Below are 136,737 nucleotides of genomic sequence, written 5' to 3'. Positions count from 1 at the left end.
CTTGCCCTGGGATTGGCTCGTGCTCCAGCCACAACCCTCAAAGGATAAGCTGTAGATAATGCATGGATGGCTTTTTATTTACTCTGTGAATCCTTACAATAGAGTATTAGGGCCAGTTTAAGAGAATATATAAAAAAATAAAGAATAAAGTCATAATTTTAAGTACGTGTCATGTTAGAGGGGGATTATCAGAAGATCAGCCTGTCGCCTGCATTAACATGAGAATTATTTAGCTTCTTGTTAAGTTATACTTTAGTAAAGGTTTCTGAAATAACAAAATACTTCATCTTTTGTCTCATCCGCACCACATTATCACAAGTATCAGGACTTTGAATAGATTTTATAAGAAACAATGTCTATTCCAAAGAAAGAAGCACTTCATTATGTCCACTGTGCTTAGGCAATGTATAAGCAAAACATTGAATTATGTTGGACTTGAGTTAGGTTGAAATTGATTTAGTATAGACACACTTTTATTGTCCAGCCTGACTGGAAACCTGAAATTGCACCAACAAATTGATAGAAATGTAGAAGTCAAAGATCCAGTTTGAATTTTGCTGCTTTGAAATGTTGCTTCCCTTGAGCTTTCAGTTCTACTGTGGACATTAGAAGTTCAACAGACGTGAAGAAGTTGTCTTTCAATTGCCGATTCTGCTTTTGCATCCACAGCCGTGCTTTTATTTTGTTGCATCCGTGTGTTCTTCATTACAGGTATGTGTTTTTGTCACAATCACATTAGGTCAGCAATGTACAGACATTTACACTCAGCCTCTGATAGGCAGGTGTACACAGACACACCCTACAGGCTCCCCCACCTTCTAATCACAGCTGACTGTAACACAGGTGGAATGCAGTGCTGGACTTTAATCAGGATACTGAACCACATACTGATGACAACACCGCAGATCAAACCACAACATAAAAACTCTGACACCATTTGCTCTGGTCTTTGTTTTTACTTGCGTCCTATTTCGTCCAGGAATAATGTAGACATATAATATTTCTTTTGTATTTAAATCATATCTTGAGTTTTAGGTTTTGGCTGCATTCATTATTTGAATCAAGGCAAACGGGTGAAGCCTCAGGCTACATCAATACTACTACGTTTTCAAACAAAAATAAGATCCGTCCACACGTTTTGGTTCCGTATTAGCTTGAATCCCTGTTCATGCTAACCTAGAAATGCACATCTCATGACCACTCACATATAATGGGCATACGTGTGCAAGTGTAAACAGGAAGCATTTGGTTATTAGTTGAAGAAAGAGCTAGGCTAAAAAACGAGAAGCAGCAATCGCCAAAAGTCAAATGTGGAATTTAACTGCACAACAGTCGTTAGCAAAGACAACAGAGTCTGGAACACTTGTAATTTATTATCCATGTTGTGTTCTACACTGGTAGTCACGGCTAATGCCGGTGGTTTTCTTCCAGAATTGGGTCATGTGAAAAGGGCCGGATGAATCAGTGAAGGCTACGTCGTGACCACAAAGATCCAATTATCAAGTTGTGAGCATCACTTCCAAACATCTCCACTTCTGCCCTTCCAAACCAAAACGGGCCATCAGCCTGCTGCAGTTGAAAGCATCTTAATTCCATGTTGATCCCTGATTCTACATCTAAGTCTCTAAACTATTCTCTGTGCAATTAGCGAACCATCTCTATTTTCACTCTTTAATAGATCATTTTAAACATACACTAACATGACAGTTAAATGCATTTTATCAGATCGTAGCTTCTCACCACACTTTGATTTCCACATCAAAGTCTGTCTGCTCCATCTCCGCCTGCATCTGACTGTCTGCCAAGAGAAACCTGTTGGTGTGTGTGTGTTTCCTGCATATAGCTATTCATGCTTGTAGTTAAGGGCTTTGTGGGCATCTGTGCATGAATGATTCATAAACTCAATATTAACCACACGCTTTCATTCAATATCAAGCAGAGGTAACAGATGCTGCATTCCAGTCACTGCTGTAAAGTCTTCTTCTAACAAACCGGCTACAGTGCACGTGTCCCCTTTACTCAAAGAGCAGTTCTAATTTGTTTGTGGCGTTGACGCGATGGAAGGAGGGTTGTGTTTTTGGGTCATGTCCTCTCACACATACACCTCCACGTACAGGGGCATCTGTGTTGTGGTGAAGTCCTGTGTTCACAGGGTTGTTGACAAATGCTCCAGGCCTGATGATTAAAGACATGGTTCTCTCTGTGTCGTGTGGTATGCATGCGTGTGTGTGAGGTTTTGTTTGCCACCATGTGAAAGCTGTATCTTGATGTGTGTGCTTGTGTGTGAATCCACCTAGTGAGCTCAGTTGTCAGCATTACAGTGTGTGCAGTAATTATCTATAGAGTTTCCCCAGTTATTTTCTGTGTGAGTGAGATATGCTCTTTGTACTGACTTGTTGCACCTGCCAAGTCAGGAAAAGAGGTTTTCCACCATCACTCAGCTTCACTTTATCTCCTCCATTTGTAGCATAACACACACCTTGTTTGTGTTGCGGTTGGCTTCATGTGTGGACACTAGAAGTGTGTGGGAGGTGCGTGTCAACATTAGCCGGTTGCACTTAACTTTATAAAGCTTGCGATTAATAATATGAACCTTCCATAGACAATAAAAAGATTCAGAAACATTTTAAACACACGAAATTATAACTTTTCTTATTTTATCCAATAGTTTGAGATATTTGACTCCAGCTGACAGAGGAACCAGCCGACCAGCATTACTCTCCCTGGAGCAGTGCAGTTAAAGGTTAGGAGTCCCTGCTGGAGTGGACATTGTGTGTTGTGTGTGTATTTTGCGGTGCATCTGCCTGCGTGTGTCAGCTGAGGCCAAGAATTTCCTATAGCAATGAGCAAATAGGAGATAAATCCGCAGATGGTCAAACCTCAGGGAAGATGTGGAAAACATTGGCAGAAGAGAATAGAAGAAAAGAGTAAGGACAGAAAGGGATTTAGAGAGAACTGATTTGTTTTTTTTTGCATTTGTACCCAGAGCAACACACAGTCAGTGGCTACATCAAGGGTGAAAATCTTGCGAAAGGATAAAGTAAGGTTTTAAAGTAGAAGCAAATGTGACACCTTTCTATTAAAAGACAGACCATTCATCGGAACGGCAGCGGGACGAGATAATGAGAGCAAGAGAGGAGGAGGACTGTGAGCGAAAGGCAGAACAGCTGTTGAAGTGCATCTTTACACTGGAAACCACCTGGAGCCTGATGGTCACATTTAGACAGGTGGAGGGGTTTGGACGTGTTTGTGTGCACCGGTATTAGGATGCATGTTGTTACGGCTGGAGAGGCACAGACTGTTCAGAGGTATTTGTGTGTTCCCACTTGCTGTGGCTCGAGATGAATGTCGATTCTGAGGTCATTAGAGGAGGAACAACGCTTTAGCTGACAGACTGTGACCAGCCGGGTCTGCCTGCCACAGTTTGTCCTTGGGACTCAGAGACAATGAGACAAGACATAAAGCACTTAGACGGCTTTTATTATCCCAGGAAAACCAATTTCTCCCAACCTTCTCTTTTCTCTTTCCTGCAGCTTGTTTCTCGATAGTATGGAGGACACGTGAAAACCATACACACCACATGGACATCATTCAAATGCACTACTTGACCTTTTAAGTAGGGGGGGGGCATTTTAATGTTTTGGATGTCCGTTAACTTTCAGACATGAACTCTGGAAAATGTCCAGAAAATTGGGTCTAAACATGAACAAGAAAGCAGGAGATTGTGTGGGTCAGACACGTTCACAACAACAGGAACATGTCCGGAGCATTCAGGTGAAGGGTAGTGTCTGAGTATTTCCACTAGGATTTTTCTTCAGCAGCGGGGGCGGGCCGGTCAAACATTCCGTCAGGCGCTGTTTATTGTTAACATGTAAAGTGATCGCAGGTCAGCGGGGGAGTGAGGAGCGAGGACATGCGGCGGGGTAATACAGCACGGTGCAAGGATACCGGATTCATAATGTGTGTCTGTCGCTGAACGTAGGGGAAACCCTGTGTCTGCAGAGGAGACAGCTACGGAGACCATGTGTTTTTGTTTGCTGCACATTGACACCGGTGTTGGCCCATATCACCAAAAGATCTAGAATCTCTTTGTCATGTCATCCATCTTATGTCTTATGTCACCCACCATAAACGTTAGATGTCAAATTTTGAGAATGCCATATATAGTCATCAGACAAGAAAAGGGAAAACAGAAGGAAGTGCTTGTTTTGTTACTCCTCAAACGTAACTGTGACAGAAGAGGATGTGCACTGACTTCAATTCGTCTTCTAGACATCTAGAGAAAATGCCAAGTTCAGTGTGCGGGTGTCAGTCTTCTAGTTTGTCCCTTTACACCTAAAGCTCTTATTTTACTCTTAGTGACTCTTTCTCACTTCCCTGCTTTTGTGGGACTGATGATTTCCCATGGAAGTGAGATGTCTCTCCATCTGAATGATTTCCCAATAAGGTGTAACATTGTGTACCACTACTGCCAAATTTATTCACACAGAAGATCTCAGGCTGTTTTTTTCCCTTGGAGTCTGCCTGAATCAATCATGATAAACTGGGGATGAAATAAGTGTTTCATCCACATCCTTTCCATTTTTTTTTACTTGCTTTCATTAAGCAGCAATTATTTGACAGGACACTCCTGAACACAGTGAGATCATTCCTCATTCATTCCTCTCTTCTACCTGCCACACAGTTTACCAACCTAATGCCACACTAATGCCTCTTTAAGCAGGGTCTATTTACTTAGACTGATTTGATGGTATTATGGTGTTAGAGCTAAATGGTCTATTGGTGGATGACTACACTGAGAAGGAAGTATAAAACAAAACCCACAACACAACTTTCCGATACACCTAACATGCCAGGCCATGTCTTGAACACCAAGCTGCTAATATCTTTCACAAAAGACAGAACATCAAAGTCACCAGCTGCCAAACTTTGTCGTTTGTTCTCTGGTGCCATGGCAAAATAATCCACCTGCTAGTTTACTGAAACACTTTCAAGACTAAACAAAGGGCCAGAAAAATCTCTGCAGTCATTCAACTGCATGTTAAGGTGAACAGAAATGCACAGCTTGACACGACAATAGACTTTAAGTGTTTAAAAGAGGCAAAGCTGTCATTTACTTCTGTACTTGGCCACAGGCAACTCCTCTTTTTTGCTCCTGTCTCAAGTTAAAGACAAACCCTTGCCACTTGTGTTCTTTACGGTCACTTTACATCTCCCTTGTTAAAAGATTTACATTCAGACTGTGCCTGGTGGTTTCTCTAATGAATGGCGACCCATTGAAAGGAAACAATGCAGAAACCCTTCCCACAGAGTAAGAGGTTAAAGTTGAAAACCCCTCAACTATAAACTAGCGTGAGGCACCAATTCATGGTAACATTTCATGCTGTGGCCACTAACAGCATTGTAACACTGTGGCAGACTACACAAGGGCACTCAGCTATTTACCAAGGAAACAGTTTCCCACTATTATAGGTTATGGGAGTGTGGAATAAAGGAATAATCCTCCTAATTCAGCCCAGAGATAACGGCATCCGCTAAACAAAGAAGTCATAATAATAAGACAATTTCTCTGGGGAAATTCCCACTAAGCTTCTCAGAATCTGATTATATTCCATCACAAGGGTTTGAGGAGGATTTGGGGAGAAAATTCACCTCCTCCTCCCCCTCCTCGTGTCCTCTGGTCACCTCATTGCCCCCCTGCTGTACTCCCCTCTGATTGGATCAGCCCACACGGTGGCTGGACGGTGACCTTGTGTGCCATTGGTCAGTTTTAGGACGCAAGGTATGAAACCACCAGCAGAGCTTCATTAGGACTTGGATGGAAGTCACAAGTAGCCTGATACTCACTCACACACTCACACACACACACACACACACACACACACACACACACACACACACACACACACACACACACACACACACACACACACACACACATTCCTGTCATTCCCACAGTCTTTCAGAGAGCTTAGTAGAACTTAAACACTTGAGACGTGAGGATTTTTAACCAACAAATAATCCTTTTCTTTTCTGTGTGGCAAAATCACTCTCTCTCTCGTTTCCCTTATAACAAGAGAGAGAGGAGAAGGACACTGAAGGATAGAGAGAAGGAAAAAAAGAATAAGTAGAAGCATTAAATTAGGATTTTTTTTTTTTAATCCAACTGATTAATTATTCATCTGATACCTTGCTGTATCACTGGTTAAAAAGCTATTCATAGTGTATTCACATTTTCAGTTACTCTTACAACAATGTACTTACTTATAGTATTATTATTGTGCTGTTAATTGGGTGCATAGATGTTAAATACAGTTGGAGAACATGATTGTTCCCCACAAGTGAAGACAAAGTGTCTCAAATGCCACCTACTGGCTGACTGCAGCGGAGGTAATAAGTCCCACCCCCTCTATGTTAGTGGGTAGGACATGGACCAAACGTCTAAATGGACGTCAAAAAACTTTTTCTCAAAGAGAAAGGTTTCTGTTTTTTTTAGGTAGCTTCTAACACAATGATGTAAGTTCAAGTGTTTATTTTCCGTTTAATTTTGGTTTATTTATGGAACCTCACTACTTCACTACCGCTCCATCCTCCGATCTCTACTGCTCAGACTCAAAATGGGGAGACATGTTGTCAATCTTTAAATGCAGCCTATGATTGGGTGGATCCAATTATATTGGATATATAGATTTACATTAAGTTGCTGATCAGTCCAATCATATTGGACCCTAACTTCATTGACATCATTATTACACTGTATTTCTGTCCTATAGGGTGTATATTTAGTCATATTTCCAGGTTAGTTTGGTTTGTATCATCATTGTCAGGTGTGTTTGCTCTGTCAGATTACTCTGTGTGTGTGTGTGTGTGTGTGTGTGTGTGTGTGTGTGTGTGTGTGTGTGTGTGTGTGTGTGTGTGTGTGTGTGTGTGTGTGTGTGTGTGTGTGTGTTTACAGCTGTGTTTGCAGTATCGGGGGAAGTGTTGGCAGTAATATCTACCATGTGGAGGTGAGCCAGCTTGTGGTTTATGTGCTCTGAGGGCGAAGTAGCATCATGCAGTGTGCCGCACCTTATTACACACCCACACCCACACACACACACACACACACACACACACACACACACACACACACACACACACAATCTGGCAAACTCTGAACTGACTTTTCATCACACACATTGTCAATGACTCATGTTCATGCACTAACTTTAGTGTTTATTCCTCACCTGTACCTGCCTAAACCCATCATCTTAACCATAATTATGTGCTTAAACGATCTGACAGAAATAAAGTTTTTACAGGTTTATTATGGACCTTAATTCAAAACATTACATTGTTTTGATGAGTTAAGATGGCAACCTAACAAGTGCCAATAGCTTTTATTCAAGAACCATCCAACAAACAAAATAGTTAAAGTGATTTTCACAAAAGCTCATTTAGAAAAATATATATCTGTAGCACGCATATGATTTTTATTTTATAATATGAATTAAAATAATTAGGTAAACAGGTTATATTTAATTTCTTGTTAAATTTGTTAAAATCAGTATTCATTGTTTGACGAACAAGAAAGCAAATCTGATTGGTAGCCGACACTAAGATGGCAGTTTGTGAAAAGTGTGCGAGCAGCTCTTCTTGGCTTTGATCTCTGTTTGTGATCTTTGCACTCAGCAGTTATCTGTTATTAAAACCTGCAACACTTAACCCTGTGCATGTCCCTCCTTCATGTCAGAGCTTAGATTGGTCATCAGAAGAAAGCTGAAGTAAACACACGGACAAAAAACAAAAACAAGTCTCAATACAACTCAAGGATATCATGGTTGGTAGTATCATTACTAATCTCAGCCCCATTGTGCACGTTCTCTATCCTCTCTGCGTCTCGGCGCGGATCAGCTCCCTCGTACGTGTTTCCTTATTGCCTCTCTATCACCGCCTGTCAGTTACTGTGGTGACAGTGTCAACGCCTGCCAGTCACCACAGCGACTTGTCAATCGCCTTGGTAAGGGTGCTGCTGTCCTGTCAGTCACTGCTGTTTGCTTAGTCATGGGGATCAGACTAAGTGTTCACAGGCCCCCGGAGGTCACCATGAGACCACGACCTTTGACCTTGTGCGCCCAAGATGTATAAAGGAAGTCGGTGTCTCTGTTTTGTCTTTCTGTCTCTTTACCTGTGTTTTCCTCCTCCTGTTGTCCTGTTGTCTGCTCTGTTTCCGGGCAGCTGGGTGCATTTCAGTGCCTATCGTGAATTTTTTCCCCTGTAAAATGACACTTATTTGATTACTCATTTTGGGTCACTACACTTGAAGTTGACTCATATTAGCAGTGAAAACAATTCACATTTCCTAGGAAGACATTGCTCTTCATGTTTGACATGTCTTCACGCCTGCTTCAAATGAAATGGGAGAAGTTTCTATTCTTGCTGGCAGACAACTTTTCTATTCATGTGTGTGTAACAACATGACCCGCTTGTGGTTAATGTTCCACGTGGATCTGTCAGTTTCATGAGCAGGGTTGTTAATGTAGATTGTATAGATAAGTGTATATTTTCATAACATATGTACAGTACATGTCTCTCAGTGATATGTGGGTGTGTGTTCAAGGACATAGTTGGTCCATGATGAGCGTTAGCAGGCCCTAACAGCGTCAGCCTGCAGATAAGAGGAGATTTTGGTGTAAAGATAGGTGCCCACAACATTTTAGCTCAACACAAAAGTACGGTGTTAGTTGTGCCACAACCTTAATGTGAACTCAACGCATAGTTGGAACCTCATTATGTGCAGTTAAACAAAACTACACAGCGTTTCCCATTACTTATCTAGACTGTGGCAGTCCGCCATATTCAAATTTATATACCACCACAGTTTCATAGCTAACCAAAGAAGTTATTCGTACAGCTCATATTAATATCAGAGATCTCGAAGTTGATGTTTTGCTCTGTTGCTGCATTGTAAATCTGTGCTCTACGCTGCCAGCTTGCTCGTGCTATCATGTTACTGCTTGCTTGCGCTATGGTCCAAAATGCTAAAAGATTTCTGCCGTCCATGCAGACCGTCCAGTCAGATCTCTCAGTGTCAGCTGCAGCTGTGTGCACACATGCCACTGGCATGCAATGCAGTTCTCTCTTTCATGCGAGAACTTAACTTTCACTCTTCAGTCTGTGTGTCACTTGGAATCTCTGGTGCTGAGGGGGACCTTTGTGGGCGTACACGTACACTTGCACCTCTGTTACTGCCATAGATTGAATTAATTCTGTGGGAAACGCTGATAAAATGCAAAATCTTTCAACAAAAAAACGTATAACTATGCTTTCAAGTTCTAGAGTCTACAGCCACATGCCCACATGCTAACATGGCAATAATGACTATGCTAATGATAATATCCTTATGTTTAGCAGGTACAGTATAATTTTTACCAGGCTCTCTGTTTCATTTTAGTGTGTCTGCATGTATTTGCCAAAAGCACTTTAGACAAACTAGCTGAGGCCGATGGGAATGTTCAGCAGCTGTTTGGTCATAAAACGAAGAACATTTGGATTTTGATTCGATGAGGGGAAATTCTGTGTTATATTTAAAAGCAATAGAACCATACATTAGTTGTGAGACTTTTGTCCCCAAACCACTTATGTGAACCTTAGGGTGGCGCTGAAGGAAAGTCAGGGGATCACCGATGTAGTATCATCTGGGAACCACTAATATACCAAGTTTTGTGCTAATCCATCTAGATGTCGTTATCCACATAATAGGTCTTATTTTATTAATGTTAATATGTGGAATTTGTGCTGAATTATATCTACATATGTGAAATTTGAGTGAAATCATCTCTTGTGTTATCTGCATTTAATCTTCTTGTCTCTCATTGTCATTAAATATGTATTTGTCCTAGATTGATTATAATTTCATTTTTAATCACACTTTGTTTAACCTCTATGTCCAACATGAGAGAAGAATGAACCAGGTCACGCACAAGAGTCCACCTATAGAGTGAGAGACAAGAAACAGAGATTGTATGAAGGGAGTGAGTGTTGTGCTGTAAAGCAAAACAAAATGTCCAACCAACACTGCATGTGAGAGGTCATGTAAATAATTTAATTTCCTTTCATCATGTTTGTGATTATTTGTATAGTGTGTGTCTGGACATGGGGGTCATACCGTGGTTTTGTGTGTGTGTGTGTGTGTGTGTGTGTGTGTGTGTGTGTGCGTGTGCGTGTCAGTGTTTTAAGAATAAACATAATATCAGGCCCTGAGGGCGTAGAGGCAGGCTTGTGCAGATCTTTCTTTACTGCCCTGCTCATCTCTCTGACCCCTAACCCTTAACCTTTGACCCCTCACCATATACACTGACAGCCAAACAACAAGTTAACCTCGGGGACTACAGGTTGGGTAACGACACGGCTGATTGTTTTCAGCATCTTGATAAACAGGAGAAACTCTTTCTCCTTAGTTTTGGTACTTATATGTACAGTATGTATATATTTAAGAAATGGCCAATTTATTGTGTAAATTCATAAAATCCATATGCTGCTAGAGAGCCACATTTGATCAGCATCAGAGTTTATTATATGTTACAAGATGCGTCCTCGTCAAATATCAACTTGTCCCCCAAATGTTTTTACACCCTCCATCACTTCCCTTTCCTCTTTAGCCTGACATCTGCTTCCTCCCCCATGCTTTTGGTCCATGGTAAGTGAGTTTTGACTGAACTGCCAGGGGCAAGATAACCTCAGCCCCGTCCTTCCCCCCTCTTCCCCTCCTGACGACCAAACACGTCCCTACCTGTCCAGGTGAGCCGATGGCCCCATCACTCTTACAACTTAACACTGTTGCTCTCTCCTCATCCGCCTCAGGAGGGTGTGAAACCTTTTTATTTATAAAGAACAATACTAATGTGGAAATGACTATTTTCATGCAAATGTATGATGTTGTTAGTTAAGGTTTAATTTTATATGAGAGAATATTGAATACAGAATAAAGGGTTTACAAATATGACAAATACACCCTTTTCACGGCAGCCTCGACATGAAACAGTAGGTAGACACATGAATTAAGGCTCTATCTAAGACTGTGTCTGAAATCACCCACTCACTCACTATTCCCTACTTCACTACATAGGGACTTCTCACTAGAGCATTTTTATCATGAGCTCATCGGAAAAGAAAAAAAAAAACGCTTTCTGATACTGCTCAGCAAAGTTTTTCTGTGCCGGTAATGACGTCGTTGTCGCAGGTTTATGACGTACAATGACAGCTAGTGGGAAATCGCACAAAAAATATAATTGTTTATTTTACACTAAGTATTAATAATTTAATGTAAGTAAACATGTTGAATGACAATATTTAAATATAGAAGTAAACTTGTTTGTCTCAGTTTGTGCTGTGATGCTCTGCTTTTATTTACATTTAATTACATTTCGCTCCTCTCGTCTCTCTCTACCGCGAGCGCAATGCATGATGGTAGATATTTCTCGGTTAGTGACCATACACAATTTTTCATGATGCATTATGGGAAACAGAGATTGCACTATATAGGGTATAAATAACTTCACTAAACGGACACCACAACAAAAGGGTCACCATAGTGATTGGTGAGTGGTTTCAGACACAGCACAACCTAATTAATGTGGTTAGTAATACCTGTGTTTACCCTTTTCATGTCAAAATGGCTGTCCTGAAAATGGTATATTACAGAAGCTGAAGATGCTCTAACTTTAATGGAAACAATTTAACATAAAAAAACATTAACTATTTTGTATACAAAGCCAATACTTCATTTGTATATCACAGTAGGTTGGTTTATTTGTTGCTAATAGCCAACTTTGGAATCCCCACTTCATCAGTTTCATGTCTTTGAAATAGTAAAAGACAAAACAGAAAATTACAATAAATTAAACTTAACAGCTTATATTATAGACAACTTATATACATTGACGGCAAATCGCTTCCGACACAGACGATCAAAAAACAAGTCACTGACTGTTACTGAAAAAAGTGAACTCCAACAATGAACAAATAGTTTTCAACACACCTTTGTTATATTTTATCATCGGTCATACTGTGTTTATACAGTCTTTGTATTCATACATTTATTCCATTAAGTCATAACATTTCACGACCAGAGGCCAATTCATTCACATCTGCTTTTGAAACCCGAGGAGCTGCCCGCTGCTCGAATTTGCAACCTTTCTTTAAAGTATTTCCACACTACAGGTTTCCTAATTCCATGGCATCTGGCCCAAAAACAGTGTAAAAGGATCTGTTTTCCTCTATCAGCCGTGCCGCTGGAAACTGATTTATCATAATGGAGGTATTTTCCCAGATCTTGTTTCCAGCTCCTTTCGTTTCACAACAGATGTGACATTGAGGATTCATTTGATGATTGGCACGTGGCCTAGATGAAGCGTAAGTGGATCTCCACTCTACCTAAACAACCCTTTACTGTTAAGTGTCTCTGACAAGTAAGTGTCAGAAACAGAAACTTGTAATGTTGCCCTCACGGGTGCTTCTCTTAGGTGCTCTTTCTCATGTGGTAAGATCTCATACATATCAGGTATAACAGTAACATACACTGTGTGATTTGAGCTTGATTTTCACCTGATTTCACGTGCTACTGACCCATCGTAGGTTAGTCAGATTCATTTTGACATGACAGAAGGTTTGGTTGGCTGTCTTCATACTCTCGCACAATGAGTCACAAGTAGATTTCCCAAACTCAGCACCTCTTCCCCTCACTTTTGCAAAAGAGATAAATCAGAAGGCCCACGTCCTCCAAGCCACCTGCATGTCCATATGCTGACGCCTCTTATTTTTTGGGACGTTTCGACACAGAATGACACATATGGTCAATGCAGCGTGTTTTCCCCTTGTGAGCATTGTTTGGAAACAAACTTTTAATTATTTGACAATGACAACGGTCTGGAGCTGGTCTGGAGGAGCTGATGGTAACGTACAGTGTGAGCAGTCAGGTCATGTGACACAATTGGACAGTGAGCACATGAATCGTGAGCTTTTAGCCTCAGATGTCAGATTATTTACTCACAGCGTGAGGTGGGATTTAACAACAACATTTCTGAAGTCACACCATGTATGCTCAGCCTAAAGAAACTCTTTCTGTCCTGAGTGATGTTTGCTGCTGGTGACGATGATTCATTTCTCCGCTGAAATCGGACAACATTAAGACATAAAACAGTAGCTATGTGGCTAGAAGATTGTTCCTAGAAAAATGGGAGCCAATTCATTAGATGTTCCCAACCTAAACCATCCATAACCATAAAGCTGCTAGCTATCCCTCAAAAGTGACGAAGTACTTCCCCTCGATGCAACAGGTTCACAATGTGTAAATCCTTCGTCCCAGTGTCAGGTGTTCAGCTCTGATGCGTTTGCCGGTTTTTCACAATTTATTTTAGCCGTAAACTTTTACAACACCAAAGCGTTCCTAGTGCCATAGTTAGTGTGAGAGTCTGCTAAATGTTCTATACAGATGACTTAAAGACAAAGGTTTTAAGTAGAATGTACTTATTCAAGTGCTCCTCCCCTGTTATTAATCATGCTCACCCCTCTCCAGCAGGGTGAGGTTTTATATTCCTGTCAGTGGTGAAAGGTTTATAGAGCCCGGCTCATTCCATGATGAAATAACTTGGCAGAGTGGGAGGATGTATCTAAAGAGGGTCATTGGGAAACAGGAGGAGGGACGCACTCCCTACACATGTATGTACAGATACAGATTTGCTCAAGCATTCACATAAACTCAGCAGGAACACACATACACGTGTTCACATACTGTACAAATCCAAACACACATATAGAGACGCATGCATACAAGTAAGAGCATGTCCAGCCTAACTGAAGCCTGCAGGTTTATTGTGCAGCTCTGGAATGTGGGATCTGATGAACTGCAACATATCGGCTGCTCAAGATACTTTATGCTTGATTATTGTCTATATTTTAGTTTTTGGGTGCTATCTCCTCTCAATTATTTACTGCATACATCCTCTTCATACTCCTCTATACTCCAGGTTCCACCTCAAACTTTACTTCTGCACCTCCTGTCTCCCTGTATCTGTCCGACCTTCTCTGTTTCCACCCCCCACTGTAATTCTTTTTCTTTTTTTTTTCATTATACTTTATGCTTGCGCACACACACACGCACACACACACTTGCACCATTTGCAATGAGGCTATGCTGGGCTGAACAGCCTCGGGGTATAAAGCAGAGAAAAGCAGAGGAGAAGAAGTGGGAGCATAGGGAGAGAGGTAGGGAGGAGAAAACAGGAGAATAACATGACTTTAACTTTCAGAGCTCATAGAATTGTTCATATATTGTTGGGATTATCTGACAAATGACAAAGTCAAAGATGACAAAATCACCTTAAAATTATTTCCAACAATTGAAATGATGGCAAAGTCATTTTCGCTCTCTTGCTGTGTTCATAGGTGGAGGTGAGCCGTGATGTGGTTTATTTTAATGCTTGAATAGAGTTTTGATGAAATAACAGTTTTAATAACATACAGCGTCTAGGAATTGAATCAATGTTCTGTAAAGCCTGCACCAATGTTTAGTGTTGACTGAACAAACTGCATTCTACTGGGAGGTGCTAACCAGTATGGGTGAATACACACAGAAAAAAGAACCACGGTTGTGGACAGGCACCCGATTTAAGTCACTTTTCCCAATGTTTCTTTCAAATGTATTAATTCATAAAAATGATTGTAGCAGTTCTCTCTACCGCAATGGGTTGCTCCACACTCTATATACTATATTGGGCTCACCAGACCAGCCACTCTTAACATAAATTAAAGCGACTCAACGTTTCCCTCACCTTTATCAATCAAGCCAAATTGCCTGAACTGATGCCTCCCCTCAGTCTCATGGAAATACATCGTACCACCCTTACAACTCACCATACCCTTCAACCAGGGCAAGCAGTGGCTATTTCTGTCATATTATGGGATTTCTCTTTGGCGTTTTCCAGATGAGGCAAATGTAAAAAAAATGTGGCTACTTTTCTGGAAAAGACAAAATATGTCATTTTTTATAAACGGGTCATTACCAGAATAAAGTGGATTGTACATCTGGTGCTGGTCTCCATAACAAATGAAACTGCAGTGGAAACGGGTGTGTGTGTGTCTGTGTGTTTGGTTGTGCGGTTGAATTTTAATTTAACACCATCATTGTGATGACATTCAATCATCGCTCCTTCCAGAATTCATGAATACCTCTCTAGGTCATACAACACATTTTACAGCCATTTAGATTGAACCTTCAGTTACTGTGGATGAAATAACGACAGATTGTTCAGATTTTTGCAGAAAGTTTATTCCGTCAATTTTGTTAGTAGCCTTGTTATCATCTGTCCAAAAGTAATCATACTTCCATTGAACTGTGTATGTATATAGGTTAATAAAGACAGGATATATGGACTTATGTTACTGATAGGCCAACATTATATCAGCAAATTACTGTACAGAGTGAAAATATTGCTGTTAGGTGTTCTTTTTGTTTTATATTGTGTTTTGAGCCATTGTGTTGTATTTTTAGTAGAAAAAAAGTTATTTTTGGTTTCTAATACAGTCAAATAATCATTTATTTAATTTACACAAAAGTGTAATTTCACTACAGTCAGTCATGCCATTGGTAAGAGGGAAAAGATTCTTGAATTGCGTGGCTGGAAAATCTAAATGGAGGATATTCAAACATAATGTATGAATCTTCCAATGCTCCACATTGTTAGTATTTTTTTGTTATTTATACTTTGAGTGACAGACTAGTCTTGTGGGAAAAGGCGTTTGCTTATGGGTGAGATATGAAGTGCTTTCGTGGTTCATTTGCGGTTTATGTAAATTTTTCATCAAGGGTTAACTGTCGGGCTCAGGTGCGTGTTTTAAAGTACACTGTCTGAACAGTTTTTGCGTGAAAGCCGTTGTAGAAAACTTTAAATCAAATCCGTCCTTGCTGCATCTCGCCAGGCCAGCAGACTCGTGCATATTGTCTGTTGTCAGAGGCACAGAAATATAAGAGGAAAAACAAACTTGACATGAATCTTGATGTAAAGTGCTTCGTGACACTCGTTTACACTGGAGGGCCTGTCCACTTCATCCCCATTAAGTACTGCGATGTGTGTGTATTGAGAGAGCGAGAGAGAGAGAGAGAGAGCTAAGCGCTGACTCTGCTGGAACAGCATGACCTATATTTAAACTCATAAGGAGTGATGCATTTTTACCAGCTGAACTTGCCACAGTGTGTGTGGGTGAGTTGGCTCAGGATATCATTCAAAACGATGACATTCAAATTGATAGATTCTTCCAAACACATTACTCTTTGTTTCTCTGTAAAAAAATAGTGGACCCCTGCTATATGTCAATGCAGTGTTCCCATTTATGAAAATGAAGTTTGCATTTTTTGATGCAGTGCTAATGTTGCTTCCTCCTCCTCATATAGTTTAAGTTTTGGGCATCATTGGGCAATTTCCATATTTTTTAAATCATAAAATAACAATTAACAGTGCACTAACTTATGAAGTTGACACTGTTTATCTGTGCAGACACCTTTTTACAACTTAAAGTTATGGTTTATTGTTATGTAGTAGTTATAAAGGCAAACAAAGGAGGAAGTCAGGTGATGCATGATATAGAAGGACAAGGTGTGGGTTAAGAGAACGGTTGCATCAACAAAATGCAGGACACAGCAGTTTGATTGATTGTGTTTAACCAACACTTATCATTGTTTCTTTAAACCATGACTGTTCCACAACCATAACCACGTCTTTATTGTCAACCATAAACTGTCTTTAAAGATGGACGATGCATCTCCTCTTCCTCCCACTATCCACAAATTATATGAGCGCCGACATCTTGCGCATCTGAAGCCAGAGTGTGTGCAGAAGCTATCCGGGGTATGGATCTGTGACTCACTGATTCACATGCTCGACCAATCGTAAGACAGTATCAGCTGTCAATCATGACGTTTCATCGTGTTTATAGCATTGTAACCAAACATACTGGAAAAAAAGGACACTTGGAAAAACACAAGTGTGATTAGAACTACCAAAAATGACCCAGACCAACGTTGTCAGAAACAGAAAAAATGAAGTGTACTAAGACTCTTTAGTTTGGTCCATGTCCCATCAACTAACATGGTGGTGGTAGGATGTATGACCTCCACTGCAGCCAGACCGCAGGTGGCAATCAGGACTCTTTGGCTTTACTGTTGGGGAGCTGTCATTTTGTCCATCTTTATATTCATGATTATATATATATGATCAAAGAAGGTTGTTTGCCTGCTGTAGTTATGCTGCCAGTGGTCGTAACACAACGTGAGATGTGGAGGGCAAGATTGTACAGGTATATGTAGAACCACAACCTATAGGTGAAATCTAAAAACTTTTTTTAATTATTTTAGTCAGTAGGTGATTGAAACCTATAAAAGCCTTGTAATGACAAAAATATAGGATGAGAAAAGTGGTCGAGAATTTGTCTACCTGTGGCTTATAAATGCTGGCAATGTATCACACCGCAGACTTCAAGTGATGACTGTGAACCCGTCATGGGTTTCAGTCTGGAGGGTGGGATTTTGGATTCATTTGGATTCCTATAACAAAGCAAAGAGGATAAAATAACACATTATAATGAAGCTGATTCCTTATCTGGTTTTCATTTTTTTCTTATACGCATGAAAGCAAGCAGGTGTAGTGACTTCTGAGCAGCAGCTTAGCTTTCACTAATTTGACATATTGTGAGACATTGTGGTTCACTGCACGCATGCATGGACAAACACACACACACGCAAACACACACACACACACACACACACACACACACACACACACACACACACACACACCCAGCATCTAAAACGGGAAAAGTTTCCTTTGAGAAACAAAAAAAAGGAAAGGGATTGAGCGCTATTTGTTTGGAAAGGAAACGAAGCAGAGCAGAACGAGCCACTGAATAGAGAACCAGAAAAGAGAGAGTGAAGAGGTGAAGAGCAGCGGCAGGGGAGGAAAACAGTGAGTGATAAAGGAGTGGCAGGAGGTGTGTGTTTTAGGGGTGAGAGCAGGAACTCAGGGTCAGACTCCCCCAAGTAGCTCCACAACAGGAGCTGGAGGAAGACAGGCAGTTACAGACCACACAGACCATAGTAGATCATGACAAGTCTCATACTTTAAATTGCTTCCGATTTGAAGAAAGGAGGAGATGGTTAGCTTTTTGGACGTGTTGGTATGTGATGTTTTCACTTCAGAGGCCATCTGAGTGGGAAGAACCATTTAGCTGACAGTAGAGGGGACATGAGGTCAGAATGTCCTTCATCGCTTTGGTCTGAATAAGAACCATCAGTGATAAACTGGCTCCGTTTTTTTCCTCTCTCACAAGGAGACGGATAATGAAAAACATTGAATTTCGCTGGAATCTGTCTGGCTCTGGATTGTCCTCTACTGTTGTCCACATCTGGAAGACAGATGAGGTTAGATACGGCTGAGGAGGTCACTGCGTTAACTCTTTTGCATGTTAATAATATATTAGTATAATGTACATAAATATGAATAAAGTAAAGGTAAAAAAAGGGATTGGTCTATTTCTTTAGTTTAAAATACTGTACATGTGGAAATAGAAAACAAAACTTTTGGCAAGAAACCAGTTTACAGTTTGGACACAGACACCCCCACTGTTAGGCACAAGCCTAAAAAGAATGTATCCTAATTGAAAAGGTTACTGTCCTTTGACCATACCTGCCCAGGTATTCTTTGAAAGCCAACTCTACAACAGTAAATTTAAAGATACAGAGGCAGAAACATGGCAGGAGTTAGTACAGCCAGGGTGTCCTGTAACTCACCGTGTAGTGTGAGTCCTCCTGCAGCCTGAGTCCTTCTGCAGTTCGTTTTTTGACAGGGCCCATTGCTGTGGGTCTGATGTATGATAGAGGAAGTGCACATAGATGCACTGTATGAATGTGTATGTGAATGGGTAAATGCCAAATCTGTACTGTAAAGCACTTTTTCATCAAGTCTAGAAAACATAATGAATACAGACCATTAACACGTACTGTCCTTTCAATAAAGGTGAAAAAATATCTTTAAAATAAAACAACATAGAACATAGTGCTACCAAAGACCAAGCATCTCATGGTCGAGGTCGCACACTCACTCAGAAACTGTGGGGTCACACATCCTCCTACTCCTAAGGGCTTCTGCCAATCTTGATAAACCAGCAGACAGCAAACAAGTCTACCCCCAATGTACTTTTTTTTTTTACAAAAAGAGCCCACAGTACTTTGACAACAAGTAGTCCACAAAACAGTTTTCATTTTTTGGTGAACTATCCTAAAGCCCCAACAAGGAGTTCTTAACTGGTTATGAAGTGGTTTTATTTGAATATTTCTGCCTCTATAAACTATTCTCAATTTCTGTAGCCGGGGCGAATTACCCGCAAGGTCAGAGCAACGATTTACGATAGTCAGGCTGGAAAAGCCTATGTTTAGGTGGAGGGAGAGGAAACAGAAGGGAGGGAATCAAGCGGGTGAAGCAAGCCAGGCTACGAGCTAGGCCAAAGCCGAGGCTAAAGGCATACGGTCTAACCTTGTATGGGTTAGACTCGGGGGCACTGGTCTAACCCATACAGACCAGTGCCCCCGAGTCCGTCCTCGCCAACTCCATGTCTCCTACAAACGAAGTTGGATGAGATTAGAATGAGAATCACAATTCATTACTTTATCGCCAAGCATCCAGCAAACAGCTGTGTGTAATGGTGTGGTTTGATATTCCAGCCAACTTTAAGCCCCTATACATGACTTGGTATTGTCTCAAGTGGGATGTTCCATTTTCCCAAATAAGAGGGGGAAGTATGGATTTCTTTCACCTGTATGAATGTATTTAATACTCAATGGTTATGTTAAATAATTTCTAATATTGTTAGAATATTTTTTCTGCTGACAAATGGGTCCATATTTTATGTATCTTTATGATTATGTTCAGTATTTTGATCTTTGAACCCCCTCTTGTTGCGCTTTGGTACGTGCGCCCAGGAATCACTCTGTTTGCATTTGGAGCAGAGAGAGACATTGGTCTGAGAAGAGGATGAAAACTGATGCAGTCCTTGTTTCATTTTATATCATCACAGTAAAAACAATCCAAATAGAGCTGCAGTGTTTTCTTGGTGTGTTTCTTTTTTTCACTACTTCCAAAACAAATGCACATGCTGTCTGGACCGAGGTTTTTACAACAGGTAACTGTGGAAACACCACAACTTTGTTCACAGAGGCAGTGAGTATATTGAGGTTTGGAGGCTTCATCACATCCTTTCTTCGTCCGTGAAAAGACCAAATCACTTGAAGAGAGAGGAACATCCATCACCTCATCACGGACGTTAACTATGCATTAGTAGATTCTTGCCTTTCTACCTTGAGACACGCACTCTGCTCCAGACACAACAATTATTCACGTGTGGTCAGAGGGTCTGGATTTCTACACCTGCAGGTCTCTTTCTCACTGTAATGGGCAGTTGACACTGAATGAACATCACTGAATGGACGTGTGTGCACACTGCACACACACCTGCTCTTAAATGTCTCTGTATTGGTGTTGTTGCTGCAGTGATTGGTCTTTGTTCAAGGGGAATAGTGTGAGAGGGAGATGGAGCTGGTCTTAAATGTGAAATATTTTAAATCATGGCTAAAATAAAACTCTAGTGAAAAATAGGTGAAGCCTCAGTGAAAACAAATTCATTAAAAGGTTAAAAATATGGGCAGTCAAACATGTATTAGCCTCCCCAGTGTACTAATGTAATGCAATCATTAATTTATGTTTGCTCTACATGCAGCACAAATATAGCTGTGGCCTTGGATGTGGAAGAGGCAGACAGGCGCAGACATGATGTACATCATTGAAAGGGCAGCGGGTTACAGTCTGAATGATAGATAGGACTGAATCTAGAAATGAAATGAAAATGAGTTTTTCAAGGACGCTAATCTGTACACCTGCAGGATAGACTGGTGTGAGGGTTGAAGGAGTAAAAGTGAGGTTAGAGGTGTAATGAACAATTGATCTTGGAGCAAGGAGAAGAAAGACGAAAAAAAGTAAATTGTGAAATGGTCTGAGGGTGATAAAGTGAAGAAGTCTCCCTCAAGGCAGATGAGAGGGATTACACACACACTCACACACACACACATATGCACACAAGCCAAGATGGGAAGATTCCATTGCTTGTTTTATAGAGACATAGCTTGTTTTACTGAGTACTGCTGTGTCAAACTTTGTTCAATTGTCCTCATGCATGGTTGTATGCACAAATAAAAATCTGCCTGGCATAAAATATTCAGAATTAATGCTGTAAAACATCTGTTTATTTACATTACACAAATAAACACATCTAGGAATACACAATGAGCTGGACAGGTTTGTCTGATATCTTTCTTGGAGACTGTCTTTGTTGAATTTATTGCATCAAGTTTGCTGCTGCTGCTGTTGGACATTGTTTGTGTTTTTATTGGCAACACTGGTGTTACCAGTTAAAACTGAAGCCCTGCATTCCGTACACGTCACTGTTTTACTTTCCAGTGTGAAATATTACAGAATTACTGACATTTTAGCTAGATCTGGCCAACACTACACCACTGGAAACCACTTCTTCGCGGCTCTAAACACAGTACTTGCCAGTAGATTTACAGAGCAACTGCTGGAGCTGTGAAGAAAAGAGGATTTTTGGCAAAAGAAAGTTTGCAGTTTTTTCTGGGTGAAAGTTATATAGTTTAATTACTTGGTATCAGTTTGGTACATAGTTTCGCGAACTATGCTCAACCTGCTATTTTCGGCAGTACTGAGGAATTACCGATGCTTGTATCGGTATCAGAACATCTCTAGTTTCTAACAAAGAAGACATTTGTTTCCCTGACCTTTGTTTACCAGTCTTAAACATTTAGAAGCTCCATATTTGTTTCATGCTATTATATGTGAAATTAAGGGGTAAAGGTGTTCACACTTCTAATTCTACAATGAAAGAATCCGTCAATGGCCATGAAACCAGCTTCTTCTACTTATTGTAAATTAATGACTTGTCACACCACCATCAAATACACTTCTTAAATGTGATGAGGCAGATTATCTGCATACATTCACTGTGAACAGGTCTTGGTGACTTAATGTCCTCTTAGCTGAACTACTTCTCAGATCTAGAATCTACTTTAAGAGCTAAAATGAATGACTCTTGGACCAAAGACATGCCCCTGCTATTGTTTGAACTGACACATGCTCCATTCGTCTCCTGACTCGAGCCTGTTAAAGAGCTACTTTTAGACTTTTAGTTAGTTTTGTGGATACGGCCCCAAATACAAATGAGTCACTGCTGGAGTCAACACATGGTCACTGGTCAAACAGAAACATGAGTCTGAGGGGATGGAAGGAAAGTCTGAGAGGGGGGAGGAAGAAGAAATTGGGGAAATTCAAAGAAAGAAAGAGGACTGGGGAAATGGACTGGGACATTACTGTTAATGGATGGAGCAGGCCAACATCTGCTTTAGCCATGGGGGGGTCACAGAGCAGGTTAACTGTTAAAACACAGAGATGCTGCCATATGGACAGGAACGGAGAATAGAGAGGGAGTGTGAAAATTAGGGGAGACATTGACTGTTAAAACACACCAGTGCTGCCATATGGAGAGAGTAAAGAATGAATAAAAAGCCGGAAGAGAAAAAAATATATGAATGTGAGGAAATGGTTAACACGTTAACCCTCTGAAGCCTTGAGTTATATTCATGGGAGATGGAAACAAAATCAGTTTAAAGTTCAGATCCAGACATTTTAAAATATGATTGAGTTATGTCAGTGTTTGTGTGACATTATAAAGATTGTGCAGTGTTATGGGTAAAGAAAAGTGGCAAATGAAGGCTGTCTTAGCATAAAGGGCCAACATCTGTTTTAGAGATGCATTGCTTGTATGCCAATTTCATATAGATCATAAAAGATGAGCAGCTACACACTCAAGTGCACCTCTACATGATTTTAAAAGAATTCAACTCTATTCCACAGTAACTCCCGCAGTCGGGAATATGACCTGCAAGAAACAATGGTTAGATAAAAGAAACGAGACAAACAGAAGAGGATGAACACATGGATAAGAGGAGCAGAGTAAAGACAAATGAGAAAAAGAGGAGGAAGAGGAGAATGACAAAAATGCATGGAGCAATAGAGCTGAAGAGAAGAGATATATGAGAAGAGAAATAAGGAAAGTAAAAGCAGAAAGCTGATTCATATTCCAGTAGGAGTTAGGAATGATGGCCAGTGTCCTATGTCTGGGGGAAGTTAATTTCAGTTTCACTTCCACTACCATGGAACTTAGTTTAAGATGCTGTGGGCAGTGCTCAAAAAGGCAACAAATCTCGTCCACATCTGATCTGCTATGACCAAACTAAACTCTGGACTGAGGTCATTTAAGATGCTTTCGGACATGAACTGTGGAAATTGTCTTGGGACCGGACATTTTCTGGACTTTCACATATGAAGAACGCAGCAGTATATTGTCCGGGTCCAATGCGATCACAGTAACAGGAAAAAGTCCAGAACAATTAGGTGGGGCATGTGAATTCCACTGTGAACAGCACAGTGTTTTTGTTTACAGCACATTGACACCTGCTTCGGCCCTCATCGCCAAAAGCTTTGGAATCTCATTGTCTTTCCAAGATGACATCTTTGTCTGCGTCAACTTTGTGTATGTTTTAGAAATGCCATCAACACGCCCGCTCCCTCACTCTGACATTTTCTACCAGGGGTCTGGCAGGAAAAATGTCCAGACTTCAGGGTAAGTCTGAAAGCAGCTTTACTGTGCTAACATACAGTAGCATAGGCCAGGGACATGAATGCTAAATGACTGCCTGACTGAATGAACAGACAGTGATCACAGGTCAAAGAAATGCGAGAGGCATGAGGGTCTGGTCAATCACACCTGTCAACTGTTATGTATTTAATAGAAAAAGATGCTGCCTCAATTGATCTGGTACTGAGATTAAACAGCAACACATATTGAAGCCAGCAATGAACAACATTTGGATTCATTTGGAAACATGTGGAACAAGTGACATAAAGCAAGGGACAGAAGGAGAGTAAACATGAGCAATGAGCTTCACATGTTGGAAATGAAAGATCTAAGAAAAGCATAAAAGGTGGAATATACCACTTTGTCCCAAACGTGAACTCTAGCCCTAAATGTGCAGAACACAGATTAGAACAAGTAATGAGGAACATGTATGGGTTGTGCTCAGACAGGGAGAGGGTTCTCCTCATCTGAGGGCCTCTCCTCATCTGTGAGCGATGAAAAGAGAAGGTGTATTGAAAAGAAATGTGTCGCAATAGCAAATGGTGGTGCAGGTGGTGTACTGTTAAATAAGAGGTTGTTGGGAAATGGAGACGCAACAATGCCAGGAAACAACAGGAGCAGGTATTATAGGCGTGCGTGTACTTGCACATGCATCTACACAGAAGCCATGAGGGTTTACACATCCTCACAAAATAGAGAAATCCTAAATAAGGACATTTCACTGTCCTTTCCTTCAAGTGTAATTTAGGTAGTTTGTTTTCGCAACGACGATCAAGATTAGTAAGATGTGTTTTTTTTAATGCTTCAGGTCTTTTGTTACTTCTGACTTTGATTCTTGAAGCAACATCTGACCTGTGATAATTAAGATATTAAGAATAACGATTAAGATCAGTCAGTTGACATCTCTTAATAGACTGTGAGCATAATGTACATTTATTTTCATGTCGGACACCTTTGCCTGGATTGTTTGACAAGTTTTTCTCGAAGTAGGTTGTGGATGTTACAATTAGCTTTGATTGATGATTTCTTGTTGTAGTTTTTCTATATTTTAGTGTGGTTTCATCAGGGGACTGTTGAGCCTTGCTGGAGGTATACCCTCACTGTGTGCCATTCTAGTTTTGCTGTTGCTACTTTTCCTTACGTCCATTCATTACCTATACCGCTTATCCTTTAAAGGGTCCTGGGGTGGCTGGAGCCAATCCCAACTGGCATTGGGCAAGAGGCAGGGTACACAGAGGACAGTATAAAATACAAACAACCATTCTAGAGACTCAAAATTGAGCTACGGTCCAATCTGCATGTCTCTGGACTGTAGAAGGAAGCACAGGTGTTACCTTAACTTTACAATAGCAGACAATGGTTTGCCGTAAGAATGATAATGGTGTGTTAAAGTGAGTGTGTTTTTGGAGAGCTTCCGGAAAAAAGGACAATGTGAATGAAAAATAGGTGGTTTGTGTATTAGTCGCTGACTGTGGATAAATCCTGGATCTCCAACAGGAAGCTGCTGGAGCGTGTAACAGCACCACACTGCAACAGATTAGGGTGAGAGTTGAGGTCATCTCACAGTGTCAGGTGCTCTACAAGGCCAACTGAACCAATCCGCACATATTTACTGTACATTTGTCAGTGTCAGACATGTAGTTTCAGTAGGATGATTTCCTGCTCAAATTTATAGCATATATTACTATGTTAAGCATTACAGTGCTGTATTTAATACTATTATATGCTGTTTCTAAGTTGTACTTTTTGAATAGTTGAGGATTGCATGCACAACTGTGTTATTGAGGATAAAGAAGTAATTTTTTTATTATGAGTATATTTTTAGTAACAATGTGGACCAGAGAAGTGAATCACAGGAGAATTTGGCTTGTTTATGAAAGCTGGAACTCACATGGTCTCTCAAAATAAGTCACTAAACTAAAAGAATTACTGAATGTTATAAAGTAGTCTCTTTAACGAAACATTTCAAAAGTAGTCAAAGAAGAAAAAAGTCCAGACACAATTAGTGCAAAAAATTTTAACTCAAAAGACCAAAAATAATCCATGCAACTAGATCAGCTATAATTATTTCCTTTCCACTGCTGGGTGCGATGGGGGTGAAACAAGGGTGAGGCAGCGGGTGCTGAGCGAGTAGTTTCCAGAGGACAGCAACACCACTCACACACATCATGGAAAATACTTGCAAAGACAAAAAGCCTGATGGGAAGAGCCCAGGAAAAGATCCGGTGGGGTGGAACAGGAAAGAGTAAGGTTGTAGCAAAAGGTTGCTGACGGTGAGGTCTCTCCAGAAAAGGACAGGCTAAATGTAGCAGCGTCACTTGCAGTGTGAAACAAGGTGGACAAGAAGCCAGGGACGAGTACATCCAGCTAAGTGTGGCGTGATTGCACTGCACCGAGGGAGGAATTGTCATTTCAGTTGACACAATGCATGTGGCCATTCTGAAGGACATTTGCTGTACAACAGATGCTCCTGTTAGAGCAGTTTTTTCCAATTATGGCAGTATTATGACCAGCTTTGACGCAGCCAGAACAAACCACCCACAGGAATCAACAATGATGAAGGCTGGAATCAGCTATTCTGAGACAGTTTACTCAAGACAGTCTACAAAGGAAAGATAATCCAGCTGTTGTACAATCACATGGAGCTGTGGCTGTTGGAGACTATAAAGGCTGGATATAGTTGTGCAAATGCTTTCGCTCTCAACCATGTAAGTTTCCACAAATCACCGAGTATTGATTCTCCCTGTTGACGGCAGTGTTTATTTGTAAAGAAAGGACTAAATTAAGCTAAAATGTAAACACAACCAAAATAAACTTTCCCCCTTCGTTTTGGCCTCTTGTCCACGCAAATTCAAAGCCACTAAAACAGGGATTTTTACAAATGTCTTCCAAAGTGTAGATTACATTTTTTGTAAATGTCTTCCAAAGTGTTTTGGAAACAATGACATCACAGCTTAACTTCCACATGCCCACTGTTGCTTTGTGTACTGATCATGCACCAGAAACTACAACAACACTGGCATCTATACATCAGTTGACAGGAGAAGGAGCTCACTGAGTATGCTGACATTGTACTTTCCTAGTGTTTGACGGATTGTTGATAGAGACTTCATCGCCACCTGCTGGCCTGGCATGCTTGTCTGAGCGTTTGTTGTCGTTTCTGTTTTCTCGTCTGGACGAAGATATTTTGAAAAATAAAAGTTGTGTGACCGGAGATTTTTAGTAAAAACTGAAGAGTAAATATCTCTTCAAAAATGTATTTGCGGTAGTGTGGACAAGGCCTAACGCCACAGCCACACTGCGTGCATGAACAGCTTGGCTCAGGCGCTCTTCTAGAGATGCGAGGTCTCGCATATTTTCTCCACATACTGCTCGCAGTTCACAGCAAAATAGACTGTGACAATCACCTTTCACCACAGTTTCAATGTCTATCTGTTGAATATGTCACAAAGTAATATTTGCAACAAAAGCACTCCAGCGTTTCTGGTAACTGACTCCATTCATTTGTTTTAACAAGGTTTTTACTGTTATTGTAGGACGGAAAGATACACAGCTTCAAACGTATTGTTCTGGCATTTAGTTGCGTGTATAGCTGTACTTTTATTCTAGGAAATACAATAGTCATATCAGAAACCGCACACTGCAGCTCCACTGCAGACACCTAGCAGGAACAGTGCCTGTGTGAACAACAGACACCAGCGACATGCAGCATCTGTGCGGCGCAGCTGTCACGCGCCGCTCATGCAGGCAGTGTGGCCTGGGCATAAGACCTCAGGGAGAGAAAGTGAGTGTGGAAGCAGTATTGGCTCTTAAAGCCTCCCTTAGGTGAAATCAGTTCCTCCATCATGAGGGGGGAACTAACCAATTATACACCGGACCTGAAACACCTGAGACAGACGGGCTCTGGGGACCTCATCACTTCCTCTGTTGGGTTATTTTCTGCTGCGTTGTTGACTGGAGACAGACCATGTAAAGTCTGATCTGTTTTTCTCTTTAAAAGAATTATTCATCATTAGGTAAAATTTGTGCTCCCCCTCCGTATTGCTGTGGTTATATCCTGTTGGTGATGAACATGTTGTGAATTTATTTAAAAGGGATAAAATACTAATAGACATTAGTCTGCACAGAGTCTTTACAGGTTGACATAACTGGGAATATGAATGTTCGACGATTGAAAAGCAATAAAAAAGAAGAAGCAGTAACACAGCAGGGAACCACTTACATTGTTACTAAAAGGCTGAGTAGTCATTAAAAAATCCTGGATAGAATTGGTGCAGATTATTTTCCAATTTCTAAATTCAATAAATACAATTTGAACCATGCTGTAAGAAACAAGGATAAAAATGGTGCAAGGGTTAGGATGCCATTTACAGATCTCCAACAGTGTAAACCAGCCAGCAAATCCTCTCTGGAAGACATTAGAGAAAACAGATCAAAGAAAATAAAAGAAGAAAATGGGAAGAAAAATCTTGAGATACCAAAAGAAGCAATAAAAGCGAAGGGCGAGTGCTTAGAAAAGGGTGCAGCAACAGGGCGGTAGTTTGACAGAGGAAAGGAATCCAAGTAGAAAAAGAACAACAAGGGGGAGGTGAGGATAGAAAGAGTCAGGGTTAGGGTGGATGAAGGAGGGAGAAGACTTTAGGTGTGAGGAAAGGTCACAGCATGGGTTTATTAAGTTACAGGGCCAAAGACCTTTTTACCTGCAAGAAGAGGTGAACAACTGGTGGGATTTAAAGAAAACTACAGGAGCAGATGGAAAGAACAGAGCACTGAGGGAAGCGGGGGGTTAAAAAATGCAGAGGATGGAGAGTAGGCTACAGATGGAAGGATAACATGCAGTAGACATAAATAATAGATTTGGGATGCAGAGAGAACAAACTGTTAATGGGATGACAACATGAAATTCCAAAGTCAAAATTTGGTCACCATCAGATTTGTCGTAACTCATGTCCACTTCCTCCCACTATCCAGAAATGAGGCCAAAATATCCTGGATACAAACAAACACACGCATGCGGAGCCAGAGTCTACGCAGTTGCAATCTAAGAGCGGAACCACACTCGATTTATCGTGAATCAGTCTCAGCTGTCAATCATGACATTGTACCCTGTTTTCCTAGCATCAAATAACTTATTTAAACCAAATTTACCATCTCTGAGAAAAATATTTTTGACATGTACTTAGTTTGGTCCATGTCCCACCCACTTTCAGGAGGCAACTTTTCGGACCTATGCTGCCGCCAGTCAACAGGTGGCGATCGAGACGCGCTGGCTTCACTCTTGTATTTCTAAAGGAATCAGAGCGTGTATTTAATTTGCTAATAATTACAGAAAATCTCAAGTGTCAGCATCAAGAAATTTGCTTGACATCCATCCGTCATGTGGCTGAACTCGAGGCCTTGCTTACAACATGCGTGTCGTCTTACTACCCATATCCTTTTACACGGCTGTGGTAGTGCCACCCAATTTTAGATCTCGGCTACAACCTTGGTGAGAAAAACATTATCATAAATGATAGGAAAAACCAGCATTACTTAAGACACAGATTACAGTTTAAGCTTTAAAAAGTTTCCTCTTTCTGATGCCATTCCCTGTGACATCCACTAGGACTTCTGAGTTAGTGCATTTGACAGTCGGGCTGCTGCAGTACTTTGCTGGTTAAGAACTGTGTGACTATCCCTTACTTCCTGCAGTTTTCCATACAGTTCCTGTGCTAATGTACTCTGCAGGTGGGCTTTTTGCTAACTTGATGAACATACCATGTTTGAAAATGTCAAAAGAAATGCAATGAAATGACATTATGTGGATCTTTGTTCGTTGGTTGGGGCTCATTAAAAACAGAGGGCTGCCACACAGACTCATACAAGAGGTGTTGGTGTTCCGGATAAAATTTTCAGGCCTGTCAAACTCCAAAAAGGAAATTATCATTATAGGGCCTTGTTAAGCTGTTACAAATCTGTCATCTGCTGCTGCATTTTAGAATTAAAAGCTGCTTTTAACTTTATGTGGTGAGGTTAATATGACACATGTGCATGTCAGGCTGCAGGCAGGGCAAGAGCAACCTTGATCGAATTATAGAGATGAAGGGAAGTAAACGGTAATATAAAGGAAGCGTAAAATGAATTGCAGCAAGAGCAGAAACAGAGAGCAACGTTCTATCAAAGCAACATTGTTCCCTTTATTTTCTGAAGATGTGGTGGACGTGGTGAAGTCTCATTGGTCAGGAATGAGGTGGGTGTCTCTGACTAATAACTGGTTTAGACCTCAGTGACATGTGCTTCCTGTACTGATATTTGTAGGATTTTGTAATACTTGATCTTCTCTGATAATGAAGTGAAAAGACGTCAGATTTATAGCCTCTTTGGCAATTAGTCTTTGTGTTCACAGGAACTGGCTGCACTGATCAAAAATACAAGTTAGAAAGGATGAGCTTGATTGAATTTTAGTGGACTGTTAAGCGCTCTACTCTTTTTGTTAGCAGATTTCCATTAAACTTGGAACCAGACCTTTTTTTTTTACCAATCCCAGGGAATAATTCATGGATATCAATGAAAAATCTTGCATATTAAGGGAAGTGATATTTATTAATCATGTGCAATTTGGTGCAGCTTCATTGAATTTAAGAGGGCTATTAGGCCTTGGCTTTCTAGTTTTCATTTGTTATGTAGTCTGTGGTGATATTTCTTGTTATTAATCATTTAAATAATTTATATTATAGCCAGTTATTCTATTCATATATTGTTTATAAAGATAGATGACATAATTGCTTCCCAAAAGTAAAGTTTAAGTGCTTTCACCACCTGGTGGTTGACTTCAGTGTAGGTCATAAACCCTGCCTCCTCCATGTTAGTGGAATGAAAATGAGCTGAAACTTCGTGATTAACAGCTGAAACTGACTTGCGGTTGGTAAGTGTGTGAATTCCTACAATGCTACTCCTACTCATTTCTGGATTGTGGGAAGAAGTGAAGAAGATTTGTCCATCTTCATATACAGTCTATGGTCCCATTGTGTATTACCAGATGACATCAGTAGTGTCAGTAGTGTCTGTCTATGGTTCAGTAAAGGGATGAGCTCATTGCCGCACATGACCATGACAACAGAAGTTCTTTAGTTAAAGTTTGTTTGTTGTGATCATTACTTTCTCTTCTTGGTCTTTTCCATCTGTTGTATCTACACATCTGAGTGTGATGGCCGTTGCTGATGATGATCTTACTGCCTTTGTCTTTCATATAATCCACATGGACCATCTTAAGATCTTAGTGGCTAATGAATATCATTCTCTGATACACATCTATAATGGCATCATTCACTCCTTTTCTGGCTCTGCTGGAGACCTGCTATTCGTGTGGTTATGTGTGTGTATAAAAGGAGCATTTGATGTGGAAAATACGTTGGTGTTTGCTTCTCTCTGTGATGGAAACTTTCTCTCTGCATTTTGAAGCGGTAAGTGGATTGAATATTTGGTTGCACAGCTGCCACTTAACTAAATAAACAGTTTTTAATTAAATCATATTGAATCATCTGATTTTCCATCCTGCTGTCAACTCAGTTTATTCTTGTGACTTCTGATTGGACAAGACTACTGAGGCAGTAACGTTACATTCCAGTGTACAAATTTGTTGAATTGATGAAAAGCAGAGACTAATTCGCTGTTGTTATATGTTCCTCTAGCCGAGCTAAAGGTACAAAGATTGGTCTGAGGAAAGTGTCTTTCTGGAGTCTTGTTTTCACTGTCAGGTCCCCAGCTGACCCAGGACAGTCTATAAAATGACTGCTCCCTGCCAAGGGTGTGGAGAGTTGCAAAGAACTTGGGGGGGGGGCACACAAAGGGAACCTGAAGTGGCCCACATCGAACCAAATCAACCCTCACTCCGATCTTCAATAAGTTCTTTTTTCCCCCTAAATTATAAACAAAGTGCATACTGGGCATACACACAAATTATTAGTAGTAAAGTTAAAATTTAAAGTCCCACCACGATCCCAAGCACATTACTTATTTAAACATTCTTGTCTTCAACCAACCTTTTGAAATTATGCAACTTTTGCCAGAAAGAGCTATTTCCATGGTGCCTCACTAAGTGTAATAATTGACCGAGTCTGTTGAACTCTTTGTTCTCCTTTACATGGATAAAACACTTTTTGGAATCACTCTGATGTGAATTCAGTTGCTGCAGTTAGTGATTATATGTGGAACTTCCAGTACAAGGCCGTCAGTAAAGCCCACTCTTACCAGCTGCACCTGCACTGTTCTCTCTTTCTTTTTCTGCTGTAATGCTGCTGCAGGTGTTGTGAGTTTATGACAGGAAAAAGTATTTAACTGTGGCTCTGTCTCAACCCTCATGTCCGGTGTGCTGGAGAGGAAATTGGGTAGTGGAGTTAGTAAAGGGAGCTGACAAAGGAAGCTTTTAAAACATATGATGGAAACAATATCCTGGTATTGAGGAAATTCTCACTTCTGGTGAGGAGCCAAATTGCAGTTGCTACACAAGGACCAGAAAAACATCATATTTATTGTTTTGTGTTTTTGGTTGTCACTGTGGCTCATAACCTTTAAAGTGCGATTGGTGTGGCAGAAATGTCTTTAAAACATCATATTTATTGTTTTGTGTTTTTGGTTGTCACTGTGGCTCATAACCTTTAAAGTGTGATTGGTGTGGCAGAAATGTCTGTAAATTAATAAATGGAAAATAATAAACATCATATTTTGTCAAACCTTAACATCCATTTTACTTAGAAGACTTCTTCTACGCAGCTGAGTTGTTAACCTTTCAAATGTTGACTCAACTCTCTATTCAGTGTAAATAATTGTAGTGAATACGATTCTGTTTGTGCTTGCTCTGTTATTCTTCACCTCTTCTCTGACCCTCGGATACGTTATTATCTTAAAAAATCCTTATCCAAACTAAGACTTCATTTAATGTAAATCTTGGGGTTTGGGGTTAATCCATACATGGAAATCTCCTCCAGTATATCATGTTGTTGTGCCATTATCTTCTCCTTAACTTACATCTCTCCACTGTCCCCCTGTATCAACGTTTGAGTTTGTGTTGACAGAAAATGTGTCTGCAGATCCAGGTCTTTGTCTGAGCGTGTTATTGTGTACATATACTCAGGCGAGATGTCTGGGACAAAGGCCAGCACTTCACATGTGTGTACAGTATGTGAGTTTGAGTGCATTTAAACAGAAGTAAACCGCCTTGACTCTCGACTGTCTCTCCAGGGGCCTTACATAAGCCTACTTAGCCTCCTAAGGGGATCCTCACCTTCCTCCTCATCTTCCCTACCTCTCCATCTCTTCCTCCCTCCTCCTCTTTCCTCCTCTCATTCTCGCTTTATCCTACCAACTCGCCCACTCATCCCTTTAGTACACACACTTCAGCAAAGGGTTTTACCCATGCTTAAGGATTTTTTTTGGGCTAAGTCTGTAATCACGTCTGGCACAAGTTCACAATTCTGAACAATTGGGATGTCTATCCCCAGGACCTCTCTCTATCTGTGTCTCTCTGCTCCACATCTCTTCTCCTATCTCAATCTTTCATCCGATCCGCCTGGCACCCGTTCCTTTCCCCATGGGGTCACTTATCTTATCCCGTCTGCACACATTCAAGTCCTCCCATCCTCCATAAACCCCATTCATCCCACCTTTGCTTCTATCCTCTCACCCAGCACCCAGCATTCACCTTCCTCCTCTCCCTCCAGCACTTACACTCAATCCCTCCAACCCCTCCTCTCCCTGGGGCAGCCCCCATTCAATCCCTCCATCCAGCTGCTCCCTTATCTCCTCCCTTTTTTCCTCCCTTCTTTGGGATCGTGTGAATCCCTACTCACGCCTCCTTTTCATTCTCTCTTAACTTTCCATATTTTGTTCCCCATCCCTCCATGTGTCCTCAATATTTATTACCTACTTTCCTACAAAACAAAATGTTCTTATCACTTTACCTTCTCGGCCATGATCCATTATTCCCTCCTGTTCCATAAATGTCTTAATTCTTTCCAATGCTGCTGCTATATTATTTACTTTATTATTGATTACTGATAACTTTCTAACTAAATCAATTCAACGTTTAATCTGAATTGTTTAAAAATGTTTACACTTTTATGCCAATGATGATTTCCTTCCTATACAGTAACGAAGTAAATTCTCACATGTGACTAACATCGGACATGTTTTGAATAATGATTACAGGTTCTTGATTGTCGTAATGTTTGCGGATACATTTTTAATTAGTTAACTAATGATCAGTGATAAATAAATTCCTTCTGTCACTTCCTCATCATGCCCCCCCACCTTTTCAAATATACTGAATCTACTTTTGTTTGGACACTTGAATGCTAGTTTAGCAAAAAAAAAAAGTACAAGGCATAGACACAATGTTACAAGGATCTTCTTAAAGTGTATCCCATTGTTATGTCAATAGTAAACCAAACCAGTTGCTGGAGATAAGTTGTTGCTGTTAAAAGTACAGTACATCAGAGAAAACATGATGAAGATAGTCAAGCTCCACACTGACAAGTGCAGACATAACAGGAACAATAACAAGCAAAATCAATGGCAACTTTATTCCTGCCTGTTTTCACAAAGTGTTATCTCATGTTGTAAACTGACTCTGTTAAATCAGTTCACAAGACAGCTGCAGTTGTTAATTCTGAATTACACATATTCCTGCAGGTTCTCATGATCAGAAAACAAAAATCTATTTAGTTGTGTAGGTCCACAGTCAACTATGTCCCAGGGCTACAATCTAAGACCAGGCACTCTTAAATAAATAATATGCAACAAAACTTCATTATGGAAATACTAGACCTATGTTTATTTTTTGTTGACTTGTGCACATTCATTATCCAAAATGTTAAAGCTCGCCTTTTGATTGCATCACATCTGTTTTACTCGTGGCTTTGTCCGTCTCTGTTATAACTACTGGGACAAACAACGTGTGAAAAGGAAAAATCACGGCTACCTAGTTAGCTCATCAGAGTTTTTTTTCCCTTCCATTGATCGTATTGGTCATGTAATGGATACAAATTATTCATTGCCATTTGCTGCGTAATGTAAATAGAACTTTATTATATTACCTCATCCATTAACATGATTTCTGTCTGAGTCACGTCAGGTAGATTGTCAACAACAATGTTGGTGAAGATAACTTCCATGATCCCACGTGTTTCCTGAAGTCATCAAACTAGGTATTTTGTTATTGTATTAAATGAGAGTCCCTTCATTTTTTTAATTTTAAGTTTCCTTTTTCGTAATTCAAGCCTTACATTCTCTCCTCTCATACATACCTTTGCCCCTCTCCTCTCTTTACAATTTTTTTAACTTAAGTATTGGAATCTCATTGTTTTGTAGCTATAATAAATCAGCACACAGTGCGGTGTCAGTGTGCATCGCAATTGTACACTAAGATAAAGCTGGGAAGGCACACAGATATAAAAAAACAAACCATGGACGATAATGGGAGCAGACTGAACACAGAACAAGGGATAAGAGCAAAGGACAGGAGAGAGGGAGAGATACAAAGAAGGAAATGTGATATAAGAAAAGACGGTGGGACAGATAAAACCCAAGGACAGGACGGAGAAGAAGGAGATAGAAAGAGAAGAGAGATGGAACAAGAGGGAAATAATGAGAGAAATCACACAATATTACTGTTTGGGAAATTTGTTGTGTTCATTATGACTTTTATTCATTTACCATTATATGAACCGTGCACATATTGATGTGTCACATCTGTCCAATCCTGTGTGTTTCCAATCATCCTACATTTCCAATAGCAACCATAGTGTATGTGTGTGAGTGTTTATACGTCAGTGTGGGACACTTTGGCTGAGTGCTCTCAAGGTTTGTAGATGTCAGGTTGTTGTGTCGTGCCACTTATCAGCATTTAAGCGTCCTTGGATAACACAGACAGACACACAGACACACACACACACACACACACACACACACACACACACACACACACACACACACACACACACACACACACACACACACACACACACACATTCAACATGTTTGTGTCCATTTATTGTTGTGATTTGACACATTCATTTTTCAGTAGTAAAAACAGGTGAACCATGAAGAAATAAGGAGATTGGAAGTGTATTAGGATATATAAAGATATACGCAAAGACATTTTGGTTGAATATTGTAAAATGAAGATGCATACATATGGAGGTAGTTGAAACACACTTACGTGCGCACCAACACGTACACACACGCACACACAAACCTTCTCTCTCTCTCTCTCTCTCTCTCTCTCTCTCTCTCTCTCTCTCGTTTCACTTGTGTGTGTTTCCCACGGTGCAGTGCGAGTGTATTTGGTCTGTGAGCGCCAGGCTTATCTGTCTGTCCTGTCATAACAGCTCTGTTTGTGTGTGGTATGCATGGGGCGAGGTACATACATGCACGGACGCACGCACACACACACCCACACTTACACACACCAAAAAGCCTGGGCACTTGGCCCCTATACAAAAGGTCAAAATGGCCTCACACAGGAAGTAATTTTACAGCAGCAGATAGAGTGGCAACACCTCGTAGCAACACATCTTGACCTTTTGACTGTCAAACACACACACACACACACACACACACACACACACACACACACACACACACACACACACACACACACACACACACACACACACGCTTTGACTTCATTCCCAATATGATATTATTTCACACAAGCAAAGGGACGTAAGATGCTTTTGCCTCTTTCTTAGGAGTTACATTATCACAACCTGCTCCACTGTTGCCGTGTTTGTTGTTGTTAGAAACCTGTGACTCTTTGCTGCCCCTAGTGGATGTAGCAACATGTCAATGTAAATGACGCACGGAAGTAAGTGGGCAGTAATGGTTACATCGGTTTAAATGGACATGTCTCTTTTTGTATGTAGAGGCAGCAGAAATGAGCCTGGTCCCACTCACACACACACAGGCAAATACACACAGTTGGTGTGTACGTTACCAGCTAGCTCACAGCTAACACCAGTTGTAGAGATGTCTTTTTTGCCAATGGTCCAGCAATCAAATTTGCGTGAAAGACTGAAATTTATAATTTTAAATATGAAATTTACTTCTGAACACACTTTACCAAAAACTTTACCAAAATTGACTACACTGAATTTTCATGACTAGGCTAATGCCAGCTTGTGAGATGTCAAGACTGATTAATGGTGTAGTTAGAATTTTCTTGAGTAAAGTTATAACTTTTATGTTACTGCAGGATGTATTTTTCCCTGTAAATGGCCTGTGTGTATTTCAGAGGGTTTCTGTGTCAGCAATGTAACACAATCCTATATCCACTCTTCATTACACCGAGAGAACAAGGTCACTTTCCATTGAAAGCGGTCACAGTGGTCAAAGCTGTGTTATCTACAAGGTCACAGTAGTAGACTTAATGTCTCTGGACAGCATTGCATTAACAAAATACTTATACCCACTTGTTTTTTAAAGTGAAATCTGTGTTTGAGTCGTTTTATTAATAAAAATGGACAGAGGACTTCATGCAAAATAATTTAAAAAAAAACAGCACAACTAGAAGTTACATAGTATTTTTTGTACATAGAATTTAGGAGAACAATATCAATCCAAACTGGACGCGCTCTTGCATCACATGGTTACAATACTAAAACCATAGAATGGATTATCCTTTCTAGGTCAAGGTGAAGGCAGCAGCCATTGCTAGCTGATGGGAGAGCAGTCAGGATGTGACCTACGCTGAGGTGACGGATGACTTCCTGTCTCCTTTACTCCTTCTCTCCTCAACTTTCACACTGCATTCAGCTCCTTGTTTTCTATCTCTCCCCCTGAGCCTACAAGAGCTGGGGGAAGGATTCAGTTTAAGATGAGAGGGTGAACAACAATTCATGATGACAGGAAGCGAGACAGAGGGGAGGTGGTTGCGTGTGTTTAAATGACCTCAGAAACCGGTGCAGGTGAGGGATGGATGTAAAATGAAGCTCATAGGAAAGAGTGATGGCGGTGAAAAACCACAGGATCATGTTGCACTGTCAGGTCCTACTTGGCAGTGATACCCGGTCAGCATTCCTGCAAAACACAGAGGGAATTTAGATCACCAATTGGGAGGATGGAAGGGACGGAGTAGAATCTGTAATGTATCAAAATCGGTTTCAGTCAGGCCTTAAAACTTATAAAAGTTTATGATATGTCTGGGAAAATATGGGATCATGGCAAATACAGTTATGAAAACTCTAGATACTAGTGGCTTAGTTAATGGTAATAAAAGATGTTGCAGCCGTGCTATCTTTAAAAGGATGTATATATGGAGGCTTTTATTCTACAGGTTCCCATTTGATTAATACGTCTTTCTATTCCTGAGCAACGAAGTATCCAGCAGGCAGATCCTTCTCGGGCCAATCCATCCCAGGATTCAGTGCATTCTGGTGAAAAAGCTAATGAGCTAGCTATGCGGGTGGCTGAGCTGCCGTAGGTGCAGCCGCAAAAAGTAACTAAAGATGCAATGGTCAGATCGGGACTAGCTGGTGACACAAATAGGAAATCCTCTGTAGACCAGACCGTCTCATTTCAGCTCGGCCTTCGTGGACTACTCGCTATATGGCCTTCGAAGACGGAGCTCTCTGAAGGGTGCGGCTCCTGAGTTGGGACAGAGCTATAGAGAGAGGAAGCCAAAGTGTTGGCACAGGGAAGAGGACACAGTGACGGGGTGGATGAGCGAGGGAGTGTAAGTGGAGATAAAGAGGTGAACTGTGATGGACAGAGGCGAGCCGTTCAGTCTAACAGAGCTGGAAACATAACAGATAACACAGTGGAAGTCAGTACGGAAGGGGAGGAACATGCAAGTTCACATTTCCAAAAAATGTAAAACCCAATGAAAGTTTTTATTCAAGGTTCAATTAAGTTATTAAAAGATGTGTGGTATGTTTTTATCTTAAATATATGCAGGGACCCAAATCATTTGAATACAATGCATTGTATTTATTGCTCTTGGGGTGAGAGGGAGTCCCTCAACAAATGAGAAGATGTATGATGAAAAGGGCAGTTTACGGAAGATGAGGGGTTAGAGGAGGATCTGAGGAGACAGTTTAAGAGTATATTTGGAGACACATCAGTAATTTAGGGGAGAGGAGCTAAGGACAGAGGAAGGGTGAAGTTTAGATACAGTAGCTGCTGATTACACTGTTTGGACAGGCAGTTCATCTAATTAGAAGGGCTGTGTGACGTGAGTGATGGAGGGAGTGAAGCCAAGTATGTTTACCTATGGATCCTTCGTGAGTTCCCATGATTCCCCTCCTCCTGTGAAAGGGAGGATGGAAGTCATGGGAGGACATAGAGATAGTGGAAAATGTGAAATAAAATACCACAGGCATCTGTTACGCAGAAAAAGTTATTTTGTAATGCATCTGTGCTTAAATAATTTCCAATAATAAATAATCTATTTCATCTGCAGACTTCAGCAGGAATCCTGGTCAATCTCTCAGCTCTGGCTATTTTGACCGACATTATTCCCGGTAATGTGTATTTTACCAGAAGTTTCAATGATGTTCAGTCCTGTGCTGTGGATCACTGGCTCTCGGTTCTCATTCTTGGTTGACCCTTCAATCCAGGGTGAATCGCACTGAGCTCTGGGATTCCTAACGGAGGACAGGGAACAGTTTGTCCTCTTTCCCTCCCCTCATTTTCATTTTTCTCCCTCGTTTTTTCAAACAAATGCACGTTCTTTGTCTTTTTCCCCAGGATCTCTGTTTCCTATCACAGGAGAGAGAGAGAGAGAGAGAGAGAGAGAGAGAGAGAGAGAGAGACACTGCTGTGGCTCAAATATCAGAAAGTCAAGTCCGGCAATTACACAGATTGCAGGAAAACTCATGCTTTGAAAGAGTCACAATTTCCACATGCATATGCACACGCGCACTTTTTGGTTGCCACCTGTCACTCAAGGATGCCTGCACACACACACACACACACACACACACACTCAGTGAGGTCAGGTGTTTTTTCAATCAACACAGCTGTGTGCTCTCCAGAGCAGTAAAATGATTTCAGGTCCAGTGTTGGCAGGCTTTGATGAGTCTAACACACCACTGAGTCCTGGTGCATTCTATCTGCCTACAAAGGCTCTGACCGACAGCAGCTTGACTGTTAATAGGCACTGCAACTGCACCTGCTTGATGTGTGTGAGTACACACACACACACTGATTCACACACATTTTCTTTATAGATTTACAAGCCATAGTAGATAAGAGTACAAAGAAGAATGGACTGGGTTCCCACTGGCATTGAAAATGTCCTTCCTTGGCCACAGGAGAAGCAAAGTAAGGCCTTGAACGTTTTTGAAAATAAACGATAGCTGGAAAGACAGTCACAGCTCTACACAAGGAAACTGCAAATCAGTTTCAAGTCTCTCAGGTAAAATTAAGATGACACTGTATTTGAACATCTTGGTTTCAATAGTGTGTTAAAAGTGTATTTTATTCCACGTTAGCAGTACACTTGTTAGGGATGGCAATGCCATTTTTTATCGTTGCTTGGTTGGTCTCAGATGGTAATATAAAAACAACTTGATGGATTGCCATGGCATTCTTTGCAGACATATTCATAGTACCCTGAGGAAGAATCCCAAAGAATCCAGGATTTCAAAAATGACTCTTAAGGTCTTTGTACGCCAAGTCAGTATTTTTTGTTTAAAATGTCATAACATTAAAAATAAATCCAACCTCATGTTATGGCAATCACAGCTTCACACCCACTCTGAAACGTTTGTTTTCGGAACAGGTTTGATTTGCTGCATTCTTCGCATAGAGTCAAAGCTGCTCCAGAGAGTTGCTAGAGGTGTGTGTGTGTGTGTGTGTGTGTGTGTGTGTGTGTGTGTGTGTGTGTGTGTGTGTGTGTGTGTGTGTGTGTGTGTGTGTGTGTGTGTGTTGCGTGCGTGCGTGCGTGCGTGTCTGTGTTTGTGTCAGGATGAACTGTACTAACGCGGATGATTGCTTAATTTCTTCAGCAAGTATCATTATTAAGGCAAATTTCAAACCTCTTTGGGTTTTATCCGCATACCATTGGCATCATTTAGTGTTTCCACCAGGATTTTGTTAGCAACGGCAGTGGGCAAGCCAGCCTGCTTATTACGCACGGTTATTACGGTATAAGGATACTGTATTCATAATGTGCGTGTGTCCTGATCCTGAAGCAGCGGCGGCAATCATTTTGCAGTGCTGTAAAATGAACGTAGGGGAAACACTGTCAATGGCATTACTCCTGTAAGACTGACCTGTACCTTGTGTGGTTGCACACAATAAAAGAAAGTCACAATTTTCACCAGTATGCCTACAACCAAAAAAGACCTCTAATGTAACTGAAACCCGGTTGGATGGTCAGTCAGGGAGTGTTCCTCATCCAGTGCTGATGTGTTGAATCATTTTGTATAATTATAGGATAGTCATGGAAGAAAATGAATTCTTTCCGGACTGTTTGGCCTCCTCTCCAAAGTCAGTCTCATTTCTCTAAATATAACCTGTTTATTTGGTTTTCTTACTAATGGAGGCTTCAAATATGAAACTGGTATGCCAAATACCACTGGTCATTTTGGACCTTTTTGGCTTAACAACCATAACAGCCATCCAAAATGTATTTGGTCAAATCCTTTTATGTTCTTCGTCCAATAATAAAATAGAAATAACCCTGTAGAGTTTTGTTACAGGATGCTTGGATATTTTTGATACATTGGCCTCATTTAATATTAACATGAATATACATGAAACCCTCTGCAGCGTCTGTGTGTTTTGGTCAAGCAGAAAGCTACAGGAGCGTTTTGAAAAGCAGAATCTATCAGCTCCTCTCATCCTCATGGCATAAATCATTGATGAGGTGTGTGCTACTGCCTGCACCTCTCCCTGGTCCGGCCCCGGCCTGCAGTTCAGAGCAGTGTGTCTGTGTGGGTTTGTGTGTGTGTTTGTGTGCAAATCCCCATTTTGTGCTTGCATGTGTGGAAAAGTGTCATATGTCTGGGTATGAGTTTGGTGTAATGTTACTGTAAATGTACCATGAATGTGAGCATTATCATGTGTCTTTGTGCCTGTGTTTGGTGCACGTGTGCACGCATGTGTGTGTGTGTGTGTGTGACTGAGTGATGCATACACTGGGGTCTTTGAAGTGTAAAGTAACAGGCCTTTTTAAGTTGTGGATGTGAAATATTTATATGATCAGGAGTGCTGCTTTGGGAGGATGAGGTGAGAGAAAGAGAGATGAGGAAAGAGGGATTAACTCTTGTTTAAACAACAAATAAGCAAAGATCGACAGCGTCTTTTAGAGCCAATCCATTATTCAATCGCCCTGAAAAGATTTGGTCAGGTCCTCTTGCAAATAAGGGGTACGAATAACACACTGGCTTTAAGATGTGTTTAAAATGATAAAAATACACACAATAAGCTTAAGTGGACAATATGGTTGTCTATCTTAGGCTCTGCCAGGGGGTTGTAAATTCAGAGACAGTATACCACAAGTTTCCTTTAGATTTTACAGGAGCATCGCAGACGCAGACCCTCCCTGTCAAACGCTTCATTTTAGTCTGGACATGTGGGGCCAAGTTTCCATCAGAGCTCATGGAACACGCTGCCACTGGCATGTACAAACCTCATATTGTTCCTGTTCCTCTGGTCATTAATTACATCTACATCAATGAATACAGACCTGTGAACTGCTCAGTCGAGTAGACCTGGTGAACTTGGCAATGCATCTGTGTGTGTGTGTCGGAGTGTTAAAGGGTAAACTGAGCAATTTACTCGACAGGACAAAGGACAGGAGAGGCTGAGACCTTTATAGAGAGCCATGTGTACTTTTGGGTTCATGCCTGCGGGTTTGTGTGTGTGTGCTCTCTCGTGTGTGTGTGTGTGTGTGTGTGTGTGTGTGTGTGTGTGTGTGTGTGTGTGTGTGTGTGTGTGTGTGTGTGTGTGTGTGTGTGTGTGTGTGTGTCTTAGGCCAGACATTTACATTGACAATAGCCTGTTGAGACCTGGGAGGAGACTGGCTTCGTTAAAAGAGGCCTTGAACAAACAGAGAATAGAGACGGAAGGATAGAGGAGGGAAAGGAGGGAGAGAGGGAGAGAGGGATGGAGGCAGGGGGGAGTGGTTGGTGGGGTGTAAGAGAAAGGGAGGGAGAAAGAAATGAGGGAAATTTAGGGAAAATGTGCGAATGAAAGAAATATGGATGTATAGAGTCATGGGGATTATGGAAGGAAAAAAACAGGCCTCTCAGGTTGGGGTGTATGGATGTAAAAATAGAGGGAACTAGAGGTTGATGAAAGAGAGGATAAATGAAGCAAAGACTAATTGGAGGCAAAGAGGAAGAGAAAGGGATTAGAGAGGCAGTGCGGGAGGGAGGGAGGAGAGGCATGAAGGGGTGAAATAAACTCAGAATAAACTAAATGATTAAAGATGGAGGGAAGGATGGAGCAGAGAGGGGGGGAGACAAAAGAAGTTTGGAGTGAAGAGAGTGAAAGAGTTGGATGAGAGAAGACCTGGACTGGCCGGTTGGATCGATAATGGAGGGATTTAAAAGGGAGGATGTTATTTTAGATGAAAGAAGAAGAAATAGAAAGGAAAACCACAGGCTGCTCTGAATAAAGGTTAACTGTGACGGAAGATGGAGGCAACAGGGTCAAGAGAGAGAGAGAGAGAGAGAGAGAGAGAGAGAGAGAGAGAGTGTGTGCGTGTGTGTGTGTGTGTGTGTGTGTGTGTGTGTGTGTGTGTGTGTGTGTGAGACAGAAACACAAAGAGAGAGAGAGAGATTTTGCTTTGCCTCACACTCGCCTCCCTGTTTCTGTGTGAATGAAAACCTGTGAGTGAACGGGGGTGTGGCTGGTGTGTGTGTGTGAGGGTGTAGCAGGAGTAATAAATCAATAACTGATGAATAAATTATGAGCCACAAAAATTTCAAAAGGGACCAGCAAAAACAAATGATTTGGGCTGCATGAGGGGAACTGCAGTCAGTGTGCACGTTTGTTGTGGGTTGGATTTATGTTTGTGTTTCAGTTGTTGCTGTGGAAAATGTGTGGTGGCTCAGTTGTGGAGCATGACATTTTTCACGCTTTATGACATCAGGTTTTGGTTCATGCTTGTCAGACCTCGTGTACTGAGAATAACCTAGACTAAAGAAAGAGAGAGACAGAAGTATGGAAGGTATATAGGGGGTAAAACACAGCAGACCACCAAAATGATGGAAATCATGTTGTTGGAGAGCTGAAGAAGATGCTATTAATTAGTAAGATCAGTTTTATCATCTATTTCCTGTTTTGTGTCATTCCGTAAATCTGCTTAATTATTTAATGGCAATAAAATGGGATGGGGATGTTTTTCCAGTGCAAACAGATGTTAACTTTTGGTCAAACTAATGAGGAGGGAATATAACAGTGAGGAGGAGGAGAAAACAAATGGCAACGAAATGGGAAATGTGACTTTATCGTTGACTTACACTAAATTTGCCACAAATATTTTTGATAAATGTATAGAAATGTCATGTTACCCTGACAACAATCGATATTTATCCCATCGACTACCAATGACACATTTTATACTAGTGCTGACTTTCTCGTGGGGCTGGGCCATGAACTGATAACAATAATTATCACATTATAATTTTCATTAATACTAATTTAACAAAAGTTCAATAAGTATTGATGCATTGCTAATGCATTTTGAAAGTATAGTGAGGCAGTATAATAGTTTTTATTGTATACCTCAAATGTGTAAAATGTTTTACTGTTTATCAAGTGGTTGTCATTCTCTGTCCATAAAGAAGAGTTTAAAAACACAACCTTCACAAATTTGGAATGAATAACAATTTAACATATTTTGTGATAGTCATTAATATCGACTGATACAAACATTTGTATCTTGTTAATATTTGTGGCCACTCAGCCTTACATCCTCTGAACACGTTTTACTTTCTCCTATGTGGCCATTGTCTTTCAGTAATATCAGCACAATGTAAAAAACACCTCACACTGGCATGTATGCTTACACAGGCTGTAGTTGCATATATGATACAAATGTAATGCAAATGTATACAAGTTCTACAGCAATAAGAAAAGCCCGATCGTCATCTTTGGCAAATGAGTGGAAGCCAATGGATGGCAAGGAAAATAAAATGGTGATGGCCCAGCGAATAATATGCATGCTATTATTAAAGGTTTATCAATACAAAGTGTATTTTTTAAATCAAATTTTCACCAATGGTCATTGATATTTTAGATTCTATTTCAAAATAAATACTTGAAAATATGTAAAATAGAGCTCTATGCAAAACAGAAATGGTATATTCTTTAAAGGAAATGATGAGATACATACGAATTGGAAAGGGAAGGCTGACAGAAAAACTTGGCAGTTTGATGCTGGACTGAAAATAACACACTGGAGGTTACCTCCAGTGCAAAAAGTATAAAAGCTTACACTGTCCTTTTCAAATGATGATGCATCTTCACAGCTGGATGAAAAGTGATTACAGCAGAAAGAGATGATCATCAGCATCTAACAGAGAGAACATCTGTTGATGCTACATCGTTGTAATGCTTAATTTTCATTTCTTTCCTGTGATCTCACCTTATTCTGCTCTCGTTTGCTCGTTTTAGTTTTATTGTACACTCTGTTAACAGGGAGACACACATACAGCAGCAGATTCTCTGTTGTCTACACACACACAGACACACACACACACACACGCTTCTTCTCCCAGTCTGGAGTCTCCAAGGACCTACCGTGTGTGTGTGTATATATATGTGTGTGATAATGAAAGCTGCTGACTGGCAGTTGTGATTGGCTACCTCTGAAGCCTCTAGAGACGGCTGACTGGATGGTGCCAGTGAGACGCCTGACAGACGGCACACGCACAATGTGTTCATGTGTGTGTATGTGTGTGTTTTCTGTAAGCAACTGTGTTTTCATGCTTTTTTGTACGAATGTACCTTCAGCAGGTGTGTGTGTGTGTGTGTGTGGGTGTGGGTGTGTGTGGGTGTGCATGTGCATGTGCATGTGCCTGTGTGTGTGTCACTGATACCATGCCCCGCCCTGCTGTCTGGGACCCGATAATAAATACAATAAATTAGTCTCATGAAGTGTATGTTTTTTTTAACCTTGTGCTCTGTACTGTCTATCTTCACCTTATCAGTCTATCTGTTGCTCTCATTCATTTACCATTGTAGGAATATTATTACATTGCTTTGCAGTGTTGGTGTCATATAAGTAAATCATTAGCAGATGTGTAGGTACTGTACAATGTAAACTCAGACATGGGCAAAAAACATCACATGATGCAGGGTTACTGTGAAATCAGCTGTATATTCAGGGAATGCTGCTGTTCAACAACTTTAAAATTAGAATTTTGCTTTAGTGAAGCTTCTTAGTCTAGTTGTGTGTTAAATGCAGTGCTAATGGAAACATCATTGGCAAATTGTGAGGGAGCAGAACATTTGTTAATTTGTGATTCACGTGATAGGATAAGGCCGATGTGACCTGTACCTTTGATTGGCGAAGAGGAAATACCTGCAAACAAGTAATAAATATATTTTTAAACGTTATCGTAGAAACTGAAATTATAGTCTGTGCATGGCAGGCTGCACCCCTATGTCAGTGTGGAGCAGGGGGGGCATCACAATGGCTGTCAAAATGTAGATAGCTATAACAGCAGCAGCAGCTCCCCAAAAATGAAGCCAAATCATCTTGATCGTCCCCCGGTGGCTGGCTGCAGTATTTGCCATAAACCATTAGAACTCCTTTATTTTAGTGGATTGGACCAAACCATAAAGTACAAGATGTTTCTTTTTCAGTAAGTTTGGTTTTAATTCATTATTTGAAGCTATAAAACAGGTGGAAACATCATGATTGACAACTGAGACTGATTTGCAATATGTCGAGCGATTGTATCAGTACCATCTGTCTTCTAAATTAACTGAATGCACCTTGTCATATAAGTGACGAAGCTAACTAGGGGTGGACTGGGACAATAATTCCGGCTGAGGATTTGAATTACATTCCAGGCCACGCTTTTCACGCTAAGCACCAGACTTCTGTAGGCTAACCTTATTTGTTGATATATAACAGTTACCATACTAGTTATAAATTAGTCCACTATGTTCAGCAGGGAGGACATTTATCCAAATTAAAAAATACATAAGCTTAGGAGCAATGTTATCAGAAGCGGGTGCATGGCTGCTATGAAGATTTTTGACATGTAATATCTGACACATGATGTTGTACGTCAGTTGACAGATAAGGTCCGTCAACTCATTCCTGCTAGCTATATTATCGATAATGAAATTGACTGTTCAAGGCAGATCAGAACAACCTTCAGGCCTAAATGTCCTGGTGCTCCTGATGTGCAGTCCGCAACTGAAGCTAACAAGCTAACACGTTTGCTAACTGATATGAAGCAATCCCTTTAGCAGGGCGAGTTTTATTTTCTTTCTTTAGTATTTGTGTTAATGAGCGAAATTGTGTGAAACAGTAAACAAACTATCGAGGATGTAAAAAGAACAATAGCCTTCTCACTAATGATGACAACAAGCTTTCCCTAATGTTTATTTAGTTTTTTGTTGTTTATCAATGGTTAAGTAATGGGAGACACAGACCTGAGCTTTCCATTAAAAAAAAAAAATTTTAGTTTAAGAAATTGATAAACAAGCAGTACAACTAGTACATTTAATGCTGCAATGAATAATGTAATGTTACACAAAATCATCAATTAAAATCCAATGCATGGATGAATGGCAATTTAGTCATATATTTTTATATAAATAAACACACAACTCTGGTCAGTATTGCTGAATATATCTCCTCAATATCTTGTCAATAATGCAGGTAACAAATCTGGAAGTAGTTATTTTTATGAATTATCAACTTCAATTTTTTTCAAGAGGAAATAAAATAGAAGGATCAACACCTTAGCTGTTGATCAATGAACTCATGTTGACATTTCAGGAATTTGTGAAGGAACTTCAAACTGGAGTGTTAAGTGCACCCTTATCCCGGTCTTACCCTGATCCTTATCACGGCTAGATCAACCAAGAAAAGTGCTGGGTCACTTGGAGACACACACATACACAGACACATCACTGAACCTTTGAGGATAAAGCACGCTGAATCATAATAGGAGAAAGACACTGTGGCTGGGTGACAGACTGAGGGAGTGACTTTACCTCTGGACTGTGGCAGAGGGAGTGGCGGAGAAAGAAAGAGGAGGGTGTGAGTGTGTGTGTGTGTGTGTGTGTGTGTGACAGAGGGTGCTCTGCTTTAATGCTGAGCAGTGACAGACTGTGTCAAAGAAAACAAGCCAAAAGACAGAGCAGAAAAGTTGTCCTCAAAGAAAGAGGCACAGGGAGAAAAGAAAGAGAACGAGAAAGAGAGGGATAAAGAAGAGGCTGGGGAAGAGTTGGCTGAAAGCAGCTTCTGTCTCCCGTCCCACCCACTGACTGTCTTCCCCTCCTCTCTGCCCGGCCGAGAGGGAGAAAAAAAAAGGAAAGGAGTGCAGAGAGAAAGACAGAGAGGGAGCTCAACCACGCTTGCTCTTTTAGCGCAGGACTCAGGAATTCCAGGACCTTTGGAGTTGTGTGTGCACACATACACACACACACATGCTGGTTTTCTTGTGGTGATACAAATCTCACCGGGACTCAGAGAGGGAGTATAAGAAAGAGAGACAGAGAGAACACTTGAGAATAGCCCTTTCCAGCCCTTGTCCTGTGGACTATTTGACCATGATGGCACCTGCCAAGGGAAAAGTGACTCGGAGGGACTGAGGACTAAAACAGGCGGAGGACGCTGCTGATGGAGGTGAGAATTTGATCATTCTTCTTTTGTCTTTTTGTCCAGGATCATTGTCCATATTACCACTTCTACCTGAAGAGGTTTTAATTTAATGAGTAACTGATGTAGGAAGTTGTGTGTTTGTCTGTGGGTCAAGAGTGGAATGTGTATGCTGCGCTTGGAACTGTGGAATGATTTCAGTTTGAACGCTGGGGAATTACCTTGTGTAGATGTTTGTGTTGGAATGGATGATGCACTTGAGTGTGCGTGTCAACTCTGCTGTAACTGTGGTTTCATATCTGTGTTGATCATTAGGGTGACTTCCCTGAGCAACAAGGCTGAACAGAGCATGAGTGGACTTTTTATTTTTACAGGAACTACAAGTGAGAAAATGTTCTGGGTTTGGTTTATTTAAGTGGATTTGATCAGTGGGTGATTCATCAAAGTATAAAACAGGAGAGGAGAACGAATTGGCAGGCATGTGGGAGAGTGTGTGTGTGTGTCTGGGATGTTTTATTTCCTGATGGTCCACCAGTGGAAGTTGTGAATTATTATTGCTTTTGCAGAGAATCTGTCTTTTTCAATTGGTAATGAGAAGTAAAGCTGAATTCATATTTTCAGTTGGAGAACGTAATGTCTATGTACGTTTTTATTTTCTATAGTTCAGAGCCGATATGGATCTTTTGGGGCCGATATCCATAACAGGGAGTTGTACAATTATAAAGCCAAATTATCGATAGATATAAATTAATTTTAAAATAATTTGGAAAAGACTCTAAGTTGTCATTATCAAGCCTTTATGACAAGGAAATGGAATTAAGACTTGTTATTTTACAGTTTAACCATAAACTTTGTTATAAATTACTATAAATAAAAAGAAAATGCAAATACAATCAAATATACAGAACTTGAATTAAGAAAATAAATATATTCACATTTGTATGCATTGTTTCTTCAGAAAGATAATTTCCATAGCGGCAAACATAGACAATGATGTCTGTGGAAGGCTCATAGTGGCGTATTTTATCGGCACATATCGGTCGGGCTCTGAAGCTTGTGTCCAAGGAATGGAGCCTTGATCTGCAACAATAAATTTGGATGTAAACTTAAACTTGACTTTAAAATCAGCGGTGAATGAAGAAAACACTGGCCAAACAGGAGATTAGAAGTATTTGGTCCTTTTACACCTGTGGTTATTGTGTGCCTCATCCCTCCACTCCTCCATCCCGCCACACTCTGCCACTTTTGTTCTCTAATCTCATTTACTTCTGCCTATTCTGAAGGGTTTTTCGACTAATGACAGAGGCTTATCCCATGCCACTCTGCCTCAGTGTCATCCTCTCTCCCTCCCTTCTTTTTTTTGTCCTCCTCATCCTCTTTCTGACTATTCATCTGTCTGCCTTTATGAACCTTTAAGGCTCTCTCCTCTTTTATTCTTTTTTCCCCCTCACTCTTTCTCACTATCACGCAGAGTTTCAGTCGCTTCATTATGACCAGTACGTTCCGTGGGGAAGTGGGTGTGTGAATGTGTTTTCAAAGTCACAGGTGTGCGTTTTGTCTGTCATCTCACCTTTTCAGTCGTGTAATCCCAGGTCTCACAGGTCTTTATAAGACCTCCACCCAGAACCCACCTTAACCTGCGCACCAACCCTTCCATTACCATACCGTTGAACCCACACATTAACCCTTGATTTACCTTTGCTGGGAGGATGCAGTGGACGCTTGTACAAGGTGTTACTTGTTAGTAATTGTGTGTTGTGTTGTAGTTTTAAACAAACGTCTTGGTCTGTCATCTTGGTAATATCTTAGGCTAGAAGCATAGGGGTTGGTTTTGGCTTGAGGACATGGCGCCTGACGGTTTTAATGGAGCCATTCAGCTGACTGTGTGTATGTGTGTGTGTGTGTGTGTGTGTTGCTGACCGTAAGTCCATCCATACACCATACTGCTTATCCTTTTTGGAATTAAAAGAAATAGAAGACAAGAAACACAGTCTAAAATGTTGAGAAATGTACAAATTGAAAATTTAAGATTTGCTTAGCTGACAATGATGTAAGGTTTTCAGTTGTTAGTATAGTTACATAATATGATCTGCTTTCTCCACCCGCTCAGTTAACTTTAATTTGATGCAAGTCTACGTAACAAAAAATCCAGAGGGACCTTTTAGTGAAGGCCCTATTATGTAAACAAAACATTAAATCTGCTGTATTTTCCTCGCACATTGTCAGCAGACAGTGAGGCTGGTATTAACGAGAGACTGTACATGAAGAAGGATGGGGTCGATATATGTCCTTCACAAATCGTCAATCTTAGTTGTCAATCATGAGATTTCAATCTGTTTTTACAGCATCAAATAACTAATATAAATTAAACTTACCAGAAAAATGGACACTTGAACATGCATCAGTGTGAAAAAAACAATCTTTGATAGAAATGTATTCAAGATGTACTTTGATTTTTTAATTTAGGTCCACTAACATGGAGGAGGCAGGGTTTATGACCTATGCCGCAGCCAGCCTCTGGGAGGTGTTTGAGACATTTTGGCTTCACTCTTTGGTCATTCATCTTTACAAACAGTTTATGGTATAAACCCAGTGAGGAACTTTGGAGAGATTTTGACTTTTTGACTGAAAACGTTTTTTACTTTGACTTACAGCTTTGGTATACAGGTTGCCAAATCAGGCAGAGGTTTCTAAAAATCAGGAAGTGATTAAAAATGTGCAAATCAGAAAAACATAACTTAGGCAGAGAAATGACTCCAAAATAGATGAAAAAGCCACAAAGTTCTAAATAAAAGGTAAAGTTTTCATTATGAGCTGTAGTAAGATTGTAGTTTTGATAAAATTTGTCCATTACCTGTTCATTTTTCAAGATATAGTGATGAGGCAATACTCCGTCTTCTTTCTTGGATGTTCTCGAGTATCTGTCTGTGTCATTCTTGGCTTTGTTTGTTCAGTCCTTGTGGTTATTGCCACTCAAGCAAAATACCTGCCTTTTAAAACACATCACTTCCTGTGAGTCAGAAGATGTTTCCTCGGGACATACACAGGCGGAATGTGTAGAACTGCACAGATAAAGCAGCTTTCACCACCTGCAGGGTCGCAGCTTGTATTCTCTTCTGTGTTCCATCATTTTACAGTGGAGATCAGCAAAGTAGACGTTTATTTAACACAACAGCTCCTGTGGGCTCAAGGTGGGGTCTGTTGATTACCTGGTGATGAATCGCCCACTGAGGTAACTTTATGGTTAAGGTGACTACACACTGATCCACTGCCACACCTAAAAAACCCATTAACCCTCATTTCAACCCTTCTTCAGTGGGAAAACCCATTAACCTTGCTTTTAACCCTTTCTACCGCCTGAAATATATCTGCAACATCAGCAGAAAATAGTGAACACGGGTGTAAAGCCGAAACACAAAGATTTAGTATTCATCACTTAAAGTGTGCATGTATACAGACCACAGAATAAATTAATCTTTTCTCGGACTACCAGTGCTGGTCTATTAGTTCTGTAATGGTTTATTTGTAGAAATATGGGGTGAAAACCGTAAAAAAGAAACGCTACAGAGAGCTGATGAGTCCAGGTGTAGAGCGAGAGATGGACAGAAAAAGAAAACGAAAGAGAGACTGGGCAGCAATGTCAGTTTTCCTTTGTTTGAAATATTTAATGAGTGTCTGTGCTCTCTTGAAATATTGACTTTTTTCCCATATAGCCAGCGGGGACAGTCGGGAGCGTAGGTTGTTCTCTCGTTCGAATAAAAAGCAAAAGGCTGTTAACATCAAACTTTCATCAGTTTATTTTATTTATGCATTTTATTGTTTTATTTTTTCTTCAATCCTTTGATTAAAAGACAAAAAAAGCTAAACAAAAGCAAAAAATGACACTTGCCCTTGATTTGGAAGTCATGGCTAATGAGAGTTTGTGTGTGTGTGTGTGTTTGTGTGTGCGTGTGTGTTTGAGAGAGAGGGTTTGTGTGACACTAAAATATATGAGAGCATGTGTCTCCATACAAGTGTGTTTATGTGTGCAGCTTTGAGTGTATGTACACATACATGTCTGCAAATGCTACACTTTTCAAGTTCACATGATGTTAAAGGTGAGGTTGATTGTAGACTGACTTTTACAGGTTTCCAAAAGACTACACTTTACGCTGAAACAGGTTTTAATTTGATTTTCGCTCCGATACGATGCTTTCACAAAAGTATCTTTCCTTCTACATTAAACTGTTAATCTGCATTGTATACACTGTGCTGCAAATAATCTGGAGTATTTCAAATAAATGGTCAAAGTACAGAATATTTTTATAGATTTATCACCAGTTTCTCTATTTAAATTCGTATGTACACTGTATGTTTAAGGTTTATCTGCAGTTCACATAATCACACTTCATTATTCTAATCATTCAGTAAATCATGTGCATGTTAACCAACAAGCAGTAATTTGGGCCATTTAGAAGACATGGGATAAGGCAGAAGATAATAGATCTCACGGTTTTAAGGTGTCATTTGATATGTGTAGATAAGCTGAACACATGGATGGTTGGATAACAAAAGGGCTTAACCTGAGGTCAGTGAAGATCATTAACCTAATTCATCAGTGTGTTAAAAGGGTAGACGAAGGATGTCAGGTATTGTCATGTAGATAAATGTGTAGATAAGTGATGTTCAAGCTCATCCTTTCAAGGTGACTTTCTTAACACAACAACAAAGAAAATGGGAGAGGGGACACATATATGCATCGGGATGGCAGGTTTCTTTGGTTAAGATATTGATTTATATTAACCCAGACAAAGTAATAAATGGGTCTTAACATACAGGCAGAGGGGAAGAGACACACCGAGGAATATGTCTTCCTCACCTGATATGCAGGACAAAGGAAAAGACTAATATTCTGTCGTCATGAAATAATCAACAGCAGAAGAAAAGATATTTATATTGAACCCAGATGTCAACTGTTAAACAGCTGTAGGTGTCATGAGTATAAACAGAAAGTAGTTGTGGCTAATGAAGGGGAAAAGGATATTCAGTGGAACATTCTCAGGAGAAAAAGAAAGAAGAAAAAGTCTGGGGCCGGGAGTACTTTCAATTCAAATAAATACACATTTCTATCCATTCGAATTTGAGCGTATACCTCTGCTCAAATCAACCTGCACCAAATTGCACACACTCAGATATTACCCCTAAACATGTTTGTTCCCCAAAACAAGGTAATGAGGTTAATTAGGATTTAGTGTCTGCACAGGAGTTGTAGATTGTAGAATGGCTAATTGTAGCATGGCTCCACGCCATCAGATAAAAGAAGATCACTAAAACATGGCTGAGGACCAGTAAAGGTTAGGCTGAGGACAGGGTGGTTAATCTCAGTTCAACATCAGTGGACTGTGAGAGGGAATGGTTGGATGGTGAGGATGGATGTAAGACCTCTGGGTTCAATGGTTTTTGAGTAAGGTGTTTTTTAAAATAACAAAAAAAAGACAAAACGAGCAGAACATCTCACAAACTGGCCACAGTCAAGGGTCAATATAAAACTGTTTCAGTAGTTTATGCTACAACAGCACAAACACAACCCCTCTTTTTTTAAATGCTGTTACATTAAATTAATTATATACTATATAATGTTATATTATATACAATATACTATTGAGCTAGCTAATGGTTATGTTGAGATAGAAAAAATGAGAACAAATGTTTTGAAAACTATTTATTGTAAATTGGCCATGAATTGGAACATAATTAGTGTTGCCAGATTTGAAGGTGTCCTCCCTTTTAACTTTGTGGACTCCCCTGCCTTGCTACTGTGCACAGTCACCATTAAACTACTGCCTGCTCTCTTTGCTGTGCATCCATAATTGTTCTGTAAGTAAATCTTAACCCCCAGGGGCCAGTTTTTAAAGGTGTAATGTGTCAAGATAAGCCTGAGAAAATGATAATGATCATGTGTATTCTAAAAAGCTCTTATCAGATGAACATATTTCTCACCTTCCAACTTTCCTCCCGCCTTTCGTCTTGTACTACAAAACAGGAACAACTGTGCAGTGCAAAGAGAAACAACATGATTTGTTGGATGCAGTTTGGGTTGTGATTTCTTTTGGCACGTGACGAAACCACACTCGCTGCCTGACTTGGACCAGAGTCACACTCCTCATAGCTTGTGTTGTGCCGTCACCACAAGCACACACACGCACACACGCACACGCACACACACACACACACACACACACACACACACACACACACACACACACACACACACACACACACACACACACACAATAACACACACACACATACACTTTTTATAAGTAGCTAAATTTACCAGCTGCTTTCAGACAATGATCCCTGCAGTTTCTCTAACGGATGTGTATGTGTTAATGCAAATGCTGTAGTAAGACAACGTTGACTTAACATGTTTTTTACATTGCTCTTTGAAAAGAAAAGAAAACATATTTAGTATCTCTTTTATTAGAGATTCAATATTTAACCTGCGTATTTTACATAGACTGTTTATAAAAGATGGACAACAACATTACTCCCTAAAAGCCAAAGTGTCTTGATCTCCACCATGTGGGAATAAATCCTGCCTCCTCCATGCTTGTAGGTTGGACATGGACCATACTTCAAATGTGCAACATAGTAGCATTCATATCCAGGATATTTTAGCTTTATTTGTGGATAATGTGAGGGAGCAGATCCACGTTCTATTCAGAAATGTACCAGTGTCAAACAAGATCAGAAAGAAACTGGACCCTAACATAGTTCAGTTTCAATAACTGCTCATTACTCCTTACAGTTTTTTAATGCGGCAACATATGAGTATTATGTAGTTTTCCCTTGGTGAATGTACTATTACATAATTAACCAATGTATTACAGGGAGTCATTATGGCAAACAAGGTGCTAAAGCTTTCTCCAACAATCGTTGTGCTGCCATTTTACCCTACATGCTGTCCTTCCAGTGCATTGGCCTTCACTTCCCCCCTCTTGCACACATCCACACACACTTGCACACACACTCCCTGTCCTTCCTAATTTCTGCTTTCTTCCTTGAATGCTCCGGTCTATCTATCGCTGTTGCAGAACAGCTTCTCCTTTGCCAGAGTGACCTGTAATTGCACTCTGGATTTGTGTAGGTGTGTGTGAGTGTGTGTGAGAGTGTGTGAGTTTGAACTGTCTCGTCCTATCACCTTGAGAAGTCATGCAGTGTTCAAGGTGATGTGAAATTAGGAGGCTTTACACAGGAAGATAACAAGATTCTCACCATCTCTGACAAACGCACACACACACACACACACACACACACACACACACACACACACACACACACACATAAATAATTGCACTTATACAACAAGCTTTAATAGTTTCAGAAAATGTCTTCGCCTCACACACACACACACACACACACACACACACACACACACACACACACACACACACACACACACACACACACACACACACACACACACGTCCCAGAGGAGTGCTCGAGGGGCTTACGCAGGGGATTTTGCTGTTCTGCAGTGTGCCTGTCAGATAAGAAAGGAGACGCAGGCCTGCCTGGTGACACGCTACTGAGCTTCCCCTGCTTCCCCTTCCCTATTTAACCTGTCACTTAACCACCTGCCATCCTTCGCTGCCACTGGTGATGACACACACACACACACACACACACACACACACACACACACACACACACACACACACACACACACACACAGGGAGGGTCAGGTATCTCATTTGGTAAACTCTTAACCATACACACACAGACAAACACACACTGAGATTTTTCCGCTGAGTTTCTTTTGAGTTCCCTCAGCCCTCTTTATGTGTCAGGCTGGTTTGGCTGGGACTGGCCTGCTGTTATGAGAAAGCCACTGGAGAGTATCCACCTGAATCATGCGTTAACATCCGAAACAGTCCTGATGTCAATATTTGATTTAAAACGTGGGTGAATGATTGGTAGTTTGAGGTAGAACACTTTGGACTGCTTTCTCCTTTTTTTTACTCTCTTTCTTTTTTCTGTTACCTTAACAGCTTCCAACTCCTCTGTATCTCCCCTCCCTTTCCCCTCTCATTTCCTCGGCCTGGCCCTGCTCCTTTCCTCCTCCCTCGTTCCCTTCTTATCGCCTCTTCTCCTTTACTCTTTTCCCTCCATCCCTCCCCCTTTTCCCTCTCCTCTCACCACCTGTAATCTGCTTACCGCTGTTCTGCAGCTGCTCACGATCACAGATGGAAAAAAAAGTAGAAAAAGAGCGAGAGGGAAATCATTTTGCAAGGGTCTGTTTTTCACCAGTGCTGCAGATTTTCAGTATTCTTTTCATCACCACCACTCTCATTGATTTGACCAGAGGTGACTCGGTGTTGCCAGTAGAGATTTGGTGCAGTAATGATGGATCTGGTCCATGGACGAGCTGCCTGGTTTGAAAATGGCGTCTTGCCAGCACCTCCAGCCTCTCACCATCCTCTGTACATCCACTCCTGCTTAATTCTGCAGTACAGCTGCTGTCAGCCAACAGCTCTTCCTTTCTCTTTGTTTTTCACTGCTTCTTTCTTAAGTCTTCCAGTAAGTCCCAGAATCACCCCCAGTTTTCATTTTAGCAATCAGAGCAAGGTTATGGTGTTTCAAGACAAATGTAATGGCAGGAGAATATTTGTATTGTTATTTCTGCTTTGCTTGACACTTGAGAAGGAAAGAAATGTCCTACATGTCGGGATAATAATTTAAACATATACATCAAATAGTAAATGCTGTATATAATGTGTTTGTATAGGCTGGCCTGACTATTGGGAGAAATGTGAAAAGTGATCAGTATCTTGGAGTCATTTCCAAACTTAACCATTAAACATTTTTTTTATGTATGGCATAGTGTCCCCATCAATTCAAGAAATGACACGTGTTAGCCAATAAGACTTTAGTATTGGCCCATATTTCCCTGTAAACTTCCTTTGTTTGATCAACATTTGTCAAAATTCCCGCATTGACATCTTCTTTTACTGATGTTCAGTTACATGAAGATAAAAATCTTTGGGCTACAGCTGTGGACGGTCAGGTGATGCTCACTCTAATGGCTCTCACATATTTCCCTCTTCGCGTCCCAACCACCTACGGAACCTTCATATATTCTATTTTTACAGTTTTTTTCTTTTCCAAATTATGACAATGTGTTCGTTCCTGTCTATATTACCAGTTGTCCCCCATCATCCTTCCGCCCTCCCAGTGAAAACCCTCGTGCCGACGCCCTTGGCCTCTCCTGTCTCCACCAGTTACCCCCACCACCACCAACACCACCACCACCCTCTTTAGCGTCACCATCCCCCAGCCTCTTGGCAGCTCCTCCAGGCAGGCTAATTGACTCAGTCCCAGGAGGTGGGGGATCATGCCACATTTCTAATTTGGCTTCCCCTCCTCCAGATAAAAGCTACATCCCTCCATCCTCCAACGCCCCCCCACCACCTTCTTCATCCCCTCGGTCTCCATCAATCTACCCCCGAATTCATTTGTTTTTTTGTCAAATTTCTCTTTACAGTTACTGTACCACCGAGCAGCATTTTCAAGTGCATAAAAAAACCTGTATTACTTTAGTTCGCCTGCTTCTCTGTATCTTCCCTCGACATCTTCCTTTCTTTTCTTTGTTCAGCCCGGTGATACCACGACTGCCAGCCCCAAATACAGACATTACAGGCAACTGAATACATGAAAGGACAGATACGCACAACACTCACAGAGCACAGCACCCCGCCTCTGCTCACCATGGGGTTCACCTTCAGAGAGCCTCCATCTCCACAAACCGCACCTGGGGACTACAGTGGGTGTGTCTCCATGTGTGTGTATGTGTGTGGGGTGTGAGTATAAACCGAGCTTCACCCAAATAACAAGCAGGCAGATGGAGAACAAAGACATTTTTTGTTATTGATTGTATCACACTTTAGAATCAGAAGAAATAATCAAAAAAGTCTCCCCTGTTTCCAGGTTAGGAATTTGAGATTTTGATCTTGTGCACATCCAGAAACAGAATATATATTTATTTGTGAACGTTTAGAGACATCTAGGGTTTATGCTGCACTGCTGTGGTACTAAAGTGTTTTTATTGTTAGAATGCATCAATATAGCCACTGTCGGAGATGAGCTTTTGTGAAAAAATATCCGGATCCGATGTTTCGGACACTTTCCAGAGTTTCTCTTTCACATTGGAAGATCGCAGCTAGAGATGGTCCGGATCAGACACTTTCATATCAAGAAGAAAATGACCAGAGATTCACATTTTTGTCATCCAAGGCCTTTTCCCCCCATCGCGTGTTGTAAACGCCATCAACACGCCCACACATAATGTCTGGAGCCACTGGCTTGGACATTTGCATTCTCGCATACAGACCCTCTCTCTCTGTGTGTGTGTCTTTGTGCCTTTTGTGTGTAGTAGGAATATCAAATTACGGAGCTGTGTGTTATATCTCATAACAGTGGGGTGGAAAAAAACCTCAGGAGCATTGACCTGTGGAGAGTTTTTATGACCCATTGACTGAAATTAAAGAAATACACTCATGCACGCTGAATGTACACACAGCAGCACAGCGGTCTGGGATCCTGACAGGTTCGGTGCAGGAAGCATGTTTGGTATGTGGCAGTAGCTGTGGCCATTAGTGAAATGGCATTTTCAGATGGACAGATAAGGTATTTTTGCTTGAGGCTGCAGGACACGTAGAGAGCTGTTACCTTCAGTACAGTATGTGGAAATACTTCACAACTGCTCTTTGTTTTTGTAGGAAAGTGGAAAATACAATTCTGATCCTGAATACAAAGTTCGATGCTTCCTGTCTCTGCTTGACTCTGAAAAACTGATTCTAGCTTTTATTTCCAGTGGACTGGACGACTGTAATGCACTTTGCTGGATTGACAAAGCAGGTATTAAATAAACTCCCAATAACTCCAGTTTATCCAGAATTTATCTTAAGACACATTAGGAGTGTATGGTTGTCATAGATATATAAATGAGCTGAACTTGACTTGACCAAATAACAGGTGAGAGCTGCTTGGACAGAGAGTTCTGGCTTTGTCGACTATACATACCTTTTTACTTTGTGTTAAATGTATCACACATGTTCCATAACAGAAACATAATGGGCCCCAGATGCGTCTCCTCCTTTATCCACTGTAAAGATAAAAGGGGAAGTTTAAGAGATGAAACCTGCTACTTGTTGAGCGTGAACTTAAGATAACATTTCTGAATTCACCATCAGTTCCAGAATTCATAAGAAAAACTAACACAAACCAATATTTAAATGGTTTTTCTAACAACACAAGAGATTTACACCTTCTGTAAAATCCTCACTAATCAGAGAACCAGTATAAAAAACAACATAAAGCGACAAGTCCCTTTAAATACATTCAGTATATTCAGGTCTATTGAGGATGTGTCTGCTCCCTGACCAACTGCACACACTGCCACTGTCCTTTTCTCCGCCTCTGCTGTAATGACCTGGAAATACCATTAAATATCTCGACTGAGTGGTGATGAAATAAACACACATTAGACAGAAATACCATATACCTGTTTTTACTGGCTACAATGAGAAGTTTGCCATCCTCAAATGCAGAGCTGACCGTCCTTAATGTGACCACTGTCTATGGATCTGGAAAAGAGAACTGGCTGGTGTTTTATGTGTGGGTGAGGGGGTGAGGGGGTGAGGGGGCTTCAAACAGCAGAGTCTTTCATGCCTCATACCCTATGTTCATATACCGCTCCGTGCATCCCTCATTAGGCTTGGATTTGTGCGTGTGTGCATGTATGTGTGTGTGTTCGCTCGCCTTTTAATGACTGACCAAATTGTGAATTTTTCATGTAGATTAAAAAAAAGGAATCTCCTCCTGCATATATGCATTTTCTTGCCTTTTATTTGTAGTTTTGGAACAATAATGTTTGATTGATTACTCGTGTGCCATATGGGACTGCTGTGTTGAGTTGTTGAAAGAGGAGTTCCAAGGAAGGAGAACAAAAAGAGAAAGGGATCGTTTTTTGAAGACATTGATGAATGAATGTGAAATGTGTTGCAGCAGGTCTCCTCCGGTTCTGCATTTCTAGCTGTTTGAATGATGGGATATATGGGTTTGCGTAATTAGAGCTATTTATCTCAGAAAAGAGAAGATTGTGTCACTTTATCTTTCACGTTTAGGTTTTCCTTCTCTGTCTGTTCCTCAAATCCCCACCTCTTGTCCTCCACTCATCATTCCATATGCAACCTTTTCCCCTGAATGACAGATGGAAGGATTCAGGAGAATGGATGGCAGCAGAAGAATATTGTAATAGGGAGAGGTAATGAGCAGGTACACCCAGGTCAAATCTTCATTTACCCATTTGCTAATAAGGTCGATGTCAAAAGGTCAGTAAGTGATGACCACCCATACCTGAGGGGAACATAAACACACCCACCTCACTTCCTACGACCTCATTTATCATTTCAGCACCTTATACAGAGAAAACTTCTATATGTTTAACTTCAGGTCCATTTCGTCATCTAGATCATTATTAGGTGAAAGATTACATACTAATTGCAACGATAATGGATTTCAAAGTGAAGGAAATGACTGATATCCTTATGAGGTTCACAATATTTTATGATTCAATCTGATTTTCTTGTGACTTCAATTTGATCTACTATTGCTTGTGTTCCAAGACCAACACATAAATGACAACAAATACAAAAACATAACACAAAAAGCTAATTTTTATGGAAACACTTACATAATGCCCTCGCAATAATAACACATTTACAGCATCATGACGCAATATCAGAGCGACAATATGATGTATAAAAATGTCATAGTTTGAGCTTGATTTGAACTGTATTTTGCCCATGCTGGAGAGGTTGTCTGAATGAAATCCAAACTGATTGATTTGCCTAAAGACAAATATCCAAGAGTCTCTACAGAATATAGGAGACAACCGGAGAAATGTCTGCTCCTCACAATTACGTAAAAAAAAAGGATAGGCCTATTGCGGATGGGACTAGTACAGATGTGTAACATAAGAGCAAAATGTTATCTGTAATATTAATGCAAATACACATTAGACACATAAGCATCCTAAGCACCTCTATGTCTTGCAGCTTCAGCTGTACAACATCAGTTCTGAATCTCCTCAGGAGTCTTGCGTGCATATGGCACATCAAGAAAAAGCTTTTAGCTGTCTCAGTGCTGTTCAGACATTGAAGTGGACACGTTGTTAATCATCTATATTTTTACTTTTTTGCTTTAACTTGAGCAGGGCATGCAATGATCATTCAACGCTACATTCTGAAGTTTTACATTTTTTATATACACATCCAGTTTGCCTTTTAATGAGTCTATTATGCAGTTGTATCTGTTTTCTGTGCAGGCACTGCACATATGATGGAGATTAAGACGTAGTATCCACATTAGCAAAGATTTGTCATGGTAACCTCTTGAAAATAACTGTTGTCATTAAACAGCTGGCAGACACACTGAAGTTTAAAGTTAAGAATGCACGAAAAAGAACGGAAGATTATTTCCTGAAAAGCATCTGTTTTTGGTGTTATGAGGTATGCACTGTGTGTGTGTGTGTGTGTGTGTGTGTGTGTGTGTGTGTGTGTGTGTGTGTGTGTGTGTCTGTGTGTCTGTGTGTCTTTGTCTGTGTGTTGACAGTAATGGTGATAGATGAAAGTCAGAGAAATAATGAATGGCCAGCATTTTGCTGGTAGTTTAGTCTGTGAGCTGCTCGTATAAGAAAAGAAAAGAAAAGAACAGGCTGTGACTTGCTGAGCTGCAGCTGATTTTACCCACATACCTGGACACATCTTTACTTTACACACACATATGATGCAAAGTGTATCCTTAAAGCAGGGATCTGTATGTGTATATGAAAGTTTAACATTTGAAATTACATGAAAGTTTCATACTGAACATTCAAATTCAGTATGTGTGCTATTTTTAGTAAGACTTGATGGCATCTCTACTCAAACCATCTTTTCCATTTACAACCTTGCATGACTTGCTTTTTAAACCAAGTCAGATTTATTTATATAGCACATTTAAAGCATATAATTTGTAGAAAAGTAAAACAAAGTAAAAGGCATAGAAGGTTAACAAAAGTAGAGTTTTGCACTTTTAATTATTTTTTTAGTTTATTTAAAAATAAAGGACAAGGAAATCAGATTTTGAGGTCTTCATTGTTAATTTGATTTTCTAGACGACTGATGTTGAAATCTTGTTTTGAAACGTCCCATTAATATTTAAATGTTTGAAAGTAGTACTAAAGAGAGGAGCAAAAGCTAAAAGTGTTTTGGATCATGACACGAAAAAGCTGTGATGGTTGAAAATGGCCACAAAATGTCAGAGAGAGTTTAGTTCACACAGGCTTTCAACTGGTCCAGCATTACATTATTATTCTTATCATACATACGCATTTGAAATAGGAAAAGAATGGAAAAGATTGTTGACTGTATACACTATATATTTCTGGTGCGATCCCCAAATCTTAAAATTGAACTTATTATTCATCACTAGGAGGAAACTTCTCTCCCCACCTACTGGAACATACATATATTTTTTAAATGCATTCTCTTAAATTCGCTTTCTCCCCGTCATGTGATATATACGAAGCAAACACACATACACACTCTGTCCTAAAACCCAGCTGTCAGTCTTGCGGAGCTGCTGTGTGGCAGAGGAGCTTTAACAACGGGGTACAGCTGCACACTGATGCTCACTTCCTGCAAAATGAAATTGTCAAGCTCAGTTATTAGCCGAGTGCGCGCGACCCCTCTGAAAGCTAATGAACCGTGGGGCGTAAAAGTGAAACCACTTCCATCCCATGCTGTGTGTTATGATCTCTCAGTGAGCTTTATGTGAGGTCCTGTCATCCATCTGCATGTGAACTCTGAGGGTCTGTAAAGACTCAGTGAAGCTGTCAGATCATCTCGGTAACACTATTACCAAGGTACATTCTACATTAAATTTCATATTGGTATATTTAAAATTTGTTGCACAACCCAGTGATGACAAACCTTAAGCCAAATGTAGTTTGAATAAATGCGTATAGTGACTGAGGCAGCTGACTTTTACTTACTGATTACAATCAGCCCAAGGAACTGTGTGTTTCTGTGGTGTTATGAATATAGTGTAGAGAACTATTGAAGTGCTTCATCCAAGTACAAACAACGGTTCCAGGGCTCCAAAATTTGGTATCTCTAAAGGTCATAATCTGCACATTATTTTAAAGCATGCCATCAAACTAAAGAGAAACTATACAAAAGTTAGCACACATGGATTTAAAACAAGGGGGGAATGGAATAGGAAATCGAATGGGTTGAGGAAAGGAAAAAAGCGTGGGTGTGCATGGAAAGAGTAGTTCTCCAAAAGTGGTGCTACTGCAGAGTCTTTATGATAACTGCTGTGGGAATGCAATAAAATGAACTTGTTGGAGATTTGCATTCTTTTTCGTCAGGTAACAGCTGATCTTTCTGTTGATGAGCTCAAAGCTGCTCGAGACCGAGGAGCTGAACAACAGCACGAATATGAGACACATTGAATTTGAAGCCGGGTGGCTGCTCAGACCCCCCGAGGTCATCCCTCGTTGTTTTGAAATCCCAAGATTATTAACTTGGCTCAGGAGTACGGCAGGAGACTGACGGAGCAGCTGCAGGTGATCCCCAGCCCACGGGAGGTGGTGAGTGAGGTCTTTCCAAAAGTCCTGCAGGGTTTCTGGCTGCCCCCACAACCTCCTCCCTCAACCTGCCCTCCCAGAAGCTCAGTGAAATGGCTGATGAGGGTCACAGAGGCTGTATTATACCTTGTCACCACTGCCTAGTCCAGTTTACTCCATTGGTAATGGTTACCATTGAGGACCACTCAGTCCTGTCCATGTGGTTATGATGGTTTTGCAGATGTATCCTCAAGACGTCCTCAGAAGATTTGTTGCAGCAGATTAGCGACGCAGCACACTCCCAGTGTGTTAGCTCCCAGTGTATTTTCACGACAGCCCGAGCGTGTCTCTTTTACCAGTGTCCTTCTACCACTGTTCCATCTCACCCCTCCACCTCCAAATTACAGGTTTAAACCTTGTACTTTGGGTTACTGGTATAAGGGGCAGTGTAAACAGAGCAGCACGTTCCCATGTTTGACAGCATGTGAAAACAACTCTATATTTCAGAGAACTCTTAAAGGTGAAACTCAGTCCATGCATCCATCCATTTTCCATAGGACTTATCCTTTAAGGGTCACAAGGGGGCAGGAGCCAATCCCTGCTGAGCGCTGAGAGGTAGGGTACAACCCTGGGCAGGTTGCCAGCGTTTGTTTGGGCCAACATACAGAGACAAACAACCATACACGATCACATTCACACCTACAGATTTAAGTCTCCAATTAACCTAACCCCAATATGCATATGTTTGGAATGTGGGAGGAAGCCAGAGTACCCGGAAGAAACCCATGGAGACAGAGAGACAACATGCAAACACACAGAATATCCCTGGCCAAACCAGGAATCAAACCAGGAACCTTCTTGCTCTGCCACCGTGCCATCCTTCAAGGCGATTTCTTTTATATGTGGGAGCACCATGTGTGAATCTTTGTTGACACTTCATGCCAAGTTTAAAGGGATTAATCTCTAGTTAATAATCCATTTGGATATAAACAGAAGTTTAAACTGTGAAATATATACAACATATACATAAACTGAAACCAGTTTTAATCATTATTGATTTAAACATAAAACCATAAAAAAAAAATGATTTAGTTTAGTTTGTGTCTCATTTGACAAAGTCTATGAGCAGCTTCACCACTGAGCCTGTCAGTCGGTCAGTGTCCCAGAAGAGAAACAACCTTCATCTATACACTGTGATATATGAGGAGGGACAGAGAACGGAGGAGGAAAAAGAAAGGAGGTAAGACAGAAGCAAATCTGCTGAACCCAGCCCTGTATTCAATCTCTGGCCTCTCGTCCTCCGTCTCTGCTCCTTCTCTCATCCTGACATGAAATAGTCATTAGATGTAGTGGTAATTCAGCCCAGCCGTCTTTCCACATTAGCTAATGTGCATCAGAAACGTCAGGAGTGTGCATGCATGTGTGTGTGCCGTGTTCATGTATACAGTATTTGGAACCTTGCTACGTAGGTCGGTGTGTGTCAGCATTAGGATGTGTGTGTGTGTGTGGCTCCGGCAGGACTGCTGCTTGTGAGTGTGTTTGTCTTGTGTGTATGTGTGTGTTCCTTTTGCGTGTGCGTGCTTCTACGTCAGACGGTTTCGCATGACAAGGTTTCCTGTTCTCCGGTCGACAGGGGCTAAATAATAAAAGCACCAAGAACAAGTAAGAGGAGAGGAAAGGACAAGACCGGAGTACACGAAGAGAAGACGAGGGAAGGCAAGAATAGAAGAAAGAGATGTGCAGAGAAGAGCGAGGAGAAAACAGTGGTAGAAGTAGACAGGAGAGAAGAGGACAGAGCTGATGAGGAAAAAAAGTGCAGCCTGTCCAACTTTAAAACTTGAGACATCACTTTCTCCTCTGAGTCTCCTTGCTGGGTTTGAGTTATCTCTCCTCTACTCCTAAATACAAATCTTCACTCCTCCTCTCAGCTGCTGTCAGTGATCAGTGCCAAGCTGCAGCAGCATCAGCAGAGCTCTCCTCATTATGGAAGCAAGAGGAGGTTCGGGGATGGGGAGGGAAAAGTAGCGCTGTAGGGCATAACTGGTGGTTTGTTGGCATTGTGTGTCTTGTGTATGAATAAGGTAATTTCCCCTTTTGAAACAGGAACTCGCTGCACAAAGCGAGAGCGATAGAGGAAAGGGGGGGGGGGTATATAGCAGAAAATGGAATGGATACAGACACAAAGGACAGAAAGACATCACAAGGTGACATCTGATGTCAGGTTTCTGTGACTGCCGCCTCTGTGTCTGTATTCTTACAGTGGGTGTGTCTGTGTGTGTGTGTGTGTGTGTGTGTGTGTGTGTGTGTGTGTGTGTGTGTGTGTGTGTGTGTGTGTGTGTGTGTACACATCTCTCTAATATTTTGAGGGCCAATTTTGGTTCAAAGCCATCATTGTGAGGACTTTTTTATATTGTGGGGACATTTCCGCTGGTCCTCACAAACGTCAAGGTCTATTTAAGGGTTAAGACTTGGTTTAAGGTTCATGTTTAGGCATTTAGTTGAAAGGCAAAGTCGTAATAAGGATGGCTCTGTGTGTGTGTGTGTGTGTGTGTGTGTGTGTGTGTGTGTGTGTGTGTGTGTGTGTGTGTGTGTGTGTCTATGAATCACAGGTGCGTGAATCTCTGTATGTTTTTACTTGATTTCTACTACATATTTTTTATTCATGCTCGTGCTGAACAAAGTCAATGTTATCATACATCAGTATGAAATGTATAAGCTCTGCTGTACATTACGCTGAGTGTATAATGACAGTGTGTCAACAGAAAGTGTCAGCTATCTGCCAGTGTTGCGTTTCATTGATTCACCCCACGATCTGAGACAGCTGTACTCAGGGGCCCCACAGTAACCCTATACATAACACACACACACACACACACACACACACACACCCACCCACACAAACATGCTCCCACGAGGGACACACCTGGGCACAGTGAATCCTACCCTGAGGGCAGCTTTAAAGGAGCACAGCTGTGAGCGGGGCAGGAGGCTGAGATGAACTAGAAACTAATGCACTGCAGCGCTACTGTGTGGCGGCTAATCAGAGCCAGATGACTGCTACTGATTCCAGTTGATCACAGATGGTAAATACAGTTCAGGGAATCTATATCACTCCAACACTGATATATTACCATCAAAAAGACTCTATTGGCAACTGCTTTAAACCAACATATCCTGGCCAACGCTGCCATATTGATGTAAGGTACGAGAATGTGCTTTATGTCCATCACATAACGGGAGAGACTTCTTTTTTCATGGAGGTGGATTTGTCTTTCCATGCATGTGTCTCTGAGGAGTCAGATGCTCGACTGCGTAGCCCATAGTAAAAACAATGCAAACCATTATGAAGGTACGTGTTCTTCAGACGCACTTGAGTCATATGGTTGATAATACAGAACAATGTCCTTGGGCTCCCTGTGGCTACAAGCAGTATGGAGGAGGCTCTCATTTGGAATAAAGATAAAGAGAGTTTAATCAAATAAAGGAATCAGAAACCTGGTGTGTTTTAAACAGAAAATTCAAATGGGGTACCAATTAGAGTTACCCAAAAGTAAAGTCAATTACCAAAGTAAAATTGAGTTGTGATCGTGTGAATTACTCCAATTTGTATAAAATGAACAGTATTTAAATTCTGAAATGCCTAAACTTAAGAAACTGAGGGGCTCTTTTACACTGAAAAGTCCAATCCAAGGTTCATGTCTTTGTTGCACTGTTAACATTTGATCTGATCAGTTCTAGTTTCACGTTGTAAACCAGCAAAATGAACGTCCTTGTCGTTCAAACATTATGTCGTCGGACTGCAAACAATCCTGCAAGCCTTTTTCACTTCTTTGAAAAGGCTGAATGTCCAGACCAAACAAGGAAGGTGTGAATCTTACAAAGTTGTTTTCCCACAGTATATAAAGATTCACTTATTAAACATCATTGAATATAATACTCAAACAGTGCTGTAACATTAAAAATATAAAGTAATGACTAAAAAATAATAATCAACCAGACAAAAGCTCAGTTAATTTAATGAGTGGATATTGTTTTGAAACATGCGGCACGCTGTTAGGTATCTGACCTTATGTGACACAACAGCTCTATTCCACATGAAGGAGGGAAGATGGGCAGTCGGCAAGAACCCAACAAATAAAGACACATTTCGGTGTCCTTTCCTGAGTTTTATGATGAGCGTGCTGCTGGAGGGTTAAATAAATCATATTGACTGGACTTGGACGTGGCTTCGGAAAAATATTTCATGAGGTCATTTCTGTTAATAGAGGCCTGAGCTGAGCTTGCAGGTTGGCAAGGAAAAGCAGCAAGGGACCTTCTGGTGGTTGGCAATGGAGCATTGTGCAGAGAGAATGACTGGTATGTGGATGTAACTACAGTGTGTGTGTCGGTGTGTGTGTGTGTGTGTCGGTGTGTGTGTGAGGACGGCTGAGTAGGCTGGGCACTGAGGCGGAGTTTGGAGAATTAAAAGAATCCCCAACTGCATTCCTTCTCCTATGAAAACCTCCCATACACAACACTGCTGGTGGAGCTCTCCTCCCCGCTCTTCCCTTCTTCTCTCACTCTTTCATTCACACCTTCACACTCTTCTCTTGCCTCGACCAATTATGCTGTCACCCTGTTTCATGATCTCCATCATTGTCTTACACTCTCTGCTATGCTTCTTTTAGTGAGCAACCGTATCACATCTACTCTCTTTGACAGAGAGAGAGAGAGTAGATGTGACTCCCCAAATCCTCTAATCCATTCCTGTGTGTGTGTGTGTGTGTAAAACCTCTCACTATGAATACACCTCACACAGTGAAGCTTATTACCTTCTTGCTGCTTACCTCTTTTGGTGTCTTGTGTTGCTCATGTATTTTGCCTTGGTGTGTGTGTGTGTGTGTGTGTGTGTGTGTGTGTGTGTGTGTGTGTGTGTTTTGCATGTATGAATTTATTAGTGTTATTAGCGGGGGATTTCAAATCCCTTCACACTCTCATACTAAAGAGACTTTATCTTTTAACACATGCTCATCTGCACCCTGCATATTCCCAAACTGCTGACAGCAAACACCCTGTCTCGTTGCTGAGACTCAGCAACGTTGCACTGTGGGATGCATTTCCCAGCATGCAACTTTAACCGATGAGGCAATGAGAGTTGCATGTTTTATTGCAAATTCACAAAACTCATCTCTCTCTGCTCTCTGCTCTCTACGCGACTCCAGGCGTGTTGACACTTATGGAAATGAAGTGAGCTGGGGATAAGGGGATTTGTTACCAATCCCATCTGTCATCTTCCTAAGTGGTCTCAAATCCCAGCTTGCACCGTTGGATTATACACTATTTTTTCTGAGAGGATGATGAGCTACTCTAGGACTGAAGCCATTGACAGCCATTCACTGCTCTAATAACCTAAACTAAAGCTATTTCTCGTCACCTAAGCAGTTGTTACAAGGGATTGTTTGAGAGTGATTTTATAGTACATCAGCTATTCAGCTGTAGAGCATCTGTTGAGTAGAAGGGCACTCGGAGAACAAATACCTACACTAAAGCTAAAGCTTTATCTCACCATGTTAAAGAAAGTGAAAAAAGTTTCTAGATCTGCCCTTTTATCTGGATCCCTTTATCATGCTGCACCCATCCATAACATTTCATGGAAATCAGGTCAGTAGTTCATGGGTAATACTGCTAAGTAACTAACAAACAAACAGACATCAATGACAACTCTGGAATGGCACTCAATAGAGTGCATTCATCTGCCAAGGCCCAACATTCTCCTTAAAAAACAACATTCACTACATCTGAAATTTTATTTGGATCTGCACCAGTCCCCTAAACATTTCCTATTTTTCCATCAAGATCTGACAAATCAACGAAAATGCAGAGAAACGCTCGATCTCGAACTGTTAAAAAGAGTTTTAAAAAAAATCCTGGATCCGCCCACTGATCTGGACCCACACCAAAATGGGATGGGTTCATCCTTGGGTCATGCCCCACCCCTCCACGAAGTTTCATTTGAAATCAGTTGAGCAGTTTTTATGCATAATCCTGTTAACTAACAAACACAGACAAAAACATGAATGTACTTTATTACATCCACGATAGTGTCCAGGTAAATTCAGTGGCAGTTTTTCTTTAAAGCCTGGAGAGTGTATTAACTTGAAGCACAGTTGTTTATTCCTAATTCACCACGGACATATTTAAAACATGTTGTTAGTTTAGTAAATTAAATGAGCCAACGCTGCTGTTGGATTTGTAACCAAGCCCATCTGTCATCTTCTCAATTATCTTCAGATTCAAATATCTGAATCCTTTCTGAAGCAGTTACACTTTTATGCCTTAGTGAAGTTAGGAACCTGGTTCTATTGTTGATGCTTTAACATTTGTAGTATCACATGGCAATAAAATTTATTGGACACCCTGTTTCCAAAGAGTTGATTTTGGGAAACTAATTTTCCCTGACAGCAGAATCAAAAGAATTCACCGCAGGGGATTGTTGGGTGTGAAAGAGATCAGACACATTTCTCATTGTGTTTCTACATTGTGGCACTTACAGCCAGACATATCTACAGTTGACCTTCTGCTTGCCTACAAAGGCTTGAGCTCATTGATAGCATTCCTCATCGGGACCACAGAGACAGTTGTGTCTATGTAGCTGTCCCATTTGTTTTCAACAAGGAATCTTGATAATGTTTAAGGGAGGCATGAGAACAACTGGACACATACTTACTGTTCCCTCTCAGAAGTTTGGGGCTGCTTTGAGAACTCAAACTACAAACCTCATAGAACGAGGACAGTTTGTCTAACCATCTGACCCACCTTTAGATTGCTCCATTCCCTTTACCGTGCCATGCTCTTCAACAGTCAATATTTAGCTGTGTCTCTGTTCCTGGTGTTTCAGGTTTAGGGTTGGTGCTGAAAGGTTCCTACATGGACGGTGCCAACTGGACCGAATCACAACACAGATCTCGGTGTCTCATTTCAGTGCCTGAGCTCTGTACTGAAACAGTTGTCCTGCTGACAGGCAACGTACAAATCCACACGAGTCTAGTTAGCATTACACTAAACTCTTGTTGTAACTCACTCTCTACATGGCCATGGCAGTGTGTAACATTAGCCTACAGTTAGCCAGTAGATAGCTCAAACTCGATAGAACACAACAACAAACCTCCAAAGCTAAATGGTCTAAAGTGTGGCTACATTAAACATAAAAGAATCACAACACTAGGGCATGCGGCAAATGTCCTAACAATAACTGAGAGTGGGGAGCCGACAGCCTCGGAACCTGGCAGCTGCTGCTCCCGGACCCGGGAGTATACTGTAAACACCATTTATATGTTAAATTTTAACAACCAATTTGCCCTAAAAACAAAAACAACTTATCGTTGTACAACCCAAACTATATCTAACCATACTCAGGATGCTCTCAGAATCTAAAGCAGCAACATGACGACATTACAGTTCCCCACTGTGTTTTTTATAGCTTGAGTTTGGCAGACAGACAGTGGTGTATTTTCTAATCTGTGCTGCACCACTGACTAATCCAACCCAAATCGGGAGCATAAGCCACAGTGAGGCTGAACTGGCAGACTGAAGTGGTTAATTGGCTAATTAATTCCATGAAGCCCCAATCAAAGAGCCAATTAGCACGGGACACATGCATTCTGACATGGCCAATTAGTGGCAGTGTTGAGGCCGAACTCGTTAAGTATGAACTCGTTAAGTGTGTTAATTAATTAGGCGGGGTGAACGAGGGGAGCAGTGTGGATGGTGTACCACTCCCACTGCTCTGTCTGCCTGAGAACCAGACACTTTGCTGAGGCCTCTCTGTCTGTGTACATGCTCTGTACAGTATAAAGTGAATACTTTCTATGGGCAGCTGATATATCTGCTCCAAGACTGTATCCATTTTTTCCTTTCCAATACACATTACAATACCTGGACTTTACTTATTCCAACTGATCCGAAAAAATGTTAACTTCTATTTGGGTCTCCTGACAGGTACTTAGTTGCCCTGAGTGATTTGACAGACAAATCCATGTTTCTGGACTCTGGATCTTTTGTGAACTACTCATGTGGAGATCTGAGAGAAAGATGTGTGACTCTGCTCTCTTCTGTGTGTGTGAACTACATTTAATTAGTTTCAAGTTGGGGTTGGTCAACTCAACAGTTCAGCCACCAGGTCATCGTGGGGTTTCTCCGCTCTGTGCCTGGCACTGAGTGTTTGGGATAAACACTCCACTGGGGTTGGTGTTGACTCGGGACAAAAGAAAAGAAACTGGAACATAAAAGCAGTCTGATTAAAGGTGTTTCTACACGGGTGAACTCAGTGGCACAACCTCTTACCTACTGGTTTTCTTCCCGTACTTTCCCCCCCCTTAGCTTAACCAGTAGAAGACACTTGGCGACTGCTGCACTTACAGCTTGTTGTTTTACTTCAATTACAAATGTTGTTTTTCTTTAATAGTCTGACAATGTGTGAGAGTTTCACTTGCCAGCAAAAATAATAAACTGTGAGTCTCACAACCAACAGTAGACAAACAGAAGCTGTCATAGACGGGTGTACATTCAGCTGCTGTTACACCATATGTGCTGGTGGTTAGAGTGAGCAGGAATCCAGACATTTACGATATACAGTAAAATGTCACAGGTCGTTACCCTGACTGATGTATTTCTGTGACGTTCCAAGTGGGACCCTGGTATTTGGCAGGATGAGAGCAGCAGGATGGCAGAGGAGTGAGAAGTGTCATGAAGAGAGAAGGAAAAAAAGAAACAAGGCGGTTTATGAGTTTGCAGTATTATTCCTTCCTCTGTGTCCTGCCTCCCTCTGCGCTCTCTCTCTTCCTCTTCCTCTCATGGTTTTATCATCCATCTCTCTTCGCTCCGTCTCATCTTCCAGCTCCGTGTTTTTGTTGCTGCCGCTCTCTGTCTATAGTGCACATGTTGTTTGACTAACCTAATTAAGTGTGTCTGGCCCTACAGCTCCGATTTTTGTTGAAACACACTCTCATGGAGGAGTCACTGAAGTTCCATTATATCACCCACCAGCCACTACCAAACAGGCACCAGTAATCAGATTACAGAGGACAGCTATGGTTAGTAAGATGCAGCAGAGGAGAAAGAAGTTCTTCTGGAATGCATCAATTCAAAATCACAACATCCCACATACGGAATAATACAGTTTAGCAGAGTTTGAGCTTATTCTTGTGACACATAAAAATGTGAAAATCTTTGTACTCTGAGATTTTCATGAAGGGCGGATGTGGATGTGGATGAATTGCAGACACTAGATATTGGAGTTGACAGAAGTTTACTAGGAGATCAGTCCCTCGACTCTTTGTCTCCTGAAAGTCCCCCGCTGGTGAAAATCTGGTTTTCAAACATGTTAACGTGTTTCCTGTGCTTCAGCTCACGGTGCTTTGGTAGGCACATGACACGTCTGCTTTCAGACTATAAAGGAAAAACCCATAAAAGGCATATTTTGACATGGAGTATTTCTACTTCAACACAAATTCCAGTCTGACAAAAACTGATTTAATCAGCCTGGGTTTGAGATGTCACAAACCTAAGGAACCATCCTGTCAAATTGTGGTTGGAGCTCCTCAGCTGCAGGTGAGCTGTGAGGGTAGCGAGATGGGGAATGGGGGCGCGGTCACAGGGGAATTTCTTCACGACAAACATTTTGAATATGTGATTTTGAGGAACAAAGAAGAGTTTGAGGAGGTGTAATAAGCTGCTGCTGGAATGGAACAATACCCCTGCACATACAGTACAACACAGTTTTAGAAGAGCCACCTGCATTATTCTCCACACTAGCAGTGGCCATTTGCAGAATACACAACTGTCCTAATTTACAGTGTTGACAGTGTATATATCGTTATCCTTAGCTCGGCTCTGGGTCAGAGAGTTGATATGGGAAAGAGTTAAGTGAAAGCTACTGCCTGAGGACTCCCCTGGACTATTCTACCATATGTGTTTAGTCTGGCCTTCACATATAGAACATAAGCAGATCAGCACTCGTTCCAATTGCCGTACAATTTATTCTCCTAATATGATCGGATTTATTTGTGGCCAAAAGTAAAACAAGTGAGAAAGTCCCAAAATCAGAGCCTTATTAGAGATGAAGTAGCCTATTAAAAACCAGTGTGATTTTCCATCTCCTGTTGATCTCTGTTGCAGGTGCAGCGGGTTTATCCAGCTTTGGACATAGTGCAGATGTCGTATCTGCGACTGGTAGTCAGTGAGAGCAGATCCTATTGTGCCTGATGGGTTTCCCATCTGAGGGATGGAGTGGATGTGCTGGACTGAGGCTGCATTTGGAAAAAATCAGTTGAAATGAGAAAGACAAAAATAATGAACCACAATGGGTATGGGCTGCCTTCACAGTTAGTTTTATTTTATCAGATTTTACAATTATGTTTTTAGTGGAAAAGAAATAGAAGGAGATACAAAATCATGTGGGTTGGAAGGTTGAGAACACGAAGGGAGGACGAAGAAAAAAGAAGGAGGCAGAGGAGGAAAGAAATGGAACAATTAATCGAGATGAGGCAAATAAAGATAAAAATCTCGTTGAATGAGGCGGTAAAGGGAGGACAGAACAACAAGGAGCAGGAAGAAAAAGAAGAGAAGAGAGAATCCCTTTCTAAGTGCCTCCAAATGGCATCATGCTTTTGTGGTCATGAGCTGCTGCCAGACTGTGCGTGTGTGTTTGTGTGTATGGTTTCCCTCACCAGTGGATGACTTATTCACAGCTTTACTCCCTCATTTTTTCCCCTAACCGGCACTCAGTGAAGTCCCGACCATGTATTTACAATGCTGAACGGCACCACCTATTTTACAATTCTTCCTCAAACACATGGCAAGAGAGGCGGCTCTCTGTTGACCGACATGCTGCAGGGTTCGCTGTGGTGGCCTTGATAGACGTCTCCCTCCATGCATCTGTCTTACATTAGGAATCAGCCCATTGTGTTGTTTTTGCTACAGTTACAGTTCTGAGTTGCAAGAAAGAATCTGAAAAAACATTAACACGTGAACATGTTAGCGTCAGTTTTCACTGTTTGAAGGATAATCAACGAGCTGCACCACTTGTGTCTGCTTGCAAATGTAAATCCTCAAACATATGTAAAAGTAGAAATTTAAAAAAAAAAGAAGCGAAAAGAAAACCAAAGACGTTAGCAAGTGAAAATAAGCAGCGTGAACATTTTGCATAACATGACAAGTTCGTGGTGAAAGGCACATTTACAACATGTTGGCTCGTTACTTCTCTTTTCAAAACTCAGAATCTTTCTTTCGAGAGCTTGGCCATGCTTTGGTAAACCACAGGCTATGTTCTTTCAATATCCTAATACACTGGTAGACCAGCCCATGCTAGGGTTATATGAGGTTACATGCAACACACACTTCAACGACAGAACAAACGTACAGTTTGCACACACACTGCTGGTCACTGGAAACTCTGGATCGGTTGTGTTATAATGAGAGCTGCCGACACACACACACACGCACACACAAATGCAAAATTGTGTTTCCATGACTTCAGATGACATTACACTGACTAACGTTCATTTCCTGGAGACCTACTCGAACCTTGACCATAGTTACTACTTGCCTAAACCTAACCCTGAACCTAAAATTAACCAAAATCGTAACTTATTAATACATTTTTGTCGTCATAAGGAAAATATGTCTCCATATTGTGACTGAGTTAACAGAAGGTCCCCACAATATCAGTAATACCTGGAGTGCAAACACACCACACACACACTTGTTTTATGGTAGAATCGATTTTATGAGAGCAGAGCTGTGTCTTTTATGTCATAATATTCTCTGAAAGCCTGAGTGGAAAATTGAAAATTACCATGTCTCGGCTTCTGCCAATACTTTATCAAGTGAAAACAACTGAGAAATCACTTTGTACATTACATTTCCTTCTTTGTGCGTTTACCTACACCTGGCAGCTGTAAGATGGTATCCCTCTTATTGTCAGCAAACATTTCTAAGAAACCTGTATTGAATAATTTCTTTTTATGAACTTTGGTCCTGATTGTCTTAGTGCACTTCCTTTCATAAACGTATCACAACAGAGGGTTTGGGCAGAACACAAGGACAGAGGACAAATGAAGAAGTCAGAGCAAATAGAAAAAAAAGAAACACAAAGAAAAGAGAACATTTTAACACTTTAATAACACATTAAGTGATTTAAATAAGATAAACGGTAAAGAACAGATGCCAAAGTGGAAAGTTAGGATAAGAACTTATAAACAAAGCGAGGAACGAGCAGTGAGACAGAAAGCAGGACAGAGAGAGATTCAAAGGCAGAATCTGACTAATGATCAACAGATGAACAAATCACACAGGCCTCACTTCAGCTTTAGACCGAGGACCGTCAGTTTATTATGTTAACAACGGAGGACCACTCGTATGTGGAAGAGGTCACTTCTGGTGACAAACTCAGATATTGGCCCCCTGACTCAGCAGTTAGCCTCGGCTCTATGGGTTTCAGCCTCTCTCGGCTCATTGCTCTGGTTTTCTGGGCCACAACTTGACTGTTTTTGTTCACTGTCACTGCTTCCATCAGCATTGGCTTTGGGTGCAGCAGGCAGCTGTTTTCAACTAAAAAACTCACTGTGCTAAAAACCCAATGCACACTACTCTCGTGCAGAACCAAATAGCAAACAGACATTGGTGACTACACGGTGAAGAGTTAGCAGCTAAAAGACCAGATAGTTCCCTCAGGAGTTTGTGAAGAAGAAAAACAAAGCAAAAACGTCACTGTGAATAATTTACATCAGTTTTAAATTACTAAATAAGTGCTAATGTGGGTCAGTATCTTCTGGGTATATATACAAAAATATCTACTTAGAGAGTGATTATATTTCAATGTTGTATTTCTGTTGCCCTCAAGTGAACAGAAAATCATCAGGTTTAACATCACATCCATCATACACTCACACACACGCACACACACGCTTGTGTAACTTCCTTATAAGGACTTTCATTAATTTCACAGGGCCAACACACAGAGAACCTTTCTCATTCCAGACAGTGTAACCAAAACCTTAACCCCAACTTTAACCATGACCAATTCATGCCTTACCCTAACCTTAACCTGACCCCAATTCACATCTTATCCCTAACCCTAACCAGGACATCAGAAATTAAGTTGTACCTCATTAGGACCAGGCTCTGGTCCCCATGTGGTCTACTGGTCCTAACAAGGTTGGTGTTTATATTCAAAAATGTCCTAAAGAGGCAACAAACACAAGTATACACACACACACACACACACACACACACACACACACACACACACACACACACACACACACACACACACACACACACACACACACACACATAAACTGAGATTAACAGGACACACATTTTTATCCATTAAGTCCCTACACTGTGGTTAATCAAGTACACATACCTGTACATATATATCTATATATTTTTTATAAACTTGTGAGGTCCCTCTATTGCCAAAATCTTAACCTGAATTAAATTTGACCTTAACCATAACACCACTTTCCAAGAATGTCCTTAGAAGTCTACATAAAGGTATCTCACAAATCTTCTTTCCCACGTCATCGTCTCTATCTCTCATGTTGTTTCACTCAAACTGTTTGGCACGTTTTGGAGGAGATATATGGTGTAATTCAGCCAACTTGGGGAATCACATTAAAGTAATAACACATGAGGAGAAGCACTACACAGTTGTCTTTTTTATTGGAGCGGGTCTGCTGCGGTCAGAGCGCGGAGGCTGCAGGCTGTGTACTTAATGTGTTCGGGAGTAGTCACGTTGGCCAAGCTGGCTGTGGCGTCTTGGCGTTAATGTTTTTGTGGTTTCGTTTACAGAGAGAGGGACTGTGTATCAGGGCACACAGTTACTGCATGAGGCGTATCAGCACTCAGGCCTCTTGATTAATCTCAATCTGTTTTTGAAACCAGGCGTCGATCGGAGGGAGCAACAGCTAAAGTATCCTTTTTACTTCAGAAGATTTGGGACTAACGGAGGTTTGCATTTAAATGGAAACGTTCATTTCAAGAGGAAAACATTTCAATGGAAGATTCTTTCCACAAATTTAATAGTTCCTTTAAAAACTGTTGACATGTGATCTGTGGTTGATCCAGTGTAGCAGGGACCCTGTGGGGATGTTGATGTTTAGTTTTTTTATGTAAAAAAAAACACACAAGCAAATCACTACTAATTTATTTTACTTTGCTTTTGTCTTCTGACACATCCTCCTCGAAGGATAAAACTAAATCAATAATCAATTTATAGTTTTAATGCAGCTGAAGAAAAGCTCCTCGGTAAGTTCAGAGACACATGAAGAGCTACGTCTTCGGGGAGTGCGGGGAGAACACTGAGGCTTAAAGTTCAAGTCATGACAACTGTGTAATTAATCATTTTAAAGACCTAAGAGCAAAGCAAAGAACAGTGTCTGTGTTACTTGGCTGAGCATTAACTCAAACCATTCTGTCTGCTCTGTCTGTCGGGCTGAATGTGTCCCGTCCTGGTGTGGATGTACCGTACTTGTTGATCAGAACTGTTCATTGTCGTTTCACTTTCTGTTCGTCTCCTTTCCTCAGTGTTTTTTTATCCCCACTTATGTTTCCTTCATGTTCAGGTCCAGGATGACGCTTTATAATAGCCATTTTGTATGATGCAACATGGAAGATGTTTTCATGTGGTGCATGTTATGCGTAACGGACATAAGTCCCCAACTGAACAATCCTGGAGTGACGACTAATTAGCCTGTGGAGCAAGGGGCCGGTATTCCTTCCAGTGTAGACAATGGGTGTCTGGGTCAAAACTCTTTTCTTCCATTTCCCATACACTGTTTACAGTCCAACTAGTGTCTTCTGTCAAAACACAAACAGTGATCCTTTTGTAGGTGTTTTACTTCCAGCTGACATTTTGGCTGATCTCTAACAGCTCTCTGCATATGAATGTCGATAGCCAATGGATTTGTCAACGTGTTCTGATTCCTTTACTCTCCACATGGACTGTTGGCAACTAAGACCTGCTCAAACGTGATTGGTCAAACTAGACACAGAAACTAGATAATCTTTTCCTTGGATATGGATTCTGCATATTCACATGCACCCGAGAGTTAAGTGCGAACATCCAAAGTAAGATCTTGCAGTAGATTAGGATTTACTGTTGCTGTCCTTTTGCTTTATGGAAAGTAATGAAGTTCAAAAAGGTTCTCGTTTGTCTCATCCTCTCCTCCTGTTTTCTTTAATAGATGAGATGTAGATAATGATGATCGGGTCAAAGGTTTATTACTGTCACAGTCGAGATGAAAGTTTCAGGTCAAATTCCCTTTTCACTTTTGAACCATATAGAATCTTCCTGTCATTATGTTCTTAATGTGAAGCATTTCCTGTGGAGACACAATTTTACTGTAGGACATTAATGAAGCATCACTTTAAACGTAAGTTGAGCTATTGATTATGAAGAGAGATTTTAATGTAATGTCACAGACATAAGTTTGATTATGTCAGAGTCTGTGATGGTCTTTATGGTGATGATGATATCTCTGCAAATGGTTTTACAGGAAGAAAGGAAGTCTTTAACTTTTGGCTGAATTCATGCATCTCATGAAATACATGAATCAAGACAAATCCAGAGTTTGATCAGTACTGTAGTGCCCAGTCTAAACCCAATGGGCTGTTTGTCTGGCCTGTGGTGATGCTGGTGGCAGCTTTTTTTTTATGAAAATCTAAAAGTGGCAGTTTATTAGTATTGAACATTTCAAACATACATATAGTAACTTATCCACAGAGAGTTCTATATCTCTATATCAAGATGTTGCATGTGGACGTTAGTCCCAGTATATGATTTTGGGATTTACATAAATATGGCCTGTAACTTTTCAAACTGACTTGAGGACCGCATATCTGCCATGTAAATAACGTGTGGCTATATCAGCTGAAATGTAAAGATCTGTCATTATAGTTTCTCCTCTAACGTTTGGTCTGAGCATGTCTTTCATCCTTCCTTCTCCAACCTCCATCTGTCTTTGGGGCTTCACGCTGCTCACAGTTAAACAGTTTAAACAGCTTTGTTTTTTCCCCTTGACACGTTGGCTCCAAAAAGAGGGAGGGAGAGAGGGAGGGAGGGAAGGAAAGAGGGGCTGAGCCAAAACAGAGGGAAATGACAGTTTGTTTGGTCAGGACAGCCCATTACTTAGAGCGCTCTAATCTTCGTCCTCTTGGCCGACTACCTGGGGGAGCCTGGAGAAAGAGGCTGCGGTGGAGAAATGACCTCATGATATTTGTGGACCAAGTTGTATATTTGACCAAATTTAGCACCAGAAATAGCCTAAACTACCAGGTTCTGCTTGAAATAGTGACAGCACATTATTTCCATAATTTTTAGCCTTAAAATAGGTTGACGCACAGCCGCCAGTGAGGCAGCATTTACAGATGAAAAAACAGGTTTATTTTTTTAAACCTGGGGAAGACAGATTACTTCCTGATGCAGACACACTGATACAAATTCAACGTTTAATAGAAAAGCTCCAGGTTGTTGTGCGGGGGCCACGAATATTCCTCCTGACTGCCAGCTGCTGTGACTGGACATCTTGAGCTCGGTGTGCTTGTCTAAAGCAGAACAGGCTTTTTTCTGTCTTAGGCTGAAGTTGGCTCCAGATGAAAATGAAACTCATTGCACACTTATTTAAAAACAAGACTCCAGATTTTCATTTCAGTGCGTTTAGACCTTTTTTTTCAGTGTGTGTGTGTGTTCGGTCTCTGTGATTTGGGGGCTATGTTAATGACAGCTGTTGCCTCTGTGATAACGAGGTGATTTCCCGTGTTTCCGCGGCAACCTGAAATCACACCCTGTGTCACTTGTGTGTTTGTGTGTGTGTGTGTGTGTGTGTGTGTGTGTGTGTGTGTGTGTGTGTGTGTGTGTGTGTGTGTGTGTGTGTGTGTGTGTGTGTGTGTGTGTGTCAAACTGGCCGACAGACTCCTTTTCGTCTGGAATAAATGTGAACTCAAGTGTTCTCCAATAGCTTTGCCATTTGCACTGAGTGCCGTTGTTAAAAAGCCTTTGTTCTCCAGTCAGGATTTTGCACAAGGTCTAAGCGGCACTAAAAGTCCAAACATGTCAAATTTTCCTCTTTCGGAGCCAAATTCGCATCATGCTTTGTGATAAACGTCCCATTGTTCCAGTGGAAAAGTAGGTATTTCCTTCTCCGTGGGTCAACAGAACATTAAAAAAGTTAAAACGACTCACCTGCCCAGTGGTGGGTGGATCTTGGACAAGTGTCATGGACGGAGCACAGGTCTAGCAGTGACCAGAGCTGTCGTCCAGAGGGAAGTGGACATTTGGATTGAACAAACGAGGGACAGAAATCTGCAACCATTTAATAGAAAAGGAAAAAGGAAAGAGTAGGAGTGTGTGTGGGCTCTGTGGTTTTCTCTATATCCTGCTCTTTTCTCATCATCTAATCATTTTCTTTAGTTGGAGTTCCTGTTCCACTCCTTTATCACCCTCCCTGTTCTCTGCCTGTACTTTGGTTGTGAAGGAATAACTTTCCAGGTGCACTATGGGTGGCCTCAGCTGCTGTCTGTAACTCAGTGTAGCCAGAGATGCACTTAGGGCAATGAGCATCCACATTTGATGGTACAAAATCTTCTGCACATCATCTCACATCTCACTCATCAATCCTTCTCCTCTCATAGCTGTTTATTTATTCATCCCCTTTTTTCTCCCACCATCACTGACTGTCTTCAATTACTGGTTGATGGTGGGGATTTCTGGCCCGCCAGACACAGACAGCGCTCATGCACCTGAGAAATATGGGCATGTGTGAGTGTGTGTGTGTGTTTGTGGGAGTTAAGTGTTTGTGTCTGAGCAGCTGTTTTGCACAGCCTATGTCTAAAAGTGAAATCACAATTATGGCAAAGCTGAAAGTACCTTAACCACTCATGTAATCTGCTGCAGCAGTTATGATCACAGACTGTGTGTTTAAGTGTGTGTGTGTCTGTTTGTGTTGTTGCTGCTCTACATGTCTGTCAGAGGACAGCGAGCTGCTGGATGAAGGTGTGCATGGTCTGTTACTTAAAGAATCCAGAGTGTGTTGTAATCTTTTCCCATTAATGGGATAAATCTATGATGTTTTGACACTTAAAAGTGAAAAATTCAATCGTGAAACCTGAAGTCTTTACCTTATCGAAATCATTTGTTTATGTCTTAGTTAAACATTTAAGGAGAGTGCAGAATAGACCAGATAGATGACTGGATTAGGTTGCATGTGCTACATCAATACTGCTACATTTTCATATGAAAAAGCAGTGACTCCGCTACGGATCAGCTGGCGTCCACTCTACACAGAAACTGAGAAGTTTGGAAATGCTGCTGATCCCATTTTAATTAGAAAATTCCAGGGCTGCGTTTTAGTCTGGATGGGCAGACACAGATATTATTGGTAACAAGGGCGAAAACACAACCGCTTGGTGATTGGGTCTTTGTTTGCCAAGAAGTAGCCTTCACTGATTCATGATCACATGACCTTCCGAAAGAAAACAACCAGCATTAGCCTCCGCTGCCAGTGTAGAACGCAACATGGAGGATTTTTTTTACAAGCGTTAATGACCCTGTTGTCTTTGTGGAGTTAAATTCTGAGTTTTACAATGATAAAAACGCCATTTCCAAACTAAAACGTAATAGTATGGATAAAGCTATAGAAGTGTTTAATAAAGGCAGAGCAGTTCTCAACTTCACCTTTGAGACTCTAAACTCTAACATTGATTTGCTTTGATATAACAGTTCATAAACATGTTTCTATCAGAATCCAGTTTGGTCAGACACAGACAGATTCTAATTTTTCAGCTAATTCTGTGTCTCCCACAATGAATGTGAGCTTCATTCAGCATTTAAAAAAGAATTTTAATAGCAGAGTAATTTTTCCATCCATAGCACCTTACTATGAGAGGAATGTGACTTTTATATGACACATGACAAGTTTTACTTTGACGGTTTAAGATTTATCAGAAAAGCTAAAGAGAAAGAAAGGTACATTTAAGAAAATTACATTTTGTCAAAAGTGTGCGTAAAATGAAATAACAGGTTTTCATATTTTGTGATTTATAAGACTACTGTGCTGCAAAATTAGTGTCAGACAGTGCACATATGTGTGTGTGTGTTCATGTATGTTGCATGTTGTGACAAGGAGAGTCACCTGTGTGTGTGTCAGGATGTTCCCGAGAAATCTGCTCATTCTGAGCTCGCCCCAGATTTCCCCTGAGAGTTTATGTGCACACTCACATACTAGCTGCACAATATGGTGTCTCAACAACCCCTTGAGAGGAATGTACTCGTGTATATGGTGCGTGTGTGTGTGTGTATTATTAATCCATGCTGGTGCTGAGAGCAGCCTGTCTGGTTGGATCAGTGCCCATCAGGATCAGGAATCATTTCGTTGGGTCTGCTCACTGCTATCACATCTCAGGCCTTAATGAGGGAGCACAGCAGCACTTCACTGTGTGTGTGTGTGTGTGTGTGTGTGTGTGTGTGTGTGTGTGTGTGTGTGTGTGTGTGTGTGTGTGTGTGTGTGTGTGTGTGTGTGCGTGTGCGATCACGTGCAACTCTATTTGCTGTATCTGTGTGCTTTTCAGCAAAAATGTCTTCCAATAACAAGTATTTGTAAAAAAATGTTTACATATCGAAAAATTTCAACCACAATTTGGATTTGTAGATATGGTTTTCACATTTGATATCTTTTAATCCATTTTCTGTTCTAACCAGCACAGTGTAACTAAAGATAAGGAGTCAACACAGATACTAATACAGGTCGAGGAGCTGCTGACTGATATTCTTCATCACTTAGTTACCACTGAGTTGCTTTAACCCTTATTATAATACTTAACTTCCAAATGTCCCCATGAAATATGAATTCAGTGACTTAAACCACCATAGTGGCACATTGTTATTTGCACTTGCACTCTGGTGGCACAAAGAGCTCACAAAGAAAGTATCAGTCATGATAATAATTAGTTATAATATTATTATTATAATTATTAATCCTTTATGGAACTATAACTGAGGAATGTCTCAGTCTGTTTGTCTTTGTCATACTATACAAAGGATGTACAGGTGTGAAAACATCCTTCGCAGCATGCAGGTACAACGCATGTGTGGGCTTCTAAAAACTGTAAATCTGAGTTTACTGTCTGTGAAGGCTGATGTTTAAAGCTTCTATATTTTAGTAGGTGTTTTCCCTGGTTTCTGTCTTTCATCGTCCTCACTGTGATCTTTGCTGAAGGTCTCTCAGAGTGGCAGCACAGAACCAACAGCACAGGTCTGATTAAAGTGAAGCTCAGAATTACAGGGTTTGGTGCAGCCCTTTTGGCTCGAAACCAGTTCATGCCTGCAAATCAGATTCTTTAGTCTGATTTCCTCCATGTAAAGATGTATTGTGTACTGTATCATTGCTTAAGACAAACCAACAACTTTGTCAATATATGGCACTCAGTAGAGCACGTTCCTCCGCCAAGGCCCAACAGTCTCCTTAAATTCAATCAAGCTGCACCAAATTTCCCATGTACCGAAACAGACATGTATAACCACTAACCAATTCAATCTTGCTAACTTTCCCCAATGCGTGTATTCACAAACTCTTGGGATTCCGCTTTACTCATTTAACAGAAGTTTGAAATAATCTTGATATTGATAGCCCTACTCATTGGTATCAGTACCTTAAATATACCTGATACATTTTTTTTTTTTAAACGGTCGAGAAAGTGAAAACAAAAATCCTGGATCCGCCACCTGATCTTTTTTTGTGTAAACTTGCTTTGACACAAACAAACACACACACCAACCAACCAACCAACAAACAGTGAAGGTAAGAATTGAGACATGCGGCTATCAAAGTAAAACACTGTGCGTATAAATCACTATAAGAAGGAAAATTCAGACATTGTCGATATATTGCTTTCTCATCCACAGCTAGTAGAAACTTGCCTTCATCAACTGGTGAGCAGCCATCTAGAGTTAATAGTGGTGGGAACTGGTGGAGCAATGTGCATTCCACTGGGAAATACTTCTTATTGCAAGTTGGTGTGTGTGTGTGAGTGTGTGTGTGTGTGGGGGGGTGAAAGACAAAGCCGCGGTCATGCAAGGTGCAGTAATCCACTGGGTGACCTTCAGAACCTGGTCTAAGGTGTGTGTGTGTGTGGAAATGTGTCACTAAAGCCGTGCTTATATTTGAAGGTGGTCTTATCCACCCGCCGACCCTCGGAGCCAGATGGTGTGTGACTGCATGCCTGTGAGAGTGTGTGAGATTGTGTGTCCCACCTCTGAGCCTCCTGGCACTATACAGTCGGTCCCCCCCACCCACCCTGCCCTCCTGACACGCTAACCCAACGGCCCCTGCATCCTCCATCCTTTCAGTTGGGTGTGATCACATCAAAGTGAAACAGGGAGGATTACAGGTTTCTGAGCCCCAAGGATTCCCAAGCAAAACCCTTCTCGCTCGCTCCCCCCTCCTCTAACTGTAACTCTCTCTCTTTTCCACTCCTGTCACTCTCCACTGAGGCCCCATAATCCCTGTGGTGTCAGGAGGTCAGGGGACCGTGTCATGGACGACCTGTCAGGACACATAAAGCACAACTGGATATGGATAGCCAGCCTGAATACAAAGAGTAGTTAATGTTTCCATGTGGTGTCTTTAGTTTCCTCTCCTTTTTTTCTATTCTCTCATCTGTTCTCCTTCATTCCTTCATTAAATTCTTTCTTTCAGTTCTACCCTTCATCCCTCATTTCCCACTTTCAGTTTTTTTTCTTTTATTTCCAGCTGCACAGATGCAGCATCACATTACTGTTGTCACTTCATGCAGAAAGCCCAACAAAACCACCCGAATGGCTTTTTTGTTTAACCTCATCCAAACATAATAGTTTGTTTTCAGTTCCTGCTGCATTGCTGTGGTTTCTATTAAAATTCCCTGCACGCACTTACAAACACACACACGCACAATGAGGATAAGTATAGTGTTAATGCTGGTATAAATGGCTCCATAGTTGCAATGATGCTAATGATCCACTTAGTACTGGTATTTGTTTTATGTTGGGTCAGTATGTAACACCCTCCAGAACACACAGGGAAAGAAAAAAAGGTTCAGCATTCTCTCAGTGTTATTCATGCTGCTAATTTTACAGCCCTGGCATCCAGGCCCAGAGATTTCTGCATCTGTTAAGCAAATGTTCACAATGCAACACATGTAATGTTGGCAGGTGCCTCCCCACCCCAGTATCACACCCACTTTACTGCACCGGTTGTCCGGCTGCAAAGACACGCAAACTTTATTCATTGTCCTGACTGCGCTTTTGAAGAATCCGCCTGACTGCATTCGTCCTGGAGGTTTTAGTATCATTATGAGCAACAAAGGGAGCGGCTGTGGACTAGTGGTTAGAGAAGAGGGACATCGGACTGGAAGGTCACTGGTTCAGGGCCACGGACCGGTAAACATGATAACTGGACCGGAGGATGGACCAGACAATGGATCTGTTCAAGTCCAAGAGGAGGGACACAGAGACACTCCTCTCCCTGTCTAAGTGCCCCTGAGCAAGGTACCTTTCTGCTCTCCAGGTGCTGCCATTTGGTCACTGCCCTTGTGCCATGTTCAGTGGGCTATGTCCACCTACGGATGGGTTAAAAGCAGAAGTTTGCATGGTTGATTTGTTTTATGTTGGGTCAGTATGTAACACCCCTTAATGTAATAAAGTATATGTAATATAGACCCATGTAGTCTTCTCAGCTATGCAGCTGGATTTAAAGAGTAACTCAGACAATTTGGTCGAGAATGAAGGGAAACAGCAGCGAATACCAAAATGTATGACGTCCCCTGAATGGGTCATTCACCCATGTCATCATCTGCGAGAAATGAACACCCAGGTTTGCCACAGTACATTAAACACATTCAAAGTCTTCATAAGCCAAACCCAAACGTTATTTCATGTTGACTCTTGACTCCGACGTTAGGAGCAGCACCCAGGATCAGATTGTGTTGAATTATCTGTAGTCCATCTTCATAGGAAATTTCCCCTCACCTAGTTACAAACACATTCACTGGCCAGGTCCTTTCAAAGAGGTCTCTCCCGAAACCAGACACAGCTACACTGTGCTCTTCTACACCGGAGAGTAGGAACTCAAGCTGGAGGCTGGTGAGCATCGTGGCCACAATCCAAAACACATCTTCAGTTGTTAACATTACAATGTGAGTTAAATATTTCCCTGAGTGATTCTCTTCCAACCATAATACTTTGCTTCCTCAACAGTTGTGTTCATAGGCACAGTGTTAAAAGTTAACAAACTACCATTGATTTCAATGACGCATGACCTTCCAACACTGAAGCACTTGTATTTTTCTTGTATTGTGGGTGTTTTGTTTCAGGTTACCTTCAAAATTGATTCAAGGCTACGTAAATATGAGTGTAATATGTTCTGGAAGTTGGAATACCTCATTGTAAATACCTAAGAAAGACCTGGCTCTTAGCGTGAGAAGCCAGCTTTCTGCCTGAATAAATATTTCTGTTCAGTGACATAAGATGAACGTAGACGAGTTTCTTGTCAGCTGCCACTGTGCATTCACCCTCACGTTAGTGTTACTGTTGCTGCTGATTAGATAATAACCCAGCAAGGACAGTATATCCCCTGGAATTTGTAAGTGCTATAGAGACATGTTTAAGGAATTAAATAAACAGTTGGGTTTTGGTAAGACAGTTGAAATCGTGTGAGACCATGTGTGGTCAAGGTGTATGACGTTGTGTAGTATACATACGTACTTAGCATTATACAATAACACATTCAGTGTATAAGTTAATTGTCTTATCAACCACCAATGCTCTTTGGTGTAAAAAAACATCATCAAAATGTATAGAATAAACTTATGACAGGTAAAATGGAAGATTCTGGAAGTACACAGTTAGCATTGCTTATATAGTGTTCAATAAGTAGTCCAGTCATGTGAGCATCACTGCTCGTCTGGTTACACAACGTAAAACACATGATGAAAAACAATAGTATCATTTTATGAAATCAGTGAACACTGAACACGGGAATACAACCCAATCCAGTCGACACACTTTGCAAAGTCACCTGTTATAGAATGTTTCTGTTTAGGTATTAGGCTATATATGTTTTTTGTTTTTACCAGGGAGGATGGATGCATTTTTACCAAGCTTGGGGTGAATATAACTTTAGACATTATCTCCAGATGATCAATTCTTGGAGCTGATCCGTCATGGTGGGTGTGTGGGCGGTCACAAAGTTATATCTATTTAGTTTATACTGAATCCGTCCCACCTGCCACAGACCATAACAGCTTTATTGTCACCAATGGGGTTGGATGTCTCCATCAGTATCCACTTTGTGCTTCTGACCATGTTTCGGCTCTGACCTCCTGTTCCGCGTCACAGGAGCAGGCAATTTCAACTTTTAAAAATAAACTGTGGATCCTGCAATTTTTTTTTAGTAGCATTTATTATATGATGCTCACATGCACATACAAATTCTGCACACGCAGCACTCTTTCTCATAGGGGATGGGAGGGTGGTTAAGAGGGGATGGCAGAATTAACAGGTGAGCAAGGGGGATACAGTTTTGGTATTTTGGTTTAAGTGGATGGCACCTCCCTTTTATCCTCCTACAACCCCCCACTCCCCTACTCTCTCCTAATGTGCAGGATCAATTCCCAATGTCCAAACCCTTCTGCAACAAATATCAGTTCAGACTGACTCTGCCTCCTTCACATCATACAGATCAATGCAGAACACCATACAAAGCACAGTAGAAATTCTTGATTTATCTGTAAAATATTGTGGAATTACTTGACTCATGTAATTGCCGACCTGTTGTAGGCTACACAGTAACTCAAGTGAGTTTTGTTAAAAAATATATATTCATGTATCTAAATTCATTCATAAATAGACAAAAAAGACCACAGTGGGAGATCCCTACGTGGGAGACGCTGGTCTGAATGAGGTCTCAGCACAATCTAAAGATCATTTCGGTTCATCGACTTCCAATAAAACAGAGATTCACAAAGATGCTATTAGAAGGCTAAGCCCTCATCTGCTTCAATAGCACAGAGGCTTCAGCTAAGACAAAAGCCTTTGTCGGGATCACAGTGCTCACACTGCAGCCTGTAGAGACATCAGACTGCTTTATGACAGACAGGTCAGCAGGAGGGCGGCCAACGGGCTGAAAAACATACAGCACAAACACCCACACACCCTCACTCACCGGCAAGATTCATTGTGCACATGCTCATGTGCATGAACGTGTTTAAGTGATTGAAGGCAAGTTTGCATTGTGTTTAAAAATGCAGGCATACTTGGATACAACACACACGCTCACAAAAATACATTCACGGACAACCCCTAATGTGAGACCCATGACCTCTCCATACCCAGTAAGAGTGGGTTTCTAGGTGTGTGTGTGTGTGTGTGTGTGTGTCAGTTGCCAGGCGCAGTGCCGCACCTGCCATTGGAATGAGGATTAAAGGAGCACTGCAACTGGGAATAAAAGATAGGCAGAGACACACCCACACATACATAGAATAATAAGTGTTACACTATGTGACTTATTAAAGACAAATTTTTGAGTTTAGTTTATTAAGGCCCAACTGTTTGATGGACCAGGTGCACATCTGCCTGCCACATCCACACAGTCAGTGCAGTGTATGGACCATGTCGACAGCGTGCAGCTTCGACGCCGTAGTGAGACAAACCACATCCTCCTCACAGCTCTAGAGCTCCTTGAGGATATTTTATTGTTCTGCGAAGTCATAGTGAAGCCAGTGTCTGGAGCTTGAGCATGCCGTACCAGTGGACAACGGAGGAGCGTTTTATGCTGCAGGAGCTGTTTTGCAAGTTGAATGGACTCTTTGATACTTTTACCCTCGTGAAAACTTGTCATCAAAGGAAAACTCAGCTGCACTGAAACTGTGCTGATGCAAACCAAAGCAAATTTTCTCTGAAAGAAAATAATAGAAAATCCAAACTTTTATTACCGGCTTTCAAGTCTACTAGGGCGAGAGTGTGAAAACCGCAGTCTTTTGGTCCAGCCAACAAGATCTCGTCTTCATGTTACTTTCATAAAAAACTTCTCTCCTGGTGGTTTTCCTACACTTGTGAATCTCGTCATGAAAAGCTGAACCATACTTCAACTTTGATAAGAGCAGATGGTGATGTAAACCCTCATATAGTATAATTGAATACCAATTACCCTGTTACTGGATGTACAGTAGCTCATCAGGCTTTATGTCATCCGCACCAGCATACAGTTCATCTCTTGTATCTGAAAATCTCTCTCTTTGCACATTTATCCCTCTCTGTTTGTGTTTGCAGTGATTTTATCCAAACTACTCTGTTATCTTCATGCATCAGGATTTTCTATGTCAACAATATTTTTTGCGTTTGTTTGAGGCGAGTCATGAGTCTGTGTGGAAAAAGTCATGTCTTAAACCTTTTTTTGTGACTTGAGGCATCTGCACATTGTACAAACAACAATGTCCTGGTTCATCACATGTTGCACTGTCTGAGATGGGTCCACATAAAGAAGTAGTCTGGGCATTCAGCCACGGTAGCGAGGTCCTAGCGATACATATGCCCAAGCAGCTGTCAATCATGATATTGCACCCAGTTTTTATAGCATCAAATAATAGTTTGGTCCATGTCCCATCCACTAACATGGAGAAGGCGGGATTTATGACCTTACACGGCAGCCAGCCACCAGGTGGTGATCGAGATGCTTTGGCTCCACTGTTGGGGAGCTTTCATGTCGTCCAATTTTATAGTCTATGTGGAAATCAAATATATGACGAGTTTGTTGCGTGTATTAATCCATAAGGACATTACAGTCTCCTCGTCACTTCGCACAAATTCCATCTGTTCAGTGGAGCGTGAACTTCAGTGGACGTTTGAGTCACATACTTCTTGTACAGATTCACAGGAATAATCAACAGTAAAATTCTCCTCTTTTGTTTTTTTTCTCTCCATAAATCTTTTGCTTTTAAATGAAAATATGTATAAAAAGAGATATAAAAACCTACTGATTTGCCTCATTTGTCAGTAGCTGGTGTTTTGATTCTCAATTGTAAATTTAAATGCAGAATGTAAAGAAGCTTCTTCTTTGTATTAAAATTCTGCAGTTCTGCATCACATGGGTCATGGCAGCAATCACATTGAGAGAAGTAGGGCCTAAGCTTTGATGCAGACTGTCTTTAGTCTCCAAAACCCTTCATCAGCTGCATTGGGTGTACAGTAAATGATAGTGTGACCCAGGACTGAGGGTTTTGAATTTCACCACATTTCTCTCATGATAACCCACAGTCTGATTAAACTGACTCGAGGCTACATCACAAGTCTCAAGGTTTCATGTTCACAACAAAGTCACCGATCACAATCATGGATTATAAAAACAAAAAATGTACACAGGTACCAACACAGTAGCACATAAACACAATGAGAACAGCACTGTACATGTCCCTGCCCATTTCCACTCCCCTCCTCTTACCTCCCACCTTTCCCTCCTCCCTTCAACCCCTCCCTCTCTCTCTCTCTTTCTCTCTCCCCTCTTGAATTAAGTCCATTATTCCTGCCTGCTCGCCCTCTGAGCACTTCTCTGCTCGGCTCCAGTGAAAACTGTGTGTGTGCGAACTCTTCGCGCGTGTGTGTTGAGAGGAGTTTTTATGTGTGTGCACAGGGTTGTGTGTTTTTCTAAGTGGAGCTGGAGTGGAGCTGTTCATCAGTGGAGTTGACTGCAGACAGGGGAATACTCAGATCTCACTGCGCTGCCGTTTAACTTACACTCCGGCTGCCTTTTGGACTTTCTCTTTCTTTAAAAGTCTCACTGGACTCTTTTGCACCAAACTGTGACTCCGCTGCTGCTCTTTTTGTGCCCTCCAGGCACCATCGCCACCACCGGAATTACCACTTTTTTCACATTTTTGCAGTGACTTCCACCTGCCTCGAACTTTGTTTCATTCTTCCTTACTTTTTCTGGAGTTGAAGCTTCACGAGGAGTTATTTCCACCTGATGCCAGATGAACTTCTTGGTTCATTCACATTGTATTCAGACATGCTCAAGCTTGAGAATGGCTCTTTTGCAAGCACATAGAAAGAGCTCAGTGAGTGTGTGTAGGTGTGTGTGAAGCACTCTCTAATGTGAGTGAGAAATCAAGAGGTATTGCCTCATATGGACGTTTTGTTTTCTTTTTCATTGCAATGGAAAAACTGAGAGTTTGAAGAGCAATAAGCAGGACTGTAACTATGGAAACGGTCAGTGCTGTTGGAGGCACTTTGGGCTCAGGTGGATGCTGATCCCGACCTGGAATGTTCTAAACTCTTTAGGAATTTGGTTCCCCTGGAAACGGATGGAGAGGTGAGTTCATCCTGACTTGAAAGTGTGCTAAAAACTGTGCTAAAAACATTTTTCTGTGGTACACACTTAAATTACTTGCTTGTATGACTGTGCACACAAAAGATGATTCTGATGTGGCTGGAAAACTGAATCGCACAACTATGAAATATTAACTTCTGCTCAGGCGTAAAGTTGATTCTGTTGAGCTCACATTGCGGAGCAGTTCCATTACAAACCCACGTATCGTTTTACAAATCATGCCGATGACATGTGGGCTCCTTCCTCAGAGAACCAGTTTGAATTGCCTCTGTTGCTTCCGTACAGCAGAGTGAGCAGTCTCCCCTCACAGAGCTGTTTGGAGCAGCTCCAGTCAGGAGACCAGAGGCAGCTCTGTAAGGTCCTGACTTACCGCGGCTTCTGCTTTTAACGCGGCCAAATGGCCGTCTACCAGATACCAGCAGGCTGACATCGCCTTAGTGGCTCCTTCATTGTCTCTTCCCATGGCTACTACAGCAGACAAGAGGTTTAGGCTGCATGACCACTGTGAGGCAGGTCTCCAATAGGATTTTATTATGTTTCTTCTTTGTAATATATCAAGATGTCCACAATAATAGTAGTTAAATCACCTCTCTCCACTCGGTGCAGGCAGAACTGACATAAAGATCGGACAAAGAGATATCCAGATGAAACTTTTGCACTGTGGACATCAGCGCAGTATGAGTCTGGTTGACTCCACGTCTTCCATTTTTCCCCATTCAGACTTTGACCACTGAAATTATTTCAGCCAAACAGAACAAATGCTATAGCCATGGGTTTGCAGGCTGGGAAACTTTCCATTCATGATGCTGGGCCAGATGGCTGGATACCAGTAACCAGCAGAGAGCTGTAGCCTCTCCAGCTCCTTCAGAGCCGAGTCTCTGCTTTCCCTTTCTCACTTTGTTTTTTTCTACCTTAAATCCCATTAAGGCTTGTAGTCACTTCTAGCTGTGTCACTTTCCTTTGTGTGTGCGTGTGCGTTGTGTGTGTGTGTGTGTGTGTGTGTGTGTGTGTGTGTGTGTGTGTGTGTGTGTGTGTGTGTGACTTTCATTTACTCCATAGCTTTGTCATAAGACCCTCCACTGAAAAAAGTCCATACATCTATAAGCTGCATTACAGTGGATATTGAGATTATTCTTGAGCTCTTTTCTGAACCTTCATATGACTGAGCTTTTACCTTCATGTTCTCCATGTGTAAACCACTTTAAAGGCTTGTTTCCAACTTTCACCTTCAGTCTTGTGCTCTGCCTCGCATGATGAATACAGTTATGAGTTCTTTCTATATTAACACAGTCATGATATAGAATATGACCCTGTACTTACTTCTCTCAGTTGGTGGTCTGTCCCAATCAGCATTTGCTTCTTCTCCTAGTTATCAGAGGCACAGCTCAGCTCATTCTTCTGGACATAAGCAAAACCCTCTCATGCTTCGAGCAGATAATCCTGTCACAGCTGCATTTGCTGTAGAAATCAGACTTTGCTTGATGTGCCTCAGTTTTATTTTTATTTATTTATTTTTTATGGCTGTTCCTATCTCGAATTTGTCAGTAACCCTCTGCAGTGTGTTGACGTGCAGCCACACTTCCCAGCATCACCTACTTTTCTCTCTTGCTCTTCTCTGGACATCAAAAGTTTCTGTTTTCAAGTTTTTTTGGGGAAATCAGGCCAGCGAGCTGACGAATCACAGACGAATCAAAATTCCACAATACTTTAAATGTTAAGGTGGAGAACAGTCTCACATTTATTCCCTGGACGCTTTCTTCCTTCCAGTCTTACCCATCACAATTACATGCTGAACACCAGCACTTTCCTCAACAGTAAACTAGTTGTTACTCCCAACCTTGACCGTAAAATTCTTAAAACTGAGATGAATGTGTCACAAACGTTTAAAAAATATGTGCCTGTTCGTCTGCTCAGTCTTGACATTGTGATGAATACTGTTCATAGCTCACATTAGGCCTTTGCATTTTGATACACAGTATATTATACAATCATGTTTTATTATACTCATCAGATTTAGAAAGACACTTATAGACTTAAACCCAAATAGCCATAAATTACAAAAATTGTTGGTGGCGTGAAACTCATGTGTGCAGTTCCAGTGATTTCACATGACATCTCTTGGTATTTAAATGACATAATTTGATAAATGGATCCAAAAGGGATCCAAAAAGGATCCAAAAGGTGATTAAATTACCCATCTCACCCTCCCTTCTGTTTCTCTGTCTCTGCTTGTTGTAACCTGGCTCACCCTCAGAGCTGACTTGAATTAACAGATAAAATATCGAACAATTATTCAGCAAGACATCTAAAAGACGACTCAAACAATGTTCAAATCCACAATTTTTATTCAACCTCATTTTGGTCACCCTTAAATTGTGTCATATCCGCTTTAGCTGTGGGTTTGCCCGTTTCTGCTATAACTTCCGAGGCAAATGACGTAAGGCAAAGGAAAACACACTGCCAGTTAGCCAGTTAAGTGTTTTTTTTCCTTCCACTGTTTGTGTCGGTCACTCGTAATGGTCCACCCACGAATAGTCTCAGAGTAGGAAATGCTCTGCAGCTTGTAATTTTATATTTAGATGCATCAAAAACGCCCCTTAATCAGACCAGCAGGGCAGAACAATGTTAGGACTTTGCCTGAGGTGCTGGATGATGAAATTTAATTGTCCTTCTCCTCAAATCCCCCACCTGACAATCCGGTGCGAAAGCCACCAGCAACCCTCTGTTTCATTTTTTTCTTCTTGTAGAGCTGCGGGCCCTCCCTCCCTTCATTCTTCCTCTTCATCCCTCAATCTATCCCTCCCTCCCTTACTTTCATTTCTCCATCGCAGGGAGGCTCAGACTTGTTGGTCGAAGGCCAGGGAAACTCTTTTCTCCCTGCAGGCAAAACAATTGGCTCCTTTCTCTCCATCACCTCTCGCCTGGCTCGCTTTCTTCTCCATCCCTCCCTCCTATACATTCTCTCCTTCCGTGGGACTGTATGCATGCAGGCAAGCTGCAGAGCTGAAGTGGTACTGTACAATGTCCTCCCTCCCTCCTGTTCTGATTCTTTGTCCTCCCTCCCGCTTTTCTTTCCTGCCGTAACCTTTTGCTTTCTCTTCCTCTCCATCCCCTCTTTCCCTCCCTTCCAATGTCCCCCTGTCTTACTTTCTGGTGCAGCTCTTTTATCAGTAGGTGCAGGATGGAGGGATGCTTCGTGCACCTTTTTTTACCACTCCACAGTTTCTTTCTCCATCTCATTGCCTCATGCTTTCCCACTTTTCTTTCTGTTATTTGGGTGGTTTCCCCTATTCTTCTCCCACTCTCTTAATGCCCTTGTCTCTGCTCTCTCTCGCTATCTTATTTAACTTTTCTTGCTTCCTTCTTTTTGTCCAAAGTGCCCTCATCACCCTCCAATGATTCCTCAAAGCACTGTTCTTTATGGCTTCTTCCACCCCTTCCTCTCTCTCTCTCCTCTCCTCCTTGGGTATCTCTCTCTCTGACGGGTCATTCCCATCAGGCCCTCAGCGTCTTTTTATCTCCCTTCTTCTCTCTAACCTGTGGTAGTGGAGGGCTACAGGTTAAACTACTGATATACATTCCCTCATTATTGCAGGCTGTACTGCAGTGTTGCACTCTAACCTCACTCTGAAAAGCCCGACTCACCCTGCAGGCGGAACGCTTTGTATGCCCCCCCCCCCACAGGAATCTGTCTCTCTCTGTCTTTCTCTTTATTTTTAATCCACTCCCTCTTGGCATGCCCCGCTCTGTGTCTATTGATGCTGAACTGAATGCAAGTGTCAGCGGGTCCAATGGCTTTTTATTAAGATGCATTATGGAGTTTGTGTATTCTTGGATGTGTGTGTGTGTGTGTGTGTGCGTGTGCGTGTGTGCGTGTGTGTGCTTCCTTGCTGATCTAAGTGTTGAGGTACAGCAGTTTATGTGAGGATTATTGCACTCATGAATATATTGTTAATGTGTGTGCACTAATTTGTGTTACCTCTTAAGGGTCTTAAACACTGACCTTGTCAGGACCAGTAGTTCAGTCCTGATGAGGATAAACTCATTAGAGCTCCTGGTTTAGTTTAGGGGTAAGATGTGGATTGTGGTTAGGTATAAATTGGTAATGGTTTAGGTTAAGGATAAGGTTTTTGTCTAGGCTGTCCACAATAAATTAAAGTCAGTGCACAATCCTAAGCTGCACAAACCTGTGTGTGTTTGTGTGTGAGTGTTCTGCTTAGACTCTGGAATGAGGCGAGGAACATCAATGGCCTCTTCAACTCATGATGATTTAGAGGACACACACACGCACGCACGCACGCACGCACGCACGCACGCACGCACGCACGCACACACACACACAGACACACACAGACACACACACACAGAGCTTGGGGAGACTCCAAGGAACAATGGGACGCTCGTTCCTTTTATAGCAGCAGACAGGAGTGTAGGGCTTCACTGCTGCCCTTGTCACTCCCGGGGACTGTGACGTACATTGTGCGTGAGTGTTTCTGTTGTGTGTCACCGCGCTGCAGCTGACAAGAGCACTGACGTCCTTTTCTTTAAATTACTGCATCATCTTTGCACCTCAGTGCAGAACCGTGAAAACACACACACAGCCTCGCCTTCTTTTTCTGACCTCACACAAACAAACACACTTTAATATACATTTGTCCAGATATGAGAACTTCTGTCACGTTGATCGTTGATCGTTTTGTAGTCGTCCAGAGCTGTAGCAGCAGCCCTTGCCATTCAAACCCTACAACACCTCTTTGTGCGCTGCTGAAACAGTGAGTTGTGGCAGAGGATGGCAGGTTCTGTGCCCATCAAGGCTTGCATTTGGGCTTTTGTCCATTCCTGAGTGTGTGTGTGTGTGTGTGTCATACTGCAGGGTATATGTGGGAGTTGATGCTCCTGTTCAGCACTGTCCTGTTGTGTTGTGGCCTGGGAGCCGTGAGCTTATGAGAGCTCTCCTGTCTCCACGCCTCAATAGCTCCATTATTTATAAAACTCTGTGCCAACAGCCTGGTCTGTGAGTGCAGAGTTTGTGTGCATATACTCTCATCTTTGTGTGTTTCAGTTTCGCATGTGCCTAAAAGTGAACACTGCAGCTTTCTGTGGTTTTTTGAAATTCTGACACTGGTGTAAAAATGTGCCAACTTGAAATGAATGGGGATTTAACTGAAAACTTTTTTTAAAGACCACATGAAAACTGCACTTCTGTCAGAGCTCGATCACCAACCGCCAGTCCAAGTCAGGACATCTAGAGTTTCTCCATTGTTAGAATATGCACAGTTATCATTTTTACTCTTAATAAATGGGCTATGCTGTTTTCCAGTCTTATCAGCCAATCACACGTTCATACAGCGGCTAAGGACACTTCGGAATGCAGACTAAAGGAGCTGGGGATCGAACTACCGACCTTCTTATTTATAATAATAACTTTATTTGTGGAGCACTTTTCAACACAAAGTACAAGCTGCTGCACAACAAGAAAACAAGGGATAAAATACAAAGTGTTATACAACAGGAAACCAATTAACTAACAAATTAGTGGAGGACCCTTTCTACCCCCCGAGCCACAGTGCTTATAGGCGACATCTTGTGGGCCATCCAAGCCATATTTTTGGGCTATATATTATTGCAGATGTTACATTAACTTCTGGTTTAACACAGTATCAGCTCAGTTGAGACTATGGCAGCAGGGTGTCAGTGCATTCCTGTCACCAGAGGTCCAAGCGCACACTGCTTCCAGCCCATATGGTTTCAGGTTGTGGATAACGGTTGCATACTTGCGCCGATTTGAGAGATCATTTGAAAATCGGCTCCTGTTCCTAGTGTTTTAGCTCCTTGACCGTGAAAGTGTTGCACATTTAGGCTGCTGTTGGTCCATCGTCAGTATTCTCAAGCCTCATGGTTGAAAAATACCATATAAAGAAAGAAAAAGGGTAGAGTTACGCTTGAATTTGACAGGGCAGTTGATTTTACGGAGAGGGGCACATTGTTAGATGGGCTGGAAGAAACAGACTGAAAGTGAAAAGGGAGAAAAACAGACAGTCTGCTTGTTCCTGACTCCGTGCCAACTGTGAGGTGTAATAGAATAAAGGAGACTGTTTCTACTCAAAGGCTTTATTGTTCCTGCTGACCGCAGAGTCCGAAGTACTGAAAGAGAGGTGTGTGTCCCCGTGCAAGCTTTTTATGACACTATGTTTATATTACATTTAGGCTTATGAGGCAGTAACCTCATTACTGCTCCTGTGGCAGAGTTGTGGCTTACAGCGACACACTCACAACAGAGACACCCGCTTATTGGGGATTTTTCCCGAAACAATAAGAAATCTGTCCCTTTAAATCGGACTCTCAGTTAACTTTATAGAGATTCTTTTTCTGTCCTCTGTGCTAAAAGTCCCCGCACACTCACAAACAGAGACTGCAGTGGAAGCCACGTGTAAACCACATTTATAAAAAAAAAAACATTGTGAACCTTTGAATAACTTGTAATGTTGTTTATTGATTACTGTGTAATTCAATATTGACACCAAATCTCATTACAAAAGCCAACAGTCTTTGGCTGTGTGCTGCCAGACTCGCTCACAAGTGACTTTCTGTTCAGAGCCGATGCACTCATCCATCCACATCACTGTCGTCTCATCAGTCCTCGGCGATGAAGAGATCTCATCTGGTGACACCTTCTGCCAGTGCGGAGGGAGCGAGGGAGTGTGAGCGAGCAGAAGAGAGAGGGAGAGGGAGAGAGAGAGAGGGGGAAGCCACTCTGAGTTGGCAGTGCCACAGACACAGATATTGTGCATGGCTTGGCATATCTCTATCACACATACACAGTCTTCATCACCATGGTCTGTGTGTGTGTGTGTGTGTGTGTGTGTGTGTGTGTGTGTGTGTGTGTGTGTGTGTGTTTTGGATACACCCTTATGTCTTGCTGTAATGTGAAGGGATTATAGTGGTGTTGCCACAATGGAGGTTGGCATTTACTCAGCCTGGCAGAGGCATCAATCTGCCTCTGACTAAATAAACTTCAGACGTCTGTGTTTGTGTGTGTGTGTGTGTGTGTGTGTGTGTGTGTGTGTGTGTGTGTGTGTGTGTGTGTGTGTGTGTGTGTGTGTGTGTGTGTGTGTGTGTGTGTTTGTGTGTTTGTGCGTAGTGGCATCCTTGGCACAACCAAACAAATGCTTGTGATGTCCATTTCTAAATCCTCTCCCTTTCTGTCTCTATTTTTAGGTTACGATTTCCATGTGTGACGTCTTGGTCCCATTTTGAATGTGAGAGGTGAACTCGGTCGTCTTTCACGGAGGAGCACTGGATATACCAAAACAAACTCTTGAGAAGCAAGGAGGCCATTGTGAAGATTACACTGAACGCTAAGAAGGAAGACCGGAGACTGAAACTCCAAAAGGTCGAACATAAAAAACTAAAACAAAACTAGCTGAAAGTAATTGGACATTAATGGTCAGTGAAATCAAGGACAAAAACTACAAACTACCAAACAATCACTTTACAGGCTAACAGCCACTGCAGCCGTTGAAAGAAAGGCGCTTGTTCTCAACGTGTCAAGATGATGACCATGATGATGATGATGGCGGCCATGATGGTCACCTGCAGCTCTCTCTTCCTGCTGGGACTGGCCGCCGCCCACGCGTCCTCCAGCACCACGACCCGCACTTCATCTTCATCCTCCTCTTCTTCCACCTCCTCCTCATCCTCCTCACCACGCATGAAGCTCTCATACAAAGGTAAGAACCAAAGCTTTCTGAAGGAGGGAAATTTTGTTTGCACACAGGAATGAGTCCATAACCCCTTTTTCGCTGGTCAAAAAACCCACTAACATCTGGCTTATGTCTGCAATGGGAATAGATTCAATTGGCATTCACTCCCGGGTCAAATGACTCTGCAGTAGACTCAGCTTTCGGTGCCTTCTTGATGTTAACAAGACGCTCCGGGGGAATAAAAACAGAGAGGCAAACTCCTCTCCTGGCCAATAGCTGCATTTAAAATACCTGCATATACCTGCTTATTTTGGTGTAAAAGAGGTTTATGTCTCCACTGCCCAAAAAAGCTATAGATTTCTTTACTGTACTTGTAGTACAGTAAACTCGTTGGTTTTCCACATTCCTTAACTCCTTACTACAACCTTAACAATCACAATACAATATTTCTAACTCTAAAGCCAAGTCCCAACCGCCAAAAAGTGGCCTCTACCTAAGTTTTTGTAGAAACCTAAATGTTTGTCCCCACAATGACACAAGTCCCCGTGAATCAGTGTGTATTTAGGTTCAGGTCCCCAGGATATAAAACCAAGCCTGCACACATACACAAACACACAGCTTCATGAGATGTTCAACCATATCGCTTTTCAAAGTAAACAGGCCTGAACAGTAGCCAAGCGTAATTTGTGGCAGCCACACACACAGACACACACACACACACACAAACAGCGTACACACTGAGGAATGGTATTGTGTTTCATCTAAAGTTTTGTGAGTTTGCAGAATGTAGCTCAGTGCAAAGCATAACCACATAAACCAGGGATGTGTTCCATCACTGAATGCTGGCAGTTACTGGCTGAACTAACTCACCAAGGACATGAGGCTGGAGGCCATCTATCCAGCCGAGATATGTGCGCCCTTTAATTTCATCTGAACATGTAGCAGTCAGGTTTGGAAGCCAGCACAATATTTTAGTTCTGGTTGACACATGAAGGACTAAAAGAGATCCATCATACAGCACTGAAATAACATTGGTTTTATGCAGTAAAACAGAAACACAGCTAAGAACATCTGTCTGTTACCCGGTACTGCTGAGCATCAGATGTGCCTGGTTAATCAACAACTTCACTCTAGGATCATTTACTATTTTAATTGAATAAGTCCTTCAGTAATAGGCTATGTAATGTCCCAAAAATGTGCAAGTGGGTATGTCATTAATATAACTGTTTACATTGACTTTCAAGTCCCAGGGGAGTAGTGTATGGCTCATTTAGCAGTGCAGGTCAAGGGATAACAATTGTGCCAACCACAGTCTGCCTGTCTGACTGTATTATTAGCATTAAAGCATGCCAATATCATTATTTGAAAACAACATGATACATATAAGAACACTATCATGCTAAAATATTGCCATTAGATCCTAAACATTAGCATGTATTATACTGCTAACATAGTAGTGACACTATCTGTAATTATTATCCATTGTAGTTGATTAACCTTTAGATCAGTTGAGGGGTTGTGACATGTCTGTAAAAAGAGCAGAACAGACCAGCGCGATCATTAGACAGCAGAAGATTACAACGAGAAAGTTGAAAGCTAAAAAACTGTGTGTTGGTGAGTTTTATATGAACAAAACTGAGGTACAGTGATGAAAGTACTTGTGCTGCCATGTCTGTAGTTTTATCATTGGAGAGAGTTGCTCACAGAACCATTTAATGTAACTAAATTAATGAAGGCTTCAATTTCTTAAAAGAAACAGTTGTAAGGGCTGTCATGGCCTTTGAAAGGTTGATGAATGAAATGCTGAATTTGACATTGCATTGAGTTACAGAATGTGATGGAACAGAGGCGAGCCCCGATATGATGGCATGACTTTCACTCTCTATACTAACATGCTAGATTTTGCATGTTAAAAATCAACATGACAACATTGGGAAGTTATGAACATGACAACTGGGTAATTATAATGACATGCTAACTAAGCATAATTCAGTTTAGCAGCAAACGAGTTCAACTTACCTTGCTGATTGTATTATGCAGCATCATATCAGCAAGATTTTTGAGAGTATAATGGTGTAGGTTACCATGAATAATCTAATTTAAAGGTATTCAGTAACAATATATATAAATAATAAATATTTAATAATAATAAATTGTGTCTGCCACAAATAATCTCTAAACCTGCTAATGTCTCTTTGTTGTAAAAACTTACATCGCAGCAAACTTAACAAACACAAAGCCATTTTAATTCATTTAGAAGTTGTTAACTTAGAATTTACTTGGCTCATGGCACCTGGCGTATAAGTCATTTTTAATCATGTTTCTTCTTTGGGCCTCAGATTTTATGGTCACAACAGTAGAGTGCTGAGTAATAACACATTTGCCGAAAATGGCACGTTTATATAAAACAAGAGCAGTAGAACTAAAGTCCCTGATGTCATGCAGGCGGCTTTGGGTGGTGTCTGGGACTTAATTAAAGTTATAAATTCACATTAGAACAATGGAAGACTAATAAAGCCATTTAAATGTCTAAGCAAAGGCCTGTGTCATTTCTTTCCTGAGCACTCGGTTTAAGCCAGGCCAGCAGGGGAGGATGCAGACACTTTATTTTTTCAGCTTCTCAGGCCAAGAGCACTGTTTTTTTTTTTCCACTGGTGTAACTATTAGAGCATAAGTTTACAAATACAAGCTGAATTTTCCTGGGCACTGTTCCCTTGGACTTGTTCTTGCCAGTTTGGAAACAGCAATGACACCATTTCCCCCATTGAAACCAATATAGTCATTGCTGACAGAGGATTTTGTTAAAAATTCACTGGCCTTGGGACACAGATCAGAAATGGTCTTTAAACTCTCAAATGAAATGGTATTCTTCTTTATCAACCACATGGCATGTTGTAGCCCAGTGGCCAATTCGGATCTGATCACTCTGATTACTTGAGTTTGTTTTAGCTCTGATTCTTTCAAATTTTTCTCAGGACATTGGTTTACTGTTACTTGTCTCTTCAGTAAAGACAAAACAATATCAGAGATTGTGTTCTGAACTTCTGATTCTAAGAGGTTGATCGTAGGTTGGAAATGAATCTGCAGTGACCAGACTGACAGTGGTTGTGACACGGTTCCGCTTAAGAAAGACATACAAATGCTCAGGCAGATAGATGCCTGTAATCCCTTACCAGTTTCCAAACTCTTGGGAGTTGGTAAGTTCTGCCATTGTTAAAATTCCATTCTCGTGTCCAATGGTCGTCTCATTTGAACTATTGGCTGTTCTACACCCCACAATGTCTGGTGGTACCTCTCCAGTTCGTCTGTTTCATCTGCTGCCATAAGCTTCAGAGGATGTGCACAAATATGGACGAATTGAACACAGGGTACGGACATAAAGCTCTGTCCTGTTGTGTATATGTATCTAACGTTTAGCATAAATGAGCCGTAGCATATTCACAGTCACACTGACATCCAATACTTAGAATCTAATCTGCTGTGTGGACGTCGCAGGGAACCATTACAACAATGAAATATCCGAAGTCAATCATAAACTGGAAGCGGTCAGTGTACCACATTTAACAGGACTGAAAACCCCCCCCACCCTTTATAGTTCCGTACATCTGTTCTGATTTCAGAGTTGCAGCAGTTCCATGGTGTGCGCCGGTACGAGCTCGAGCGTTCCTGCTGCTTCAGTGCTCTGCTGCTGGATGAAGAAAGAGGCCGTCTCTTCGTCGGGGCCAAGAACTTCCTGCTGTCCCTCTCGCTGGACAACATCGCCAAGCAGGAGCACAAGGTGGATCCCAAACAGCATCTACTGACGAGATTATGGGTGTTGCCTGTGACTCAGCAGTTATTGAAGTGCATTAAAACAAAGCATAATGAACGGACTTTATCTTTCTTGGCAATTCACCGAATTACATTATAGCTCAACTGTACTCTTATTAGTGACCTTATGTGTCTCTATTATTTAATAATCTCGTGACTTTAATTTGTGCTAATTTCAAACCATAAGATGGAAATCAGGAAGTGGCTCTCATTTATAATCAGTGCCATATTTCCTGTTTCCTATGAATCATTTGATACTGTTGTGATCACGGTCAGGCACCACATGCCCCACAAGTTTGTTTTCATGTGAACTGGTGCAGAAAGATACAAAGGTATAGATGCCCTTTTTATGAACATTCCCCTTTGAACATGAACATGCTCGCACATATGAGACTACTCAAGCGAGTGGCCTCACGTGGAAGAAGGGGAGAAAGAGAAATGTGGCATTAATAGAGAAGGGTAGAAAATCAAAGAGGGGAACAGAGATGAAAAGAGAACATTCATCCAAAAAGTGCTGTGATTGATAACTAAATTGCCTTTGTACTAGGTGGAAGTTGTTTTAAGTTACAGAAGGACGCCCATGCAGACGTCTGTGCACTGTGGTACAGAACAGACGTTTATAGAAAGATCCACACTGACAAAATCACCAAGTGCACTTCACTGTATAGAGACACAGAGAACCCACAGCTATAGAAGCAGAATACAGTGCAGCTGTGGGGAGTAAATTACATGTTTGGTGCGTTAGAAGTAAAACCACTGCTGGTTTTACGTGTATGTTTGAGTTGGATTTATGACCTTGTGTTCATAGTCACCACAGCCAAAGCTGTAGTTCAGTGAGGTGGATGAGAGGGGAGGAAGAAGACAGGTGAGGGAGAGAAAGAGCAATTTCAATGAAAGTATGAAGAGACCCTAACTTTATCCTTCTAGTACCATGCTGAACGCCACATTATCAATTTAGAAGTGACAAACACTTGTTTTGGTTCATAAAAGTTACTCTCCAAATATACATGAAGCAAACTTTAAATTTGTAAATTGAATCCAGATAATCAGATTTGAGCAACAGAATCATATGACCCTTATCTGCTGTGTTCCAGATCTACTGGCCTGCCCCTGTCGACTGGAGGGAGGAGTGTAACTGGGCTGGAAAGGATATCACCGTAAGTCTCTGTACTTTACTCTTACTCACTTTATCTACACCCTAATCCAGTTTATACTCTGTGTTATTCTTCTTAACTGAAGTCAGCAGGCGTATGTGTCCTGAAAATGCTTGTGATGGTGATGTTGGATTGAAAATAAAAGAGAAACCATACCAGTGTAAAATCTGAAGACTTCAAAAATTACTAACCAAAGTTAAGATATAAAAAAACAAATCTTCTTTCTATGTATTATATTAGACATTCCATAATACCAGTATATTTATTAATGAATTTGTCTCTATAGTATTGAATATAATGAGATTTTGTCAAATTCTGATTGGTACATAGAAAAATGACATGTCATACACAACTGAAGATAAATACATGATCTCTGGTAAAATAGTCAATATCACTGTAGATGTGGCAGAAGATAGCGTGCGCTGTGGATGTCAGGAGATAGGAAGTAGGAAGTGAATATCATATGTCTGGGTCGGTGTTAATAAGAGGACTGAGGAGCTCCTCGTGGAGGAAGTGAACTGTCCACTCCTACCCAGCCCAACACAATGGTACCTTTTAATCCACTGGAGTCATGGGAGTCATCACAAGACACAAGTACCACATTTAAACATGTAATAATAGGTGCAACACTCCTACAGTTGGACCTGCCCTGTGGTGAGATCACCTCCTCTTCATCTGTTTGCTTTAAGCCCTATCTGACTGAGATCTGCTCAGTTTGATGCTGAGCCAGAGGCAATAGGGTTTTTTTCCGCAGCATTTTGCAATCGCTCATTGTTCAGTGGCTTTATCCAGGAAAATAATTTCTTCAATGTCATGTTAATACGTACGACAGAGGAGGGTTAGGAAGGGGAAAAGGGGGATATCAGCCTGTCTCCTGCATTCAAATAAGAAATGTGGTGCATCTGGTGAAGTTATACTTTATTATAAGTTTCACAAACAGCCATTACTTCATCTTTTGGTCATCAGCACCACATTATCATAAGTATCAGGACTTTGAAAAGATTTTGCAAGGAAGAACCATACAAACTTCGAGGAAATTGGAAATTTCTTCTAGTAATATCGTGCCTTTCTTCTCATAATGTTGTGACATCATTCTCAAGATCGCCAACGTTCTTTTTCTGCTTTAAATACTTCTTATATCTTCTAGATGTCCATGATTTGTATTCCAGGAGACCGTCTTGTATCATTAACACTCTCAAAGTACTGTAAAGAAGCTTCGGTTCCAAAATGAAGTCAGAGATAGAAAGTGTATCTGATAACCACCTTACTACAAATATATGTTACATGAGGTCGCAGTGTGTTTAAACTTAATTTCACAAGGAGGCCATTGCTGAGGTTATATCTCCTTTTAAGGGTGTTGTTGCATGATGCACAGGAGCATCATAAAGAAATATACAAGACATGGCACGAAATTTGAATTTAAAAAGTCTCATAAAAAGTAACCCCGTTTCTTTACTGCTTGCACTAGACTCTTGACCTACTGTAACACTGTGAGCACGGTGCCAACGTATATCAACACGTGCCATATGCTTCTGCTCTTGGTTCTTTGTGTCAGCTGCCAGAAACAGCCTTTCTATTTTGATCTACAGAAAAGAAACTTTTTTAGTTACTAAGAATACGTCGAGTAAATACTGCATGTGCTGATTATGTTTCTAAATGTGATCTTCTGTATGTGGATGGAGTCTGCGCCGAGCAGGCGTGGCTTCAATGACCGATGTGCAGAGGCCACAAAGAGCCTATAGACCACCCAGGATTATATCACACACACAATTAGCTAAGTCAATGCTAAGTCTGTGTGTGTGTGTGTGTGTGTGTGTGTGTGTGTGAGTGTGTGTGTGTGTGTGTGTGTGAGTGTGCATGCTGTGTGTGTGTGTGTGTGTGTGTGTGTGTGTGTGTGTGTGTGTGTGTGTGTGTGTGTGTGTGTGTGTGTGTGTGTGTGTGTGTGTTTGTCATCAGTATGCACACATATGTCACAAATTTGTCTCCATACTGTTTATTGTGTTTACGGTCTTTCGTTTGACCATGTAATCTACATTTCTTTATGTAGCTATGTATCCAGTGTGTGTGTGTGTGTGTGTGTGTGTGTGTGTGTGTGTGTGTGTGTGTGTGTGTACAACAACCCCTCCGTCTGATTACACAGCTGTAGCAGACAGACAACGAGCTCCATTCATACAATACTGCAGGCTCCAGTTTCACCTGACCAGGAGTCTGTCTGGGTGTGTGTGCGTGTGTCCCGTTTGTGTGTGTCCCGTTTGTGTGTGTGTCCCGTTTGTGTGTGCTTGAAAGCGAGAGTAACAGCACGAGACGGCGAGTGGTGAGAGAATTAGAGAAATTGCTCCAGAGGAAGAAGGGATGGAGGGATGGAGAGAGAACACGATAAGAAAGTAAAATAAAAGTTTGTCGAAACTTTGAAGTCAGATGTTGCCTTCAAAGCAGTTTTCCTCTGGTCAGTCGTTGTGCCTGCCTCTCTGGCCAGTGAAATATTATTCTTATCCTTTGTTAAACAATCGCTCCCCTCTTGTTCTTAACACTCACCCACACACTGAGAACTGAGACGACCTCACACTGTTGACCCTAATTACAGAGAAGTGTGTTTCTCTAGAGGAAGAGGCCAACATCTCTCTCCCCCACTGGATCTCTCCTCTCCCTCTCTCCTAACTTTCTCTCAGTCCTCCGCTCTTCCCATGCTCTCTCAGTAGTTCCTATTTATTTGGTCTCTGGGAAACATATGTTTTCTCAGACCTTTACCCTCTGTATGTATTTGTTTATTCCTCTCCATGAAACAATGTTGTCTTTTTAATCTAAATACAGCGGAACACCCTTTTCCATCCTATTAACCTACTAACATGCTGTACATATACACAAAGAAAGAAGTGGGCAAGATACTAAGTGGAGCCGTTTTCAGAACAATCGGGTCTTGACTTTCCTTGGAGTTTGCCTTTCTCAAAATTACAATATAGCAGGAGATTCTGCGGTCAGGTGCCTTCACAACAACACCAATTTTCGGCAAGTGCAGGTGATAAGGGTGGCGCAGTATCACGTATTAATTCCAGTGTGGAGATCACTTGTTTTGTGTACACCACATCACCACCGGCATCGGCCCTCATCAGGGGCATGTCTGAAAGCAGCTCAGATAGAGGTTTGAGGTGTGTGATATGCCTAATGGTTGCCCTCATAAAGACGTGTAATGAACACATCATTATTCACACACCCACCAGACTCACAAACACAGACACAGTTAACAGTAAACAGTTGAAAGTTCTGCCAGACAATTAGTCCGACACTGTAGAGCCCTGTACAGCCAGAGCCCTGTTTAAACCTACGGAGATGATCGATTGTGTGTTTATGTTGTCATGGGAGCAGCCATTTTTCATACTTTCTCCATTAACAATCAACCAGTATTTAAAAGAAGAGAGGCGCATTGATAATCATCACATCTTAGTCAAAAGGTACATTATTCTCAGCTAATGAAAGAATCAAAAGCTCGCTTGTGTGTGAGTCCAGTAACATTCACATCTTTTCCAGCAGCTCACACTAACCTGAGGCTTGACAACCGTGAGCTCCCGACTCTGGTCTCCTGCTCTTCTCTGATTGGTCAGAGGGGCGAGGCTCACTCAGGAACTATCAGGCTATTTAATGAGTCTGGGTCACAGAGGCTTTGACAATACTCCTCTACCTAACATATACCTGACATAGATTTCACATATTTTAGATAAAACATTTAAAACATTACAAACTGTAGCTCTCACTATCAAGTGTATATTCAAATATATGAATGTGAAGCAAAATGCTCCTGGGTACCCCCCTTCCAAATAATTTGACAGACTCCTTAGAATCAGGATGGTTGAAATCTTTAAACACACGCTTAAAAACAATCTCTTTACCTGGCTTTTGATTAAGTGTGGTTGTTAAACATTATTTTATTTCATCTTTGTTTAAAATCTTATTTGAATTTTACCTTTCTGTTTTACTAGAATCATTATTTTATGTTTCATGTCCTTTTATTTACCTTTTTCTTCTAATTATAGTTCTTTTTGTTATTATTTTATTGTTATTTAAGTCTTTAGCATTTTTTCTTTGTTTTGTACTCACTCACAAACAATACCCACAAATAAAACAGATACAACATTTCTGTTCCATCAATCCAAAAAGGAAATGGCCCCTCTGCCTCGTTAGGTTCCACAGTGACATGAATGCATCTGGACATCTTGTGGAAGGTCTGAATCCAGAGATCTGTCTGTTTCTGGAGGAACATGTCAGACAAAACGTCAATGCTGATCCATTGTTCTGTTTGATCCAATAGGGACCAAAGGCATTCCTGTGCTATTACACTGGGCTCTGTTGTGTATCTAATGGTCGTCTACTGTTCACGGCTCTGGGTTCAGTCAAAGGCTCTCAGCCATTAACTTTATTAAAGATTCCTGGTTCGCTTGAACTCCACAGACATAGTCAAAACAGAAAGAGGAAGATAAACCAAAGCTCTGTCTCTATCCAAACTTTTACAACAGGGAATAAAATAACCTACAGTGTTACCACACTGTTCTAATTCACCAACTCGTGATGACCCATGACTGGCTGCTGATATATTAAAGAAACAGTAAATACATATTGATGGTGGGAAAATACTTCCTATCATATTTTTTCTGGATTTTTATTTCCCATCACATAACATTTCTTTCCCAAATGCTTTAGTAATAACACATAGTTTATGTGAGGCAGACAGACAAAGATGAACAGCAGAAGGAGCAGGTGGACAGATAATGGCTGATATAATAAATTAGCAGATCCTGTTAATCATCTCTAGAATGGAAGGATCAAGAAAGACAAGGGGAAAAAATAAATCCACAGAGGAACAATACAGCTTTACAAGACACAAGGGCCCGACCTAAAACTGCAGGCTGCTGTGAGGTCACAGCCTGCGTTTCACTCGCTGTTTCTTCTAATGAGTCAGTAGTAGGTCAAAGGTTGACCGGTGAACCTTTTGGCAGCTACACACACACACACACATACCACACACACACACACACAATGAGGAAATGTGGCTGCTGGCGTAATTCACCTCCAACGCTCTCCTCCTTCCTCTCTGATCTTTTCAAGGTCTCTCAAGCATATTTTCTCTTCTTACCTTTTCTTCTCCCTCCTGCTGCCTGTCTCTTTTGTCACATCAAAGAATTGACTTTGCTCTGCTGACCCCCTCACCTTCCTCTGCCCTCTTACACACACACACACACACACACACACTTAGGACGGAAACTAACTAAACTAATGGAAGTTAGATTGGGGGGGAGGTAGCCACAGCGGGGCCTAATGAAAGTATTGAAGAGAAAAACTGGCACGGTTATGTTATATCAGAGGAACATGCTGGTGCTTGAAACTGTGGAGTTGAGGTTGTGTGTGTGTGTGTGTGTGTGTGTGTGTGTGTGTGTGTGTGTGTGTGTGTGTGTGTGTGTGTGTGTGTGTGTGTGTGTGTGTGTGTGTGTGTGGTGTGTGTCTTCGCTCATGGTGTAAATGTGTGTGTCAGACTCAGGGTGAAGTGAAAGATGGAGTGTGTATACCTCTTCTTTCTTGAGAAACAGAGGGCTCCTGTTTTTGTCAAAGGCTTAATCAGCCCATTGATCGGTTGAACACCTTTACATGCTTGCACGCACGCACGCACACACACACACACACACAAACACACACACACACACACACACACACATGTTTGTACATCTATCTTAGTGAGGACGCACATTGGCATAATGCATCCCTTAGCCCCTTACCCTAACCTTAACCATCACACTTAAATGCCTAACCCAACCCTAACCTAAACCTAATTTTAACCCTTAACCTAAAACCAAGTCTTAACCCTGAAACAGCTCATTAAAAGTGGGTCAGTGTGAGGACTGGCCAAAATGTCCTCACTCTGTAGGTTGTAGGGTCAAAATGGTCCTCACAAAGATATCCGTACAAGTACACACACGCACACAACCTTCAGTGGTTTCGAACAAAGGCCTGCTTTCCAGCCTTTGAAACACACCAGGGAGTTAAGAGTTTAGGTTGTTTTAGGTGTGTGTGTGTGTGTGTGTGTGTGTGTGTGTGTGTGTGTGTGTGTGTGTGTGTGTGTGTGTGTGTGTGTGTGTGTGTGTGTGTGTGTGTGTGTGTGTGTGTGTGTGTGTTAGTGTCCGGCCTAATGAGCCACAATTCCGCCTGTGTCACTGCTTTCACAACCTGGTCTTTCTGTTTGTCACCCTCTGAAAACAGAACAGGCAGCTAAAGAAAGACATTTCAGAGAGTAAGTGTGTAGATAACCAAAAAAATAAAGAAACACACAAATTAAAAACAAATTCAAAGGAACCAGATCAAGACAATCCATAATCCGGAGCAATAGATAAGTAAAAATAAAATAAATACGGAAGAAATTTCCTTTTTCCTCTGATTAACCCAAATCAGCTCTATTTTGGATCAAATTGGATTAGGAATTATCATCAGACTCTAACTGTCCACTTAACTAAGGTTATCATGGGTGGTTGTTCATTATCCCATCATCTGTACCTGATGGACAGATTCATTTTTAAACCTCCAGTGACACCCAGTGATCCAGATGTATTTGTAACTTGATCGACAGACAGATGTTACTGCGTTCCGTCTGGGGAAAAGAGGACAGGCAAAAGAAAGGATAGTTATATTAGATGTGAGAGCAAAGTGTTTTCAGTGGTTTGTAATGACTGCAAGATCGTGTTTCATCGTAATGACAACACAAAGCCAAGTCGTAGTGGTCATCTTGTTGATGATCACAGTGATAACCATGATGTCCACGTTCTTATCACTTATGAGATAGTAGGACAAGGGGCCATCTTCCCCAAGGCCAGATGTTGCCATCGCGCCTCTGCTTAGAAAGAAAGGGAGTACCATCCAGTCTGGTAGTGTACATTAAATCTCCTGAGAGCCAGCTCACTGTAACCAGACTCCAAGATGGACAGATGTTCCTGTGGGTCAATAACCTGCTGTCTTCATTAGAGCACGAGGGAAAGGAGAGAGAGGGGTAGTGATTCTGGAAATTAAAGCAGGATGAGATCTACAAAAAATAGATCTTTCACACGATTGCGATCATATAGGACACAAACAAACATAAATTTCAGGTCACTCGCTTGGTTCAAGTTAACATATATGAAATTGAGCGGAAAATTTGCTCTGTGTGAAGCCGATCAGTGCTGAGAATGAATCTCACTGCAGACAGGTCCTGGCCCTGACCTGAGCTAGCAGGTCATCAACATGGTCACTAATTAGCCTCTGATAGCGCTGGACACGAAAACCAACGGGGAAACCCCCGGAGCTGTGTACGCCTCCAGATGAGCTTGTAGACTCATGCACAAACAACATCTAGTAGTCAGCTAGTGGTCCTCGTCTTCTCTTTCCTAGAGGAGCATGGGTGGATATTTGCAGGTTGTGTTTACTTGCGTTTCTCATGAGAGTGCTGTGAGGAAGCCAAACTTGCACGAGTAACGCGACGTGAAAATTCAATTTCGGCGTTTGGTGTGAACGCAGCATAATAATTAAATGAAACCAGTTTACACTTGACGTCCATTCTTTCATAATGATACAGGCACGACTTTAAAATGACAAATTATAGTGAAGAGAGAATAGAAAACCATTTTAACATATGTTAGAGAAACAAGACAAATCTTGTAGCAACCTTGCTAAAAACGTTTGACAAAGATTTGAATCATGAATCAGTCAACATACGTCTGTTGAGAACTAGAAATATTAATGACGGTTTAACAGCTCGCCGCTTCAAATAAAAAACTCACTTCAAAAATGTAGCTACACACGAGATAACAAAGCAGTAAGCCTCCCCCCATTTAATTTGTTTTCCTCTAAGCTCACAGGCACTTACTATACTTTTTATGTGCTCTTACCCTTAGAAGACACACACACACACACACACACACACACACACACACACACACACACACACACACACACACACACACACACACACACACACACACACACACACACACACATAGCAGGCATTGCAGGACACAAAGGCTGTCACATCAGTTTGTTGGAGGTGGAGCTGAGTGTTGTCACAGGCAGACAGAGGGAGAGCAGCTATGTGAGGAATGCTGAGTTTTGTTAGGGAAATCTTTTCTTTTCGAGCTTTCTGGTTAATTTACTTCAGTTGTATTGTCATATAGATGACAATGGATAAGGGGATTCTACATGTGGTGTTTTCTTTCAGAATAAACCCCATCCGTTTTTAGTTTAGAATCAGTCATTTGAAAAATAACATTTCTGATTTCCCCTTGCAAGCCTGGAGTGTGTACAAATCTCTGCAGCTGTATTTGTTTCATGCATGTGGGGGGAAAAAATACTTTTTTTTATTGCTTTTCATTGGTAAACTGATATTCTGTGTTTGTGTTTCTTTCAGTCTGACTGTGTGAACTACGTGAAGATCGTGCACCACTATAACCGCACCCATCTGTACGCCTGTGGGACTGGAGCCTTCCACCCTACCTGTGCCTTTGTAGAGGTGGGACACAGGATGGAGGTGAGGAATACACTCTACAAGTTAAAACACACACACACACACACACATACTCCTAAACTGCGGTCTTCCATTCTTATTCTTTGTCAAAATACAGAGACAATTAGAGACGCTTTAAATATCTCAACTACCCTTTGTTTTTCATAATGTGATTACATTTACACAGAGCTGTGATCCACAAGTTTATTAGGGACCCAGCTACAATTTAAAATAATGTAATAGAATACAGCAGCCCTCTTTATCACAGATTAAAAAATTGAATATTGAAACCTACATGAAGGTAGCATTTATTGAAGAAACTTACATTTGTCAGCTATTAGTCAAGGTGAAATTTCAATACATGATATTTAAATGACTACTTCCTTTATTACACTCACCTGCTCAAACAATAACACACACACACACACAAAAATGTGATCCTCAAGTCCTCTGCCAACCAAACTGCCAACTTTCTGTTCTTTATAAGTGAGAACATAATCTGAACAATCTCCACACACATTGTTTGTGTATATAAAGAGATGAATGTTGACATTACTCATGCTCGGAAACCTTTACACAACAACACTGATTAAAGCTGGAGTCTTTGGCAAAGTCATGGCAAAGAGGGGACACAAATCACACTTAGATCAAGTTCCTGGTTTCAAACTGTGTCCGTCATGTTGCCAAAATCCCAAAACTGACATCTTAACCCAAACCTTTTCACTTCTCTCTGCATCAGGACCATGTGTTCAGGATCGACCCCTCTAAGGTGGAGGACGGGAAAGGGAAGAGTCCGTATGATCCCCGCCACAACGCTGCCTCTGTGCTCATTGGTAACTAAACCCATGTGCATCCATATGAGCTAATTTGCCTTTAATTACAGGTTTTTAATTCAAATGTATCATAACTGGTTCCTTTCTAGCCCATTCCAAAAATGTGCTTAAGCAACTCCTGTCACCATCAAAGCTCTCACGACCAATCAATGAGTTATTGATTGTCTCCTATAGGCGATGAGCTGTATGCTGGCGTGGCCACAGACTTAATGGGGCGCGACTTCACCATCTTCAGAAGCCTGGGGAAACGCCCCTCCATCCGCACAGAGCAGCATGACTCACGCTGGCTCAACGGTATGTGTTTGTGTGTTTTGGGTGAGAGAAGCCATCAGGTGTCACACTTCAGTTCACTTGTTCCACTGAATGTGGTCATTGCTCTTCAGAGAAAATACCTGTATAACAGTAGCTGACATTGTTCCTCTCTTTTTATTTGTACCAGAACCGAAGTTTATTGGTTCCTTTTGGGTCCCGGAGAGTGAAAACCCTGATGATGACAAGGTGTTTTTCTTCTTCCGTGAGACGGCGGTTGAGGCCCAGGGACTTGGAAAATCCACCTACTCCCGCATCGGACAACTCTGCAGGGTGAGAGGTTATGAATGATCTGGGCGTGGAAAAGAATTCTCCAGGTCTATTCAACCTGGCTCTTTTACAGATGCCCTAACAAAATGATAGAAATGCTCTTTGGCCTTAAACTTGTAGTAGTAGAAATAGCTGGTGCCTGATTAATGACTGCTGCGAAAGCCTTTACCGTCATATTTCACACTACAACTAAATTTGATGTAATATTCTGAGTTGTCTTGACTGTTTCAGAATGACATGGGCGGTCAGCGGAGTCTGGTGAACAAGTGGACGACATTCCTCAAGACCCGTCTGATCTGCTCGGTGCCAGGAGCCGACGGCAGCGACACGTACTTTGACGAGCTGCGTAAGTTTACTGTGCACACAGATAATTGTCAGTATCGACTTATTTATGACTGTAATGATGTCAGGCTGTGGGTATGTTGTGACATCAAGTATTGTTGGAGGATTTTTTATCTTGAACGCAGCCCACTTTTGGGCTCACTCAGGCCTCAGCAGTTGGTAATAGATTCTGTTTCTCATTAATTTCTGCTGTGGATTCAAAGTAAGTTGCAGGTTCGTCTCTGCTAAGTCGTCATATGACAAAGATAAATAATGAGTTTCCTTTTCTTTTTCTCCATAATTCTTAAGTCTGGATTTTAAGTTAAAACAATACTTTTTTAAAGTTAAAACTTACCTTTTTACTCTAAACTCACAGTGATTGTTCTACAAATATCTGGTGCCAGTTTATTTGGGGATTTTGTATGAATTTAAAAAAGAAAGAAATTTATAGCTTTAAATGTAGTGATGAAATCCTAATAATCAACAGATGTATTATCAAACAAACCTGCTCTCATGTGCTTTGCACAGCAGCTGCAGCAGTTTCAGCTCTGAACATGTTTTTGATTGATCTGTGATTCTTGGTGCATTATCTCACGACGCACTGAAAAGTGAACTAAGTGGAAAAAGTTTTCCTGACTCTCCCCCTACCTCAGGCTGCATGTGTCCATCACAGCCCCTCACATGAACAATGAGTCTATTATCTTGACCAGGAGGTTTCTGACCACACCTGAGGGCCAGATCCATTTTCCCTGTGAAAATATGTGTGTTGACCTGAACCATTACAGAAACACCTGCATCATGTTACCGTGTAATGATTCCAAACTGCAGTGTTTTGTTCATTTTAGGCCTCAGCCTCAGTAATATGTCGTCTTTGTGGCAGATCCCAGAAAGAAAAACATAACAGACATATTTCAATGGGTCTAAATCTCGTTAGAATTGGTTTTATGTACCAGTGCACAAAGCGGTCGTGGAGTTTGTCCCCTGTGTTATCAGTGAATTGTCTATTTTAAATAGTTAGACATGGCCACAGGGCTTTGTTTTTCTTTCTCTCAACCTTTGACCTCTGGACTACCACAACCTGACCTGTGTGTGTGTGCGTGTGTGTGTGTCCGTCCACAGGCGATGTGTTCCTGCTGCAGACGAGGGACAGAAAGAATCCTCTGGTGTACACTGTCTTCTCTACTTCCAGGTCAGAGTCCCTTCATATTGTTTGTGTGCGGGTACAAAAGAGAAGGAGAACGGAGGAAAAGTCATACTTTGTGTGTGTGTGTGTGTGTTTTGATGTATCTAACCCAGCTCCCCCTGTCCCCCAGCAGCAGTGTATTTAAAGGCTCAGCTGTGTGCCTCTACTCCATGAATGACATCCGGAGGGCCTTCCTGGGGCCCTTTGCTCACAAAGAGGGGCCAAACTACCAGTGGGTCCCCTTCCAGGGAAAAGTCCCCTATCCCCGCCCAGGAATGGTATGTCAATAACGACCCATCAATAGATAAAAGCCAGGAGTTTTTATTCAGGATGAAAGTACTTGGACAGAGGTTTGGTACTTCTAGTACCTGTGCTTTCATGGATATTTCCATTTTATGATACTAGATGAAGGGGGAAACATTGTCCTTATTACCCTTTTATATTACATTGTACAGCTATAGTTAACTGGTTACCCTTGTCCTCTGACCAGAAGTGTTGTGGTTCGACCGTTGTCTCCCCCACTGCGCATGCCAAAGTGTCCTTGGACAAGTTACTGAACCCCAAATTGCCGCTAATGGCTGTGCCGACGTTGTATGAATGATGTGGATGACAGAACTGTACTGTAAAGCCTTTTGAGTGGTCATCAAGACTAGAAAAGCTTTATATAAATACAGACCATTTATTATTCCTCTGCATAATGAAGACTTGTTTAAATCTACACACAACTATGATAATTGTTTTGTTTGTTTTCTGTGCTTTTACAGAGAAAGTTCAGTCTTGTATGCATGATGTTCTAATTCGAATTAATAATGTAAAGTCTTCACATTTAATGGAGTAATTTTATGGTAATGCTACTTTTCTGTAAGTCTTAGAGAACGGATGTGAATACTTCTGCACCTCATGTTTCTAATATTTCCCTCTGGGACGCTGAACCACTTTATATTCACATCTCAGTGGGGAACACACTCTGTCCACTATGAAAATACTAAGTTATATAATGTATTCATGAATCCCAATGTCTTTGTGATGTATAATTGTGGCGCTTCATACAGTTGCAATTCTCTGCATTAGTCCTAATTTCCTCCACAAGCCCTCCGCAATCCTCCCGATCAATAAGTGCTTATTAGGACCCTTACATTCTGCTAAGCACACAAGCATAGCGTCAGCAGGATTTGTTATGCAGCGCTTCAGCTGTTACTGCCACAGCAGAACAATCCCCATTGTATGACTGCAGAATAGTAATTGTACTTGGCCTACAGTAAACCCTCGCTCACGCCACCATCACCTCACTGGGTTGTAAAATCAGCAGAACAAACGAAATTAAAAGAAAAACCATCCTGCTTACAAGAGAATTATGCTAAACTGCCTTTAAAGCAGAGTCGGTGTTTAAAATGCATAAACCCCCAAAATTTAATAATTCATGATAACTGCAGGACAAAAACCCACATCATTTAACATAATTATTTTAAATAGAAAAAAGGAAAACATCATTATTAAACTTGCTGCAGAATATTGCAGTAAAATCCTGGTTCCCTGGAATGAAAGTGCAGGACTGGAATTTTAATTAGAGGGTGAAGTTGGACTCTGACCTGGAGAAAATCTCTCTCACGTCCCTGTGACCCATCACACCATAATCACCTCTCTGTGGCCTGCTGAACTGCGGCTTTGTGTTCTCCGGGCCAACTGGCCTTTTATTGCATGAAACAAATTTCCTCAGATAAGTGTCATTATGGAATATTTGACTCTCACAGTCCGTCCTGTTCTGCAGAGCTACAACAAATCCTTTACAGCTATTAAATATATGTACTGTTCAGCAGCTAAATCCTTCTATAAATATAAATGAACGTCCACACATTCACATAGTGCCAGACCAAAGTCCCCATTGCAGATCAGTTCGATATGTACCACAGTGGAGCGGAAAACGCAACAGCAAAATAAATGCAAACGACTGTAATGTCACATTTAATCAGATTATTTATCCATTCACTTTACAAATTAAATTCTACTTTATTTCCTCTCTTTAGTGTCCTAGCAAGACATTCGGAAGCTTTGAATCCACTAAGGGTTTCCCGGACGATGTGATCCAGTTTGCCCGTCACCACCCGCTGATGTATAACCCCGTTTACCCTATGAGCCGCCGGCCCGTCTTCGTCAGGACCAACGTGGACTACAGCTTCACACAGATTGCTGTGGACAGAGTCAGCGCCGCTGACGGACAGTATGATGTCATGTTTATTGGCACAGGTAAATGACTTGTTTTCAGCATCTTAATTTTGACATTCAAACATGTAAATAATGAGACAACACAGTAAAACACTTTGCATGTGTTATTCCAGACAAAGGGACCGTACTAAAGGTCATCAACGTCCCCAAGGAAAGCTGGAACAATATGGAGGAGCTTCTGCTGGAAGAGCTGGAGGTCTTCAAGGTAAGAAGACCACAATAAACATTTTTTTCTCTGACAGTAGCGTATATTGTAATATGATAATGTGCATGTGAAATAATTTACCTTAAGTAATAACAAATAATAGATATACAACCTATAGCGGTTATTCATTTGTCTCCTCCGCTCTTCAGGATGCATCATCTATCATCAACATGCAGATCTCCTCAAAACGGGTAAGTTGGTGCGATATAAATTCAATAGCAACCCATTGTGAACGTACTGAAGGAAAATGGTGTGTATGGTATTTCTTTTCCTGCACATACAGAGTCACCATTCAGCAAACTAATGTCACATGCACAGAGAGCTGGATTGTTGGATTCAAATTGAATTTTAAAACGTGTCCCTCCTCTGTCCCTTCACAGCAACAGCTGTATGTGGGCTCGGACACAGGCATCGCCCAGGTCCCCCTTCACCGCTGCAGCGTGTACGGGAAGGCCTGCGCTGAGTGCTGCCTGGCCAGAGACCCTTACTGCGCCTGGGACGGGACCTCCTGCACTCGCTATCTGCCAAACACCAAGAGGTCTGTGACATGTATACACTGATGACACACCATTTATTACTTTGAGCAAAAAAACGATGAAATTTCTTTTTTATCCTAAAGTAGATTGTGAAACTCTTTTCTAACAACATTTTACAGACGTTTCCGTCGCCAGGACGTGAGGAATGGAGACCCCAATACTCTCTGCTCTGGAGGTGAGGTTTACAGCTCATTATTACCAATGTACTGATTAACAGCTCAGATATTTTCAAGGTTTAGCTTAATATGTTCAAATATTCAAGATGTGAAATATCTTTAAAATGAAACTTTAAATCTATAAAATTGATATAAAGTGCTTTTTTGGGGTAACATTTTAGGAGCACACTAGTAATTCTACGTTTCCCTCAGCATCCACTGTATTGTGTGGACTAAAGTGATGATAAACTGTATTCATGTAATGAATAGCAATAGCTGAACAGACAAAGAAACCAGGCCTGCACACACACACACACACACAGACACACACATATATATATATATATATATAGAATTTTCTTTATTTCATTGCCTTTTTTGTTCTCTTGTCTTCCTCTTTCTGACTTAAAATGTTGTAATGACTGAATTTCCCCAACATGAGATCAATAAAGTTTTATCTTATCTCTTAGAAGATCAAACAAATGCCATCATCCCATTTTTGTAATTTGTATTTGCTTCTATTATAAGTCTATAACTTATTCAAATGAAAAGCTCTGGAAGGTTTGATTCCTCCCTCATTCGACCACTGTTGAATTGCAGCAGAGGTATGTTCAATAAATAAGAAAAAAGCCTCACTCGGCTCCTGCTCTGACTCACTGAGACTCACTGAGCGTCTGACGTTTCACTGTCCCTGTGCCAAAAAATCCCCAAAAATCCCTCTTCCCTCCACCTCCGCTGACCCCCTGTCCTCCCAGACCACAATAGCGGCATTCTGCTGCTATCTGTCTTTCTGCCACATAACTGAATCAGGCTAATCGCTCAAACCGAGGGAGCTCCTGGGTAATAAGATTACATCATGTGGCAATGCGAGGCCACGTTGTGTAAAGCTAATGAAGGCCGGGGTAATGTCTCTGATGAGTGTGGCACTGCCCCAAAGCGCCGGTCAGGACTCTGTTTGGCACTTTTCATACCAGACGTTCTCCAGAAACTTTACTTTATTCTCTCTGATCCACTTCTGGTTCTTGAAATGTGAGACTGCACACGCTCCCACTATAATGAATGCTAATCCGATTTTGAAGACAGACGCTGTTGTCAATTTGAGTGTTGAGGTTTCAGTGACAAACCGAGGTCAGCACAATAAAAGTCCTTGTTTGATATCACACATCAAACATGTGATAGAAATGAACCCCCATCAGTGCAGGATGCTGTCGTTATGTGTGAGTGAGCTGAACTCTGCTGTCAGTAACCTCACAGAGGCCGTCATTGTCATCAGTGTTGACTAACACTCCATACTGACAAACAATATGGGTTTTGTCTTGATTCAAGAGCATAATTAGCATCATAGATTTGCCTTTAAGACTTACTAATTATAGATCAGGGCTTACTTTGATATCACACATTATCACTATCATTATTGTTTATGCACCATTCTGTCTTTTTTTTTGTCCATCCTGATTGCCCTGTCCTGTCTTCCATGTCCTTCACTTTTCTTTTTTTTCCATTTTTGAGCTCACTGTCCTGTGAGCACATGTCCCGAGTAGCAGCAGACCCATAATGTCTTTGTCTCTGCTGCCCCCTGCAGACCACCACAAGCACCGCGTGGCAGAGAAGAAGTTGTACGGAGTTGAGGGAAGTAGCACTTTCTTGGAGTGTATCCCCAAGTCCCTTCAAGCCAAAGTGACCTGGACCTTCCAGAAACATCCGCAGAACCCCAGAGAAGAGGTGAGAGGGGTCACAGTTCTCTTCTAAGGTTTTTGTACAAGGCCTGACTGCAGGGGGAAGTGACTGAGGGGATGACTGAGAGTAGAACCGCTACTGATGATAAGTGATACTGACAATCTAAACACTAAATGCAACAATAAACATACACGCACTACATCTTTTATCAGGGATTACTATATATCCAACTTATCTACATATCTCCAAATTTTTTGATATTGAAAACATCAGTAAATTTTGCTTAACCCCCGGCCCTAAGATCCCCGGTGGCCCGGTGTAATTCTTTCTTTTGGTGCATTTAATATTAACTTTTATTATTACTTATTATTTTTAATAAAACTTTGAATCCTATCCATATTTATCCACCAGCTCCTTCATTTTATTAAATCGTCTGTCTCTTTCCCAGGTGCGTCTGGATGACCGCATCCTGCAGACAGACAGGGGCCTCCTGATTCGCCGCGTCCTGAAGAGAGATATCGGCGTCTACCAGTGCCACGCCATGGAGTACGGCTTCACCCAAACTCTACTGGGCATCACCTTGGAAGTGGTTCCCTCCATATCCTCCCCAGCCTCCAACCTTCCTTCCGACGCCCCCGTGCGCAGCGGAGGGGGGCCGGTCGTGACCAACCAAAAGCTCTGGTACCGGGACTTCATGCAGCTGGTGGACCACCCGAACCTGAGCACCGTCGACCAGATTTGCGAGCAGGTTTGGGCGCGCAAGCACGCCGGCGGTGACCAGGTGGATAAGATCTCTCCTGCTGCCGGCAAGGAGGTCCTGTCCGCGGGCCCCGCCGCCCGCCCGGCCAACAAGAAGTGGAAGCATCTCCAGGAGATAAGGAAGGGGAGAAACCGCCGGACCCACGATGGGAAACCGAACCCTCGTGCACCGCGCAGCGCAGGGGAGTAACAACGTAGAGGAGAAAGGACGGAGGGAGAAAAGAATGACTGAGAAAGGAGGAGTAGAGGATAGAGACTGAGAGACCAAGAACTTCTGGAGGTGTCACACATACAGACAAACACACACACACACACACACACACTCACAGACACACACAGACACACACACACACAGCACCTCCTGTAATTGTGTATATTTATCCATGGATGCCCCCACTATATTGTACACCCATCCCTGAGTCCTCGTCCCCTCTGGCCAGCCCCTGCATGTGCTGCCTTACTGCCCAAATTGATTCTGCACGATCCCTTTACACTGTTCACTAGCATAGCTGAGTGTTGAAGCAGGAAGTCAACACGTCTTTATCTGTGGGCAATAAACTGACACTCGCCTGTCATCTCCTCTACCACTGACTGTGTATGGAGCGCAGGAGGACGACCCAGCTCAGAAGTTTGTCTGTACACACCCTTACTGACAGCATGAACACCTCCTCTCTGGACGACACCACTTGGAAAAACAAACAGCCCCAACGTTTCACATGAAACAAATCTCCTTTTCTTACTCGAACATTTAATACCAATGCAGAAAAATGGTGGACTTTTGAGTGTTGTGAATAATGGAGAAGAATGGAGAAACGTGTCAACTGGAATACGCAACCAAGTGAAGTCTCTAACTGGAAACACACAATGACGCGTGCATGCAGATAAAACACTATAAAATATTATTTCTACATAGATCAATGAATTGATCAACTTCCTGTGGTCCTCCCGGTGCACATATTTCCACTAAACTCACTCTTCACATGGTTTTGTGTGCACATTGTGTGCACGGTGTACAATGCGGGTCACAGATGAGGGGAGAGATGTGTGGGGCAGCCTGTGGAATGGAGCAGCGTGGTGTGGACTGTATCGTAACTTTCGTTCTTAGCGGTTTCCTTAGGCACACTGAGGCTTTGTTGCAGCAGAATAAATCTCACAACACAATGCAGTTACGGTTCGAGAGCAGACGCAAGTGGCCAGATATGATTATATTACTTTACTGGTCCAAAACCACTAGAAATTGAGGGGTGGAAAAACTACTGGCATTCCATGATGTGAGCGAAAGATGAGATGTTTACAGTTCAGTACAGAAGTCAGTCTTCAAAGGCCCAAAAGTCCTTATAAAACCTGGATTACATCTAAAAGAAGTTAATCGTGTTTAATGTAGCATCTCTAACATACATAGATATTACAATTAGCGATGAAAGTGCATATAAATAAAGAGTTTTGACAAGATCCAAATCTTCACGATAAACTTCAATATTTATTGCTTTTATTAAACTGTGTTCAAAATTTAGCGTGTTGATATTGAGACTGATGAGCACGGTGGTTTGGGTGGACACCATTAAAACAATGAGGAGGAGGAGGAGGAGGAAAGATCTTAGTGGACTCCAGGTTTGACAACCCACGTTTCTGGGCTTCAGTACAGTATATATATTTGCATGATATTTATGAGTGAAAATATGATTTTTTTTTCTTTGTATACTAAGTGGTACTTCTACTCCTAGCTCTTTTTCACTGTTCTTGCATATGTTTGTTTGTGATAAATACATATATGCAAAATATTATGAAAATGACAGATTTGTAAACTCCTCACTCGGCACAGAAAGCTGTTTCTGTGCTGCCCACAATGCATTTCACCTTCACCTTCCATTTGACTTCATTCACTGTTGTGGTCACTAGTGTACAGTCATGATTATTGACTTTTGCTGCTTAATAATATCATCTCGTCTTAATGGACAATTAGTACAATAAGGTCTCCCTTCTCTCTGTCTGTAGTCCGATCTCTCTGTGTATTATCTGTAAAGAAACCTTGTTTGTTGGTTGTCTGTGCTAACATGGTGTGTTGTAGCCTGCCCCCTAGTGTCCATTGTGTGTACAGGCTCAGATGAAGAGCTTACCTGTGGTACAATTCTTTATTATATCATAGTCTATCGAAATGAGAGAAAGCAACTGGCCTTGTAAGATAGAACATTCATATACGAAATCTCATTATGATTTTAAAGACGGATAAATGGTCTTATTTGTGCTGCTGCTGTCATTTCTCACAAGAGTAATGGCTTTAAATAATTTCCAGTATGCGCAGACAAAATGTATTTTGTAATAGTGTCCTTATTTCCACATCAGGCTTTGTCCATGAATTCACATGATAATGTCCTTTGGATCAAAGGAGGCAGCACAATCTGGGCCTGTGAGTGGATTTTAGATGACCTGAGTCGTCGTTATTTAAATATCTTCTTTAGAGAGATGTAACTAACTCATTAAACCGATCTGAACTGACTGACTGACACCTGTAAAAGGGACACTCTGCATTTTGACACCACATTCAGGAAAAGGATTAAGTGCAAAAAGGAGACAAAAAACAAAACTGAGTTTAATCGAAGGCAGATCTTGTTGGTCCATCTGCGTTTCATCACACAACTATTACGTCGAGAGATTAAACATAATTAGTCGCATATTTGTTTTGTTTTTTAACAAAACATTATTTACATCAGTCGTCATGACAGACTTGACAGAGTCTCCCTTTTAAACCAGCTGATGTTTTGTCCTCTTTTGAAATTGCATGACCGATGTTAGTGGCTAATCGCGTTTGACAATGGTGTGGTGGCAAGAAAGAGCAAAAGAAAGAAAGAAAGCACAATGTTGAATATTATTATTATTCCTATGTATTTATGTGCAAAGATAAGCTGATGTGTTGTGGTGGATTTTTATTTTTCTTATAAATGTAGATTTACATCTGTATCGTTCATGTTCTGCTGAAATAGGACTCATCCTCAACATTTTTTGTACATGATGGCCAATGGGGAACCTCTTCCTGAACAGTGTCCAATTAGAGTCTTCGTTGTTCACACAGCCCTCCAATCAACACTCCTGTTGTATATCCCATGCCATGTGACGCACCCCTGTCTGACAGCACAAGGAGAGGCTTGTGTTTGTGTGTATGTGTGTGTGTGTGTGTGTGTGTGTGAGCGAGAGAGAAGTGTGTGTGTGTGTGTGTGTTTTGTGTGTGTGAGCGAGCATTATGGGGGAAAGCAGAGCTCTGTATATAATGGCAAAGGAACAGCAGTGTGCATTTGTCGAGCGGTCTGAAGGTTCAAAGGTCAAGGCCAAAGTTAACATGGTGCACTGTAATTCTCCCAGAGGTCTTTGTGAAATGTCATGTTTTTGATTAACACAATAAAAATATGCAGTTACTTAAAAATCTATATGTCTGATCGCTTCACTAATAAAATGAGGGGGTGGGAAATTGTTAAAAGAATAATCAATCCAGCATGTTATTCATTACTATATAACTATTATATTATTATAATAAGTCACATCTTCTGAGTCATGACAGTTTTGGTTTTATTAAAGATAAAGATGGTCATCACCGTTTGGGAATATTCTGCATTTCTATTTTTAATATTCGTTAATACCATATTCCATGGAAGGATGGCTGGAAACAAAGTACAGCTGATTTATTAAAATCATATCGTTTAATTAAAGGTTTTATATCCTTTGTCTCAGCTCTAGATTCTAAATTACATCATTTGCATTTTGACCACATGGTGGCAGTAATGCTATGATAAATGAAGACCGTAATAGGTTTTACAGTGTTGTTACTGTGATGCATCAGGTCATCTAAAGCTGTTCTCCATTTTCTTCCCCTGACAGTTTGCTGCTGGCTGGGCGACACCTCTTCTGCATGTGCCACACATGGTAGTTTCAGGTTTTCAAAGTTAAAGGTAGGATTTCAAAATTAAGGTTTGGAAAGTAACGTAAGAAGTAGAACGGTTGAGTATATATCCAACATCAAAAATGAAATAAGAAAATAAGAATAAGAAACACAGATGTCAAAGGTCAATGCTAATGCTAGGCCTCTTACAGTAGCCAGCCATGCAAACAGACATACTACACACACGCCCTCCAATTATGGTAGAAGGGTGATGAGCACTTGTTTTTCGCCATCGCCATCAATAAACTAGTGTTTTGTTGTTCCCATTACAGAACCATTAATGACTTTTAATATCTGACACATGAGAATAAAATAAATGATTTTTGTATAAAAATGCTAGGAATGCTAGAGGGTCAGAGAAAAGGAAATAAAGCAACATTTTCTTACTTAATTTGGTTTCATTTAAAAATGTCGGAGTGAGATTCTGTATTCACACAGTCACGTCAAACACAGACATTTGGTTTGGTCAACAGTTTCCCAAGCATCATTTGACGGATGTCAGAAGCTTGAGCAAAAAAAACACCATCGTTTCCCTAGTTTCCTCCTGAAGTGAACAAACACAGGGTTTGATTGTTGGAGAACAAATAACTTCACAGCATGAAGCGGCTAATACGCGTAATAAGGAACAGAAAGAGAAGAAATGCAAGTTGCTTGCAGAAACCTGATTTAGATCTGAGGCCCCCGCCCCCACTGTGGCTCTTACCTCCCTTGACCATTCCCCTTGTTCCATCTGTATATCAGTGTCTCCATCTTTGACATCGAGACCAACATTCTTCATACTCATATCATCATGACCTGCCTGTCAGCACTGGGAACACAGATACACACACACACACACACACACACACACACACACACACATGCACAAACTTGAGACCACTTGTGTACCTTTATACATGAAAAACATTCACATATGTGTAAGTATTCAATGACGCATACACATTCACTCACTCAGACACACATGTGAATGCAGTATGTGGTCACCAGCCATAAACACATAGGAAATGAAATTGGGTCCATATTACTCAAACTGGCAACCCATTAGTTCCCCCGTGTTTTCAATGGCCCTCAGTATTCTGCATGTGTGTTTAAGTGGGTCTGCAGTGGTCCGTGGGGTATAAAGTGAGGGTTCATTTCCGTATGCTGGTTTAACTGGGTACCACTTGCCATTCTCTGCGTGTGTTTATGTGTTCGTGTACTTCTGTCTTTCTGAGGACTGAGTCTTAGATCTTGAGAGTTAAGACAGTTGTGAGTTCTTGCCTCCTCAAAGGGAAATTTGATGGTTAAGTAAGTTAGGGGTCCTTGAGGCCTGGAGATGACGACATACATTTTGTTTGTGTGTCCCAGGAAAATGTTTGAGATGTAAGACAAAAAAAACCCTCTGCTGGTTCATGCCCACCAAGACAAGTCAGTGACTTTGAGCAGTGTCAAGATAAATCCTGCGCTCATGAAAAGCTGTCCCTGATTCTGAGAATCATTTTCAAACAGGTTGTGTTTTATTATTGCTATAATCAAGATATTTTTTCACTGTAGTTGGTGCATGTTTGACATGAGAGATTAAACTATTGATGGAGAAAACTACAAACGGGCCCATACCAATGCCAAAGCCCCCAAATCCCCTTTAATTCAATCAGCCGCACCAAATTGTAAAGACTTCTGTATTGCTTTTTCGAGAAATTCACAAAAATGTTCCATCTCACAACGTTAAAGAAAAATAATCCTGCATCCTGGGTTCTTCCTCTGCTTGTAACCCCACCCTCCACCAAGCAGATTTTGTGTATTCCTGCTAACAACCAGCAAAGAATCATATTGTCCTTGGTGGAGGTAACCAGGAACAAGGAAGGACATACTGTAGCCGCTGAACACAGACACTGTGACTTCTTGTATGGTTGTGTTTGCTGTCAGTATCATTTGTTCCAGTCACATATCTCTGGTACAATTTTGCAACACCACACATGACAGACATTTCAGTATCTTAACGTGAGCAGTTTAGTGATTCTCACTGTTATTGTACAGGACTATTCTGGAAACTAAATCAGCCTGGATCTGTCTTTCTTTTTGTGTGTTCTCATCTGAGTGTGTTTGTGTGTGTGTGATCACTGTGTGTGTCATGCAGGTGCCTCTGTGCCTCGCTGAGTTAAAGCAAAGATATTTCCATATATAGTTAGATGTATCAGAACAGGGTGAATGTAACTTTGGCACAAAGTGGCCTCTGTATGAAACATGATATCACTGAGACCACTGCCCGCGCACACGCTAACACACACACACACACACACACACACACACACGCACACACACACTCACACACACACACATACACACACTCTCCCTCTAATGCCCTTTATATATACACCGGTATGTTTATATAGAATTTGTCGCACCAGTAAATGAAAAAAAAGAGATGGCTTTTTTAAGTCATTCCCATGCCATTCAATACAATGTTAGACATAGACATATAAGGAGCCGGTCAAACTCAGTACTTCACAGTGAGCTCATAACAGAAATTAGATTAAAGAGATGACATTTTGACCTTAAAGCAATGCCACAAAATTAAAATTATAATTTGTGTTGGTCAAATGCAAACAGAGACATCTTTCTTCAAGTGGTGTGCTATAGTGCAACCAGACCTCAGATCATTTTGTGGTCATCAGCAGAACTTCATACAGCGTTAAAAACAACAGCTACAATGAGCCCATTCCTCCACCACGGCCCAACAGCCCCCTTAAATCCAATCAAGCTGCACCAAAGTGGACATAGTCATGAATATCAGTCCACTTTATACGTCTGATTTCGTTCATCAAGATTCAAGAATGAGTCCCTGGTATATTGAAAAAAAGAAAGTGAAAAGAATTTCATTGCCCCCCTCCTTTCCCTGACCCTCAAAGGATAAGCAGCGTGGATGATGGATGGATGGATTTATGAAACTTTTAGAAACCTTTTCTCCCTCCTTTTTTCTTGAAGGAGAGCAAAACAATAGAACAGTCCAGAGTTACTAAAAAGGTTACATTTTTCTTTTGGGGGGTGGTCTGCCAAATTCCCCTAATTCTAACTATGTAGCCAAACCAAAATATTTGGTTTGCATTCAAATATTTACGTCAACATTAGATTGTTATGGCATAGCAGCCTCAGAAGACAATGTGCAATGCGGAGGGGATGACAGGTAAAGTTTCTAAATGTATTATTAGTCTCTTTAGCACTGTGACTGTAACTCACCTGTTGATGTAAACAATTTGAGAGTCTGAGCTGCAGATATAAACTTCAACTGGATTTGCTGGATGAATAAACACTGTTCTTTCTGCACTGGGCTGTTTAAATGAGAAAAAGGAGAATGTGTATCCCTGTGACTTCATCACTGTCTCGTACATTAAACAGAGTGAAGCAGTTTCAATGAACCATTAGAATATATAACTGCTAACACACCACTGATTCTACAGCTATGACAGTGATTCAACTCATTGAGCTCTATGGTGTATATAAATCCTTTCTGAATAAACAGACATATTTTATTCCTCCGGTCGGCCTCTTGTGTTACTTGTCAGGGAAGTGAAGTCACATCGAAGCTGCCATTTTTCAAAACAAATTGTGAACCACTTCATACAAGCAACTCATTTACAGTTACACAACCGTTTGACTGACTCTTTTAGTCACTTGATGAATCGATTTGAACAACCCTCTTGGGGTGTTTTTTCAGAATGGACTGAATCTGAACCTAAAATACACAAATATATAAGACAAATACAGGTTTATAGAATAAATAAACTGCCCTAATCACCAGATGATTTGATATATTTAGATGGTTGGAAAATACATATGACGCCATCTGTTACAGTTTTGTTTATGGGCCATTAGAGTTTTCCGAATGTGATAGTGACTGAAAAAGTTGGATACGAGGTTTAATTTTTCTGACTCAATCAAAGTGACCTGGTGAAATATTATATGAAACTTAACCCCTGAAAACAAAACTTCTAATTTATTTGGCTTTTAGTATTTTTCTTTTAAAATACATGTTTGAAACAAAAGTACCCCCCACGCCTGCCTTTCAACAACCTAAACACACACACACACACACACACACACACACACACACACACACATGCTACCAGGAAGTAAAACAGTGTGACAGGTCTAATGATTAATGAGCCAAATTAACAGTAATTACCTCAGTGATTAGCCTGAGCGAGTTAGAAAGTCTGTTGACACAATGGAGACAAGGCTCCCACTAACTAACCTTAGTCACTCTCACACACACACACACACACACACACACACACACACACACACACACACACACACACACACACACCTCAGTGATGGAAGCCTACCATTCTCCCACAGAAAAGTGTTTCTTATGAAAACAAGAGATTTAGACATGAAAAAGAATAGTCACAAAGTAAAAAAGAAGAAAATTGAAGAACGTGTGGTGGATCTTTACGATGTTTCTAAATCAGGGGCTATAACGGAGCCATCATTTACACAGAGTGGCTAATCTTATGTCCAACATCCAAATGTGATTAAGGTGCACATTAATGTATTGATGTCATTCTTTGTCCAATGTTAGTTCTACAGATTTGAGCAAAGCCACACTTCATTGAATATATTTTTGAAAATTGCTCCTTGTTCACGGTCATTGTCTACTTTACAAAAGCTTAGAAAATAAACATGTATTTTTTATTATTGTTATTATTGCTGGTAAGGGACCAGCTGGAAAAAAAAAGATTACTGACAGGACAGGGGGCAATCAGATGTTAGCTGAGGCCAGCGCCCCCCTGGTCCCTTCCTTGAATCCACCACTAAGTGACTTTCTCCAGCATTTCTCCTGCCAGCCCCCTTGTAAAGTCTCCAGATAATGTCAGAGTGAGGCCATGTGAGAAGGAGACTCTCCTGGGGATTCACTGCGAGCGAGTGGGTGGGTGGATGGCGTTTCTAAAATGCGACAGATGCAAAAATGAAAAAACAAAACAGAATAAAAATGATAACAAGGTGCCATTCATCTAAGACACTGAGAACGATGTCAAGAGAGTGTGTGCTGTAAACAAAAACAAGTGATCTCCGTAATGGAATTTAAATGGGACTTCCTGCCTCTTGCACACCTCTCACCTGAAAGCTATGGATAGTTCTGTGTTGTTGTGAGTCTCCGGAGAAAGTCTCCCAAATTTGCGAACATTCTCCGGAGTTCATGTCTGAAAAGGGCTTAAGTAATTTAATTCGAGTTGTACCGGTGAAGCAGAGTGTAATGAAATGACTGGTCTAATGCCAGCGCCTCCATGTCTCTGTTATGTCAGGTGTTGGCACGTATCATGAGCAGTTTAAATATCAAACCGTTACTGAGCTCTGTGAAGAGCTGTGTGGACCACGGTAATAATGTAAATGTCCTGCCAAAGGGAAATGTCTCCTGAGCAAAATCAGCTCATTCAGGCACCTATGCCAGTGAAGGGGCTGTTGTGTCCCTGAATCACACCTCATTTAACCACCTCTTTATGTCAGAAGCCATGGGCTTGAGTGCAGAGTTCATACCTTACGCCTAAATGACAAAATTCTGTTGCCTGTAGCCTCCAAATTCGACCCATGTGACTGCTCATAATATGACCCAGACAGTTTTCTAACACCATATGGTTAAAGTAAGTTTTCACCTTTAACTGCTCCGTTGTTCATTGTTCAAGATGATCACACCTGATTTGACACAGGTCTGCTGTTAATATTTGGGGCTCAAAGCTACAAGGTTTGACATGAAACAAAATATGGAGGATGTGAGGTAAGAGCTTTGCCTTTGTAACTGACTCCTGGTCACTGCTTGAGTTTTGACTTCAAGCATCACAAACCTGAAACTCTGGCTGCTGGGGATTGAGTTGCACTATGGGAACAGTAGACACTAGGTTTTTGAATGAAGAAGAAGATGACTATGTCTACCTTTCACTCTGGGGAAAGGTCTGCCATTATTATGATGAAAATAAACGGTGGTATGTCAGGAACATTTTATATTAAATCACTTTTAAGCATTTGAACAAATTAGTGTGGGAGTCGTTTACTTTCAAAAGACTACAGGAGCTAAAAACTGAACAGGAACAGAAACAACACAGTGAGTAGCCATTCATCATGTTTTCACTGTCCACTCTCACTAGTTCTGGATGAAAAGTGTTGAACACCATCATGTTAAACAGGATAAATGTGAATAAGCCCAAGAAACAATGAGCTGCATAAGTCAACAAATAACCTGTTCATAAACAGTTCACACACACACACACGTACACACACGTACACACACGTACACACACGTACAAACAGAGTAGGAAGCTTGTCCTGCGGTTGACAATACCTCAGTCAGACCACATGGGAGGGAGCATGACTTCCTGCTGGTCAAGGTGGGACCACAGCTTTAGGAAGGAAGTTGCTTAGTAACCACCACCTTTCACACAGCACACACTCTGCAACACAAACGCACACAGACACACTTCGCCCGTCTGGCTGGAGAATCAATTAACTCTGATTACGCAAACTGTGCAAAGGTTAATCTCTAATTAAACACACAGCGAGAATAGTCACTCGCTTCACTGGACTCTAGAGACTCTATTGTGTGTGTGTGTGTGTGTGTGTGTGTGTGTGTGTGAGACTTTACAGTGTGTGTCATACATTAAAATGGAAGGAAAGATGGAGAATAAACAGACTACAGAAGGGAGCACTTGTGTATTTATTTGTATTTACATATCTAAACCATTTTTACTTTAGAAAACTCAAATAGCATCAATATTTATTTTTGCGCTGCGGCAACATGTTTCAAATCAAAATGTCATGCCAATAAAGTGTCATTAAACTGAATGAGAGGGAGAAATTCCCCATTTTTACAACATTAACAATAATTGGTAAGTGCGTAAGAAAACGTTTTGTCTAAGGTAGTTCCAGAAGTGCCTGCTCTATTACCGACAGCTGTTGCAGCTATCACACACACACACACACACACACACACACACACACACACACACACACACACACACACACACACACACACACACACACACACACACACACACCGGTCCTTTCAGGCTAGTCATTACCACTGACATAATCAAAGCAACCTGGCAAAGGATCAAATCCGGCTTCAGCTTGTTCCCCAAACAGGAAAAAAAACAGGAAGTGAGTTGGGTGGGACAGTAAACAACCTGTGCTACGTGCGTTATTGACAAAGCAATATTCAATTAACATTTGGCATGTGTACGCGTTGCTGTAATTTTTTACTTCCAACTTCGAATAACCAGGTGCTCGGCCCTCTCCTCTCAGCTGTTTATTCCGCTCTGGGTAAAAACAGCACTTCTTTGTCTCTGGTTCAATCGGTTTCTAATACCTAAAGGATGACTCTGAGCCACACAGCATGAAAACACATGTTCTCTTCTGCGTTGTAACAAACATCTGCTTTAGGGTCAGACAATGTTCTTTTATTTGTTGAAAAGGATCGAGCAAATGCCAGGAAATTACAGGCCTAAACCTCCACGGCTGCAGTCCTTGATGACAGGCTCGGTCCTGAAAACACTGTGACATGACATAAATACACCGAGTGGATGGTTTGTTTGACTGACGCCAGTGGTGATTTGTCGCTGTGTAAAATCCTGGCCATGATCAGGGCATGCAGGGAAGAGGGAATCCACCCAGTCTGAATCTTCAACAAACCACAATCATCTATAACAACACATTTTATTCAAGAGTAAGACTCAGTGCTACATTATTTTTCCAATATTTTTACCTGTAGTGCCATTTGGTGATTTGCAGGGTGATGAGGGGGGAAGCTAAACCCTGTAAATTGAAATGACCAATAATGTATACCCCTTGAAAACCTGTAGATTCTGCCATCCCCTCTCAGCCGTCGCCCCAGCTCCTATTGGAGAGAGTGCTGCGTGTGCAGATAGAGAATTTTTGTGTGCAGGTAAACATCAGATAGTTAATGCTGAACTGAAATGCGGGATCTACAGTTTGTTTTTACCTCCGTCTAGGACTGTGGCACATGCCGATGCCACCGGGGTCTTTCCACAACAGCCAGGGACGAACCATTCGGGTTTCAGCATTTCCTTTTCTTCACACAGTGCAAACATAAACTCAACAAACTCAACTGAAAGGGTCCAGCTATTTCTGCTGGCCGCTGAGTCTCTTCCTCTGTGTCTCTCCTGTCTCTACTCCCATGTGTCTCACTTCGTGTGGGTCTCTCCATGTCTCCCACTGGCAAGAGGAGGACAGTGCTCTTTGCCTTGCTCTCTCTCTCTCTCTCTCACCACAAAAAACACACACTATCAGCAGCAGCAGGGAGAAAACCTTCCTGGATCGGTGGCTGTTAAAACTAGATTCGCGTGACAAAACACACACAAATAAAGGCTCGGTAAAGGATGATGAGATTAGTGTGTTGTAAATCAAGATTTCTCCTTAGAGATTGCAGTTCAACAAAATAAAAGGTTAAGCATTTGTCTTTGTGGTTGTGAGCACATTGAAGATGTCTTCACCATGTGTTCGCCATGAGGATGTTGTATCTTGATGGAGTCATTGTTGGCGATTAAGCAGATTTTCCTGACTAATGCAAAGTGTTTATATCTGTGAATAGTTAATAGCATCTCATAATCCATCAATTCAACTGGGAGTTAGATATTTTGAACAGTTGTTGAAGGACTAATATTATTACATAGAGGAGGCTGATCTCAATATATGTTCTTCTCCCATTTTCCACACTGCTGTCACTTGAGATAAAGTTAAAAGTTTGATTTCAACTGCAGTTTATTATTCATTTCATCATTTGTAGAAAATATTGATGTTGTCATTGATGTGGTATTTCTGTCCAACTTGGTGTTTAAATGTTGACTCCAGTCTGTTTCCCTGTCACGAATCTTGGATCTGAAAAACGACCTGGTCATCTTTTGTTCTTAGCAAGACTCATTTGAAAACAAAACAACGGATGAGTCATCTTTTCCTCATTGTTGCGCGATGAACTTGGAGTGTTCAGGCTTCATAAAATCTTTACACGCTATTTTAATTAGGCCTCATTTCCAGCTGCGGTGGGGAATCCCTGTGTGGTTCTGGTGGAAGCAGCACATTCAGGGCCTCAGCGTGGAGGAGAGAAGGTCTCTGTGGTTTTGTGGAACATCGGGGGGGTCAGTGAGTGATAAATGATACTCGTCTGAATACTGAAAGATAAATAATGAAAAGTCCGGCTCAAAGTGGGTCATGTAATGCTTGAGTGTGTGCGTGGACTGTGTCCTGAGAGATTGTGGTGTAATGACACTATCTATCTAGTGAGTAATGACTTTTATTACCAGGACTGGAATAGATTTCTTAAGATCCTCGGTTCAGACACGTAACAGGTTGTGACACTTAAAACTGAGTATTCTTTATTTCCTCTTTCCCCAGCGGCTGCGTGGGACTCAACATGAGAGATTAATGACCAAACGTTCCTTCTTTGCCCACGAGGCCTCCCTCGCACTCCACTTTCTTCATTTCCCTCCAACAGCTTCCACTCCCTGCGTCAATCACAGTAAACCGTGCACTGTGCCCCCTTGCTCTTCTTCTCTCTCTATCCTCTTCTCCACTTCTTCCACTCTTTTTCCTCCCCTTATTTTCTCCTCAGGTCTCATTCTACCACTTTGTCGTTTTACATTCTCAGTTCCGTCAATGTCTCTGTATCGCTCACTTTTTGCCCCACCATTGTTAGTAGTTTCCCAAAGGAGATTCAAAATATGCAGTGCTATTAGATGATTGGGGCCACATTTTGTTTACAACCACTCATTGAGATAATGTCTGAATTTCCACTCAAATATTTTCGGGTCAACCTCTCCCTCCATTATCACCATAAAAAACACCAACATATAACGTATGAGTGGCTTGCACAATGAGATGATATATTTCCTGTCCTTTTCAAAAATCTTGTTTCAATTTTGTCATTCTCTACTTTTATTTTTTCCACTTAACTGTATGTAAACTGACAAAATGATCGTTACTGTAAGTGTAACAATATGTACAGACCATACACCACGGTCGGCAAAAATCTCATCTGTGTTACATATGAAACGTCTGTTTGAACAACCTCTTCAACTTTAGAAAATTTAAGTCAGCCTATAGTGTCCAAGTTTATCATATATCTTATAAAGGTCGTTTTTATCAAAATGAAAAAAGAAGCTGAAAACATTTAAAAAAAAATTCAGACTAATCCTTTCACACAGATCCTTGGAAAGCCGCTGTGCCAAGCAGTACAAACATATCTAACCACCACCAATTCTCAATAAGTGTGAACGCAACAACAATAGCAGTGAAAACATGACTCAATGAAAAGCGGATGAAATAATGTTATTTCTTTCAAATTATGTGGTTTTCAGACTTGTTTTCCTGACTTCAAGACGCCAAGGCAAGCAGTGTTAACCGTTTGTTGCTGAAGTTTTCCTTTTGAGAAATTGTTCTACAGACATGTCAATGTTCTAAAGAGAAATCTCTCCATCCCAGCCAGTCTCCTCTCTGAAGATTAATCATCATCAGTCAAAGTGGAGCCTCCACATCTACAGCCGTCTCCCTGTGGATCAC

General features: G+C 41.3%; 1 protein-coding gene across 3 annotated transcripts; it reads left to right on the top strand.

Moving 5' to 3' along the window:
• Positions 1–48,070: 48,070 nt before the first annotated feature.
• sema3b (sema domain, immunoglobulin domain (Ig), short basic domain, secreted, (semaphorin) 3B) lies at positions 48,071–125,681 on the top strand. Of its 3 annotated transcripts, XM_035159080.2 has the most exons (19): positions 91,826–92,596; positions 99,833–100,007; positions 100,113–100,344; positions 103,938–104,095; positions 105,222–105,284; positions 113,695–113,814; positions 114,530–114,623; positions 114,798–114,917; positions 115,063–115,205; positions 115,434–115,548; positions 116,643–116,712; positions 116,840–116,984; positions 118,731–118,950; positions 119,043–119,134; positions 119,284–119,325; positions 119,515–119,672; positions 119,790–119,845; positions 121,408–121,547; positions 121,951–125,681. In XM_035159080.2, exons 3-19 carry the CDS (start codon positions 100,167–100,169, stop codon positions 122,449–122,451), a joined length of 2,415 nt encoding a protein of 804 aa, XP_035014971.1. In that variant the 5' UTR covers positions 91,826–92,596; positions 99,833–100,007; positions 100,113–100,166; the 3' UTR covers positions 122,452–125,681. The 3 variants fall into 3 exon arrangements, with proteins under 3 accessions (XP_035014970.1, XP_035014971.1, XP_035014968.1); XM_035159079.2 differs by lacking the exon at positions 91,826–92,596 and adding an exon at positions 48,071–48,592 and having other exon boundaries at positions 99,833–100,344; XM_035159077.2 differs by having other exon boundaries at positions 99,833–100,344.
• Positions 125,682–136,737: the final 11,056 nt, after the last annotated feature.

Source organism: Hippoglossus stenolepis, chromosome 6 (genome assembly GCF_022539355.2).
Source record: "Hippoglossus stenolepis isolate QCI-W04-F060 chromosome 6, HSTE1.2, whole genome shotgun sequence".
In the NCBI taxonomy this organism is placed as follows: domain Eukaryota; kingdom Metazoa; phylum Chordata; class Actinopteri; order Pleuronectiformes; family Pleuronectidae; genus Hippoglossus; species Hippoglossus stenolepis.
This window is presented reverse-complemented; position numbering and strand designations above follow the sequence as displayed.

What these genes read in the sequence shown, in the direction of transcription:
- sema3b (XM_035159079.2), top strand. Translation starts at nt 100,167, where the DNA reads ATGATGACCATGATGATGATGATGGCGGCCATGATGGTCACCTGCAGC. An exon ending in AGGTGGGACACAGGATGGAG is followed by an intron (nt 113,815 to 114,529) that starts GTGAGGAATACA and finishes TCTCTGCATCAG; the next exon opens with GACCATGTGTTCAGGATCGA. An exon ending in GCATCGGACAACTCTGCAGG is followed by an intron (nt 115,206 to 115,433) that starts GTGAGAGGTTAT and finishes TGACTGTTTCAG; the next exon opens with AATGACATGGGCGGTCAGCG.